General features: G+C 35.7%; 2 protein-coding genes across 4 annotated transcripts; one reads left to right on the plus strand and one right to left on the minus strand.

The window, feature by feature from the left end:
* Positions 1-7,932: 7,932 nt before the first annotated feature.
* On the minus strand, positions 7,933-51,075 carry ENGase (cytosolic endo-beta-N-acetylglucosaminidase). Of its 2 annotated transcripts, XM_081731958.1 has the most exons (11): positions 51,057-51,075; positions 50,481-50,577; positions 43,661-43,921; positions 37,366-37,514; positions 31,055-31,358; positions 25,431-25,596; positions 21,982-22,194; positions 15,406-15,617; positions 13,841-13,963; positions 10,398-10,544; positions 7,933-8,192 (listed from the first exon to the last, which is right to left on the minus strand). In XM_081731958.1, the coding sequence occupies exons 3-11, from the start codon at positions 43,909-43,911 to the stop codon at positions 8,063-8,065; spliced, it is 1,695 nt and encodes a 564-aa protein (XP_081588084.1). In that variant the 5' UTR covers positions 43,912-43,921; positions 50,481-50,577; positions 51,057-51,075; the 3' UTR covers positions 7,933-8,062. The 2 variants fall into 2 exon arrangements, with proteins under 2 accessions (XP_081588084.1, XP_081588083.1); XM_081731957.1 differs by lacking the exon at positions 51,057-51,075 and having other exon boundaries at positions 50,481-51,004.
* On the plus strand, positions 49,883-105,291 carry LOC145664894 (guanine nucleotide-binding protein G(o) subunit alpha-like). Of its 2 annotated transcripts, none has more exons than XM_081731959.1 (8): positions 49,883-50,230; positions 57,344-57,488; positions 58,679-58,863; positions 60,990-61,150; positions 65,866-65,994; positions 69,360-69,474; positions 71,913-72,087; positions 94,958-105,291. In XM_081731959.1, exons 2-8 carry the CDS (start codon positions 57,350-57,352, stop codon positions 95,146-95,148), a joined length of 1,095 nt encoding a protein of 364 aa, XP_081588085.1. In that variant the 5' UTR covers positions 49,883-50,230; positions 57,344-57,349; the 3' UTR covers positions 95,149-105,291. The 2 variants fall into 2 exon arrangements, with proteins under 2 accessions (XP_081588085.1, XP_081588086.1); XM_081731960.1 differs by lacking the exon at positions 49,883-50,230 and adding an exon at positions 52,667-52,832.
* Positions 105,292-112,405: the final 7,114 nt, after the last annotated feature.

Below are 112,405 nucleotides of genomic sequence, written 5' to 3' on the forward strand. Positions count from 1 at the left end.
ATTATTTTTTAAAAAGTCATCCTCTTCTACTCCCACCCCAAGGGGTGAGGATGAACTTGAACATCATTAAAACTGATACCGTTAAACTCAGCGACCTCGAGAACAATGAATTCAACACTAATATCTGTCGTTTTCGATTACCTTTAAACTCTCGCCAGCCTCACTCGGGAGTTGAGTATGACTTTGAAGTTGAATTGGATTAAATATGTCACTATTTATCTCAGCGACCCCAAAAACTATGAATTCAACTCAATTCAGATGTGTTTCCGAAGGGGGAGGCAAATTATTTAGAGCACAGAGGCGCACAATATACAAATACGGGCTTGCATATACAGATGGTGATCAGAAAAATGGAAACATCTGTAGTTGGCAACACGTCAGATGTATGGGTTGGCAGTGGTGTCGTGGCGCCCGCAGCGCCGGACCGCTGGTGGTGGTGTGTTAGGTCGGTCTCCATACTACGTCAGGCGCAGTAGAACAGCAGTGTCCAGTGGCTGTAGCAGACGGAGGTAGTGTAAAATGGGAGACCTCTCAGATTTTCAAAGAGGACAAATTGTTGCTGCGCGGTTATGTGGAGTGAGTATGACGGCAGTGGCTACTGTGTTAGGTGTGTCGCGTGGGACAGTGTCGAAGGTGATGACGGCCTACACAACACACGGGAAAACCACATCGGAGAAGCGGAACAGTGGGCGGAAGAAAATCATGAGTGACAGGTCACGCCGGGTATTAAAGCGCATTGTCACGCAGAACCGTCGTGCCACTGCGGAGCAAGTGACGGAGGAACTCAATCAGCACCTCCCCCACCCTGTTTCGACAATCACAGTCCACCGCGAATTACATGACATGAACTTACGGGGTCGTGTTGCACGGGCCAAACCGCTCATCAGGGACCATAACGCTTTCGCACGCCGCAAATGGTGCCGCGACCATGCAACTTGGACCGTTGAGGACTGGAAATGTGTGATATGGTCGGATGAGTCATCCTTTACCCTATTCCCAACCACGGGCCGTGTTTATGTGTGGAGAACGCCCAAAGAAGCTTATGATCTGCAGTGTCTCCGCCCAACTGTGAAACATGGCGGCGGCTCGGTGATGCTGTGGGCCGCCATATCATGGTTTTCATTGGGTCCTGTGATCACACTTAGCGGACGAATCACTGCCAACAATTATACGCAATTTTAGGAGACCACTTGCATCCTATGGTCCGGATGTTGTTCCCGGACAATGACGCCATCTTCCAGGATGATAATGCACCCATTCACACAGCTGGCGTTGTGGCAGCGTGGTTTGAGGAACATCGGGATGAAGTTCAACACCTCCCCTGGCCGCCCAATCCCCAGATCTCAATATAATTGAACATCTGTGGTCCGTCTTGGAAACACGACTCCGGCGACGATTTCCACCTCCATCCTCTCTCACAGAACTGGCCGATGCCCTGCACGAGGAATGGTGTAAAATTCCACTTGCTACAATTCACGACCTCTATGCCTCCATCCCACTGTTTCGTAACTTAAAAGGTTATAGCGGTACAGGCTGAGGTCCATCCTGATGAGGTTCTAATGGTCGACTCTGTCTGTTCTGACTGACTGCCAATGAATGACCAAAAACTGACCCATTGTTTACAATTTGTTACGTTTATATACTCTGTTTTTGGCTTTTCACCTATATGCAGTTCCTTATTTTGTTTTTATTATTTGGACATTTTTACTTTCATTTTTAGCTTTCATTTTCTTGAAAGTTCGTTTACGGAACCTCATCCTGTTTGTTTCTTTTATATTTTTAATTTTGGAAGTTTTTAATACACATTGAGATGAAATTACATTACATTTCCTCTTCTGGGAAAAAACTAAATGAACCAAGTGCTTTTTAAAGTCATTGGTTACTTGTATGCTCTCTCCTTACTTTAGATATAAATATATTTTTAATACACATTGAGATGAAATTACATACACCACGTCGCATCAAGGCTGTTCTGAAGGCGAAAGGTGGCCCGACACCATATTAATCTGGTAAGTTGCAATTTTGTTCAGGTGTTTCCAGTTTTCTGATCACCATCTGTATGTTTCAGCAATTATTGCTATTATTATTATTTCTTTGCCATACGCGATTGGTTAATTCTTGTGCCTTAAACCGTTAATGCTGCTTTGTTACATTAGCCTTGTTGTTCGTAAACGAATTCATCCTGAAAATAACGGTTATTGTAGTAAAATAACGGTTTGTTCAAAACTGCCCCACGTATGTTCAAATCTACCCCATGCTTGTTTCAATCTACCCCCCCAAGAGGGTACATTTGAACGACACCCCCTGCGCCCTTGCAGAGAATGACAAGATCAAACAAAGTACTCTATTTTATGGCAAATATAATGCATATTATATTTAGCTTTTGCTACAGTTCTATAAGGAAATTTACTGTGTGTTTGGAAGCAAAAACGAATATTCGAAAACAAATGTTCAAATGTACCCCCCTCTCCCCTAGTTGTATTAACTTGTGATCAGGGTTGGAAAAACTACAGTTTCTTTTAAAACAAAACAAAACAGGTGTTTAAAACATGAAAAAGGTGTTCAAAATATTTTAAACATGTTTTAAAACACACACACACACAAAAACATGTTTTAAACATATTTCAAAATATATAATAACATATTTATTAAGACTTTTTTTTTTTTTTTTTTTGCTCTTGCAACCGATCTTTTCAGTTTTCTTTTCTTTAAAAAAATCGTTAAGACTACACTGTGTTCGGTACAGAACATTTCAGTATTGATTAGTAATTCTCAACTTATTTCATATCACGAGCCTCTTTTATTACACCTTCTTGCCAGTGACTCTCGTAAGTACCTTCTTGGTTGTAATAAGCTTTTTAGGTAGATTTTAAAATCTACCTACTACAGAGATTTCACACAATCTATCAATATACATGGCAAAACAAAAGTCCTCACCATCTTTGTGTGTTGAGACCGGGTTGAGAGGGAATGATGAAACTTGGAAGTGGTCTGACACATCAGATGGAGCTATCAAGCATCATGGCGAACATGTTTGATTGGTTGTTCGAAATTTCAAATGCAAAGGGAGTAATGTTACATGTTTTAAGGCTAGATTTTTATCGGGAATACGGTTATTTTAGCCCTAAAGTCATTTCGTAGTTACAGCTTCTGAAAGTTTTCTAGTTATGCCTTCAGGGGCTAAGCTCGCATTTCGTGGAGGTGGGTGAGATTTTTGTTGCAAAATTTGATTACTATTTCAGGACACTGAAGCTAATAAAATTATTTTAAAATAATAAATATTCGAAAAGTAATGTTTGAAGCACACTTCATGAAGTGCTAACTTTAGAATATTTTTTGCAAGCATATATAATTGGTTGTTTTTTTGAGTCAGCAATTTATTGAAGAAAGATAATATTTTGGGGCGTTCAGAGCACAATGGATTCAAATCCATTTTCAATAAAGTTCAGTTTTGCTCAGCAAATGAATTGTATTTCAAGACGTAATATCTTCGCAGTCGAGAGTCCAGAACAAATGTAACTAAAACCATGCGTAAGGGCGTGGGATAGTTTCATATGATAGCCACTAGACAGGAGCATCAGTGGGACAGGAGGGAAACCACCCCCATCCTCACCCTGAATTTCAGATTTTGGGAATAGAAAGGCAGTTTTAGAAATCTTTTGATAAGCAAAGTCCAACAGAACAAGCTTGAGATCCTTACACCGAATAAATACGGAAAACATACAGATGATTAAAACTGGAAAATTGCTTAGGCCCAATTTCCAGAATTTTAAGCAGGCCCGAAACTCGAAAATAGGAATCCTTTGGGAAAAAATATACAAGAGAGCAATATAGACCTATAGTTCCTTACGGCCAATGGAAATGGATTGTAACTGATCGAAATCCTTATTTATTCGGTGTAAGGACTTCAAATTTTTTATGTTGGACTTCGCTCAGCAAAAGTTTTCTAAATCTGTATTACTACCCCCAAAATCTGAAATTCAGGGTAAGAGGCGGTAACCTCTAAACGAACGCCCCTCTCTAGCGCACTCATATAAAATTCTAGTTTGCATCTTGTCATGTACTGTTTTCTTTCTTTCGTCTCGGATTCGTGGTTGTGAAAATATGACGTTTTCCGTCGGTGTATTCTTTTGGACACACCCTGCATTTATTTAATGTAATTATGTATCATTGACCATAGCATTTGGAGCTTTATTTATTAATCATTTCCACGAGGGGGAAATTATCCCTCCTCCCCCATTCCATCAACGCCCTTGTCTAGCGGTTGTCCTATGAAATTCTAGTCCACACCATAAGGAAGTTTTTTTTTTTAAAAAAAAAAGAAAGAAAGAAAAGAAATCTGTAACTGCTACCAAATTTAAGAAAGCTCCAAGTACTATAACAAAGAACACTCAGCAGAACTGAGGAAACAGATTCGTACAAGTCATGGGGGCGAAAAGACAGGGCACGTGTTACATCACATCTTACGAACATAACAATAATTAAATTATGCAAGCAATCTCTCAAAACTTCATAAGCGAAAATACGATCAGATCTTGCACAAGACATTTAAAAAAGACCACAAAATGGCATCAGACGCATGTCTCAAATCGTACACTCTTGCAAAGAAACCTAAGCTATCGCAAGAAAATATTAGGGACTGCTTTGGTTTCTGTCGTCGTTATTTGAACTGGACACCATGTGGTTGGGAGATTGTGATGTTTTCAAAGAGTCCAGTTCTATCCGTATCAACAGGTGGAATATTTCCACGAGTCTTAGTTACCCAGTTCTATCATTATCATAAGCATGTGGTAAGAGAAAGTTGATCACCACTATATCGTTTCAACAGTGAAGAAATAAACAAAAGTGATGGTATGGTGTTCCATTTCTGCCAAAGGACGTGGTTCATTGTGGATTATGCAAAGAAACACAGCTATAAATGGACGAATGTACCTACAGATTCTTAAGGAAAGCTTCCAGCACATATGAACATTCATCAATGTAGTTATTTCCAGCATGATGGAGAACCTTGTCGTAATACCAAGAAAGATACATTCTACCTTCACGCAGCTACCAGCTACTTGGTTCATGGTTAGGTAGTTCACCAGATCTGAACGTCATTGAAAATGTCTGGTACATCACGAAGAGGAAGATCTCCGAAAAATCATCGACATCTTGTAGAATCTTGTGAGGACAATCAAGCAAGTGTGAATGAGCGAAATATCGCACAATTTCTGTCAACGCTTGGCGCACTCAATGTCTAAGCTCACGGTGGCTCGGTGGTAGAGCGTTTATCTCTAGTGTGCGGGATCCCTAGTTCGATCCCCGTCCAAGTAAGTTTGTGGTGGATAACATTGCGTTCATTGATTTTCTCGAGGTACTTCTGCTTCCTCCCACATTCTCATTCCACAGATTATTCCATCACCATTCTCTTGCCTTACGCATCCATCTTCCTTAGCCTAAAGGGCATAATTGTGGAAAGTTTAACTGAAAGATTTAATCTTTTACTTACGTACTTCAAAAGGAAATCAATCAATCAACTAGACTTTAATGCACTTATTTCCCTGTTGTTACAGCTCTGTACTAAACCTTATTAAAACGACCATCCTCTTCTCAAGCTCAACCCTCCAGAAATAAAACAAATACACACGATGTATATGTATTCAAATATTTATTGTATAAATTCGTTGATTACATGAATTGTTCACTATTTGCAATTGATTCACATTTTTTAATCATCCCCAACTACATAATTTGTTGCTCTTACGATAACAGGGCGAAACTGTATTCAGCTTTCAATAAGAATCTATAAGATTAATATATTACTAAGTAGCGTTAGAGAAAGTTACTTCAATATCCTTGGTGCATTTTTTATTAATATCTGACGGTGCCGGTGTGCAGGCTTTGTCCCTATATTAGAGCAAGTTTGAATTGTTCCGTGGAAATTAGTACACAAACAAAAATGTTTTGATATCGTATGTAGTTCGATGTTCGAGTAAGAACATGAATGATCATCTTCCGTGATCTATTTCTATTTTTTTTTTTTTTTTTTTTTTTTTCTACACTGTCAAATACTACGAATAGGACAATATTTTAGTCGTTAGTAAAAGTCAGTATTCACTTGTATAAATTCTTTTTTCACGAAATTCGGAATGAGCTGATTTTTTACTACATTTTACTGAAAGTTACAGAAATGTGGACTTTACAAGTTGTATTCATTTGGAAGTTATTACCAATATAGACTTCACGAGTTGTATTTATTTCGAAGTTATTACCAATATGGACTTTACAAGCTATATTCATTCCGAAGTTATTACCAATACGGACTTTACGAGTTGTATTCATTTCGAAGTTATTACCAATATGGATTTTACGAGCTGTATTCATTCCAAAGTTATTACCAAATATGGACTTTTACAAGCTGTATTCATTCCGAAGTTATTACCAATATGGACTTTACGAGCTGTATTCATTCCAAAGTTATTAGCAAATATGGACTTTTACGAGTTGTATTCATTTCGAAGTTATTACCAATATGGACTTTACGAGCTATATTCATTCCGAAGTTATTACCAAATATGGACTTTACGAGTTGTATTCATTTCGAAGTTATTACTCATATGGACTTTATGAGCTGTATTCATTCCAAAGTTATTACCAGTATGGACTTTACGAGTTGTATTCATTTCGAAGTTATTAACAATAAGTACTTCACGAGTCGCATCCATTTCGAAGATACTAATAAAAGATGCTCACATTCCAGGAGTAAAAATAGATGAATATTGACTTTCGCTGGCGAGTGCACACTAGTAAAATCAATGTAAAGCTGTTACTTTTAATTTGTTATGCATAATTGTACTTTTATGATGCACAGAAGTGTATATTTATTTATTTTTACAACTTTTACTTCTGTATTATAAAATCCCGTACTTTAAGTATGGATTTCCAGAGAATACTGATACAGGATCACCTTATTATTAATTAGCAATAAATAAATACGTACACAGAGGTGGTTCCTGTGGGAAGTCACGGCGGTAAAAATGTAAATTTTATTGCTACAAGGGAAGAAAGTTTACCTAATGCATTAATTTTTTTATACACCTTCTGAAGCTTTCTTCTCTTAGTTTGTATACTAGCAATAAAATTAAAATTTTTACTGATTTGTCTTCCCTGAAAAGCCTCCACTGGAACAGCATTTACAAGTGTAGTTTACTCCAAACATCCTATTGATATCCACTAATCCAATATTTCCAAGTTCCAACCATGAACATCAGTTTTACTACACAATGACACAAAGTACAGGGTGATTCAAGAAAACGGGAAATTTTGAAAGGTGTGTTAGCAACAGTGGGAATTTGGTAACACTGAACAACGTACGCCAGCCTGTGAACGAACCATGCTATTTAGTTATCATGAATGCTTAGAGTCGTGCGTAACGTGCTTTCGCGATCAAAACGTTTTACAAGAACAATGACAGTGTGGAGGAGACACGTGGAGAGTTCCGCCGTCATTTTAATTTAGAACGCCACGGGCACAAGACAATCCTATGGAGCTACATCAGCTTCCATTGCACAGCAACAAAGTTATTGTGTAGTGTGCCATGTCATCATATGGTGTGATGGGCTCTTATTGTTTTGAAGACGAGAATGGCCATGCGATTACAGTCACATCGAATCGTTACGTCGCTATGCTTGAAACCTTGGTTGTGCAACAACTACAGAGATTTCCACACATTATTGACACTGCCTGTTTTCAACAAGATGGATCAACGTCCCATACAGCACGAATATCGATTGCTGCTATATGCCAATTGTTTGGGAACGTGTAATTTTGAAAAATGGTGGCAGTCAATGGCCTCCCAGATCCCCTGATTTGAAAGCTTGTGATTTCTTTTTGTGTATTCTAAAATGGCATTACTTTTACTACTAAATTAGATAAATTTGTTCTTTTAAAAAAAATGTTTTCATGAAATTATTTAATTTTCAAAATTTCCCGTTTTCTTGAATCACCTTGTATTTGTAACATGCCGGTAGCGAATAATGCTACAATGCAAGTATAAAATATATCAGATTACATGGCACGTTTATACAGCCAACGCCATAGCTGGTTTCAATTCACATAAGGAAAGCCATCCAATTAGGGCAGATTTCGTTTCTGCTAGTTCGACGAAAATTTCCAGAATCCTTCCATTCACGTTCTCCAAAAGATAATGTCTGAAAAGAACGAAAATCAATAAAATAAGACAAATTTAATAATTTTATACATTTCTTCACAAGAATCTCTCTTAGTACTTGGATTGCTTGATTATCTTCAAGAAATTAAATTAAATCATCGATTTAACTTTTCATGGTTAAGCTTGTAGGCTTAAAAATAGCTCTAGAACACCTCACGGACATGATATTGTGTACTACAAATTCGCATGATCTGGTATCAAACCAGAGATTGTTTGGTTGGCCGTAGCTACGGGGGGCGAGTGGGGCTGTTGTTCCGGGTGCTGATAGCAAGAGGGCGCCGAACGAGCAAGAAAAATCAAAGTGTTGGAAAATAGTAAACAACGCGGCGCCCCGTAAAAGTATGGCGCCCTATTAAATCATTATTGTTCGATTTGCAAAGAAATAGATTTGGTGAAAATTTTCTTGCTCCCTCCGCTCGCAACCCAAACGTTTCAATAAGAGTCACAACACGTTTTTACTTATTACTTAAAAAGAGGTTATTATATATGATTTGTTAACCCAGTTATGCCCGAAAAAATAAAGATGATCCCCCACTTCCAGTTTCACCGGGAGGGGGGGGGGTGCTTTAAAAAGGGCCAGTAGAAAGCACATTTGATTGATAGAGCATAGACGAGGACGCCTTAAAGTCAGTATTGCAGAGTGTCCTTTTGCAGTTTGGTCCTGTCATATGGACTGTGTTGGAAGTAACAACGTAAGCATGAGTTCTCTTGAGATATTTAGTTTCATTTCACTTAATACTCCACCAATCATTTCAAAGCAAGTTTTTACCTCATTGACTCAGTTTGGTAAAAGGCATGTTTGCAGGTTAAAATTCCGAAGAAGATAGATTTATCAAGCTGGGATGACCAGAGCACTGAATGTTCTGACTAAGAGGATATTTGGATTAATGAAATACGTTGCGCAACGCGCGATTACAACAATTTGTAAAATAACAAAATGCTTAATATGAAATAATATACGTAATAATCAAATCAATTTACTAGCTCTTAAAAAACTCATTTATTTTCCTTTTTAATTCATTATTAGCATCAAGTTAAAAAATCCTATTTAAAGAGGGGTAATTCTTACACATCAAAATAAGTGCACCACCAGAAAATACATAAAAGTGGGTGTCCCACAGGGATCGATGTTCGGACCACTTTCTTTCTGTAAGTTTTTAATTATTCAAGTGAAGAGCAACAATAATGACTGCTAACTATAGAGTAATTTCAAAATTCTAAATACCTTGAAGATTCAAACGTTATAATGCTGCTAATGTCAAAAAGAGCATGCTACTCAGTAACTGCTATATTATCACTGACTTATCTAGATAACTGGGATGTAGTAAGCACACTAGCCGTGAGTTACTGTGAGATGGTAAACAAGCGTGTGGATTATCCTTATACATAAAAATATTTGTGAAAAATGTACGGAACATCCTTTCTCAATATACTATTCAGAGCTCCTTTCACTTTTTTTGTTCTGTTTTCTTCTTTTTTACTATTACTCGTCTACACGGACACGTGAACAGATGAGTACACCTGCAGAGGATTAGATGAGTACAAGGGAAAGGAAACGAGACAGACGAAAGTAAATGTAAATGTAGAAGAATCTTCAAATGGTCATAAGGAGAGGATCATCCCCAAGGGAATGTATTTTGAGGGACTTGCTAAACTGCTAAACTAAACAAGAAAATATCCATAGGCTTACATTTGTAGAACTTACAAGAGACAATTCGTCTAGTGACTGGTTCTCAATCTTCTCACAGTCATCTTTCAATTCTTATTACGCAAATGATAGGAAATATTTATACTTAGTGGGATTAGTTTTATTTTTGAAAACTCTTTTTACTAGCTTTAATCACTAGCTTTTTAAAAGATGGGATTATTCGTGCCTTATACTTTTTGTCTTTTATATTTAACACAGTTTTTTGTTTACCTTTTTCAATTTATACCGCTCTTCCATTACCTCTACTATTCTTCTTCTAAAACCATTACAAATATTTAGCCAAGCTGCTTTTCCATTTCAAACTTACTGACAAAGCAAGGAAGCGAAACGGATTTATCCTTTTCTTCTGACGACTGTAACAAGTTCAGTACATTATATCTATAAATTTGAGTAGAAAATTTAGTATTTAAAAAAACGTGCGTGTATGTAAAACAATATAGATAAGAGCTAGCTTTAAATTAATAGTATTGCACGTACCTTGTTACCCAACCTTCATATGCTTCAGTTACTATGTTATACATATTGTACTTATCTTTTAATTTGACAACGTCATTTTTATCAAGCATACTAACGTAGCTGTTGCTGTCTTCTTCACTTTGATTGTTTGTTCTCAAGAAAAGCTTCCTGGAACAGAATGATCGAAAACGGCAGTGTAAATATTTGGTTATAGCAGTACGAAAATAATTAACAAGGCACTTTACTTGTGAATATTTCTTACCCACCTCTAATTTTATAATTCTATTAACACTAGTTTTTAACAGCAAGAGACCTTAGGGGACGTTAACAAGATATTTTAACAAATTATTTTTAAATTTCTTAGTTTTAGATATTTTATTTATGAGACTGGGAATAATATGGTCGAAATTATTTCTCTTTTTATTGGAATATTATTTTTTTTTAAAAAAAAATCATAAATATCAGTGAAGTACTATCATTGGAAACATTAACCCCTTGCGTTCCAGGTGTCCTTTTGCTATCTGCGTCCTGTAATACCAGGTTTTCATTTACTATTAAAAGTATCTAGAATGTTAAATAGGGCATAGTTATTGTGCAAAGACAATTTTTTTCTTCTTTTCTCCGATCTTAAAATACAATATCGAAGTTGTTAATTGTTTATCGTCAAAACAAACATATGGCTCCCTTAGGCCTGCCATCCACTGAGACAAAACATTTTTTTGTCAGTAAGGTGCTGCCACCTAAGGAGAAATAGTAGAACTAACTCGTGCCTTGCATTCACTAAAAAATTTCAGCATCTCCAGGATTCATACGACCCTTAATAAAGGATACGTTTTCATTACATCCACATGAATATCACTGGAACGCAAGGGGTTAACGGATTCATTCTTCAAACTGACTGATATTTAAAAAAATAAAATAAAATTAATAAGAGTTAAATTGAATGACTATACTTAAAATAGACTAACAATTCAAATTATAGATAAATATGGACATAAAGGCTGATACAATATAAGCTAGGTTCGAGAGAAGGGTTAATAGCAAAAAAAAAAAAAAAAAAAAAATCAATTCGATTTAGATACAAGATGTTAAATCTTGAAACATATGAGTAACTGGTTTGTGCGTCACGCCATCATTCTCATACAGTCACAAATAGTTTTCAGTTAAATTCACAGAAAATTACAAGTGATATTTCTTTCATAATTCAAACTACATCCTTTTGTTACGAAATTTTGGATAACGAACACCAGCACTTTGGATGTCTTTGAATCAGTGGCGGCGATTGGACGTTAAAAGTAGGGGGGCAAGATATGATCTGAATATGTGTATATTAATGTTAGTGTTCCTCGTTGTTTCTAACACTTTGTTTGACGAAAGGTTGTATAACTAATAGGATACTATATTTTTTAGTTAAAATACCGTATATCGTATTTCATATTTAATTAAGTAAATTGACAAGAGTAATTTACTTAATTGCTCATGGTTCCTTGCTCATGAACATCTTAAAATTCTGTCTGGAAAATTATGTGATCAGATCATTTAATAACATTTGTAAAACAAATAAATAGAAAGAATATTATTAATCATACTAATGAATAATAAGGCTTGTTTTGTAGAAGTTATATTGAAACTGGGGATTAATGAACAACTTACATTTTTAACTCCACATTTGCCATTAAATGTATGTTATTACTCTTAGAAAATGAAAGACAGTAAATACTACATGCATATGCTACGACGCAATTGTAATATTAACTCCTTTGAATTGCAATTAAAACGCAATTCCTGTAGCTGTTCTTAACTCCACGGGAAGACAAAAAACCAATACACTCTTACGCAACGACAAATATTATATGGTACCATTTTTTCTATGAACCAGTAATATATGCAAAAACTTTACATTTCCAAATGCAACTATATACATTAACCATTTTAAATTTTGGCTTTTTAAAGGTAAATTATTGAATTTCAGTCAATCAGCTACAGCATCATCCCTATCTATCCTAGGATCATGGTTAGTACCTCATTCTCTTCAGAATAGAACAACCTTTCAAATGGTTTCATTTACGTTTTCCTATCATGTCGCTAAGGCGGGAAAGTTTGAGGAAAATCTGGATTTTTTTTTTTATTTTTTCATACTTTGATTCCCTCTGGACCCCCTTTGTTAACGCACAGATCTCAAAATCAGCTGAAAAATACGAAGGGTGTACTAAACGTATATAAAAAATTCAAGCTTCTATCTTGAAAACTAAGTGCGGGAAAATGTTTACCAATGAGCTAAGAACATTCCCACAATGCTCCAGATGACCCTATGTAATATAAAATTTTCCTGAGACATCCCTATTTATACTATGATCATTGTTCGTACATCATTCTCTTCAGAATAGAACATACTTTCAAACGGTACCACTCACATGTCTCCATTATATACCTGAGGTGGGAAAATCATGAAAAAATGGATTATTTGTTTAAAAAAATTCCTTTTTTGTACTTTTTGCTCCTCTGTACCCCCCTGTTTTAACGCAGAGATCTGAAACAAATCTGAAAAATACTAAGGGGTGTACTAAATGTGTGTGCAAAATTTAAATCTTCAAGGTGCAAAAGTAAGCCCGCCGAAAATAATATTTCTACAATAATCCAGATTCCCGTCTAAAAAAGGATCTCAGGTAAAAATTCCCTAAGACATCCCTATTTATACTAGGATCATGGGTCGTACATCATTCTTTTTAGAAGAGAACAGCCTTCCAAACGGTACCACTCACATGTCTCCATCATGTATCTGAGGAGGAAAAATCGCGAAAAAAGTGATCTTTTAAAAAAAATATGTTTTTTATTTTGTTGCCCTCTGGACCCCCCTGTTTTATCGCAAAAATCTTAAAAGAATCTGGAAAATATTAAGGGGTGCACTGAATGTGTGTGCAAAATTTCAATCTTCTAAGTGCAAAAGTAAACCCTGCAAAAAGTAATAAAAAAGTCATAAAAATATTTTTTAGTTATGACATCATCACACTACATCTCGACGCAGAAAGGCCTGAAAGCATATGTAACATGTTCTACAATGCCTCCAGGCTTCAGAAAAAAACAAGTAAAAAACTTTTTTGGTACTTTTTCAAATCGAATAATGAAAATTCTAGCCTATCACCGAAAAATAGATGATATAATTTAAAAGAGTTAAGTGGTCACTTCAAAAAAGTGGGGGGCAACTGCCCCCTCTTGCCCCCCCCCTAATCGCCGCCTATGCTTAGAATAAACATGTATTTTCCTCATAATATTTTTTCGAGCGAAAGAAACGGCAAAATAGAAATGGATCTAAATTATTTTGAAGGCTACTAATGTGAAAGATGCATGAGAAAGGGAAGCAATAAAAATCAACAGAAAGCCACTGGCTGATTAAATGTTCGAAATTACAAATATAATAAATTTACTTTATGTGTATAAAATGTTTATAAAATCCTTCGACTCACCGATATCGCTTATCATTTCCTTCTACAAGAAGAACACCATTAACCTCTGCATGTTCTTTCGATGTTTTATACACAAGAGTTACAATAAGAGAATACTGGCACTGGAAACTGCACACAAAGAGTCTGGAAAATAAAGGAGGGATTGACATTGATAATTAAAATTCTATCTACTGTATAGCTTGATTACACAGTTTGCAAAAATGTTGCCAGGAATTCAACTTTGAGGTTGAGGAAGCTGGATTCTGGACTTAGAGATGAAGATTTTTCAGATTAGTTGATTGATTGGCGTTTAACCATTATTCTCAGCACCAAAGCCATATGAGACAGAACTACTCCTTACTGTATTTTTTATACCATTTAAGATCGCAGAGCGTGTTTGATGCAGTGAAAAAATAGCAGTGGATGAAATTCAATATATTTTACGTAATATATGCTATAAAGAAAACCTCTACAAAATCTTATATGGAACACAAGAAGCATTAACAGCAACACAAACTATGTCTCTCTTGTAACTCCGCCATTTGTCCTCTGTGTACTAGTGTTGCCAGACCAACCATCAATTTACTCTTTTCACTTCAACAGTATTACTTGGTTTTTATACTAAAGGGAAGCACTTCCACATAGGGTCAAACGAAGATCACACGCGTTAGCCACTTGGCTACCACGGGACAGTGATGACTTTTGTTCGGATCCCACGAGTCTGAGTCTCACTTTTCAGACCTGGTTTGACCCGGACGGACACGGAAAACATATAGCTCCGGACACACTCGATGACCCACAAGCAGCAGAAATATCAGCTCTACAGCATTACGGAAGAATTTTGTAGTAGATTAATGCAGTGATGCCCCCCCCCTTATGTCCATGACGCACCCCCCCCCCAATTGTCTACCCGTAAGTGTTCTTCCATGAAAAAAATTTCTTTTCGATTAATTTTTACACTCCCTGAAACATATTTATACAGATTTTTACCCCCCCCAAATATTTCAATGACGCACTTTGCGTCATAGCCCCCCCCTTGTGGGCACCCCTGGATTAATGATACCGTGTCATGCAGCTAGAATGGAAGGAAGAACGAATGCTTTCAAACTTTTAACTGAAAGTCCAATTGGAAAATGACTAATAGAAAGACCTAGACGTAGATAGCAGGATAATTTTGAGATGTATCTCGCAGAGATAGGAATACAAACTAGAAACTGGATCCAGTTGGCTAAGGATAGAAGTCAGTGGAGAGCTTTTGTGAACGCGGCGTTGAACCTCCGGGTTCCATAGGCCATAGAGTTAGTTAGTTAGTGAGAAGAAAAGGAAAGCATTAAGGCAGGAAAGGAAAGCTATATGTAGTTATATTTGAATGTGAAAGAAGATCGTGAAAACAATGATTTAGTATATTATGTACACTCACAAAAATAAATATTTAATTACTTTTGTACTATCTCTTTGCACCATCAGGATCATAAATTGAGACATTGGTATTTTACTTATAATTTCAATCTAATGTATGTTCTCACATACGCTTCACAAGTAATATTGTTTTCATATATATATGTATACGAAATTTGAAATATTACCTGGATGAAACGTGTTCTGACAAAGGTACATGGTTTGGTTTGGAAAGTTTCAAACATCCACCACCAACAAATCCGTCCTCAATATAATTCTGCAGACATCCTTTTTCAGTACATATTTTATCTTCAGTTTCTGGTTTAGCCTCTAAACAAGAAGATAGAGTGGGCTGATACTGCTGCTTTCGTAAATCAATCCAAGGAACTTTGGAAACTATCTAAACGAATTGATACGAAACATTTTATTATATAAATAAATAGTTAAAAACACACAACAGAGTAAACAAAGAGAATTCTCAAGATTTAACTACATATAATAAAAATATTTTGCAAACATGTTACAGATTATCTTTAGTAGAAACTATTTAGCTTATAGAATAAGTCATTCCACCTTGTATATACAAGTTTACTCGCATAATTTACATGAGTATTAGGCTATTAAGTCAAAAAGACAAATGTCAGAAACTCATTGAACTGAACAATCTCAATTTTGATAGACTACAACGACAATGAGTACAACTTCTTAAAAGAGTAGGAATGGAGGCATCTTTGTAAATTAAATTAGGTAAGATACTTGAATAAATATTACTATTTGCATATTGCATGTGTTGATCCATACAGTTTAGTACAAATTGTCAAAGAAGCACACAAACACAAATACACACACACACACACTATAAGATAAAAATCTGTTTACAATTCATAAATTGAGGCTAAGGGAGACGGCGATGATGAGAAATGAGTGATAATGTAGGAATGGAGAAAGTGAAAGGAAACAGGAGAACCCCGAGAAAACACGCCCATGGTGTTTGTCCATTACAAAGTCAATTTAGTTGTAGGGTGACCATAATTTTAACAGCTGAAACGTAAAAAAAAAAAAAAAAAAGGAAAGAAAACAAAGTAGACCACTGTGTATATATATTCTGGAAACAAACACATTCATATATATCTGCAAACATATTTAGTGGAAATGAAATTTTTCAATAAATTCGGAGTGTAAACGAACACAACAGTAAAACTATATATCATATTCGTGTACAAGATTTCCGGCTAACAAAAACTCGAAACTCGTTACACAACATAGGAATAAAACTATATAATAAGCTACCAAAATCTGTGAAACAAATACCAAATTTGCAGTGTTAAATTCATTTGAAATTATTGTACCACAATCATCTATTTTGTAGCATAGAGAAGTAGTTTCATTATATATATATATATATATATATATATATATATATATATATATATATATATATTTGTATAAGACAAAAATTAAAATTTACTTTCTGTGTCAAGCAAATATATATTACGTACAAACGACAGTTATTGAAACGTTTTGTGAAATGAAATGAAATGAAATTTCTGAGTTTTACGTCCCACAGTTATGCCGGCTAGGCTAAAGGAAACGCTGATGATGAGAAATGAATGAAATGGTGGAATGAAGAAAGTGAGAGGAAACGGGAGAACCCCGAGGAGACCGATGCACACGGTGTTTGTCCACCATAGAGTTCACTTGGCGGGAGCAGGGTTTGAACCCCATGCACCAGAGATGAACGCTCTACCACTGAGCCACCGCGGTCCCGTTTGAAATGTTTTGTATTGCGTGACGAAGATATGAACTCAAGAGTTCCTAAGACGGATAATTAATTAAATACATAAATTACTACAATCGTACTTGCTTGAAGTTCCTATTGCATTCAGGAAGTTAGGTTTCCTAACTTGGGAGGTCCAATGTTGTTATCATATCAAGGTGCTGATTATGAGGGTGGGAGGGGTGAGCCAATTAATTCCTAGTGTACTAAGCATAAATTATTTATCACAGTGTCGGAATAGTCACAGGTAAAAATCATTAATTTTAAAATATCCGCGTGTTGCCCTTCATCCACACGTCTGGAAACAAATACACGATTCCTGTTTTCGCACTTAAATTGCACAACCGACTGCTCGAGATGCACACGATCCTCAGAAGAAAATACCCTTCTGTAGAAAATGAACACCTCCTTGAGTTTTACTGACTTTTCCAGTGTTACCAACACCCAACCAATACCCTTGCCCGGCAGGTACCAAGCTACTAGCATCTCTCGCGATGCCCGTAAGGTCTAGGTTTGTTATTTACTTCTTTCACTTCCATAAAACGGGACAAATACTACTTTTTTCCATCTAATGACGGGACACCCGGGACATGCCCCGAAAACGGGACTGTCTCGGTCAAAACGGGACGTATGGTCGTCCTACTTACTTGGCATCGTACCAGGGATCTCACTCTACCATTGAGCCACTATGGTTCCACGATAATATAGTTGAAACATTACCGCACCGAACGAATCCAGGGAAACTTCGTAAACACTTTCGGTAATACTTCATCAGGCTAAGAGGGGAAGAAATAGGAGTAAGCAAATGGAGGCGTAAATCTTTTCTTATTTATGTCAGAACCCATTTCATTTTGGTGCTAGGTTAATGCTAGCATTGCACATACAGAAATGGAGACAACTCAGTGCATCAACTAAAAGCATAGGATAAGGTGGTCAGTTAAGAGAGGAGTAATTACTAAAGAGGAACATTGTTTATAATACGTGACGATATTTCGTACGTATAAAATGAATATAAAATAAAATAAATAATATGTAAAAGAAAGGAATAATAATGAAGTCAGTTAAAATTATTTACTAAAAATAAAGTTATGGCACTCTGGTTGTGCAAATTATTAGCTTGTACTTGTACAAAAAGGTGTTCCTACAGTCAATTAGTAACTATAGATTCATTACGTCCAGTGACACGTACCTTTTTGTACCGTAATAGCCTAATAAAAACCTTATACCGTTATTAACAGTTTGCCCATCACAGGTATCAAACCCCGTGACTGTTGTATATGTCTTCCCACAAATGGACAAACAGAAAACGAACCCAGGACTGTTATAAAGTGTGATATAAGGATTCGGAGGGATTCAGAAATAATGTTAAAGTAAAACCGTATGAAAGACTGTTAGATAGTTATTGTTGTTAGATAATTGCTGGAAAGTAGTTCTTAGATAAAGAGACTGTAACAGAGTGGCATTATGGGTGACTAAGATGAACGTTCACAGATACGATGGAAATATAGCTGTAGTTTCTATGTGACGAACATGGAAGACTTTGATTTGATGTTTTTAAGAATATATATATATATATATATATATATATATATATATATATATATATATATATATATATATATATATATATATATATATAGGGTGTTTCAAAACAACAAAGTTTGAAAGGTGAATTCCTGACACCAAGATAAGACAAAAAGTATAGACCAACTTGGGTGCACAAATGCTTCCTTTCGGAGTTATAGGCTACCGAAAATATGAAAAAATGAACTTCAAAGGTCCATAGCTCCAAAACTATGGGAGCTACCGTAGTCAGGTCAAGACTTCACTTAGGAACTAACATGTGATCTATCCGAAAATACATGTTTCAAAATTCTAAGATACTCACACAACAATTTTTATGGAGGGAGTTTGGATACGGGCATTTAATTTTAAGTACCCACTAACTACCTCCATAAAAATTGTTCCGGAAGTACCACAGGATTCTGTAACTTGGAGATTTGATTATGGCACATACTTGGCATATATATATATATATATATATATATATTTATGTATAATGGCTTTGGCCTCATCACTTTGGCTTCATCAAACACTATGAATACACAGCTAGTGACAGATTTAATATAAGAGACAGCGAAAACCATTCCTAGAATCCTGATTGATTACTATATGATTAAAAGCGGAAACAGAAGTCGCAATTCTCTTTTCCCCTCTGTTGACACTATATACATTCATTTATAATAACTATAGCTAATCTAATTAACAAAATAAACTTCACAATTAACTTCTTAAAATATGAATACTAATTAAATTATATAAATAATAAATAAATAAATAATATAAATTTACAAAAATAAAGTTGTTCAGTTGACTTGTTTAAGGCTCCTCAATTACATATTCTACTTTTCATCAATTTTAAGTCCAGAGTACCTTTTCATAACTCTATCGGTTTCTATTTCAATAAATCTCGCTTCTTTCCATTTTCTGGCTAACTTCCTCTCCTGTTAGCCCAGCACTTTTACTTCACTCCAATTAACTGAATGTCTCATGTCTCTTATGTACTTGTAGACTACATTTCTGTCTCTCTCCAACCTAATGTTACCCTTATGTTGTTTTATTCGCTCTTTTAATCTCTTTCCCGTTTCCCCAACATAGCACATATCACACTCACTGCACTGGACTCTATTTATTACTCCTTCTTTTTCCATTATTCCCTCCTTCTCCTCTTTCTTCGCTTCTCCATTAGTACCTCCAGTAGCCTCTTGCTTCCTTTTCTATACGTGGAAATTCCTCCAATCTTCTTAAGCACTCTTTTGATGACTTCTGTCTCTTCCCCGATACTCCCTATCCTCCGCCACATTTCCATTTCCTCTTTTCTCCTTCCAGTCTTCCTTTTTCTTCTTCTCTTCCTCCTTTCCGTCTGTGCCTTAATTTCCTTTCATCGTATCCGTTTCCCTCTAACTGTTCATGGAAGGCCTCTATTCCCTCTTCTGCTTTTCCTCTCTCACTGTCCGTCTGCCTAATGTTACTAATGAAGTTTATTTTCGTTGAATAGTCCACATCATTTCTCGCATGGCAGTGGTTTCTCGGCGCACAAATTTTCTGGTACTATTCCATGTGTATCTTGTCTTTCTTCTTCTTCTTTAACTTCATGTGTAAGAACTAAGGTTTAAAAAGGTTTAAGAATTGACAAGAAAGGAATGAAGTATGAATCGACCAGATATAAAAGACTTGTCAAAAAGATGCAAAAAGAACTGATTTGGAATAAAATCTGAGTTAGACAACATTTTTAAGAAGGAATGAAAAAAAAAAGAAAAAAAAAAAAGGACAGAGATGAGAAGTAACATAAGTGATAGTTTGCTGGTGTTCGTTAGATGCACGTTGTGGAAAGATTTAGGGTGTGGGAAGAGGATTTTAGTGTAAAAGTGCAGAAGAGATTGGGAGAGAAAGGAGTGTGGTTAGGATGGGAAAAAGAAGGATAATTTTTTAGTGTAAAAGTGCAGAAGAGATTGGGAGAGAAAGGAGTGTGGTTAGGATGGGAAAAAGAAGGATAATTTTTTAATTCATTTTCAAAATTAACAGAGGCACGAACAACAAAATTTCATAGAAGAAAATATATTTTTCAGTATGCTGAGTGTGGATAGATGGAAAAACGTTTTTTTTTTTTTTTATGTAAATAAGACTGACTATGCGCCGCTGTGAGACTTATTTTCTCGTTATGTGCAAGAATAGTCTGAATTTCAATATATTAGCCATGAGGATAGGAGTGTAATACATCATCAAATTTTGTTGTATAAAATTGTAACCTATAAGATAGATATTTCAGAATTTTTGGAAAATATCTTATTCAATGCTGTTGGAATTAGAAACAGGAATAGAAATAGAAATAGAATATTTAAATATGATATTCCTAGAACTGAAAAATTGAAAAATACTCCTTTAGTACATTTGTGCAAATTATATAATGACTTATCAGCAAAAAGTCCAGTTTTGGATTTAAGAGTTCCTTTGACAACATTTATAAAAATTATAAAATCTATAATTAAAAATTCAAATGGCTAAGTACGAATATTATAAAACTATCCTAGTTAAATTTGAATTTTAGCATTATTTGATATAATGTTATTAACAAAAATATGAGTTCTCCTACATGAATATTAGATTACAAAAATACTGGATGATAGATTTCCGTATGTATATAGCGATTTATTTAGATTATTTCTTTTCATTGCCTGGTTTTATCTTTACACTCTTTGTTCTATTTTTTTATTTTTTACTATGCATTCATGTAATATATATATATATATATATATATATATATATATATATATATATATACATATATATAATTGGTTTATGATAAACGTAATGGTTTATATTTATCATATAATTGGTTTATAATTAAATTTTTAAAAGACGTCCATAAGCGACGATATGTGAGGATCTACAAGCTACACAAAAAACTATGGTTTCCGGCAGATTCTGTGTTCTTATGTTTCAAGAATGTTCTATACATGGATGAATAATTAAGAAATAGCAGCAGGAGAGAAGTTACTTAGGAAAATCTCAGAGGAGATAGAAATTTACACGAAAGAAATAATCTTTCTGGATACAAGGTCAATAAGCATTTTTAATCAGTATTTTAAGTACTTAACTTAGGACTAACATCGACATTCTGTGAGAATTCTCCTAAAAGATACAATCCCAGTATTGCTGATAAAAAAAATAAAAGAAAAACAGGCAAAACCGCACTTAGGATGTACGTCTGTGCAAAACCTGAAACCTACAGGCTCTTTCAATGCTAGAGATATCGGAAGTTTACCTCAATTGAATCAGTTGAACGAATCATACCCCCTCAATTGAATCAGTTGAACGAATCATACCTCAATTGAATCAGTTGAATGAATCAATCAGTTGAACGAACGCAACAAATGAATTGAATCAGTTAGTCGCGAAAAATAATACGCACAACAACTGAACTTACTCTGCCATTACTGTATAAATATTTTCCATAGCCTTGGCAAAATGAGGTAGCAAATGGCAGTTCCGCTGGTCCGTGCACATACATGCGTGGCCACAATTTCCTCCAAAATGTATATTCATTAATGTGAAACTTATCCTGGTTTAAACACTCGTGCACCCAACCAGCGCCGAAAAATGCTGCTGACATATTTTGGGACCGAACTGCTTCCAAAGCCTAAGAAAAAAGGAAAAGTGCTAAAACAATTACAAATTAAAGAAGTAATGACCAGATAAAAGTCAAATTTATCAGATAAAAATGAAATTTATCAAACTTAAAGATTAAATTATACATTATAATTTGTTTTCAACATTTCGCAAGTCAAATACATGGAACTATGCTTCTGATACACACAACAATAGAACATTCTGTTCGCTGTATTATTATTATTATTGAAAAGGAATAAGTCAAATCAATTTACTCGCACTATGCGGCATGTCGCATTATTTATTGAAAACATACACATTTGGCTTTCGAAGTTAATATATACGCGACTATTTCTTTACAATCACAAGGCCTGTATTTACGCATAGTAACGAGCGACAAATTTATTTGCTATAGAAAAAAAGATCCAACTTTAGTGGCTCAGCTGTGGTAACATCTGTTGCTATGGGTGTATGTTAGCTGGCAATCTTTATCATATGATTGAGGCGTAGGAGGTGGTGCCCTCTATGAACCTACGTGGAGGAGTGCCTTGCTTCCATGCGTCATTCATGTAAAAAGATAACGTATACTACATCTTTGTTAGTGAATGTAGTAAATCTTCAAAAGGAGCATGTGGTACACATATTATTTCACCAAATTTAAGAGTTCTAAAAGGAGATATAAGTTCTGTATTTCTTTAATAGTGAAGAAAGTTAACATATGTTTAATAAAAGGTTAAAATTCAACGAAAATGAATGTGACTGCAATTGTTTACATAAGATAAAAGGACTTTGCCTATCTAACACTTTGGACTTTAATATGTATGTTTTCTTTCTATTATTTGCATGGATTTTGAAGTTACATTTAGATTGGGCAACTATTGTTCCTTACATATTACATGCTCCTGTTTTGAAAATTAGCCCATTTGAAAAACATGTACGGAGAGTCAATTCTATTTTTTTTTGGCATTGAGAATTATATTTAGAATGGGCAACTATTGTTCCTTATATATTACATGCTCCTGTTTTGAAAATTAGCTTATTTGAAAAACATTTGCGGATAGTCAATTCTAATTTCTTAACATTGAGAATTATATTTATTTCGTTATTTGTTAAAATTCATTTTTGTTTAATATTGAATAAAAGCTGTTATATTCGTTTAGTTGAAAAATAACTTCTCAATTGGGAATTACACCTATTGGAGATAACACTACAAAATGATCTATCTGAATCGGTTCTTATATTTGTACTAAGATCCGTAACAATAGGTTACAGGAACCAAGGCCTAGGACGGAATATATATATATATATATATATATATAGATAGATAGATAGATAGATAGATAGATAGATAGATAGATATAAATCCATTAACAAACTCTATTCCTAACATCCTGGCTATAATTGACTGTGATCCATCACGTAGTTCTTGACATATTTTGCCTTCCGGATCGACCCGACAGAGCAAATATTGTACATCAAGAAATTTTTGTAGATCAAACTCCTCCTTAAAAATTGTTTTTATATTCTTGATGAATTTTGTAATTATGGCTATAGTAACATGTAATTCTGGTCACATCTTGACAAATCTAATGTGATATAAGGATGCAATAATTTGGAATGATTATATATATATAGACACACACACACAGAGAGAGAGAGAGATAAGTGAAAGTGACTATGTTTATGACTTAATAACTCTTGAACAACCCGACCGATCTCTATCAATTTTTTCAACATAGGTGAGGTTCGGGCTTAGGGGAAGATACATATAAATAGGGATGCGCACGAGACAAGATTTGAGGCTGTCACAACTCGAAAATGTGCTGTAAAACTGATGTCTCGACTCGAAAAATGTATATTTTTCTATTAGAAGAGCTTTGTCTCGACTCGAGTTTTTTTCGGGAAAATTATGTCTCGTCTCGTCTCATGCGCATCCCTACATATAAAAATGATCGAAAATGGCCGATATTAATGTTGAATCCATAGTTTTCGGGATCGCTGAGATGAACAGTGACACTTCCAATGACGTTTAAATCCAAATTCAATTCCGCAATTTGGGGGGGGGGGGGAAGGAAGAGATGTATAAAACTGGTCGAAACTGACCGATGTCAGAGAGCGCTTCAGCAATAGTTAAAAGTGACTGACTAACGAAACATATTACCATTTTTTTTTAATTTTAACCCAGCGAAGCGTGTAATTGACGCTAGTTTAAAGTAAATGGTAGTAACAAGAGCGTTTATTGGATTAATCAGTTATTGGAACATAATAGAGTACAATTACTTTCACTTGTATTTTACACAGAGTTAATCTATTGGTAGAACAAATAAAGGTAGATGGGTAAAGATTTTGGAATCGAATTCAAACGAATTCTGACATCACCAATTAATGGAACACATTTGAGTTAAGGCCGTTCACATTGATTACCAGATGCAAATGAGGATACAGTCTGCTTTTTGATTTTTCAAAGATAAACCGAAGACATGTTTTCTGCAATTTGTTCTTGATTTCAACAATCCCACATAACAAATCACCGCTGTAGATTTCTTTGTTGATTCTAATCTGCATTATCTTATAATGCAAACCATGATACTGATTCATTGACAATAATGGTTTATAAATGTTATGGTGATTTTCCCCTTCAAATTTGAAAATAGTTTACTTTTCTCTCATCGGCTGCCAACACAAGTTCGGAAAGACAATGACTGATAGTAAAAAAATGAGCTCTCAAAAGAAAGCGAGAGAAATGTTTGCCCAGGGTTAGGAAAAACTCATTATTTTGATCACTTCTAAGTCTAAAAAGTTTTCTTTTTTCCTGAAATTATAGATTAATTTACACAATATAAATACTGTTAGTTTTTCACGAATAAATTGTAGACATCCCATTTCCTGCAGTGAATGCTTTGCAAAATATGAAACTACAACAATTAAGTTTGTAATGTAATAGCACGTAAAAGACGAAAATTACGACATTGTGCATTCATATTACATTTTACGCAGAAAAATATGAAATTTTAAACAGTGATTTCGTTTTTAAAAGTAATAAAGATGGTGTTAATTGAAACAAGGAAAAAATATATAAATTAACGTGATAGTAAGTTTAGCTTCATAATAGACTTAACATTGTGTCGGCGGAAAAGGATATTATATTATTATTTTAAAAGCATTATTCACCAGAAATTTAACAAAAAAGTAACAATATTTATTTTAAAACGTAAAGTCAAATGTAGACATGAAGAGGGAGTGAACCTTAATAGACGACTGTCTTACCTCGCATGTATTAAATCCTCCTCCACCAAGGCAGCCTCTTCCAAAAACATCAATCCCAACAAACACATCTAAAAATCTATGACCAGCGTTTCTCAGCGAATTCGTAAGATTTTCCGACTTCCAGTTATAGTTGAGAAAAATTCCGTCACAGTTGTCAAAGAAATTCCTTTCACAGTCAAAGAAAAAGATACATATTAATTAAATTAACAATAGAACAATTTAAAAGAATTGAAATGTAACTAAAATTATTGAAAATGTATTATGCAAAATATATTTTTTGTATCATGCAAATAGAAACGATTTTTTTTTTTTTAATTTCAAAAAGTTTGGTCATTCGAATTCGGGGATGGGTTTTGGGTATGGGTATTTTGTGAATGTGATTATAAATACCAAAAATTTATATGTAAAAATTATCTTAGATAAGAGTTGACTGTAAAACATACATTTATACGCTACTTACATATACACAAGGTGGATAATTTATCTGGAACATCCGTGATAACGGAGAAACCAGTAGAGGGAGAAAAGCGAAACTTTGCATGAAGCAACTATAAGGAGGAGGACATCGTTTTACCTATTAAACAACACCACCCAGTGAACAGTGTTGCCATCCCAGTATAAAGTTATATTTTTCAAATGGTACTACGTCAGATTATTACATATTTTAAATCAACATGCTAAACGAAAACTTAAAATATTACATTTATTATTAAGTGTTGCAAACTAGGGATGTTACAATATCACAAACATCCAAAGTTTGGAAGCCTCTATCACACACACAGCATAACGGAGATGGACAAGATAATGCACATCGGAAGTACCTTAGCGTTGGATACTATGGTCATGGTATGACTTGTTTTGAATAAATAGCAACGAAGTTGCAAGGGCTTAAAAATTTAAATTTTTTCAAAAGGCTTTATTTCGAAAAAAATGTTTGGATAAGTATCATATCTAGTTACTTGTGTGGTTTGGGATTGACAAACAAATCATTTTGCCGTTTACAGCACTTCGATATCTCAAACCGTTCCGGAGATATGATAAACATTGTTGAAGTTCGCAACTCTGCTGACAATGGCGTATTTCTGGACAATATTTAAACTGAGTGTTGTCTTCCTTTTCTTTTAAAGCATTGCAGGAATAACTTTTAGTAGGTATAATTACAACAAGTCCTCGCAATTATATGATTTAAGCAGTAAGTCCAGATAAACTGTCCACCCTGTAACGTGGGTTCCTGTCACCACGGCATAGCGCGTCCTCAGGTTGCTGATCGAGGAGAAGGCCTCTAGATAAAGAGGTTAGCTGCGAATATACTGAATAAGCAGTCGCGGACAGACGACAGGAGTGGTCCTCCAGCTTGGGGGTTTGGGTAAGGCTAACAACCTCACCCTATAATAATAATAATAATAATAATAATAATAATAATAATAATAATAATAATAATAATAATAATAATAATAATAATAATAATAATAATAATAATAATAATAACTGTTCAGAAACATTCATAAAAGCATCGGACAAGGACTGATAACTTGGCACGACCTCAGCAAAAGACAGTTCTCACTAATACGGACAGCATCTTAAATAGATAGAAAGATTTTTTTGATGATTTACTTAACAGCCAAAAACTCATATTTGTGCAGAAAGGGAAATACATACCGCAGAACCTTATATTCCAGAACCCAACCGAATAGAAGTAGAAAATGCTATAAAGAAATTAAAGAAACACAAATCTCCGGGTGTAGTCGAAATTCCGGCTGAGTTAATTTTAACTGGAGGCGAAAAATTGTGGAACAAGATACACAAACTCATTCTTCTTATCTGGAACAAGAAAGAATTGCCACAAGAGCGGAAAGAATTAATCATTGTTTTAATTCACAAGAAAGGCGACAAAACTGACTGTAATAATTCTCGAAGCATTTCTCTTCTGACAACATCCTATAAAACCCTGTCAAACATTCTATTAACAAGATTGACCCTATACGTAGATGAAATTATTGGAGATTATCAGTGCGGATTTAGACGAAATCGATCAACTATCGACCAAATATTTACCATCGCCAAATACTCGAAAAGAAGTGGAAATACAATACCCCGGTACATCAACTATTTATTGATTTTAGAAAGGCATACAACTCGGTTAAGAGAGAAACATTGTACACAGCGTCCTTACAGAATTTGGAATACCGAAAAAGCTAATTAGATTAACTAAGGTATGTTTAAATTAATCCCAAAGTAAAGTCCGGGTAGGAAAATTTTTGTCCACGAGCTTTCACGTCGAAAATGGCCTGAAAAAAGGAGGCGCCTTGTCGCCAGTATTATTCAACTTTGTCGTGGAATACGCCATAAGGAAAATTAAATATAGCAACCGTGGCCTAGAGTTGAACGGTATTCACCAGGTTATGGCATATGCTGATGATGTAAATTTAATAGGGGATGATAGGAGAACAATAGAAACAAATGAAGATATGTTATTAAACGCTTGCAGGGACATCGGTTTAGAAGTAAATGCAGAGAAAACTAAATACATGGAAGTGTGTCGGGACCATAATACGGCAAATTATGGATGTGTAAAATATTAAATAATACTTTTGATAAAATGAGTACTTTCAAATATCTAGGATCAATATTAACAGACGAAAATCATATTCACGAAGAAATTTAATGTCAACTAAAAGCAAGGAATTCGTGTTATTATTCAGTTCAAAATCTCTTGTCGTCGCGAATTCTGTCGAAGAATTTGAAGCTTAAAATATATAAAACGATAATCATGCTTGTTGTTCTGTATGGTTGCGAAACATGGTCGCTTGCTCTGAGGGAAGAATATAGACTGAGAGTATTTGAGAACAAGATCCTGAGACGAATATTCGAACTCAAAAGGAACGGGAATTGGGAATGGCGGAAACTTCACAACGAGGAACTACATAATTTATACGGTTTACCAAACATTGTTAGAGTCATGAAGTGTAGGAGGCTCAGGTGGGCAGGTCATGTAGCTAGGATGGAAGAAAGTAGAAACGCTTTCAAAGTCTTGACTAGAAAACCAATCGGAAAACGACCATTAGGAAGACCTAGGCGCAGATAGGAGGATACTATTAAGATGGATCTCGCAGAAATAAAATACAAGGTAGAAACTAGATCTAGTTGGCTAAGGATAGAAACGAATGGAGAGCTTTTGTGAATGCGGCATTGAATCTCCCTCCGGTTGCCATAGAGTTATATATATAGGATATCTCTAAAGTTTATGTTGTTAGTTGCATATGGTGCATAGGCCCTTACGTTTCTTTCATTTCATTGCAGGTCCCTGTAGCTCTAAAGGTGATCTATGAGGCACTGTTCTTCAAAGCAATATTTAATGGAGTTTGGAGGTGCTGGAAAAGATGTTGTATGTGGTGGAATTAAAAAAAAAAAAAAAAAAAAAAACTGTGATGGATTTTCCTTATGGGACTACACTAAGACCCGTGTTTACGTACATTCTCTATTGTGAGACCTTCATGAACTGCGAATGAAGATTGAAGAAGCTGCAGTTAAGGTAAGGTCATATCAGACAAGTTAACTAGAGTGTGGAAAGAATTAGATTACTGCATCGATATTTGTCACACACGGTGCTCACATTGAGTCCATGTATTATTTATAATATCTTCATTTTACCACAAAACTTTGGGGACCTATGCATCATGAGACACGCACACACAAACTCATGATATGTACAGTAGCTTTTATTTTTTTAAATAATAAAATTGCTGGTCTTTATTTTTTAAATTATCAATGATGTTTTTCTGCTAATATTTAAATTAGTTTCTAGTGCTATGTAAAATATCTAAATTTCTTTCTATCTGAGATTGCGATTTACTACCTCTACTTTTTCGATATTATGTGTATGCTCTAATATATATTTGGACAGACCTATATTGGTTTGTTACGGGAATTAGAATTAGTGTTGTATTATAAGAGCTCTCATCATACAACACTAGGCTGTGAAGTATTCGTTATATTGAAGAAATAACTGCATTTACATATTCGTATCATAACAGAAAAGAAGATGTGCCTTTATTATATGTAATTCTTCATATAAATAAGGAGGTAATAGTACCTCGGTGGTAAAACGCTTACCTCTGATGCATGGGGCTTCTGACCCGATCCCAGTTCGATCAAGAAGGTTTTATGGTGGACAAGCACCGTGTAGGGTTCTCTAGTTTCCTCCCACGTTCTTCATTCATTATGATCATCACCGTTTCCCTTAATTTCGGAGCACAATCGTGCGACGTTAAATTGAAAAAGAAAGAAAAAAAACAAACATACCTAAGACTCCAAATTAAAATGGGTGGTAATTTTTAACATATGATTACATTTTCAGGTTTAATTCATTTGCGAATTAACAACCCATTAATCATTATATCACGTATCATTAATCCTATTTCCTGATCACTTTATGGCTGGTTTGTCATTATTTAAATTTTCGTCTTGCTATGAACATTTAAACTATTTTTCCTTTTTGGATCGTTATATAAGTTTTCCATATATATTTGAATTCAACAATTCACGCTGATACATTTTCTTTATTAAATAATTATTTAGTTTGCAGTGTATATGAATATTCCTTATTTGAAGTTCGCTTTTTTCAGCACCAAACCAGTGTAAAATCCACATTACATGAACTTCAGGAAAATATTTTGGCTCATTCGAATTTGATATATATATTAGACAATCTATAATATCTAAAATTAACTCTATGACCCATGGAACACGGAGCTTCAATACCGTGTTCACAAAAGCTCTCCATTGACTTCTGTTCTTAGCCAACTAGATTCAGTTTCTACTTTGTATTCTATTTCTGCGAGATCTACCTTATTATTGTCCTCCCATCTGCGTCTAGTCTTCCTAATGGACGTTTACCGATTGCTCTCCCAGTTAAGACTTTGAAAGCGTTCCTACTTTCTTCCATTCTGGCTACATGACCTGACCACCTGAGCCTCCTAAACTTCATGACCCTAACAATGTTTGATAAACCGTATAAATTATGCCGTTCCTCGTTATGAAGTTTTTACCATTCGCCATTCCTGTTCCGAATATTCGGCTCAAGATTTAATTCTCAGATACTTTCAGTCTGCATTCTTCCTTTAAAGTAAGCGATCATGTTTCGCAATCATATAGCACAACAGGCATGATTATCATTTATTATATTTTAAGCTTCAAATTCCTCAACAGAATTCGCGACGTCGGAAGATTTTGAACTGAATAATAACACTAATTCCCTTCTTTCAATCGACATTTAATTTCTTCGTGGACATAATTTTGGTCTGTTAATAGTGATCCTAGATATTTGAAAGTACCCACTTTATCGAAAGTATTATTTGATACTTTAACACACCCATAACTTGCAGTATTACGACCCCGACGAACTTCCAATCTATAATATCTAATACACAGATCATTAAACAATAAATGTACTCTGCTTAAATATTAAATTAATATAACTTACAATTCTCCCTACTGTTCTAGTAGGTAGTACGCGCACCTTTGATGCACGCGGTATTGAATTCAATTCCCGGTGGGAAAGCCTTGAAGCTCGAAAGGAACGCTAAACTTCAATAAAGAAACAAACAAACAATAACATAACGTACCTATTTAAATTATTTAATTCGTTCTGCCATTTCAATTCTCCAGTTTTTAGAACACTATCATACCATATGACTTCTGAGTGGGCAATAGCTTTATGCATACGCTTTGTCAGTTCTGCTACAAATAACTCCAGTTTTTCTACGTCTTCTGTTGGGATCTCGTTCTCTATATTAAGCAACCAACCATCGAAACTGTAATGTTTACAAATATCCACTAACTTCTCTATAAATGCAGCAGTAGTCTCTTTATTCTGCAATATCTCGTGACAAATTTTCTTACCTTCATCCCACTCAGTGATTAGTGTACCTACAAAATAAAATAAAATAAATATAGAATAATAGATAACAAAAAAGGAATTTTGTAAAACAAACATTTATAAAAGAAGCTTTACATAGTGTATATACCTGGAATTTCGTTCATATATTATCATAGGCGTAGCTAGAACTTTATATTTGGGTGTACACAAAGAAAACAAATTAGGTCCTGTGCCTTTTAAATACCTTTGTAGCTTTGCATACATCACTTGGCTCTTTAACTGCACTATTGTTTTTAAAGGAATATAAATTCACTAAATGACAGTGTTGAGAATTATATATATTGCTATAACTACGGATATTGGATATAGCTATATAGTTAAAAAAAAAAAAATCATATTGCATAGAAATTGCACACAAAAAATGTTCATAAATGTTACAAACAAATACATCAAAATGTGCATAATGTAGATAACAAAAGACGTCTGTCAAAATGCACAATTTTTTAAATTCATCAACAGCTTCATCTACCCATCAATAGACTAAGCTCTTTCCTGTTCCACAAACAACAAGAGCAGGGCTTCCAATCTATCTTGCTTCTGAGTTGCTCTTAATTTACTTTTAACTTGAGTAAGCTTGGAGAAAGCTCTCTCACACATGCAGCTTGTAACAGGTATTGAAGAGAAGCGCTGTATTATAGAGCAGAACACAGTAAATATCTTCTTTTTCGGTTTTCAACCACTGAAACCACTCCTGTAGCGAACAGAAGAACTTCCCTTAGGTACAGACGATTTTCCTTTCAGAAGCCTTACTTCTGCAGCCAAGTCGTCACCTGATAATTTAAATGTTCTAGCTAAGAGGGTTATTTCTTCATCTTTTACATTCAAGTCAACCATATTTGCCACGGCACTGATGACCCCAATAGTTTTTTGACTAAATCTCTCATCAATATCCCAAACAACTGAGTCTAAAAGAGGATAATAACAAGAAATTCTTATCTCCTTTTCATTAGTTTCGTACAAATATTGTGAGATGACTGATTTGCCAAGACTCTTTGCAATTTTGCGCCTCTTCATTGGAGAAATTGAAATATCCAGGCTATCACAGATTATAATAGCTTCGTTGTCTCATGGATTGGACAGTATTGTGAAACGAGCTGACACGGGACACAGCTGAAAGTAGATTTACATCTGGTATTTGGAATAATTAGCTGACCCTCACGAACATTTGTAGGACTGGATATAGCATTGCTAAACAAAATAAGAACTCTAACAATTTGACTTGTTTTAGTCCATTCTCTTTAGCTCTCACATTACTCTGATGACTGTTTTACGTGATTTCTTCCAAAGTCAAAATAATTACAGAGTAATTCCTTTTCACTGCAGAAACAGCTTCAAACACGTTACAGCCCTCTCGTTGTTGACAAAGACTTCAGTGTTCTCAAATATAGACCAATTTCCTGGCATACACCTTCAAATACTGCATGCTTTGATTAACTACCTTCAATGAAAGAGTAAAAGAAATTGAAGTGTTCCGAAAAAATTTGAAACTAATGTATTTTCGGGTCGCAAACAACATGAGTCCACAAGTACAAGATTCAAATAATGAGGCTCACTGGAAGCAAACTGAAAGAACATTTTCCCAATCAACACCGAACTCTGACATTACTAGTGCTAATGTATTAAAATTGTTTATGTCTCTACAGAAGATAACTTAAGAAGAACCACTAAATGCTCAACAGATGATTGTCAATTCACGTCAAAAAATCAAACAACTATAGACATTTGTTCATGATTACTACAATCATTCGTTTCATCAGCGATAATGCACTGTACCAAGTAATGACATTTTCAATTTCCTTACAAGTACATTTTTTTTTAAACTGCGGATTATATCATTCTGAATTTGGGGGCTTGAGTAATTGCAACTTTTTTGCCCGTTAGTTACGTGTTCCTTCAAAATGGGGCCACATTTGGAAATTAAATCAAGTACCGGTACATCTAGAAGCAAGCCTTGTCGTATGCTTCTTTATTCTCAATATGACTTCTCAATGGGCGGCCTCTTTTGGTAAGACAAAGAACAATGTTTATTAGTCTCTCCATGATATGTCGATTTTGCAGTCTTGCTAGTTCTTGCATGACAATGCCTTCTTACACTTATCTACTCGGACGTCAATTGGTTTATTTTTATTATAGTTTGACCAAGAACTTAAACTTTGCTGGTGTCCTTTAGATTTTTCATGACTTCGTAAGCATTTGTTTCCTTTATGTCAGTTTCTTAAACTTAGTGTAACCAATGCTTGATCAATTTGTCCTCTCACATATCCATTGTTTGAAGCGAAAACAAAATACAGAATCAACAGCTATACTATATTCTAACCATTTGTAATTTTGAAATCAACTAGACTGAAAAACCCTTTCTTTCCTACCTATTCTACTTCTAGCAAAAACGACCAGGTTTGGTTGGTATGGTCCTAATTGATTCTTATATTAAATTCTGTTCTGTAATGTGGTAATACATCCACAGGGTCACAAGCATCTACCGATATTACCTGGTGTTTGTTCAGGGTCAAGGCATCGAAACTGGCACTATCACAGGCGTTTAAACTTTCAAGTGCCTGCTTTCGATCGGGATCAGATTCGTTTCTTTTTAGTTTCACCCATAACGGTCCATTTTCTTTTAAAGCTTGAACTCACCATTTAAGAAAAAAGTAAGGTAAATTAACAAGAAGGAAATATTATTACGTCCAACAAACGGCACTAAATAATTGCTCCTTCGATCATTAACTCGAAAGAAAAGAATCAGTTTCCACATTTCCACAAATATAGGTAAGTTTTAAACCAATATCGAGGAAGGGAAATGGAATTCGGAGGTATATTCAGCGAGTTCAATATTTCGAGTAATCTATACATTTAATAATTTTGACCTGCAAAATAAAGAAAGAAAAAAAATAAAAAAAGACGTCGCTTATTTTTTTCTCTTATTGAAATATCTGTCTTTAATTCTCTAATTAATCAGCCCATTAGGGTGTGCCTGAGCACACCCGGCACACCCCATGGCTACGCCTATGTATATTATCATTTTAAACCATTTCAAATGCATAAGTACCAACAGGCACAGAAATCGAAGAATTCCAATGGTTGTATTTTTAAAACTAGTTTTGTAATCAAAACACTTGATTTTTAAATCTGACATAATAATTGTAACTTATTAAATTATCTAATTACGGCATACGAGGGTGCTCGCAAAAGTTTCAGGCCTTACAGTGAAATATAGCGCCACTGATAATAAGTCGTTCATGGCACATGCCATCTATAGAAGAAATAATGAATCCGTTTTACCTGCCTAACTGTGTCAATTCGTTGTAGACAATCATTTGAAGCTCGCATACTGTATAATAATGCTCCAGTTTATAAGGCTGTCATTGCTAAGGTTGCAGTGAAAAATTGTGTCTTCGAGGATATTCAGCATCCATCTTACAGCCCAAATTCTGCACTGCAGTCTTGACAATAGCAGCCCTGCAGACTGGAGTATTGTCACGGACTATGTGAACTCAAAGCACAGGAACTGATTCATTATTATTCCATAGATGGCGCTATATGCTATGGATGGCTTATTACTAGTGGCACGATATTTTAGTGTAAGCTCGGAAACTTTTGGGAACACCCTCGTATGTAACTGCAAACGATCTTAGTTTATATAAAATATAAAAAAACATACTTGTAGCTGAATACTCAAAGCACGTGGTCCCAGACTCGGTTTCTGGAGAGGACACGGAATTTCTGGTGCTAGCTCATTATCACGAAGCAACAGGAAAGCTACCTGGACTAAGAGATAACGAACTTCAGGCTAGAAAGCCAAAAATAATGATCAAAAGTCGTTTCTCTGACCATGCATAATACAAGTGTAAACCATCTGGCTGATTATAACTTTTCAGAGACTGTAAAACTAGTCTTTTTTTGTAATACACTTTGTTATGTTAACTGCGTATGTTATTGAATCACTTTAGTCATATATCTATATTATTCTTATTGTATACTCTACGTAAAATATTGGCGTAACTATACCATTTGTACCACTGTAGCAGTATCAATAAAATCTTTGGCATGTAGTAAAAACGAAACCATGACTGAGTTCTAATAAAATATGTGTTTCTACTATTTAAGAATTATATTTAGTGATCACATACAAGCTTAAAACAGTTTCATATCCGGGTACATTAGGGATATTATTATTCATCAGACCTTAGATATATATTATGTGTACCATTGTTCATTAGATCACATATATATTATGTATACTATAAATCATTAGAATATAGATATACTACGCATGCTATGATATAGTTCATTAGATTATAAATATACCACATATTCTATTATTTATTAAATTATAGATATATCATGTATTCTGTTATTAAATACATTAAGATATACTATGTACATTATTAACTATTAGATTATAGATATACGATGTATACTATAATTAAATACATTAAGATATACTATGTATATTATTATACATTAGATTGTAGATATACCATGTATGTTATACAATAGTTTATAAATATACCACATATAATGTTATTCATAGATTATACTATTCGATATTATGTATACTATTAGATCATAGATATACCATATATACTATTGTTAATTAGATTGTAGATATATTATGGATATTATTGTTCATTTCATTGTAGATATTCTATGTATACTATTGTTCTTTAGATTATAGATAGCTATGTATACTATAGTTCATTAAGTTATAGACACACTAGATATACTATTATTTACTAGATTGTAGATATACAATATGTATGCTATTATTTATTATATCACATATATACTATGTATACTGTTATTCATTAGATTATAGATATACTATGTATACTATTGTTCATTAAGTTATAGACACACTAGATACACTATTATTCACTAGATTGTAGATATACTATGTATGCTATTATTTATTAGATTGTAGATATGCTGTGTATGCTATTATTGATTATATGTTACAGATATACTATGTATAGTATTGTTCATTAGATTATAGATATACTGTGTATACTATTATTCATTAGATCATAGATATACTAATGAATGTGAACCATTATTCATTAGATTAGATATACTATGTACACAATTATTCATTAAATTGCACATATACTATGCTCTCCTTCTCGATACTCCACAGTGATTGAGCGACAAGGTCTTCTATCGGTGTGAGGGGTGTGCAACGTCTAATGAACAGCGTTGTCATATTCCCGTTTTGTCATCTTAAGTGGTTCTCTCCAGGTGGTTTAGCGGAGGTAGAAAAAAAAGTAGCCTTCGTACATTAACATATTAATACTTCTGAACTCAAGCATTTTGGGGCTTCCAGTACAAGTTTTCATCTAAGGTACCTTTCGTGGCGTTCTAGTCACGAAGAGATATGACTGGGAGAGGGCTTTTAATTATACGATATATGATCCATAGGTGTCCAAACTCGCGAGCCCGGCGCTCATGAGCTCGGCACTCGCGCTCAACCGGGCTCGGGCTCAATAATTGAGCGCGAGCCCAAGTGAGTGCGATCCCAGTTGAGAGAAGTGAGCGCGAGCCCAAGTGAGTGCGAGCCTAGTCAAGAGAGATGAGCGCGAGCCCGAGTGAGTGCGAGCTCAGTTGAGAGAAGTGATCGCGAATGCTAGTGAGCGCGGGCCCAGTTGAGACAGTTGAGCGCGAGCGCGAGTGAGTGCGAGCCCAGTCAAAAGAGATGAGCGCGAGCCCAGTTGAGACAGTTGAGCGCGAGCCCAGTCAAAAGAGATGAGCGCGAGCGAGCCAAGTGGAAAATGGCCATCTATGGTATAATCAGCACATCTTCAAGTATCGTCTCTGATGCTGAGTCAGCACCGAAAATATGAACGCAAGATATTTTGTGCATCATGCAGATAAGAGTGTACACGAATTAATAAAATAAGGACAAAACAATACTTTTTTAAAAAATAATGCAAGTTGTAACTGTAGTGTTAGGTAAACATAAAGATTTACTGATAGTTCGTTACAGAAACATTCTCACCTTACCTAAGACTTTTACTCCATGCAAATGCGCTGAATCAATCCAACATGGCGGTGGGATCGTGACTAGTTTATGACTAAAATAAACAAAAATGTCTATTCCAGCCCAGTGAAAGAATCGATATGCGTCATGTGTCTCGCATCCATTCACAAACCTAAAAGTATACAAACATATATATTTATTGTATTCCTGTTTATTTACCCGCGTTTTGATATAAGACAGTGGCGGCTAATGTTAGTGTTGCAGCGTTGCGCAACGACCAAAGTATTTCAAGAAAAAAATATTATTATCAATAGTAGTAAAGAACAGAAAAAAACCTTTTTAATACTTGCATATATACAGTTTAAATAACATATGTTTTTTTTACTTCTGTAACTGTCCGTTCCATAAATCCGTTTTAAAAAGCGAAAAATAATCCGTCACAGAGTCTCTAATTTACATTGTGTTGCAGCGAGCATGCAACGACCAGATTCCTTCAGCGCGGCAATTGGAGCAAATGTTAAGTCTCCTTTTCCCTATCTCAGAAGTTAAAGGGACTGGTCGTTGCAGTGCTTCTGCAACACAGCACGGTTTCCAGTGAACGAGAAGGTTTTTCACGCTGAATAAGATTTCTGAATTTTCTTTCACTAGCAATTAACAAATGGAATTTATTTTTATGCATTCATATTTTTAAATTACGGCACCATACTGAAGCAAATCAATATAATGACAATTAAAAGAGTGATTGCAAAATTACAAAATAAGAAAGAAAATATCTAGTAGAGGAGAAAACAAATGAAAGTAGACCCGCATTTACAAGTTAATTCTTAGCTTATATTGATAATGAAGGCTTCTTCTACAGTAATTTGTGAATCAAATATTAATAAGTCTGTATGTAGAATCGCTCCCCTCCCCCCTTTGTTGATAGTATTTTAGTATAAACATATTTCTTTTATAAAATAAGTATATTTTATACTCTTGATAATTTCCACATAAAACTGTATGATGGGGAACGCCACATTGAATTTGGGACTAGTTAGCAATGCTCAGGGGCGTAGCCACGAGGGGATCCATCGGGTCCGGACCTCCCAAAAATTTCGAAACTTGACTAACATTTGTAGACTTTCTTAATAAACTATACTTTTTTAACACAGAAACGATTGATGTATGCTAAATATTTTATTTTACGTCTCATCATGTACTCTTATAAAAATAATCGTTCTATCATTTTTTCTAAAAAAATATAGGTGACAGTAACTAAGAATTACTTATCGTCTTTTCGGGTGCAGTATAAGACAGGTTCCATATTATGTAGACGTATTGGAGCTCCCTCAAATACTTTGGATCCCTCCCAGTTAACATTTCTGGGTGTAGAACTGGCAGTGCTGTTTGTTTTGATGTTCTTTGATTTTTTTGGCTTCTGTTACATGCTGATCCTTCATCTGGCGGGTTTCGAGGTTTCCTTTCCAGAACATATCACTTTGGTAAGCATTGTTTCGCCTCATGTGGAAGTATATTGTGTTCATCGTGCATTGCGTAGTAAGCAAGACGGATGATTTGGAATATAGTTTTTTTTTCTTTTACTCACATGTGTGTGTGTGTGTTGATGTATGAATATGTGATATTCGGAATTCATATACCAGTACCTATTTTGTATCAGCTGGTTTGGTTTTTAATTATTAGATTAATTTTATTGTGTGTGCTCTAATTCTGTAAATAATTACAAATTCTGAATGAATTGTATACCATGACTTCTGTAAATAACTTACAAAAAACATTGACCAGCTTTTAACTGAGGAAAAATTTGCAATTAAGGCTTAGACAAAACAAGCAAAGGGCAATTCAGGAGAGTGTTCGAAAAAAAAAAAAATCCAGTTTAAATTTACAGGATATCTTATGCAGTAGTGTTGTTTGCAACAGATACATTTCCTCAATTTATTTTAAATTTTCCTGGATAAACTGTGAATAAAGTGTGTTCAATGTACTTTTTTATAACACTAATCTCTGCTACGAACTCTCTTCAGTCAACGCTGAAGAGGAATTCGGATCACTGTCAAGGACTGAATTTGCTAGAATGAATCGTTCGCAATAATCTAGAAAAAAATATTTAGTAAATCTACTAAGCTTTGAAATTAATATTAACAGTATCTATGGCGTCAACAAAAGACGAAAAGTTTTTTCCACATGAGAAAGAATTGACACTTTCAAGGAATTGAATGTCCCAAGAAAGGTTATCACCATTGGTTATGCTTTCCATCGAAAAAGACCTGACAATAAGAATACCAGAGTTCAACCAGCATGTATTAAACAGATTTGCTTCAATCAAAGAGAGGAGAATGAACTTACTAATTAATTAAGGTGATTAATCGGATAAAATATTCTGCATTTTTTATTTTTTAAAAACAGAATTTTATTTAATTTAACATGTCACATAGCATTTACATCTAAAGTTATGTTGATTAGTCAATGAGTCAACTTAATATCTTCTGTCTCTTATCGTTCGTACTGCAACACCCGAAACCACAATCCACCGGCCGCCACTGATATAAGATAATACATAGTGGTTGCAAGCACCTGAGGAAGAAGTAGGCAACAAAGGAAATGGTTAGAGTATGTGAGTACGGACTTCAAGGAGAAGATATTATGGTCCCGACGCACTTCCATGTATTTAGTTTTCTCTGTATTTACTTCTAAACCCAAGTCCCTGCAAGCATTTAATAACATATCTGCATTTTTTTCTATTGTTCTCATATCATCCCCTATTAAATTTACATCATCAGCATATGCCTTAACCTGGTGAACACCATTCAACTCTAGACCCTGGTTGCTATCTTTGATTTTCCTTATAGCGTATTCCAGGAGAAAGTTGAATAATAATGGCGACAACGCATCTCCTTGTTTCAGGCCATTCTCGACGTAAAAGCTCGTGGGCAAAAATTTTCCTACCCGGACTTTACTTTGGGATTAATTTAAACATACCTTAGTTAATCTAATTAGCCTTTTCGGTATTCCAAATTCTTTAAGGACACTGTACAATGTTTCTCTCCTAACCGAGTCCTATGCCTTTCTAAAATCAATAAATAATTGATGTACCGGGGAATTGTATTCCCACTTCTTTTCTAGTATTTGTCGAATGGTAAATATTTGGTCGATAGTTGATCGATTTCGTCTAAATCCGCACTAATAATCTCCAATAATTTCATCTGCGTATAGGGTCAATGTTGCTAATAGAGTGTTTGACAGGATTTTATAGGATAAGAGAAATGCTTCGATAATGATTACAGTCAGTTTTGTCGCCTTTCTTGTGAATTGGAACAATGATTAATTATTTCCACTCTTGTGGCAATTCTTCCTTGTTCCAGATAAGGAGAATGAGTTTGTGTATCTTGTTCCACAATTTTTCGCCTCCAGTTAAAATTAACTTAGCCGGAATTTCGCCTACACCCGGAGATTTGTGTGTGTGTGTTTTTTTTTTTTTTTTTTTTTTATTTCTTTATAGTATTTTCTACTTCTATTCGGTTGGGTTCTGGAATATACGGTTCTGCGGTGTGTATCTCCCTTTCTGCACGGATATTATCTATTAGTTTTTGGTTGTGTGTTAAGCAAATCGTCAAAGAAATCTTTCCGTCTATTTAAGATGCTATCTGTATCCGTGAGAACTGTTCCGTCAGCTTTCTTTAATACATATGCACGAGGTTGATAGCCTTTCCTAAATTCATTGATCCCCTTACACATGTCCCGAATGTTTTTATTTTTACTATTATCTTCAAGTTCCTTAATTTTAGCTTTCAAAAAATCGCATTTCTTTGTTTTAAAAGTTTTGGAAGTTTCCCGTCTGATGTCTAGGAAATTGTGTGTAGTTATTTCATTCGGATTTTGTAGCCAACGTAATTTTGCCTGTTTCCTCTTCTCTGCTAGTTTAATGCATTCCTGTTCGAGCCATGGTTTGTTCCTACGTATTTCCGCGTGTCCCAATTTTTCTTTTCCTGAAATTTTAATGGTTCTCTAATTTCAATCCAAGTATCCTCAACACTAGTGCACTCCGAATCTTCTAAAGTCGAGAATCTATTTGAAAGTTCAATCTGGTATTCCTTTCTTACCTGACTCTCTTCTAATTTCTTTACATTAAATCTCTCCGTTTTCAGACATTGAATATTTCCTTTGTTCAACGATAATCTCTCTCTCATTATAGCTGCTACCAGGTAGTGATCAGTGTTACAATCAGCCCCTCTAAATGACCGGACATCAATTATGCTAGATTGTCTTCTTCTATATACTAAAACGTGATCAATTTGGTTATGTGTTTTTCTGTCTTGTGAGGTCCAAGTGTATTTATGAACGTCGCGATTTGGGAATATTAAGGTATTAGCTATGCATATAGATGGTGCAAAAATATAGATAAGCAAGATAAGAGACTTTTATTTTCCTATCTTGTTTTAATATTCTACCTCGACTTCTTGGCATTAAATTTACCTTATTCTTGTATTATGCATGTTAATTCATATCCAATACTATATTTTGAAGAATTTCCTCCCACGTAAAGAATTTATGTTCCAAAAATAAATAGTAAAAATAACAACAAATAATCATGGACGTGCCATTTGTACAAAATTATTTTTCAAATAAGAAATTTGCCAATTTCCAGTATCTTAAGATATGAAATATAATTTACTGTAATACATTTTTTTAACATGAAGCTAAGAGAATTCCACAGTTATATAACGGAAAACAAGGGAAACTTAACTGTAACATTACACATAACGTCACTACATGCACGGTTATTTGTAAATACGGTTACAAAATTTTAAAATAAGCCGAGTGTGTATTAAACAGATTACCTTGCATTGAATGTTTAAAAATAAAGAACGTAATCTTTTTAATAAAAGCCTTTTATATCATACACTTTTCAACTAATTTAAGCTAATTACTTTAATATAGACACTTCAGTGAAAATTATCTACTATTCTTTGTAACAAGTATTTTTCTAACTTATTCTAAGATATTATTTGTATATCTAATGTTGCACCCCACAATTTTTCCCTATTTGAGTTTTTATACAACTAATACTTGGTTATATTTTATATTTTCCACTTTGGAAAGTTTTATACCATTTTACAGAGACAAAAGAAATAATTCTTTTGCTCAAGTCACACAAGAGAAGGAAAATGCACCCAACCTTGTTCACGTGATTTAATTCAAGCAAAAGACAGTTCAGTTCAGTTTCAGTTACCTTCCTTACGGGAGATTTATAAAGGAAGTCCCGGCTTTAGAGCCCTGTGGATTACGTCACTATATTTGTTTTAATTATAAATTGTTTGAAATAAGAATACGTATTGAAATGGCACGAGCCAAGATGGCTGATTTTGCCTGTTTGAAATATAATTGTTTATCACACTATTAATATTATAACGAAGGATAAGCGGCGCATGAACATATTGAAAATGAAAAACAGTATATCAAGATTGTAACAAATAATAAAATTGTCCAAAGTAATGAATTATAAATAGTAAAAATTGAATAAAAATGAGAGCAAAGCTCCCCAATACTTAGTGTTTACAGCGCCATTTCTTATCCTCAACAAAAGACCTGGATGTGTGAATTGAACATGTTTAACCTGTTTTCTTTCCTTGCGTATGACTTTGCCAAAAGAATATTTTCTTCTGTACAAGATGCGCTTGGATATATGATTATAAATGACGCAAATAAATTATTTATCTACGGAAAAATTCACATTGCAATAATCACTCTCACTTGCGCTGGAAAGTCACATAGCAGAAATTAAACTTTTATCGCACCAAACTAAGGAAAAACCTACCTAATGTACAAATTTGTGTATACAAAAATTCTTGTTTTAAATTAAGCTATAAAATTTTATTTTTTACCGATGTGACTTCTCTCAAGAGCTGCCACTGACACTCTGTATTTTCATCTATAGATAGAACTATAGACAAAAAATATTTCTTCAGTATTTTCACATTGGAAAATTGGTACCAAATTTTCTTCGTATAGCCTACGTAAGCGTAGAGATCTTTCTTCTAAGAATTTTCAAAATAGTTTTCAATCATCAAAATATTTGAAGAATTATACAGATAATCAAAAAAAATTATTGATTTCATAAATGAGAAACAAAGGAAGAATCTGGTTGAATATAAATAGTAAAAAATCAAAATATATCTCAAGAAAGAAAAAAAAATTCTTTTAGACGTTAGATCTAGAAATATTAAGTATCTATTTTAGAAACAGACTATATCTGTCTATTACGAACCTTGACAATAATGCTAATTCAGCATTAGTTTTTTCTAACAGGAATTTTAGTGTTACCTGTCTTCTAAATATCCGCCTTTCATGTCATGACAAAACAAAGTCCTTGGAACACTATTTCGTTCATAACGTGGCTGTAGCACTGTATCAGAGGCAGAAGCAATACCACAACAAACAGTTCCTGAAACACAATAAGACGAGGATGTGTGTAAGCGTCTTACATTCCATTGGCCAGCGGTTTTAACATTCCAGTCCCATACTTCTTTTAAAGATGATAATGGTAAACAAATATCAACAGGATCTGCTGCCATAAGTTGATACCTGCAAGCAAAAGAGAACAAATTACAATTTTATTATTTTAAATAATATTACAATCACTGTCTTCAATGTACTTAACTTTTTCTCAGTTCTCCGTGATACTAAGTTCTGTGCTGTTATATAATTTGGATCAAACAAGTCACTTGAGACCAGTAAACAAATCACGTGAAACCAATAACCAAGTCACGTGAGACCAGTAACCAAAATCATTAGTTTTCATTTCATACTAAACTATCAATATCCATATAGCAAACAGTAATGTTGTTTTTATAGTTTGGTTTCGTAATATTATAATGGAAATCACACATTAAGAATTTTGATACTTCTAAAACACTCATACCCATATAGATCAGGTTATTAAATGCTAATTATTCTTTTTCATACGTATTGCACATAAATCTTCAGTAAATATTGTTCTGTAATCAAAATTTGGTGTTGCCATCAATTTCATGCTTTCTTCGAATCACATTCTAAGGGAATACATTATCTCTTTCTAATATTCTCCATTGTCTTCCCAAATACACTATACTTCATTAATTTGTAAAAACCTTTCTCGAAACCATTCCTAGCATTTGTTCTCAAAACCGTATTTAAATCAATATATAAACTTTAATATTCTGTAAATCTTGTTAAGTCTCATTTTCAAATGACATTATAACCGCTTTCCAGATCTGTTCCTGTTGTCCCACCAACGAGTATTTTCAAGAGATCTAAACTTACCTGGTTAAGATATTAAAGAACATTTCCAAAAAGGGACTAGAGAACTTTTCCTGAATCGCTCCCAGGTCTCAATAATGAAATTAGCATAAAGTACCGAGAGGTTCGGATGTCTCGTCTCGAAATTCTCACCGACATCCAGATGACCGCTCAGACCACGACACATAAAAACACAATTCACACATGCAACGAAAACACATTAAATAAAATAATACTATGCTTATTTATTAAATGCACTATATGTAAAAAAATATATAGAAGAAAAACAATCACAACACTAAACGCTGATATGGATGTAGACACTTAAATATTTTCACAAACATCATAAAATTACACTTCACATTTTACGATGTTATAGCCCTTCAAAATTGTATCATATATATATAATTATTAATAATTATTAACACCGGCTAATAACATTAAAAGGTGTAGTCGGTGTGAACAATGTTAATGAGATATTACCATTAGTGATTAATAAATGAAACATAGTGTATCATAGTGATAGTCTTTCTTTTAGGCATACATGTATTTATGTTGTGACACAATTCATTTTTGACAGGGGAGGCGCGTTCAGATTTTGTTGGCTGAAGGAAGCCTCAACTGCAAAAAGTTTGAAAAGCTCTGGGCTATACTATTAATATTTAAAAATGTTGCAGTGTATGAATATGTAGCTTAGAGTGTATATAGTTAATTATTTTTTATATTGTGAGGTGGTAAACAACACCCACTTAGAAAATTTGAGAACATTAATTTTGACTTTAAGACATGTAAATTTTAGTGTATTATAACTTAAGTAAGAAATTTGTACTTACTACCAATCTTAGAGATGTTGAATTTGATAAACGTGATGTTTTCACTACAAATTTATGCTATTGCTCTCCCTCAAGTCCGTCTACAAGTCTTTTCCTCCTGTATTGTTGACCTGCATCTCTTCTTATTCCATTTTTGTAAATATTTAAGTTGTACGCGGCATTAACCAAGTATAAGTCTTCGATTCGGTAGTTTCATACCATTATTTGTTTTTATTTTTTAGTTAAAAATGTTTTGTATATAAAAATGATTGTATTTCTGTGTTCGCAATGGTTTGTGCTGCAACACTAGTAAACAACAACGATTTATTGTAAAACTTGAGAAGAATTTACACTTTACTTTAAACAGTGAAATCAATAAATATTAGCCCATGACTGATTTTTTAAATGTTATAATTTTGTGTTTCTATAAGATGTAGGAGTAAACTGAGAACATGATAGTTAACGTTTACGAATAATGTACTTCCGCTCAAAATTGCACGAGTAAAACAGATTTTAGGTAGTTATTTAGTAGCAACTGAATAAAGGAAATATACAATTTTAAGCAAATTTCATGTAATAGATTTTCACTGAACTGTTACATGACAGTGTCGTGTTGGGAGAACTAAATAACTTGAAGAGATGATAATGAGTGTGGGGTGAGGGGGACTCAGAAGGATATATATATATATATATAAAGAAACATTATAACAAGCTGTTCTAAAAGATCCTTCCAATCTTCAGACCTAAGGGGCCATAGCCCCTTAGGAGGAAAACATCCTAGTTACGCCAATGTTGATTCCTACTTTTAACTTCAAATTTTGGGTTTGAAACCTCATAGCTAATTATTCTAACCTACTGAAATACATCAAGAATTTCACACTTTGAATTTTAGGATTGTAGTTACGATTCATAGCCTAAGGCAATTGGTGGGAAAGTTATTCTTGGTGCAATCTGATTGATTGATCACTTTCAAATCTTTATTTAGTTTTTTGTAGTCTTGTTTAACATTTTTGGATCACTCTTTCTTTCTTTCTTTCTTTCTTTTTCTTTTTTTTCTTTTTTCTTTTTTTTCTTTTTTGAATGGAAATAAGATCTTTGATGGAAATTTTAGACATGAACCCTGAAAGAATATTATTAAAAGTTATTGATATATAGCAATAATTTTACACTTTGAACCTTAGGATTTTTAGTCATAATAGATCATAATGATCTAAGATCATAAAACTTTTCATCTGTTAATCGAAGAGTTGAAAACCGGATAAAGTTTGACGGTTAACCGTTGTATGTTCCTTTAACCCTTTCCGGATCCTGGCATTTTGGGCTATTTTTTAGACTTTCAGTCAAGCAGCTACTGCATCGTCACTATTTATCCTAGGATCATGGTTCGTACCTCATTCTCTTCAGAATAGAGCAGGCTTTCAAATGGTATCACTTCTATGCGAATACCATATACCAGGAGAGGGAAAATTGATGTCAAAGGGAAAATTTTGATGGGAAATTTTTTTGTCCAGCTTTGGGCCCCCCTGCCCCCCCTGTGTGAACGTAGAGACCTCCAAAAATTCTGATGAATAGTACTTGGTAAACTAAATGTGTGTACCAAATTTCAAGTTTCTATCTTGAATAGTAAGGGCGGGAGAAATTTTATTAGGAATTCCCACCATGCCCAAAACGACCGCAAAACACCATGATCTCAGGGAAAAAATTTCCTGAGACATTCCTAATTACCCTAGGGTCATGTTTCGCCCATCATTCTCTTCAGAACAGAACTGCCTTTCAGACGGTATGACTCACTAAGGCAATTGGGAAACGTCTCTATCATGTATGTAAAGGGGGAAAATTCTCAAAAAAGGGATTTTTTGGGTCTAAAAATCCCTTTTTTAAACTTTTGCCCCTCTGGACCCCCCTGTTTTTACGCAGAAATCGGAAAAAAACTTCTGGTAAATACTACTCGGTGGACTGAATGTTTGTGCAAAATTTCAATCTTCTACATGAAAAAATAGGCCCGCCAGAAAAAATTTCCCTACTTTGCCCCACTTTTACCCTATACAGAAGTATATTTGGATAAAAATTCACTGAGACGGCCCTAATTACCCTAGAATAATAATTCGACCGTCGTTCTCTTCAGAATGGAACGGCCTTTCAGAGGGTATGACTCACGTGGTCCTATCATGTATGTGAGGCGGGAAAATGACGAAAAACGGGATTTTTGGGGTAAAAATATCCCCTTTTCAACCCTTTGCCCCTCTGGTTCCCCCCCCCTGTTTTAACACTGACATCGGAACAAAAAATCTGGTAAATACTACTCGGTGGACTGAATGTTTGTGCAAAATTTCAATTTTCTACGTAGAAAAATAAGCCCACCAAAAAATATTGAACATAGGCTTAGAAAATGAGAAAAGAAATTTTTGACTTATGACGTCATCACCTCCTACGTCTGGACGCAGGACGGTCTGAAACCATATGTAATGTCTTCTACAATGTCTCTGGACTTGAAAAACAAAACAAAACAAAAAAAAAAACGGACGAAAAAGCTCAAATAGCAGAGAAATAACGCAATGTACCATGAAAAGTGCATATGGTACAAATTGTACCATAGGATCCCGAAGGGGTTAATCACAATATTTTTGCTTGTCAATATTTGTTTTGCTAAAGAATGTACCTGAGCTTCTTAAACTGTAAGTTTCTGTAGTATCTGATAAGTAATTATTAGAACCAATCGATATGCAACAGATGCAACCTGACTGGTTGATCAATTTCAATCTTTGTTTAAACTTTGTCTGAAGTTTTTGTTTGTAACAAAGTACTTCTAATGTTCTTTTCTGTTCATGGAAACGTGTTATGATTCATTTGAACAGAAATCACATTTTATGAAAATGATTTTAAGATTTATTCAACATTGGTCAAGTAATTGTAAGAAAACTGATGTATTAAATTAATGTGGGGGTACACATGGGAATTTGCATATTAGCAGAAGCCGCTTCTGTATATGCGAGATCGTCCGTGACCTGAAAGGGAATGAGATTGTGTGCTTGGATCCCCTTAATAAATTTATGAGTATGCTACTGTTAGTGCCCCCCATATAGCATAGCTATTTTACTGCTTTAACTCTTTACATAATTTTGTTTAAAATTTTATTTGGGCGTATCAAACGTCTATTATAATTATTAAAGAAGGAACGTTCATCCTTGTTTTATTCAGTTATGCTAAACATGACTTACCAGTATTTTCGCAGTAGTACTTTCATTCCTGTATATTGGAAGTCTCTAATTCCCCATGTGAAACCTAAAATTATCATTACAGGCACCTATTTTTCGGTGGCATTCATGGAGGACTTTTGAACGAATCTTTCTGATCAAAATTTTCTTTATAAATTTGAGGAAGGTTGTGAAGAAGACTTATGCTTTGCACAAAAAATTAAAAAGAAAAAGAAACTTAAGCTAAATACACCTTAAACACATAGGATGTTCATAAATGCAATATGAATGGATACCTGCCATAAAGATTTTTGTTGTTATTGTTTGTTCGATGTCATCAGCTTGACTTCATTTATGAAATGGACATGCTAAACCGCGTTTTGTTAGTAATCGCACAGATGTTCATAGAAAACATTTGATAGGATACATGTGCTTTTTAGCATGGGCGTCAGAAGAAAATTTTCTAGGGGATCATCTCCCTGTTGCTATATTATGTTTGGTATTTTTTTTTATCTTCATTAAGAAAATCTCAAGAAATTCAAGACATTTTCGTCAGCCAAGGGGGGGGGGGGTGGCCCCTTCAGGCGCTCATGCTTTCAGTTTCAACGGAACGAGTGTAGAGAATTCAGACAGAACAAATTTTGCGATAAAGGTGCTGGTCCTATTCCCATGACTGAACCGATGGCTTTATTCCGTATTGGTTTGCGCTAACGCAAAACAAAATTTGCTTTTTCCTTCGTTATAGTTGATAGCACTTCTTCATTTAGTTATAAGACTTTGGTGATTCAAATTTTGGGGTTTGGAATAATCTATCCGCCGCCTTTCTCTCTCTCTCAACTAAAGATTCTTAACGCATATTTTGCACTGTGATGCGGTTTGAAAATTTTACGAAGACTAACAAACATGGGTCCCGACAATTGACATATTTTAGGCCTATAAATTGATTATCTCTTGAAAACTGCATACATTGATTCCTCACATAATCCATAGACATCAAAGAAATATATTATCTGCCACCACAATCCCAGAAGATACTCAAACATGAGATCATTTGGAGGACAATTGCCACATCTGAGTCTGGGATATACATGCTGTGCCTCGTTACAAAATATATGAAGTAGATATAGAAAAAAATGCTTTGACGAGTTTAATTTAAAATAACTATCTCAATAGTGAGGTATTTGATGCAGGGGGTTACCAACGTTGTATGCACTGACAAGAATGCGTATTTATTTTGTCTGTAGTCATTATTGTGTCCAAAGGAAGCAACACGCGATACAGCGAAAATTTTATATATTGTAGTCTGCCACGGCTTACTTAAAATGATATTACAATGAATTTATATTTTGCTGGTTCTATTATTTGTATATGTAATAAGTTAGTCTGCAATACAGTAATTCGCCCAAAATTTAACACGTTTACCAGTCCATTACACACTTTTCGGTATATAACAATTTCTTGAACATCGATGACTGTGTTTATTAAGACTGTGTATTTGACCTCCAAAGCAACAATGTGATAAACAATAATGGCTGAAGTTGGTCGACATCGACGAGGTACACTTGCCTGAAAAGTAAACAATTGGAGATATCTTCTGTATTTAGTATTTGGTAAGTTCTCTCTTGAAAAGCGTGATACTATGGTACTAATTGGTTCATGATGTAAGTGTTAGTAATCCTACTCGTTGATAATACGAAAGTAATTACTTCGTTGCGCCTGGTTACGGATATTTGCATGTGACAAACAAATATATAAAATAGTACTTTTTCCCCATTGTTTTCAAGGAACTGCAAAAGAAATTTCTAAATTTAAGTCAGTGTACATATCTAACCTATCAACACACAGTAAATTCCTACTTACTTGGTTAATTTTAAGTCCTGAATAACGCTATTTTGACAACCTGTTGTTACAAATTGGAAGCTGTGGAATGTTTATGTCCTGGCCATTTGTGATTATCCTAGAAGAAATCTATGATTAGTTCCAGTGTTGCCAACCAAATTAATATTACCACCTATATTTACAAACATTTAGAGGAGTAATATATTCAATTATCGTACAGTTTGAAAGTACTAATAAAATTGTAGCGTCCTGTTTCGTTGGTTTAAACAATCGTACAAATGATACGCTTTCACTATCTTATTAAACAATGTACTACCATAAATGGAACAGATAAAATGATTTCACACAGACTAATTCTTAGAAACATAATAGTGTACGCAGCATAGCTGTAATTAATTGACAAAGGATAAAGAACATAAATGTTTGAAGCCACGTAACGTAATCACGATAGAACACTTCAACACGTTATATGGAAACTCCAAACTTGTGACTACATGGTTGCCAGAATCACTTTCGGAGCGGAATATTTGGTTTCGATTCCCGATGGAATCTCACGTTCATGTTCTACGTTATGCTGCAGATTCATGTATCACATACCTGGGTGCTGAAATGGATGTTCATTCACAACCAACCAATTTACGTTAAATGCACTTCCCTATGGTATTTTATGGCAAGGTTCTAGAACACAGGTCCCCTCCCATACTATTTAGCTGTGATCAAGGCAGATAATAACGTGCCCTGCGGGGCTCTAACCCGCCTTCCCTCGCTATCGCTCGCTCGCCAATACTATGTGAATTAAATATTAAGGTTTGATACAGAGAGGAACTAACCTAGCTACTAATCTATATATGGGGACCTGTGTTCTAGAACCTTCCTGTATTTTATACTTCTGTGAATTAAGATGATACAGTCATCACCAAACTATATCACTTGTCTGCCTTCGCTTCCTCAGGACCCTACGCTTGGCAGTTGGCTACTAAACAAATTCCTTCGTATAGAACACTAGTAAAGATAAACTAGAATAAGACTTCTTATGGGCATCAGTGGTAGTGCCCCTCTTCGATCCCAGCTCTCGCATATGGTGCTTTGATTGGACAAAAACCTTATGCGTGGATTTGCTCTTTTTTCTCTCGATTTCTTCCAGGGCTAATCTTCCACAAATGGTGGCCCCGAATTAGACGCACATGAACCTGTTTCAGCGTTGTATTACTATTTCTTTGGTGTTATTTTAATATATCTTATGTAGAATTACTCTTCTTTCATTTCCGTTGTTCACTAAAAACCACGAATACTACCAACTGGGTCAGGGCAGAGCGAAGCTGGTAAACCTACGCGGTAAAACGGGAGAGCGTCGACAATGGCGGATATACGCTTACGCGAGAGTAGTGAAACACATGGTACCGGTACGGGTTCGTATAACACATGTAATTTTCCACACTAGTAACGATCGTTTTGTAAGTATAAAATATAGCTTTTCTACCTAGCAAATATACTCCACTGGCGGAAAATAGGACATAATATAGTCATCTTTCATATGCAATCACTTATTTTAACCATTGTATGGCAATTGTAATGATTTTACACTAGTAATTCTACACTTGTACACAAAAATACAGCTGTATACAGTAGTATGTAATTATGTCGCCTCTAGAAATTTGGAGTTGTGTTTAGATGAAAGGGTCAAAAGTAGGTAGGTGAATGAAATTTTAAAAAAAAGGGGGGGGGGATTTACACGAGATTGAATTAAAGTACAGGAAACGTAATTCATTTGTATCTCATTTAAGAATGGAATAAAAGCACTTGTAGAAATGAGAAATATGAAGTGTTGTAGAGACTATATGTAGTTACCAGAAGCGTATATAAGAGAATATGAATACAATGATGCAAGTAGTTAGCTCTAACCTAAACTAATATTAACAAAAAAACAGCGAAATTTATAACTTCATTTTTTCGAAGAGATAAGACTCTCTCCCTTCAACTAAACATACGCCGAAATTTATTACTTACAAATATGTCTTTCCACTCAGAGTGTTGAATTCTACCTGTAAATTTTGTAAAATGTGGTGTGCCTAAATTTGACCAGTACCTTTTTAGGTACTTTCATTGAGAAGCGTTATGGTATAAAAAAAAAAATGTTTTTTCTTAGTTATAAATCTCGAAGAGAAGAACTTAGTTGTGTATATATATAAGTCAATCCGATTTTCGAAACTTAAAATGATCGCAATTTTATTTCAGTGCCACTTGAGAAGGGATTATCTGAAGTTCACACTGAGTTCAAAAGCTTAAGATCTGAGTGAATCGCTTGGTGGATCCTTTTGAAAAAAGACCGATGCGTTTTATTCATAATGATTTTATCGCAGTGATGTAACATTGGTACGCATAGTATATATTTTACCTGCTTCTATAAAAGTGTGAACGTTATGCTGTATAGAAACAGTATTACACGGTTAGATATTGCCTAATACGCAGGGGGTGGGTTCTGGGGGTCCGGACCCCACCCCCTCGAAATCCCGACTTTTTTTTGTAAATGTAGTCTACTTTTAGGGGCAATTTTAGAAATTTTCATATAATTTAGCCTCAAATTGTATTTGAACCCTCCCGAAACGCTTTAGACCCCTCCCGAAATAAGGTCCTGCGTACGTCCCTGCTAACACGTATACTTAAAATCGAGGTGTTAAAGAGATATTCTAAGTAAAATTTGTTTCGTTTTAAATTCCTTTCTTCTTTGAGTGACTGTAAAGCAAAAGATTCAACTAGCATGCAGAAACCAGCCTCCTAGAACTTAGGAAGGACAGGGCTAAAGATTTTCTTAGATGCTGTGTGCTTCTGCCAAAAATAATAATGGTATCATCAGGGTTGGCTGGTTTAAACCAGCTGTTTAAAAAAAAAAAAAAAAATCTGTTTTAAACCAAAAGAAAAAAAAAGAAAAATGCTTTAAATCGTATGAACTTAATGAAGTTTCTACATATCAAACCACCTGCATTAGTTTTATCTCCTATTCACCTTTTAATCAATTCGTCCTATGTTCAATTCTCGATCGAACCACAACCCTTCTTTCACGTGTAAACCAATTAACGGTTCGGATGTCACTTTAAAAAGTCTTCTTCTTACCTCGGCGTTACATAAGCATGTTAAGCCTAAACACACGAAACAAAACCAAATTGTATGCCTGAATGCCTGTTGTGTTATAAAGAAGCCAAGGTTGCTTAAATATATTGATAACATTTATCGACTAACTATGTAGCTTCCAACATTAGCTTCGATTGGTCTTTCAGCATTAGCTTCGATTGAATTTTTTTCCCGTTATTGCTTTACATTTAAAGTAATAACAGTATTTTCCCAATGGCTAAGGCGGGAGTTTCCTTGATGAGTTGATTTTGAGTTTAACGTCCCGTTCAGCAGCGAGGCTATATGAGACGTGGACCTACTGATTAACGTGGAATCCGAACCACATGAGCTCCCGCCGGGAATCGAACCCGGGACTCCCACGCCAAAGGCGCGTACGCTAACCGCTTAGCCACGGAGGGGGAGTTTCCTTATTTATATATAATTCTGTATAGTGGTTTCAATTGTGGAACTGTTTATTTTTTGTTCTTGTGAAATGACACTTGACAATTATATTAACAAATATGTAAACATCAGTACACCGTGTTTTCATCAAGAGTTCTTCGTGAGTGGGTCGGCAGACTCATCGCATTTGTGACCAGTTAGTCCTCGTTTCGAGTCCAAATGAAGAACAATTTCTCTCGGATGTAAGCCGAGAAGCGGTTTGGATTCCACTTTAACCCGGTAACCTTTTCCAGCATAACTCCGTTTTTGCATAATATACCACAGTGAAACAAACTTATTTCTGTTCATATGTAATATAAATATATAGAGTAAATTATTTAAACCAAAAAAGCCTCGTTTAAACCAAAAATCCGTTTTTTTCTTTTTTTATAAAAATAAAAACCATGATTTTTGCCAACCCTGGTTATCACATCACAATAGAATCATGATATACTGCACAGCTATAAGTAACGTTTTTTTTTTTTTTTTTTTTTTTTTCATAATATTTCTTAGATCTATAGCAGCTATTCTCCAAATTTTAATTTTGTGTTACAGTTCGAAAATAAGTATTAAAAAAAAAGAAAGAAAGAAAGAGAGAGAGAGAGAGAGAATCGAGCGGCTCTCAATTTATAACAGTGCAGAAATACACAACCGCAGAACCGTATATTCCAGAACCTAACCGAACAGAAGTAGAAAATGCTATAAAGAAATTAAAGAAACACAAATCTTCGGGTGCAGACGAAATTTCTGCTGAGTTAATTTTAGCTGGAGGCTAAAAATTGTGGAACAAGATACACACTTATTCTCCTTATTTGGAACAATGAAGAATTGTCACAAGAGAGGAAAGAATCAATCATTGTTCCAATTCACAAGAAAGGTGACAAATCTGACTGTAACAATTATAGAGGCATTTCTCTTCTATCAACATCCTATGAAATCCTTTCAAAATTCTATTAGCAAGAATGACCCTGTACGCAGATGAAATTATTAGGGACTATCAGTGCGGATTTAGACGAAATCAATCAACTATCGACCAAATATTTACCATTCGCCAAATTCTTGAAAAGAAGTGGGAATACAATACCCCGGTACATCAACTATTTATTGATATTAGAAAGGCATATGACTCGGCTAAGAGAGAAACATTGTACAGCGTCCTTACAGAATTCGGAATACCGAAAAAGCTAATTAGATTAATTAGGATATGTTTAAATGAATCCCAAAGTAAAGTCCGGGAAGGGAAATTTTTGTCCACGAGCTTTCACGTCGAGAATGGCCTTAAAAAAGGGAGATGCCTGTCGCCAGTATTATTCAACTTTGTCGTGGAATACACTATTAAGGAAAATCAAAGTTAGCAACCACAGCCTAGAGTTGAATGGTGTTCACCAGTTATAGCGCATGCTGATGTAAATTTAATAGGGGATGATAGGAGAACAATAGAAAGAAATGCAGAGGTCTTATTAAACACTTGCAGAGACATGGTTTAGAAGTAAATGCAGAGAAAACTAAATACAGTGGAGTCTCGTTAATTCGAACTTGGATAATTCGAAATATTGGATAATTCGAACAGAAGTCCATTCCCCTTGAAAACTGTATTGAAAACAATAGTAAAAAATCGTGGATAAATCGAAATTTGAACCTATGTTTTGGATAATTCGAACTAAATACAATTGAAATTTTTTAATGTTGGACAGATGTAAACAGAGAAATACATTTTTAACTTGTTTTCAGTTATCCAGATGCAGCCATAGGGAAGAGTAATACAAAAGATAAATAGAAAATCTATGTAATGATAAAGATGAAGGTGAGTGGGGAAGAAGTAAAGATAGAGAACGTGTGCCAATCTCATCTTGTTTCAGAATTGGTTGAAAATTTAAGATGAATTATTGATAAAGTCAACCAAATGTTATATCGTATTCCACGCAATACATGAAATTCAAGATTTATTGACCGTACAAAAACAATCAAATTTAAGCAAATGAGGTTTACGACTTCTTAAAAGTGAGGACAGAATATTCAAATTGTTACTGGTGTTTAATGGTTTGGGCTATTCAATGTATGTTGTAGTGTTGTACTAGATATATTTTCCATTGTACACGTAGTTCCAATTATGTGGAGTCAATGCCGTTTGTTAGTTTGGGGTATTCGATCACGCAAATAAGCTGCTTTAAAGGTAAAGTCTACACCATATGAATATGTTTTTGATGCACAGTACTTTGGTTTGTTTGTTGTTATATATGTGAAAAAATGTTGTTGGATAATTCGAAGTTTTTTTGTGTCCCCTTGGACTTCGAATTAAAAAGAGTCCACTGTACATGGTAGTGCGTCGGGACCGTAATACGGCGAATTGTAAATGCGTTAAAATATTAAATAATACTTGTGATAAAGTGGATACTTTCAAATATCTAGGATCAGTATTAACATATGAAAATCATATTCACGAAGAAATTAAATGTCAACTAAAAGCAGGGAATTCGTGTTATTATTCAGTTCAAAATCTCTTGTCGTCGCTAATTCTGTCGAGGAATTTGAAGCTTAAAATATATAAAACGATAATCATGCCTGTTGTTCTGTATGGTTGCGAAACATGGTCGCTTACTCTGAGGGAAGAACATAGACTGAAAGTATTTTTATAGAACACGATCTTTAGCAGAATATTCGGACCCAAGAGGAACGAGAATTGGGAATGGCGGAAACTTCACAACGAGGAACTACATAATTTATACGGTTAACCAAACATTGTTAGGGTCATCAAGTCTAGGAGGCTTAGGAGGGCAGGCCATGTAGTTAGGATGGAAGAAAATAGAAACGCTTTAAATCTTGACTGGAAGACCAATCGGAAAACGACCATTAGAGAGACCTAGACGCAGATGGGAGGACAATATTAAGATGGATATCGCGGAGATAGGAATACAAAGTAGAAACTGGATCCAGTTGGCTAAGGATAGAAGTCAGTGGAGAGCTTTTGTGAACGCGGCATTGAACCTCTGGGTTCCATAGGCCATAGAGTGAGTTAGTAGTTATTAACTGTGCCGTGCCGTAGAAAATCAGCGCCCGGGGCGAGAGTATACGACGCCGCCCTTGTACATGTGAGTGACGTCGACAGATCAGCCACGAAGCGTCATCATGATTGGTGCGAAGCGTAAGAAAATTTTCAAAAGTAAACCATGGTTTTCCTTGATTTTGAGCACTTTTTAGTATTTTTCCTTCCATTTTATATATGTTTTTTCTTTTTTCCTCCCAAATATTGCGCCCCCTTACTTCGGCGCCCGGGGCCATTGCCCCCTCCACGGCCCGGCCCTGTATATTAATACAACCATGTGATTTTATTTCAGTGTGTTATGTTGCAAGATGGGATGGGTGGATGCTTAAGCCTGGACAGAGAAGAAGCAAAGGCGAGGCGCAGAAGTGAAGAAATTGACAGGCAGCTAGGGGAACTGGCCAAACAGGAACAAAATGTTATTAAAATCTTGTTGTTGGGTAAGTATCTCCTTTATCATTTGGTAATAGGACCAACTAGAATACTTAAGTGAAAAGTTTAATTTTTCTAACATACATGGACGTAGTCCAAAAATGTTGCAATACTGGGGTAAGACGGGCCACTGTTAGTGATATAACATTATGCACAGTAGCCTCTTCCATAACCTACATCACCAAAGAAATCGCGTGCAAAAAGGTCGTCAGTGAAATTGACAAGACCAGTGGTAAAGAAGATCCGAGATATGGGGCCCTGTGAGAGTTCATTACCACAGCTTGTGAAACGGTCTTGAAATCAACAATTCATTTAATAGTTTTTCGTAAGAGTTGCATATATTGTCAACTATCTTTCAAAATTATTACATTTGTTGGTACTGAGTTATTTTACGAACAATAAGAAAAGCGTAGTTCCAAAGAAGACAGGGTCCTTGTTTATTAAAAACATTCTTAGCGTTCAATAATGACAAAATTAATATGCAAATATGATCGTACTTGCAAGAAAATAATACAACAGAATAAAAAAAGTATGACTCCTTAAAAAAAGAGAAAAAGAATAGAAAGGAAAAGAAACATTATTAAAATATTAATGATAGAAAAAAAGAAAGAAATCCTGGTAGGAGAGGAAAGAAAGAATTAACATACATTAGTAGCGGAAAAGATGCCACGAAACAGTGTTTCGCATCTACATAAAAGCTTTTCTTTTCGTTATACGAAGAGAAGAACTGAATCGAATCCAAATTTCCTGAAAACTTTTATTCTAGCGCAGACCTGTTTGTGTTCACATTAAAAAAAAAAAAAAATCCGGCGAGGCAATTTATTTATTTATATCGCTTTCTTTCTTTCTTTCTTTTCTTTTCTTTTTTTTTTTCCTTATAAAATCTTTGTAGTGTAAATATATAATTAAATTTTTGTGTAATTCTTCCTTGCTTAGTGCAGATACATTTTTGATTGAATAATGACTCTGTCCTTGGATACAGTAATTTATTTCCGACTTTTGTAGTTAATTTACATTGAAAAATGATGTGGTTCACGTCACCAGTTGCCTCAATACACCAACAAAGCAGGGCATATCTTAAAGGAATTTTGTAAAGCATTACCAGGGACTATTAATTAAAATTAAAAGCTGTTATTTTTAATCAGTCATGTATGATTTGTATATCTTAAGAACAGTACAAGCGATTTGCTATTCGCAGGCGCTGGAGAAAGTGGTAAGAGCACACTAGTTAAACAGATGAAAATAATTCACAGCGATGGATTCACACGAGAGGAGCTTCAGAGCTTTCGGCCAACTGTTATGGACAACCTTCTCTCATCTATGAAGTATGTGCTCAACGGAATGGGTCTCCTGCGGATAAATTTGCAATCAGCGAAAAATAAGGTAGGAAAAGTTACTTAATTAATATTTGTAGTGCTAACTCTGATGTAAGTCTGAAATTCTATATGTATTCACTTACTTTTATTTTTCTTTCACCCGTATTTCTTTCTTTCTTAGTCTGATGAAGCATTATCAAAAATGCATAAAATTCTCATTCTTCATATTTCCATACACGTGTTGATTTTGCTAATTTACAACTATTTTCAGAATTGCATTACCAGCATTTTTTAATACTTAATCCATGATACGTGAAATTACGTTAAAATTCAAAGAGTGAAAATGTTCCATTGCTGTCCTCTGGCTTACGCTACGTTTACAACAACGTTCCGTAGGCCTCCTCAAACCAGCTACTCATTTTCGCGTTTGCTCGCGCCAAGTGAACTTTGTGGTGGACAAACACCGTGTGCGTGGGTTTTCTCGGAGGTCTTCCGTTTCCTTTCACTTTCTTCATTCCACCATTTCCTTCATTTCTCATCTTCAGCGTCTCCTTTAGCCTAGCCGGCATAACTGTGGGACGTAAAACTTAAAGATTTCATTTCATTTTCGCGCTTAAGATCCGGGAAGTAAATTACTTACCAAAAAAATAGTAAAAGTATATAACAATTCTAAAAAAGAAAGAATAAGAGGCACAGTGGTTTGTTATAAGGCCATTCGCTGAAACACTTCATCAGACATATAAGTGAAGTAGTAGGAAGAAATCAAATAATAATATAAAAGCACATCGGTCAAAAAACTAGCCATCGTTTGTATAAGTTGCATAATATCGGGTAGCACCACCTCTAGCATGGATAACTGTCAGGATTCTGTTTGGAAGCGCTGCCACGAGGTGTTGCAAATATGCCATACGGAAGTGAATTCACTCACTATCAGTAGAAAAAAAAAAAGTACGGGGATGGCAATTTCCGTGTAGTTTCATATTTTCACTTGGATTTAAATCTGAGGATTTATCAGGCCAAATCAAGTGCGACAAGATGCCTGAACTCAATCTCTGTAAACCATGCTTTAAGCCCTTTCTAACACGGCAGTTATCAGCTTGGAATATGGTAGTGGTCACTGAAAATGTCCAAGCAAACATATTATTTCATGTTTACATTTACCTGTATGAGGGCTCCAAAGACATAGACGAAAGTATCTCCAGAGCGGGACAGGACATTTAGGCGTCACCATTTGGGCGCGGACGTTTCGGCGCTGCCGTTTGGGCGCGAGGTACATAGTAAAAATCACAATTTACGACATATAAAGTAAGCTAGGCACTGAAAACTAAGCGCGAATCAAAATATATACATTTCCTACACTTCCGCCAACAACGAATAGTACAAAAAAACTCCTATATTGTTATGTGTACCTCTTGAACTTGAGCAGTTTCTGTATTTTTCGGTGATATCTTTTACTTTCCCATTCTGTATGCACCTCCAAGGCGCACACAATGAAACAAAAACTGACTCGAGTAAAGCATCTCTCTTTATAATGCATTTTATAGAAGTTTCATTAAATATGAAAGAAACTGGATGCGTAAAGTATTAATAAATAGATCAAGATATTTAGAATATTTAATGTATAGTAAATATTTTACATTATACACGATTAATATAAAACAATGACTGAAATTAACAATAAAGCATAATTTGGAAAAAAATAAAGGATAATTACACAAAAAATAAAGCATAATGTGGGTTGCTCTAATAATGACTTTTTAATTTAACTCGCGCCCAAACAGCGGCGCCCAAACCTCACGTACCGTCTCCAGAGCATCATAGAATCACCTCGAGCTTGAACCGTACCTTCAACACATACTGCGGGTGAAATGCTTCTATAGGTATTCAGTTTGTTCGATGCCTTGCATCATTGAAACACAGACAAAAGTGTCATTCATCGGACTACACTACAATGTTGTGTCTTTGTTCAGACCATTCAAGACGTTTAGTTTTAGACATCGCAGTGCTCGTTTCTGTAAATAAAGAAAAACTTTTAGCATAGTCGTTATTTAAGACAAAATGTCTCGCATTTTAGGGTAGGAAAGAGGCAGAAAAGTTATGATTTTTTAAAATTTGCTTTATTTTTGCTATTTGTGGCAGTATGATAATATTAGTAGCAAGACTTTGTTTTAAATTTTTATTTTCATTTTGCAGGCTCACGCACAAACAATACTGGCAAGCTGTAGCTGTTTTGATAAAGATTTTAATATGCTGCCGTATATATCAGTTGCTCTTCGTGCTCTGTGGAATGATCGAGGAGTGCGTTTAGCTGTTGCAAGAGGCTATGAATATGAATTGAATGATTCAGCTATTTAGTAAGTATTTCTTCTTTATATTGCAAACTAGCTTAAATGCCCGTTCTTCGCATGGGGACAATAAATTTTCAAGTATTTGAATCACTTTCTTCTTAGAATACCTATTTCAATGAAAATGCAATGACAAAACTACAGAAGATACTCAACTTTTGTCGTAAATTTTGAAACGCCTCTTCAGTCAAAAGTCAGTATTAACAATATTCTAAAAGTAATTTTTGTCAGATGTTTTCCCAACCCCGACAATTATGAATTCGACACTACTCTCAGTTATTTTTGACATTTTACTTTTTAACCCCCTCCTCTCGCGACTTTAACGGGATTGGGAACAGCACTATTCATTTCAGCGACCTCCAAAACTATGGACTTCACACGAATATTGATCGTTTTGGATTATTTATACATGTCACCCCTTCAATCCCACCTCTTTGGGTGTCCTACTCCGACAGTATTTTTCCAGATTGAAAGACATATGTGTACCAGGTTTGGTTGAAATTCCTGCAGGCGTTCCCGAGTTATGCTGGAATATACATTCATACATATCCATCTATATATAGTATGTACGAGCAACGCTTTTGACGTTGCGTGTAACTTCCCAGTTCAACTGACATGCCCGTTTTCTCCTAAACTTTGCCTTAAATCTCATCTTGTTTGTTACCCCGCCTCCTAGGGGTGATAATAGAGGCTAAACATGGATTTAAACGGCCTCTGGAGTGTCACTATTCATCTCAAAGACCCAGAAAACTATTGATTCGACACTAATATCGGTCTTTTTTATTGTCTTTTCTTTTCTATTACTAATATAGATCATTATTGATTATTTTTACATTTCCCACACCCCTAGGGGCGGTAGGGGTTCTTACCCTCATTGGGGACTGAAGTTGTACTAAAGGATATCGGAAGTGTCACTAATCACTTAGAGACCACAAAAACTACTGATTCGATACTAATATCGGTCTTTTCTGTTATTGTTACATACCCTACCCCTCCCCTGGGGTGCTAATGGGGGCTGAATTTGAACTTAAACGGCATTAGAAATGTCATTATTCATCTCAGTGACCTCCAAAACTATGGATTCAACACTATTATAGGTCATTTTAGATCATTTTTAGTTGTCACCCCCTCCCCTCTAGGCAATGAGACACACAATGTGTATAGAAAGCTTTAGGATACCGTTTCTTGATTAAACTTTTAACTGTTCTGTACTCCCTACTCATGGCTCCAATGCCTTTGTAGCCTTGTCCTCGTAAAGTGTTCATGTCAGTCCAAAACTATTGATACTTTCTTTTGTCACTTTTGATAAGCCCTTTCCGATTACATCATACACCGGTCCGAAACACTAGAAGTCTTCTTTAAGCACGTACTCATCGAAATTTACATACCGTACACAAAAAGAAAACTGGTCTGTTTGAGAAATGTCCGTTGTTCCATCAGCGAGAATACTGAAATATTCGCTTGGCTTTACTTTGTCCACAATTTTAGATTCTATTAAATGTCTAAACGAATTTATTCAAGCATTCTGCACTTTAGCACTAGTGTACATGCTGTTGTTTGGACTATTTTATGTGTTCTTCAAGTACTGTGTCTGCAGACTTGAAACGGTATCGCAGGCGATTCCTGAAGTTACCGTCGTTCTGTTTTCGAGTTGACAACTCAGTTCGACCCGAGTCTTTAGTTCTTCTCAAGGATAGATTTTGTTGACTACAGGAAAGAATAGTTTCCACGATAGGTACGACTTTCTTCGATTTTCTTGCACTTGTCTTTTCTTCTGGTTGTCAGTTTGTTGATGATGATGACTATTTTCCCTTCAATTAAATTGTACACTGACACCTTATTCGCCGCTGCATATTTATGGTACTTGTGATTTTCGTGTTGTTTGAAGGATTCTGGTGCTTTAAAAAAAATGAAAAAAGATTTTGTCACAAATGCACTTATAGACTTTGGTGGCGTGCATTCTTCTTTTCCGTAAAAATAATGCAAATCGCACAGAACAGACGTCTTTCCTTATGGAAGTAGGCAAACCAACGAAAGTCTTCGAGCCGCCTTCTCTTTAAAAAAATAAAAAATTATATAAAAAAAAAAAAACGCTTACGGCCTTGTGCTTCATTACAGGAAAAAATATGTGATCTATTTGGCTTCCATAGATCTTTTAACAAGTTAACCTTTTCTAAATTACTTGATTTTACATCAACAAAATTTCCAATATCCTTAGGGTCACATAAAAGCGGATAGGAAAAGCTGGTCGATTCATTGGTTTCTCCGGAAGTGGTTGGTATTCACGCCATTAACAGAGGACTCTACTGTTTTATGTTGAGGGGCCATTGTTTCTTCGGAGGCTTTCTTACTACTTTTGGCGAAAAAGTTGTGTATATCTTCTTTCCTTTTCATGTTGCTAACTAAAAATGCATAACCAGTAACGAGTACAAAACGCACTACGCTAATTAAATTAAAATCACTGTTTACCGCAATGCAAAATAACAACTGCCCCAAACGAAATACTTAAAAAAACTGAACTGAAGAACGTCATCGCACCAAACTATGTAATAATAGATGGAATAGTATTGTTTCATAAATTTATTGCTACCTCCCAAAATCGCTTTGTCGCATGGATTAAGCCACCGATAAATGTTGCCGCTTTATTGTGTGATTCACGTACCACCACAGATAGCTAAGTATGAGGGTAAAACAATACCAAACTCGAACCTCTGCCAGTCTGCGTTTCTCACAAACAATAAGAACTTATCAAATGCTTTCAGCGCGAGATCTGGCATTTAGAAGAGGTCAGAATCACAGACCAGGCTTATCGTCAAACGCTGCCGCACACAGCAAGTGTTTGTTCATTGTTGATATTTAATTTCAAAAATCAACAAATGAACGATATTTTTGCCTCTTTCTAATTGATAATTGATAATTAGAATAAATTAATAATTGATAGATATACAATCAGAATTGGTTTCTTTAAAAAAAAAAAAAAAAAAAAAAGAATATTACAAAATATTGAAAATTATCCTAACAAATAGTCGGGACGCCATAAAGAAAAGGATGGAGTCTGCTAATTTTTAGTTTATCGGTATAGCTCTGCGGTGAAAATACTACAAGAAAAAAAAACAACAGAGAAACAGTTTATATAAGAGTCAGCAAAACGTTCAGAAACATAAGAAAGAGAAAAAAGAAACTTGTCTCTATCGATTTCCGTTTATTACATACTTCTGCTGAACGTAGTAACACTGAAGTAGGACTAATTTATTTTTCGTTTATGTATTCTTTTATTCGTTAAAAATATTTCATTAGTTGATGAGGTACAGCCATAGTTAATAAGGTTTCTAACAACTAAAGATTACAACATTGCTTCAATGTGACCAAGTTCCAGAATAGACAGGTGGCCAACTTATAGAGTAATAAATAATGTATGTCTTATGGGAAAATGCAAGTTCCATGGAAAGAGACCAACATAGGTAGGTGGCCAAGTTAATACAGGGTACCCGAGTTGCCCCTAACCATTTCTGGGAAGGATCACTTAAATTCAAGTGAAATTTTTATATCAAAGACATCGTAAGTCAACGAAATCACAGCAGTTCCACATGACCGCCCTCTGTATCCAAGCAGAGGTATCATCTCTCCGCGGTGCAGCTGAACACACGCTGCGATATTGCTGGGGTAATTGTACGCACCGATGCTGAAATGCGTTCACGTATGTGCACCAGAGACCTTGTGCACCTAACCCTTGATATGACCCCATATAAAGAAGTCCAAAGTCGTTAAGTCAGGCGAGCGTGCATCCAAGAACCGTGGTAAGCTTCGTCCAATCCAGCGTCCTGGGATGTCTCGTTGAGATAGTCACACACAATGTGTGCTAAGCGTGGTGGAGCGCCGTCTTGTTGAAACAGCACCCGAACCAGAGTGTTGTTGGCAGACAATTGGGGCTGCAGGTATTGCTGAAGCATGTCCAGGTATGGTGTTGCCGTGATTGTTGCTTCAGCTCATTCCCTGGTGTTGTGCCGATTGAGGCCACAGGTGTAAAAGGTAGCGTCATCACTGAACAGAACGTGTTCCAACAAATTTTCATTGTTGACTGCCTCAATTAATTTGTGGCACATGGCAGGGTGCCCGCATAGTCCTCAGGTTCAAGATGATGGAGCAGTTGGATGTGATAACCCTTTTTCTTCAGTATGAAGAGCAAGATTTTGCCACACGTGGACTTCGGGATGCCGTGTTCCCGACTGAGACGACATGTCAATGTTTTTTGGGCTCTGCTCGATCGCCTGTTAATCTCCACAATTTCCTGCGACGCTAATGACGCCCAGAACATTTCTCGTCACAAGCACTCCCTGTTCGTGGAAATTGTTGAACAGACCTCTAATGGTTGTTCGCGTAGGGATTTCTCTGTGGTAACGTCGGCGAAACCCTTTTTTGGACCTCAGCAAAGGGCAGTCCATTGAGTCTCCACCTTACGACGTCTCTTCTTTGTTATTGGGTCAACATATTTCAGCGTACATGCAATAAAAAGACAGAAAGACCAAAAAAAAAAAAAAAAAAAACCGTTTCCCCAGAAATGGTTAGGGACTTCTCGGGCACCCTGTACAGTAGATTTTATTGTAAATGAAAAGTGTTAGTGTTCATGCGCTTTTTAAGTCTCCGATTCATGATGTATACTGAATTAATCGTTTGGTTTTATGTTGATTTATGTGTATTGTATATTTTTGTCTGTCATTTTTCAGTTTATTTGAAAATATGGAAAGGATATGTAATGAGAAGTACATACCAACGCCAACGGATGTCTTAAGAGCAAGAGTCAGAACAAATGGAGTTATAGAAACACATTTTAAAATCAATGACGTCATTGTCAGGTACGTATTACAATATCTATTCTCATATGTATGTTCTAATGTTATAATTGTTTATAACTGTATTTTTAACTGAGAACGAAGATAATGACCGTTTAGCTCATTGCGAAGGTTACTCTTAACATTAAAATGGCTTTTTTCTTCTTCCGAAGATGATCCCAATGATTAGATTTCACTGCATAGTAGCGTTAAATTTCAAGCGCATAAATTCGTGCTAATATCGAGCAGAAGGCACTAAAGAGAAAATAACCTACACTACTGACATACATAAATTTATATGTATATAATGCTTTCAAATACGTACTGCAGAACGATTTTTTAAAAGGGGGCATGGTGGCTCAGTGGTAGAGTTCTTACCTCTGGTGCGTGGAGTCTCTGGTTCGATTCCTGGCCAAATAAGTTTGTGGTGGACAACATCGTGTTCGTGGGATATTCTCGGGGAATTCCCGTTTCCTTTCGTATTCTCATCTCACCACTTCTTCCATCATTATTCACTTGTCTTCATTATCATCTCCCCAATCGTGGGGCATTAAGGCCCGTTACACAGTCAAGCGGAGCTCGCTCCGTCTTCCGCCCTCCGCGCTACGCGTGTGTGCTTACACAGTCATCCGTAGCTACGCGCTCCGCGTCACGTGATTACATACACAATTTTCCTCAGTCAGTGTTGCGAGTCAACATGAATAAGATCGAAACGATAATAGTGGCTTATTATTATCACTGTAAGGAAAGAAAACGAAGAACACAGAAAAATAGACGGTTCCAAAGTCACCCCTTAGTTACTCAAATAAGTTTGAAGGGAGCTTTTGTGACTCTTTATGTAGGTTTTGCGAGAAGATTAGAAAAAGTTCTTCAATTATTTTCGCATGTCAGTCCGGTCGTTCGAGGAATTAATTGGAACAATTGCGAATATCACGATTTTTATATTCTACGCAAGCGGGATCCCATAAACATAGTCTTAATTCAGCTTCTGTAATAAGTCTTTCTGGATCAATCTTCATTTTGGTTTGCTACTATGCACCTTGCTCTTTACATTTTAAAGGGAAGTTGCTGCTCCGCGCGCGGAGTTCCGCTTGACTATGTAAGCACCCATTTGCTCAATGGCCCTATCCACCTCGCGGAGGACGGAGCGCGGATAGGGCCACGCGGAGGCTTCCGCGTGACTATGTATGCATCCATAAGAAACAATAGAACAATCTTGCCATGCGGGACTCCGCGCGCGGAGCTCCGCGTGACTGTGTAACGAACCTAAACTGAAAGATTTTTATAACATTCTGCAGAATAATTTATCAATTCCCTGTGGGGACCCTCGGTCGTAAAAGTGTAAAAAGCTTTTTCAGGCCAGCCATCCTGAATGAGGTCTTCCTGAGTTTTCCTCATTTACACCAGGCAGGTGCCGGGATGGCACCTAACATATAGGTCCTAGGCCGCTTTTTTCCCTTTCCTCGGATATTGTGATCGTCGAGGGGCATCATCTCTCATATGTGACAGGCTAACATAGCCCACAAATCTAATGCCTAATCCCAATCTGTAATAATTTATTATATAATAACCTTCGTATAAAAAAATACTCGATTAGTGTTTTAAATTTACCGTGTTTTCTGGCGTATAAGACGCACTTTTATTTTTTGAAATTATCCCTCTCTGTTATACACCAATAGAGATATGTTGATATTTGTAGTTTTAATAAGAGCTTCTCATTCTATATTGTTTCATGTCCTTCTTGTTTCCTTATGACAGTGATTCCCATCAGTCGCGATATACTGATGTCTCGCACAGTTCCATATGGAATGTCCATTTAAAAATCATGAAGCATTCAATAATGAGACAAAATCAATTTTGAGACAAACTGTACCAGTCAACACTTCCAGCGGGAACAAAAATGCTTAGTAGTACATAGAATTACTACTTCATTAGGGATGCGCACGAGACGAGTCGAAACAGGATTTTCGTGACAAAATTCGAGTCGAGACACGGCTCTTCCAATAGAGAAATATACATTTTTCGAGTCGAGACATCATTTTACAGCACATTTTCGAGACGAGACAGCCACAAATCTTGTCTCGTGCGCATCCCTATACTTCATAAAAACTTCTTTTTGTCTTACACTATTATAACGTATATTATTATTAATTAAAAAAAAAAAAAAAAAAAAACAAGTAAGTGTGCCGCGATGTCGTCGGTGTTTAGTAAAATATGCCATCAGTCAAAAAAGTTGGAAACTACTGCCTTAGATTGTGCAACAGTATTCTAGCTACGTACAGTTCAGTGACTGAGGAATTGTAGTTAAGTGTTCTCGGGCTACCATCCAAATGAAGATATAGACATCCGATCATAACTTATCAGCCATTACTTAATGAGATAAGTGGAAGATTCTACAAAGTGAGCAAATCCAAGATTATGTTTTAATTTTTATTTTTTTAGGAAATGAACAATCTTATTGTGAAGAGGAAGCCCATGTTCTTTATGTACCTCCAAATAAAAAAATGAAATGAAATCTTTTGTTTTACGTCCCACAGTTATGCCGATTAGGCTAAAGGAGACGGTGATGATGAATAATGAATGAAATGGTGGAATGAAGAAAGTGGGAGGAAACGGAAGAACCCCGAGGATACCCACGCACACGGTGTTTGTCCACTACAAAGTTCACTTGGCGGGGGATGGGATCAAACCCGGTGGACCCCAAGCACCCCAAGTACCAGAGGTGAACGTTCTACCACTGAGCCACCGCGGCCCTACCCAAATGAAAAAGTAGCAAGTATTGACTACCTCTGGGTAAACATAACAATTAACAAACTTTATGCAAATTACGGAAACTCCTCACATTTTTTACAAAAGAATTCAGATATGTAAACATATGTAGCAAAGACGTATACTAGTAATCCTATTACTTCTACTTTTTGATTTACAAAAATCCTACTTTTCTGTTGTTAAAAGTCACTTGAATCGTTGTAACACATGTTCATAAGAAAACTACTCATAACTTCAGAAATATAGTTAGGTTAGTACTAACGCCATCTGCACGAAATTCTGTTAAATACTTCAAAACTTCACATTTCTGTTCACAATAAGATTGTTCATCTCGGTTGTCTGTGCTACATAACATTTGTGTATATTAATATTATTTCTTTGTTGCATGGGTGTCATAGTTTCGAAGTTACTCTTTGCGAATTACACATTTCGATTATATATATATATATATATATATATATATATATATATATATATATATATATGTGTGTGTGTGTGTGTGTGTGTGTGTGTGTGTGTTTTAAAAAAAAGGATATTTCACTTCCCCATAATAAAATCCCATATAAACGCTACAATAACATACAAGTAATGACTTGAAGTTTTCGTGTTGTATATTTCAGCATGTTTGATGTTGGTGGTCAAAGGTCACAAAGAAGAAAATGGATTTATTGCTTCGATGACGTGAAAGCAGTATTGTTTGTTGTATCGTTGAGTGGATACGACATGACATTAGTAGTAAGTGTTTTATTTATTTATTTATTTATTTTTCATAAGTTAGTTGTTTTGCAGTAATTTCCAACTGTACGAAGTATGTCGTCAGAGCAAGCCTTTACATTTGGAGCCGCTAACGAGAGAAACAGATAAGGCAGAGGAAGGGAGTGCGCTAGGTAGGAAAGTGAAGTGAAAAGATGTTGTTAGTGTTGTAGTAGTCATGGTTCCAAGAGTAGTGTATCATTTGCAAAACCATCGATTCTGCTGTCGATATTTTTGGTTTGCCTGCCATCGTCGCCAAGTTTCTCGGCTCCTCCTTATTCTCATGGTGTAATTTACTGAGAATAGGTGCAGTAAACTATGACGTCACAGAATTAAGATGAATAGGTGCAGTAAATTATGACGTCACAGAGAATTAAGTTGAATAGGTGCAGTAAATTATGACGTCACAGAGAATTAAGTTGAATAGGAACAGTAAACTATGACGTCACAGAGAATTAAGTTGAAAATGACTGCTTTACCAATTACGTTATTGTAACGAGATTTGTTATGTTATATTACTGTGATATGAATTATACAAGTACAGATTTTGTTATTACTTTGGGTTGAAAACTCTAAAGCTTGATAGAATACGATGCAATATTACGTAAAGAATAGACGTACAATCTAACAGGGGTTTCCCGTGATTGTCATATGATACTTATGTAAAAATAGTTCTTAATAAAACGGTAAATGTTGCTTCCTGATAAAATGATAAGTGTGGGCAGAGAAATTTCTTTTCCCAGATAGAAGCATGATCACGTGACTTTCCATTCCAATTTGGCGCCCAACTAGATGCTTCATAAATGTAAATGTAGATACTTCATAGTTGACTCTTGCTGTTTAATTTTTCTTTCTTGTTTTTCTACTTTCGCTCCCTTTATCTGATGAAGCGTTGTCAAAGCTTGTATTCTATAGTGTATACCGCTGTTTTCTCCATTTTCTGGTAAGAAAAAAGGTGTACTTAATACTAGTACATCATAGTGAACATAATGATATAATTAAAAAAAAAAAAAAAAAAAAAAAAAAACATAAATAGAAGTCTGTCTGCAGTTTAATGTTCCTTTTCAGCATTAAAGTTTATGAAACGTGGATCCGAATCACAGAGTGTACACCATTTTGAAATAAAATGAAATGAAATCTCAGTTTTACGTCTCACGGTTATGCTGGCTAGGCTAAAGGAGACTGTGCTGATGAGATATGGAAGCAATAGGGGAATGAATAAAGTGAGAGGAAACGAGAGAACCCCGAGAAGACCCACGCATGCGGTGTGTGTCCATCACAAAGTTCACTTAGCGCGAACTGGGATCGAACCAGGGACCCCATGCACCAAAGGTGGAACGCTCTACCACTTAGCCATCATGCTCCCTGTATGCCCATTTATCTACTTCTCTATCAGCAGGTTTTATTGTATAGCATAGTAATAACAATAAATTCTCTCAATATTGAAAAACGAAATAAAAGAAAGGATGACCGTTTCACAGTACAGTTGAGCCAAAAGTTGATATCTGACAGATAATATGTAAGAAAAAAAGAACTATACACAGAGTTACTAGACTAGCAACGTATTCCTGTAACTGAAGCAATACGCAATATTCCTATAGTGCAAACGCACTGATTGTGAGTGTTGTTCTGGCTTCAGCTTATAAATGCTTTGGCCGATGCGCGTGGTACAATTTAGTTTCCTTTTCCTCTCTCATTCTGTCTATCAGAGCTGAACTTACGTCTCGTCGACCCTAATTCAAGAAGTGATACTGTCTACGCGATATATATATATATATTTTTTTTTTAAGTCAAATGATCTGAAGTTTTAACCATGGTGTAAGTTTCATGTTTTTTTCGGTGTTGAACAAGTGCCATGGGATCACAAGTGGGGAAATATTTGAATAAAAAAGTAGCGTTTGAAAAAGAAATGCGGTAACTCAGCTTTGTGACAAGTGGTAATAGCTAAGTGCCAGACTTTCATAGGGCAATGTAGAACTTGAAACATTTCCAAGTTTTGGCCTGCCTAGTCATATGAGCAATCTTCTAGTATTCCACTGAGTGAAGACCATAAAAGAGTATAAAGGTTTCATTTGCACTTCTGTAGTGCATGTTTATATGCATACCGAACGGACTCCAATCAATGGTTAGCATTCTCATGGGGAAATCACTGATTCTAATCCTGCGGCTAGCCATCCTGACTGAGTGTTTCCAATTTTTCCCCTACCCTACGAGGCTAATGCTGTCATGGTACTTTTAAACGTACATTGTGACTGAATTCCGTTCAAAGTTCTTTTTCGTTCTTCATGATTATTTTTAATAATTTCTTTAATACTTGTATCTGCCGCATTGTTAATGAATACATATTTTATTTTATTGTCTATTTTTTTCCGAAAACATTTTTTCCATAATTATTTCAACACCCTTTTTCTTTCTTGTAGGAAGATCCAGCAGTGAACAGATTAGAGGAGAGCTTGAGGTTATTTTCGCAGATTGTGAATAACAGGTTCTTTCGAGAATCATCGTTTATTCTGTTCCTAAATAAGTACGATCTGTTTCGAGAAAAAATACTTTATTCAGGAAGACATTTGAAATTGTATTTTCCTGATTACAAAGGTAATTGATGCTTTTGTTAATTACTTACGAGTGTAATAGTTTAAATTTCTCTCAGTCTTGCTTGAAGAAAAGGCAATTTATGTTTAGAGCCTATTTATGTTCATATCATAATTCCAGTATAAGTAATGCTTTTGAATTTTACTGTCTGTTTATATATGTAAATGGGGTGCTTCTTCATATGTAGACTAGGTTGGCTTAAACTGAACTGCCAATACAAAGGAAGCTTCGTATTAGCAAGAAATAAAAGCAAAAGACTAGTATTCACAACAAAAGAAAAAAAAATCTAGGAAGCGCTTTTAGAAAGCTCTATTTCATCTTCAGCTTAGACATAGTTCGAGGAGAGTTTTAAAACATGGGGGAGAAATGCAGATAGGTAAGAAATGGTTAAAAGAATTTTAAAATGCGAAGCACAAGTCTTCTTGTCGAAAATGAACTAATATTAATGGCCACTCACTTGTCACTGTTCATTGTTCATTTCCGACAAGAAAATTTTTGCTTTGCATTTTTTAATTCTTTTAACCATTTTTTACTAATCTACATTTCTCCCCCATGTTTTAAAATCCTCCTCGAAATATGCCTAAACTGAAGATGGAATAGAGCTATCCAAAAGCGCTTCCTAGTTTTGTTGTTGTTGTTGTTGTTTTTGTTGTTGTTGTTGTTGGTGGTGGTGGTGTTGTTGTTAGTACTAGCCTTTTGATTATATTTCTTGCTAAATATTATCACCGCTCACAATACCGTGATAGAGCTTCATATTCTTTCTAAAGGTAGAGCTCCCTTATGGCTAAGCGGTTAGCGTACGCGCCTTTGGCGTGGGAGACCCGGGTTCGATTCCCGGCGGGAGCTCATGTGGTTCGGATTCCACGTTAATCAGTAGGACCAGTCTCATATAGCCTCGCTGCTGAAAGGGACGCTAAACTAAAATCAACTCAACTCAACTCTTTCTAAAGGTATTTCACAGGTAAAGACATAGGATGGAGAAATGAGATTTGCGAGGTTTATTGCGAACGCTAGAACATGGCATGAGAACAAGATTAAAGAACACCTTAGGATATTCTACAACTAACGAAAACATTACTTCAGTATCATCGAAATATTGATTTGAAAATAAACACAGTACAGTAAAAAATTAAGCACAATAAATATTTCACATAAATCTGAAATTCAAATTGAGAGAAACATATATATAAACCTTAACAAAGAAATTAACTCTTTAATTTGGATATATGTGATTTCAGTAAGTGGCAAAATAAGTCAAACTATAAAAAGAAATTACTTGTATTAATCTATACATTATATAGTTTCTCATTTTACCTGACAGAAAAAAAAAATGTGAAAAGGAAATTTTCATTGGATACTATTTATGCTAAGGAAGTTTTTCATTGCATTTCTTTCCTGGAAACTAATGTAAATGGAGCCTTCAGCTTTCCGTAAAAACTCATCCAGTTGAAAGGATACATGTAGGAAAATTCAGTTGTGGAGTAGTAATCAAAAACTTACATTCAGTGGTATGTTTTGTTCCTTGCAATCAGTTTCTAATATAGAACTTCTTCGTGGCTAAGCGGTTAGCGTACGCACCGTTAGCATGGATCCGGGTTCGATTCCCGGCGGGAGCTCATGTGGCTCGGATTCCACGTTAATCAGTAGGTCCACGTCTCATATAGCCTCGCTGCTGAACGGGATGTTAAAGTCAACTCAATTTCTAATATTATCAAGAGAAAATTCAAAGGAACAAAGACTTATTTGTCATAAACTCATTTATTCATTATTTCGGCTGTATGCAGTTCAAGCAGTTTAATTCTCTTTTTAATTTAAAAGAACTAGCATATACTAGCAGACGACGTTCTCTGTGTATGTATGTGTGTCCTCTCACTCCGAAGATGCGTGTGGGCGTAGTGACCTTGATCAACACTTCTTCAGCCAATCACAGATCAGTCCGCTCTTACGTCATTTAACGCGTGAAATGCACGCGAACAGCGAGAGCTGAAGAGATTTAGCGGGAGAAAAACCATTCGGCGCGCGAAAGCAACTAAAAGGACAGCTTCTAGCATAACGCTGCACAGAAATAAAGTATAAAAATGTAACTTCCAAGTATCTTCGCCTATTTAGTTATTTACATATAATCCATATAAATTCAGTATTGTAACCGATATCCCACATTGGATTTGTAAGTATTATTAACGTATTATTAAATTATCAAATCAATTGACGAGTATTTTCTGCGATTGTGCATGTCATCTCCCACGCCTCGTGGCTGTCTATTGAGTACATGGTGCAAAATTTACTTTTTATTTATTTGTGTAATTTGTTAATTTTCCGAAATTACGATGCTGAATATTTTGTGTTTCTAAAAGTTGTAAGTAGAATTTTTGCTTATGTGTAGTTGTCGTTGAAAGGAGCTTTCTTCGGATAACTTGTTTCATCGTCAACGCTCGAGCAAACGTCCTATTTACGACTATCAAATATAATGCTTGCTCTATCTGGATTACCATCCTATGGAGTAAACATTATAAAATGGTGCCGGGATAAATGTGTCGAAGCAGAAACCTTTCTTTTTGTATAAATGTTCAGTTTTTGTGTTTATGAGCATAGGCCTAGGTATTTCTGATGTTCAAAACTTGCTGCGTAATTTTGCCGCCATTTCAGAGAGTTAATAGTACATGAAATTCGTGTCATTGTATCCTTGTCCAGTGCATTCATCCTTGCATATTGAAGCCTAAATCCTGTCTAAATTAGAATATTTTTATTATTTGCATTCTTAGATTTTTGCAGAAATTAGTCAATTATTTGTGTTAGCGAGTTTGTTATATTTGCAACATCATGGCTGAGGGAGATCTTAGAACAGTTATCCTTGCTATGCAAAGGGAACTGAGTGCGTCAATTAATGAAATTAAAGAGAATCAGAATAAGTTGAATGAAAGTCAAAATGAATTGAGTGATAATCAAAAGCGTGTGAGTGAAAGCGTTGAGGCGATAAATGTAAACCAACAGAAAATGCAAGACGATATCAATGAATTACGTAGCGAGTGTCGTGAAAACATATCCCAATGTAAAGATGATTTGTCAGGTGAAATTAACAATGTGAATAAGTGTATTAGTGCAGTGCGGCATGAATTGATAGAACGAATTGAGGCAGTGGAATTAAAGTGTTTTAATACGAGTGAAGATATACGTAGAAGTGTACGTGAATTAGCAGATGCAGTGCACGATGTGCGGGGCACAGTTGAAGAAAACACGCGCCAAGTAAACGACCAACAACGTCAATTAAGTGAGTGTTGCAATAAAGTTAATGATTACGAGAAAAGGTTGCGTTTGGTCGAAAGTCTCGACAAGTACCGTGAAGGTAGAATTCAGAAGTGCGAGACCAAACAAAGTGAATACGGTATAGCAGTGCAAGAGTGTATTCAAGTGTGCCACGAGCAGAGTAAATTTAACCAGCAGTGTTTTGAAACATGTCTTCGCGCCAGTGAATTAAGTGAACAAACTAAGCAAGATGTGGAACGATTATCAGAGCGTGTGCAGCGTATAGAATTAGCAAATGAGCACCATGATACTGGAAGTAATATGTCACAAAGAAACACAGGTTCCGTGCACAGTGTGAAGCGTGAGAGAAAATCGAGCAGTGAGTCTCAAACGGCGTCCGATACAGAGGTGGAAGGAGATGTAATAAAGAGAATCGTGTCAAGAATCAAAACCGAAAGAGAAAGTCCGCGCATTAAGCGTGCAAGAAATAGTGAAGTGAATGTAAGGCGTTGTTCATTGCGATTAGCAGACATTAAACAACTCTCCACATTTTCAGGTGATATGATGAAGGAAAGTGCAAGTGCATTTTTGGAAAATTTCGGTAGAGAAATGTCGTTCGCCGGAGTGCCTCAAAGTGAATATTTGATGATCATGCCATTGATTCTTAAAGACAGTGCACTTAAATGGTACGATTTACACGGTAAGAAGTGTCAAACTTTTCAAGAATTTGTGATAGAGTTTCAGAATGCATTTGAGAGTCCCTTAGTGAAAGCGACGCGTCTGCGCAACTTGCGATCTATTCCGTTTGACCCAAAACGGTATAGTAGTGTTGTTGATTTTGTGACAGAGCGTTTTAGTCAAATTCAAGCTCTGGAAGAATACGAAAATCCAACCATTACGTTGTCACACATCATCACTCTCCTGCCCAAGCGGTACCAATTAGCTATGATGGGTTCTATGCCTGATAACATAAATCAGTTCCTTGCGAGTGTGCAGTCCATTGAAGGATTGTCAGGAATTACCAATATGTACGACAATCAGCGTAATAAGCAGAAACAGCAAGGTGGTGCCGGTGTTAGCGTGAATAATGTAAAAGTAGAACACGGTAGTGAAGTGAGCAGTGATAATAGTGCGCGTCCAAATTTCAAACAGGGATGGAAAAAGAAATTTCATAGACGTGGACGGCGAGGTAATTTTAACAGAAATAATAATAACTCGAACGGTGGTAATCAGTCGCAAGGTAATGGCCGACAAAACACAAGTGCAAATGAAAATCGAAACGAAACGCAAGGTGCAAGGGCAAACGAAAATCAAAGGAGTGCGTCGACTTCCCAGGGTAGTCCGAATCAAAATAATAATTGGTTTCCAACATTTAATAGAGGTCCTGGTGTAAATAACGGTAACAATCAGCAACGTCAATTTCCATACCAACAAAGTGGATTTTATCCGCAGAGTTCTGTGCCTTTAAACTAGTAGCGCCCTCCCACTTGGTAGTTGCAAAGGGGAGGGATTTCAGTAGTGTAAACCGGATTACTTTTCCACGTATGTGCAACGAAGAAGATTTACAAGCAGAGGATGATATAAGTAATGATAATGAAGAAGAAGTAATCAAATGTGAATTAGGTCATAATACAATGAGAGTAAAAATTTTGTTAACCGATCAACCCAAAATCTGTCTTTTAGATAGTGGATCAGAACTATGCCTATTACGGTACAATATTTTTCGAGAAGTAACAAAGTGTGTAGCAAACGTGCATTTGCAAAAAGGAGAGCATATCGTTTTGTGCGATTTTCTAGGAAGAAAGAAAAAGAACGTGAAAGGAAGGGTTATTTTACCGGTACGAATTGAAAACGTGGAAGTGCCAGTTGAGTTTCTTGTGTTACCAGAACTGCACGAAGACGTAATACTCGGTGCAAACTTTCTCGAGAAATTAAACAGTGTCATCGATTTTAAGCGAAGTAACTTGCGTGTTGAATTTCAAGGAATTAGTGGTGAAGTGCCTTTAATACAGAGAAATAGTGAAAATGTCATTGTAGCTAATGTAAGTGAAATTAAGAGCAAGGTAGCCCCTATTGTTGTGTTGTCCGAGATAAGGGACCTTAATGATTTTTATGCGAGAACGATGAATGTGTTCCGCAGTGGGTGCGCCGAGCCTTTAGAGAAAATTGAAGCTAGTGACTTAATGGAGGACTTCCCACCGGATCTATATTTCACAGTAGATGAAATAAGGGATGCAGTTACACGCGCTACGCTGTTTAGTGAAAACGAGAAAGAAGAATTATTTCAGTTGTTAATGAAACATAGGAAAGTGTTCGCCCGTTTTCCTGGCCTGTGTAATAAATTTCAGTACCGACTAGAAGTGGATACAAATGAACCCATTGTTGCTCGTCCTTATGATATTCCGCACAAATATAAGGAAGGAGTGCGTGAAGAGATCCGAAAATTGTTAAAGTGGGGTGTAATCAGACCTAGTTCTTCATGTCATCTATTACCGTTGCACGTAGTATTGAAAAAGAGTGGAGCGTTGAGAATAGTAACAGATTGTAGAGCATTAAATGTGCACATTAAGAATCCAGCTCTGCGTGTAGAAAAGTTGTCCGACCTCTTTGCTAAATTTAGTGGAAAACGTGTGCTAGGTACTCTTGATTTTACTAGTTCGTATCAACAATGTGGAATTACAGAAGATTCTATGTCATACTTAGCCTTCTTGTTTGAAGGAACGTTATATGAGTACACACGCATGGTGTTTGGTGTGAAAAATGGATCGTCTGTACTGCAATTGTGCTTGAATAAAGTGTTCCCATTACCGCTACAAGAGAAGTTAATCAGGTATATGGACGATGTAGCTCTTGGTTGTACAAGCGTACCGGAATTCTTACAGCAGTTAGATGAAGTGCTTAGTTTATTAAGTGATGCGAACATGACGCTAAATTTATCGAAATGCATTTTTGGTGTAAGTGAAATTAACTATTTAGGCTATTACGTATCTTCAGAAGGCATACGAAAGGATCCGAAATCAGCTGAAGCAATCGAGAAGTTACCAGTGCCTAAAAATTTAAAAATGTTACGCTCATTTCTTGGTGCTGTGCAGTGGCATTCGCGAACAATCAAAGGTCATGCTGTTATCGCTAAACCCCTCTACGAACTTTTAGGGAAGAAAAGGAAATGGAAGTGGGAAGAAGAACACCAAAAGGCATTTGAATCATTAAAGGCTGAATTAGTGAAAGATGTGAAGTTACGCCATCCACAGTTCGATAAGCCGTTTTATCTCGAAAGTGATGCAAGCAAACTCGGGTTGGCTTGTGTGTGTTATCAAATTATTGATGGTGAGAAGTGTGTATTAGAATATGCAAGCCGTACTCTTAACAAACACGAACAGAACTATGCCATAATAGAACTTGAGTGTCTTGCATTTGTGTGGTGTATTCGTAAGTGGCATGTTTGGCTCAAAGGAGCAAAAATATACATACGAACAGATCATAAAAGCTTAGTGCAGTTAAAACGTATGCGTAATTGGAATGCAAGACTAATGAGGTGGTCTCTTGAACTTCAATCTTACGATTATGAAATAGAATTCATCAAAGGCAAGACTAACACGCTAAGTGATTGTTTATCTCGTATGTTACCAACACAGGAAGATCTAATGGTGAATGTGAATCCTATACAGGCTGTTCAATCAGAAGTGTTCGATTTAGATCCGTCTACAATTGCGAAATTACAATGGGAATGTGACGAGTACCGTCCTATTATTAGTTACTTACAAGGTAATATAAGTGAAAGTGAAAGCAGTGCAAATAAGAATTCTTTTCGTAGTAGTGCTCGAAATTGGAAACAAAATTACACTTTGGAAAATGGTATTTTGATGGTGAGAGATTTTCACTTCCCAGACAGATTAAAATTGTGTGTGCCTCCATGTTTGGTGAAAAATATTTTGATTGGCTACCATGATCATTACGGTCACTTTGGATTTATGAAAGTGTTTAGTATCATCTCCCGTATGTTTTATTGGAAAACCATGCGTAGTGACATTAAATCGTACATTCTTGATTGTGAAGTCTGCATGAGGACGAAGGTAGACCATCACCCAGTGAAGTGTTTAATGCAATCAGTGCTAGCGAAAAACATACGTTATTTGGTCTCAGCAGATTTAGTTGGTCCTCTACCTCGAGGTAAACATGGTGAAACTTACCTGTTAACAGTGTGTGATGTATACTCACGTTATTTAGTAGCATACCCACTTCGACGTGCTACAAGTGCAAGTGTCGCAAAATGTCTTACTGAGTCATACATGCTTCATCTTGGTATTTTTATGAACATCTTAGTAGATAATGGACCACAGTTTATTGGTAAGGAATTCGTACAAGCTATGGAAGCATATAACATCAAAATACATTATACTACACCTTATCACGCACAAGGAAATGTCATCGAAAGATTCCATGCCGATTTAGAGAGAATTTTGCGTGTGTTGTGCCGCGATTCTCATTCTTCATGGCCAGAATATATTGTGCAAGCTTGTTTGTTGTTGAACTATACTATTAGTGCCAGTTTGGGAATAGCGCCTGCAGAATTACATCTTAACATCAAGCCAGAAGAATTTACATTGTCACATTTTGGAATTGTGAAAAACAACGAAACAGTAGATGAGCAAGAAGGTATAGATTGGAATGGAAAATTAATAATGGCTGATTTACGGCGAAAGAAAATCATTCAGCAACGAAACGAAAAGTTGAACGTTCATCAGAGAGCTCGAAGAACTTTGTGTGAAGGTGACTTAGTTTTCTTACGTCAGTATAATATTAGTAGCTTGGTAGACAAACGTATAGCCAAACTGTGTGAAGTGTACCGTGGACCTTACTTACTGTGGAAACAAGTTGGTGAAAATGTGTTTGAAGTATTGGATCCGCAAAGTGGTAAATATATCGGATTTCAGAATGTTTCTAGAATGAAGCTGTGGAGACCAACACCAGCTACTAGGAAAAAGTGGCTAGAAATTCTGAAGAAGCATGTGGATGAAGAACAGTTCAGTGATATTTTAGAGAGAGCCGAAAAAGAAGCCAACGGAGATTACATGAACGAAGAAGAAGAGGAAAGTAAAGAAGATCAATTGTGTAGTATCAATAATAAAGATCAAGAAGTGAGAGTACATTCTAGTTTTGTCGACGAAAATGTCTTGTGGTATATACGACATGGTTATTTAGATGAGCGAAAGTTGTTGAGTTTATTAGAGAAATATTACCATTAGCACTTCGAAAAAGTCAATTTGAATTTAGAGATATGTCAGGAGATATTAGAGTAATATACACGTTTATTAGAGTATTCCTTTTGTTGTTATTGGAACAACATTGAAGTTTTACCTTAAGACCTACGACCACATTTCGCCATGAATTTCATGTGCATCGTTTTCTTTTTGTCTTCTATTAAACTCTATGGGGTTTCCTTAGTATAACTTGTTTTTGTAACCACATCTCTGTGTGTCTTCGTGGTCGTATTTATAGTGGGTAGGTTTATATGGTTTTTGTGGGTTGGCTCTTCTTCATTTAGTCGTCAGACCATCCCTAAGATGGATACAGGTTGGCATCTGTAGACATCTGACGTTGCCTCAATATAATTCTCCATCATTTGAGCTTATATTGGTTTATTTCACTCTTCATTATAGTATTCATATAACAGTCATCATTAAGGTTATATCTATAGGCTTATTATATTATCTATATATATATTTTATTCAGCATCATGTCCTATATAGGTATATTTCAGTATTAATTTATCATGTACCATGTACTTATTTGATGAAGTTGCACGAAGGCGTTGAGGATTGAGGCGTGCTTGTCGTAGTTTGTACTCGTGAAGTGATTTGAAAAAAAAAGAAAAAGAAAAAAAAGAATGAAAGAAGAAATACTTACATTTCTTTTGTTAACCCATCCCAAGTCAACTTCCTTTTAACCATAATTATGTTATTTTAACCTTATTATAGTAATTACATGTAACACGTAAAAACATACACTTGATATCCATACACGAAGAATACAGCACAAGGAAGAACACATGTAGGTCCAAACAATAAGAAGAACACACATTCTATTCACTTCCACTTAATACGAATGCAGCAGTAGCAAATGCAGCACATTTTAAGTCACAAAAAAAAAAAAAAAAAAAAAAAAAAAGAAAGAAAGGAAGATGCAAATTATACGTCAATAAGTTTATACGCAATAAGTTATAGTATTCCATGCATCTTCATATTGGCGCCGAATTTTGAAAATAGTTCAGCACTATTAAAGGACTATAGCATGCAGAGACCTTCTAGAACTTCCACCGATGGACCTAGCCCTATCCAATGGGAAGAGGATAGGAGCAGAAGATTTAATCGCCGAGTGTTCATTCAGTGGGAAGAGAATGAACGAAGAGGATGGCCTATGGACTGGACATTGTTCTGGAACATGGTGTAGATTGTGAATAGTGGACAACATAGACAGTGTGACGTGTGCAGATAGTAAAAGTATAAACAGTGTGTTATAAATGAACAGTGAAGTGTTATTCGAACTGGAAAATATATCTATATTTATTTTAATATTCATTTTCTTTTTATGTTCAATTAATTGCAAAAGTGAAAGTGTTTCTAAAGGTTGAAATTAATTCATTGCTTGAAGTGTTTTCTCATTTTATTCACATTATTTGCAATATTTTAGTGTATGTGTAAATATCCAATTTCTTTAAGTATTGAGTGAATTTACATTTGAACTAATAGGACTACAATGAATACATATCCATACATTTATTCATATTTATGGACTGAATAAACATTTTATTTTAGTGAGTGCAGTGTTAACCAAGCGTTAATGTGAACTATGGCCCAAGTGAAGAGTGCTTCAACAACTTACAGTGTGTCCTCGTTATACGCAGACACAAACTATAAGTGTTGCCAGGGTTCTTAGGATAAACGTATCTCACCAGAACTTTACCTATCAGCTGTTCGGGTGCCATTTGTCATAAACTCATTTATTCATTATTTCGGCTGTATGCAGTTCAAGCAGTTTAATTCTCTTTTTAATTTAAAAGAACTAACATATACTAGCAGACGACGTTCTCTGTGTATGTATGTGTGTCCTCTCACTCCGAAGATGCGTGTGGGCGTAGTGACCTTGATCAACACTTCTTCAGCCAATCACAGATCAGTCCGCTCTTACGTCATTTAACGCGTGAAATGCACGCGAACAGCGAGAGCTGAAGAGATTTAGCGGGAGAAAAACCATTCGGCGCGCGAAAGCAACTAAAAGGACAGCTTCTAGCATAACGCTGCACAGAAATAAAGTATAAAAATGTAACTTCCAAGTATCTTCGCCTATTTAGTTATTTACATATAATCCATATAAATTCAGTATTGTAACCGATATCCCACATTGGATTTTGTGAGCGGAGGACTGTGAGTTTGCATAATATGAATAAATTACTAAAATCATTAATATGCAAAAATGCAAATGTGGGAGGAATCTTAATATTTAAACTGATATTTACTTTAAATTACTGTAACCTCCTGCCACAAAGTTAATTTAGTGAATTTAGTCAGTCGGTAGAGTCTTAGAATGAATAAAAGTTAAAATTTTGAAAAGAAAAAAAAAATAAGATTCCTGTTAAGCATGACACTCTAATTTACAGGTTAATATGGTTTTAACACCCATCCTGTATGCGAAAAATACCCAAAATATTCTCATCGCAATTACGATCCATTGATAGACCCAGCTTCTGGCCTGAAAAGCAAACAAGAAAGACAAAAGGGTAACACATTACCTTGCGGCCAACTGCAACAATAAAAGAAGTCAACATTCCAGTGGTAATCCTGCTTTAATGCACCACTTCCGTAATTCCAGAGGCACACAGAAATTATATTTACAAAAGCACTCGCGCGCGCGGTCTCGCTAAGAGACCTGAGCAAAAGAAAAAAAAATATTTCTTTTAATATTTCTTTCTCACACTTTGAGCTCGCAATTATTACTGTTTGTGCACTTTTGTATTTATCACGCCGCGCTCTTCTTTCTTGAAGTGTCTCTAGTTTCACGATTGAATGCACTTCCGAGTCGAGTTTCTTCCAAAGTTGTGGACCATCCTCTTCCTAGGTTCTGCTAACCGTCAGGTTTCCTCTCCCATGGAATTTCAGTAAACACCAGAGGCGGTTCAACTGGGTAGTCCTTGGTGTGATACAACTATAAAATACATTTGTTATTTGACGAAAGTTCTCATGACGTTCTCTTGCACACAACCCGCCTACTTAATACAAGCAAAACTAGCTCAGTTCTTGTATTTAATGGGTTTTAATTAAACTATACTATACGATAGCATTGGAGATTTCTTACAGAACACGGCAATGCTTTTTCTTCACTAAGAATGTTACTCGCTTTCGATTTCACTGTTAGTAGCGTGAACAAGTGATATAGCGTGTGACGTAAACATGGCACAAAATTGATACTGGTGCGAAGCACTTTACGAAATATGATGTAAAGCTTTGTCTCTTCTCACTAGTAAATGGTGATATATGTCGCACTTTGTCTCATATCACTTTTGTGAAAACACACTTATATATATATATATAATCGGTATCTCCTACTCTCCCATTCCACCACGAGAATGTTAGTCCGGAGAAAACGAGGAAATACTGAAAGTAAACTAGCTATGATTGCCCATTCTACAGCACACACGCACAGAATATCAGTGTGTAACTAACGCACTATTCTTGTACACACATCTCTGAATGGTGAGAGTTCCAAATAGCTGACGGTCAACACGATTACGACTTGCAGTGCTTGATATGCACTGTCTCGCGATTTAGGAATAACTAACTCTTTGGTTGTCCCGAGTACTGTTATATTCCTTTGCAGTTTCATTGTTTCTTTCAACTGCTCGGTTGGGCCGAACCAAAGTAGCCCGCTCCACTGGAATAGGGGTGAAGGTGCATCCCTCACCTGCGAGTTTCCAGTGACCTAAATAACTTAAAAAAAACACACTTGTTCATGTTCTTTTCCACTTTGTCGATCACTTCAATGGCATCGTTGTCTGTCACTATGTTTGTTAACTTGCTTAATAATCAAGCTTCAATTTAGTATCTGTTACGCACACACACTGTGCCGTAATTACGAGAAATATTAACACAAACACCAACATTATTTAAACTCTGTCACTTGACATGTTTACTTAAACACCTTTTTCAGGTGACACCACCTATCGGCGACACCAGGAACTGCTTGAACAAGTGACATTGAATATGATGAATTACAGAAACGGATGCATTGAAGGATTTGGTTTCTGAACAAATTAATGATGTTAATTAAACAAATTAAATGAACTATGCAAAATGCAAACAAATTAAAATGACTCTAGATAAGGCTGAAGTAGCCTGACACATGATAAACAACATAATATTACTGATTGGAAGGTCGCTTTTCTTTTGCAACAGTATTGCCTTCTCGGTTATATTTAAAAAAAAAAAAAAAAAACAAAGGTATGTGTTAGTCTCCCTGCATACCTTCCACAACCACAAACTCGGCCTAAACTGGTATTAGTACAAGCCAATTTGACAAAACAAAATATATATATCGAACTACATATGTCTAATACTACGGGAACACCCAGAAAGTTTATTTACATAACATAACACATATTATCATTCAAATCATATCAGCGGTGCAGACGATAACTATATTTTTACAGAGACATCTAGCGGATGTCATGGAACCATTACAAACAACGTTCTAGACAGCTTCCCCTCTAGTTCAAGTGGACTCGTCAATAATTTTAAAATAGTCAACTTCTCTTTCTCTGAGAATGTTCCGTTGGCAAAACGACGCTTCAAAAGTCGAACACGCTAAAAATGGGCGTGTTTTTAAAAAATAACACCTCTTTGTATTCGGATTTCTCTCATAGACATGCTAAAAATTTTATGATTTTTTCAAGTATTGCCTCCGTAGGATCTGTGTCTCGGTAGTGATAGTGTATGCTACTTCCTATAACAACACTAAGAAATTCAACTAGCAATACATCTAAGCAAAATCTGAATCTCATAGGTTTTCTATCCTTATTCAGATGGTTATATTGATTTCAAAAATCTTCTCAACTTGGGTGTCCAACGCTCCGTTAAGTACACATGCTTTCTTTGAGTTTTTTTTTTTTCTCTGGGAAGCTTTCTCTGCCTCTATCCATGCAAACTAGCATATCAAAATACAAAATTCGCTATCTTCTTAGACGTTAATATTAATTAATATCAAATTCTCATTGCTTCTCGCTTAAGTCCTGCCCTGTTGTTCATTACTATTCATTTACATAACACAATAAACCATAAATATACATAGAAATATTAATAAAAGTTATATGCTCCCGCTGGTAATTATTTAAATCTCAAAATTCTTTATATGCAAATTCCTAATTAAATTGAAATATTATTCATAATTTCACGAAAAATTTAAATATGCAAATCATCTTATAACACAGATAATGTGACGTTCACATTTATTCCCCTCCTAAGGAAATGCAACCGTTAATCGCTTAATCGTTGCATTTTCTCAGAAGTTGTACTAATCTACTTTACGTAAATCACATACATATTCCGTATATACTAACTTTATACAAGATTTCCCTAAACACATCAATATGTCCTAACAATCATAAGATAATAAACTAAACACTAATAACACATAAAAATAATCCCTAACCTATCATAATCACTTTATCATCATAATTCTATACAAAATTCATCTCTCTATGTTATATCATTATTGACTGTAGTATTACACTCCGCGCAACTACTCTCTTGGAAGCCAAACGTAAAGAGGTGCGTCTGGGAGTGTATACTTTTCTGCTCTCCATCCTGTATGACGTGCTGTGTTTATTTCCTGTCTTTCCTACGTCATCAGGTCAGCTGTGTCCTGAGGAGGCGTGGCTTCACGCTGAACGTATTTCTTCAGGTGGAACACGTTTCTCTTCATTAATACTTCCTTAGTCTCAGGATCGTTTATCTTACGGCAATGCTATCTCGAATACTGCGTACTGAACTTTGCGCATATCCGACGAAAATGCGTTAATGATATTCATTTGTGAGGAGCTACTAAGACTTAATTTTCCGATATATTTTGTTGACACTTTACTCATCAACCAGGATGGTTGAGAGGCACACACACGAGCGAAGCTCACCACGGCTTCAAGCTCTTAACGATTTCTTCAGTTTTCTACGCTATGCTATCGTGCAAGGAAACTTAATTTTTACTGGCTACTTTCTTCTATTACAGTGGTGCAATAATTCATTCTACTTTCGCACTCTACCAGCGGACTCTAAAATGAAGTGGTATTCTTCGGTACTAATCCCCACGTCATCTATCAACTAAACGTATTATTAGCGGCGGATCTAGGTCACAGAGGGTAAAGATACATCCTCGTCTTCATGGTTCGATCATCGGTCACCTCAATGGAATGCTGGTAATCCCTAATGGTACCGGGCTTCTCGTCAAATATGCTTCGATGTTTGTAGAGCACGTCGTACAACTTTTGCTTTTCCTCCCCACTCAAATCAGTATACTTTTCGACATGATCTCTGATTTCTTCTGGGGTAGCCTGGGTTCGAACCTTCGCCCATTCCTGTGGCGAGTAAACGACGTTTGCAAGTTCGGCTGCAGTTGGGAACTTCCCATCGTTCAACTGGCTGCGCAGGGTAGCCAACTCTCCCTGGTGGCCTCCGCCTGCTGACGCTCGCTCGAACTGCTCTGTAGTCAGCGGTCCTCTCCTCGACACGCACATACTACTAAGTGTGGGATTCTCACAATCGACCACATTTTCTTCGAACTCCCAGGATAATTTTCTTATGAAAAGGTCTTCTTCCTCTATTTCGATGTCTCGAAAAGAAACTTCTATATGGTGGGGATGGTTAAGCGAAAGGACGTTTCTCTCATAATCTAGGATCGCTCTACTTTCTACAAAGAACTGTGAACCCAAAATGAGTTCACGGTTCAGCCCTTTCACTACTATTGCCGAAGTATAGTACTCCTTTTCTGCAATCACAAGTTCTAACAATACTTGGCCGATGATCGTAGCGACGGCGCGACCGAACGCTGAACTGACTCTAATGTTCGCTGACTTAATGAACGCTGGTGGGGGGTCTCGCTTACGTATTTCTTCCCAACATTGCAGTGAGATAGCCGAGATGCTCGCGCCACTGTCCAATAATGCCAGAATTTTGCTATTAAATAGACCTACTTCTACCTCCGGAAGTGTTACTAAATTGTTATTGGGTAGCTTTTCGGTCGAACTATCTAAAAGGTTCCTAAAGATCGCATTCGTCTCTTCAAACAACTTTTTGTTTATTCTAATTTTGTCCCCATTTTTCTGTAACAGCATGATCTCGGGCTGACGAATGTCGTTATTTCCTTCACGATCGAAATGTGTCGTGCTAATTATACGTCTACAGGTTTCACAATCCCCATTCTCAAGTGTCTCTAAAGTCTTTACAAATGTCTCACTACTTTCTTCTTTTTCTTCTTCTAAAACATTGTTACATGCAATAACACAATTACGCATATCCTCAGAAATACATTTCGCCGGTTTATCCTGAATATTCAGTACTCCAGTATTCAAGTCACCGCTCTGAGAACATGCGGACAGTTCTCAGTGGCGTTGACTAGTTCCAGGGCTATTCGCACGTGAATTCCCACGAGACGAGACTTGTCTCGAGGACTGTTCAGTCCTATCGTTATGAACTCGGAGCTCATTAACCTCCGCAGCATAGTCACTATTTCTATTATTATTATTGCGAGTTTGTGCACGACCCCTATTCCTTCCACGTCGTTGTCCTCGACTGTTTTGATTTCTCGTTCGAGAATCTCCAGTGTCACGCTCCTGACCACTGGAATTTCTCGAACGCCAATTGCCATTATTATTTCCATTTCTGTTTACATTGCCTCTTCGTGAACCCCTATTATAATAAGGCCCATTGTCCCTGTGGAACCTCCTGTCTCTGGTGGGATTACTCGGCCTACTGTTTCGTGGGGGGGGGGAAGATCGTCCTACATCTTCTTCTTCTTCTACAGTAAGTGTATTTATTCCCCTCCTACTGTTGTTGTTACTTGGTGGCTGATAGGTGGACTGCAGCTCACCAACAATGTTCAACAATTCATCTATAGATCGAGGTTTAGATGACACAATACATCTATAGATTGAGAATGGCAATTGCCGTGGAAGAACTCGCAACAGTACCTGGGGCGGTAACGGGGGGTCGAGAATACTGTTGGTATGCAGTAATTCCAACAAGTATTCTGTCGGTTTCTTGCTTCCCCGTGTCTCGAAGCGTGACGTCAAAATAGAGGCACGGAGATTAGCAAGTTTCTCCTCGCTAAGATAGGCGTTCTTGAAATGTCTAACGAGATCTTGGTAATTAGCGCATTTCTTCAAAGTCACCTGCATCCACTGGCGTGAGATGCCACGGAAGCAGTGGGAGGAAAAGGCCAACCGTCTCTCTTCTGGTACACCCGTTAAATCGAAATAATTATCTAGCTCTACTAGAAAATTATGGGCCTGTATTTCTGATTCAACTCCTGTAAAAACAGGAAGTGACAGATCTCGATGTAATAGCCCTAAGGCTGACGCTACCTGGCAATTCGCAACACTACTATTGCTACTGCTGACGTTGTTTATGTTTTGAGGGGGAGGGGCAGCCTGCTCGTCTGAGTTCTCACGCCTGGGAAGCTCAGGGAACTGTCCCGCATGGCTCGGTCCAGCGACCGGCGTTTCGATTCTCTCATGCGAGACAGAGGCTGTGTTTTGACAGCTGGAACCATTTTCTCGCACCGACTCCTTTAACAGTTCCAGCTGTTCCTCCCATCTCAGTTCTGCTCTACGCAACTTAGATTGTAAGTGGCCCACCGAACTATCTACTGTTGCTTTTACTCTATCTATTTCAGTAGAAACGGCGGCTACATTCTCCCCCACTCTCTCCATGTCACCACGTAAATGGTTGACATCTCGAGAGACCTGAGCGAGGTCTGAACCAAGGACCTCAGATATCTCGCCAATCCTGCTTTCAGTGTGAGCCTCTAATTCACTAATTTTATTCTCTGTTGCCTCAACTGATGATTTTAGTTCCTGGCAGGATGCTGTTATCTTGGATTCCAGAGCTTCCGCTGAGGAATCGATCCTTGCTTCTAGCTCTGTCACGTTTTGCATCATTTCACGCCGGAAACTGTCAGTGATCTGTTTTTCAACAGCCTCCAACTTATCTAGCATGGTTCTGCTAGCGTTCTCCTGCCTACTTGCTAATTCCGAAAAGGTTCTCTGATGCGTCTTTTCTTGGGTTTCTAATTTACTTGAAATTTCTAAAAGTGACTTTTCGTGATTCTTTTCTTGGTTCTCTAACTTCTGTGAAATCTCCGAAAGCGATTTCTCCTGTTTCCCTGAAATTTCTAATAACGTTCTTTCTTGCTTCTTTTCCTGAGTTTGTAGTTTCTTTTCCTGTTTCTCTAGCTTATTCGAAATGTCATTTAGTGATTTCTCTTGTTTGTCTGCCATTTCTTTAATCATGTAAAACAGAGACGCGAGACACGGGTCAGATACAGATGTGACTTGCGCTGAGGTGCTGGGAACCGGTTCCCTAACCTGCTCCGATTCATTAGCCCTCTCATTACTAACTGTACCTTCTCCAGGCGGAACTACTTCCTGGAGAGAGGTGTTTACATTTCCTATTGAATCGCTTCCGGTGTCCTGAGACTCCGATGGAAATTCTATTACTTGCGCATATTGATCGTCAATAATGTTGTCGCCTACAAAGCCTTCCATCGCTCTAGCTTGACTTCGCGTTACTACCATCAAGTGATTATGAACTCTAAATAAGTAACTAGGTTCTCTAATATGCCTAAACTTGATTCGCTAAATGTTATTCCCCTCCAAAAGGTTTAAAATTTTGTAACACACTTCAACAAAATAAATGAATATGACACAACAATAATATACACAGAAATAATAAACTTTCTGGATGGCAGCGCGACAACCTGAAAGAAAAACACATCTACTGCTACCCGCGTCTGGCTTGCACTAAATATCGTAAAAACGTTGGGTATCTTTCATTTCTTGTGGCAACATTCTTTACTGACCAGAAAATGAAAAAGAAAACAAGACTTTACTTTATTTCTCTTGCCACAAGATTTACTATCAAAAGCAAATTTTAGCAAAGGACATTTCTAAAACAAAACATACATCCAGGATGGTGTGTGTGTCGTGCCCCACGCGCAAGGCAGCCAAGTTCTTTGTGAGCGGAGGACTGTGAGTTTGCATAATATGAATAAATTACTAAAATCATTAATATGCAAAAATGCAAATGTGGGAGGAATCTTAATATTTAAACTGATATTTACTTTAAATTACTGTAACCTCCTGCCACAAAGTTAATTTAGTGAATTTAGTCAGTCGGTAGAGTCTTAGAATGAATAAAAGTTAAAATTTTGAAAAGAAAAAAAAATAAGATTCCTGTTAAGCATGACACTCTAATTTACAGGTTAATATGGTTTTAACACCCATCCTGTATGCGAAAAATACCCAAAATATTCTCATCGCAATTACGATCCATTGATAGACCCAGCTTCTGGCCTGAAAAGCAAACAAGAAAGACAAAAGGGTAACACATTACCTTGCGGCCAACTGCAACAATAAAAGAAGTCAACATTCCAGTGGTAATCCTGCTTTAATGCACCACTTCCGTAATTCCAGAGGCACACAGAAATTATATTTACAAAAGCACTCGCGCGCGCGGTCTCGCTAAGAGACCTGAGCAAAAGAAAAAAAAATATTTCTTTTAATATTTCTTTCTCACACTTTGAGCTCGCAATTATTACTGTTTGTGCACTTTTGTATTTATCACGCCGCGCTCTTCTTTCTTGAAGTGTCTCTAGTTTCACGATTGAATGCACTTCCGAGTCGAGTTTCTTCCAAAGTTGTGGACCATCCTCTTCCTAGGTTCTGCTAACCGTCAGGTTTCCTCTCCCATGGAATTTCAGTAAACACCAGAGGCGGTTCAACTGGGTAGTCCTTGGTGTGATACAACTATAAAATACATTTGTTATTTGACGAAAGTTCTCATGACGTTCTCTTGCACACAACCCGCCTACTTAATACAAGCAAAACTAGCTCAGTTCTTGTATTTAATGGGTTTTAATTAAACTATACTATACGATAGCATTGGAGATTTCTTACAGAACACGGCAATGCTTTTTCTTCACTAAGAATGTTACTCGCTTTCGATTTCACTGTTAGTAGCGTGAACAAGTGATATAGCGTGTGACGTAAACATGGCACAAAATTGATACTGGTGCGAAGCACTTTACGAAATATGATGTAAAGCTTTGTCTCTTCTCACTAGTAAATGGTGATATATGTCGCACTTTGTCTCATATCACTTTTGTGAAAACACACTTTTATATATATATATAATCGGTATCTCCTACTCTCCCATTCCACCACGAGAATGTTAGTCCGGAGAAAACGAGGAAATACTGAAAGTAAACTAGCTATGATTGCCCATTCTACAGCACACACGCACAGAATATCAGTGTGTAACTAACGCACTATTCTTGTACACACATCTCTGAATGGTGAGAGTTCCAAATAGCTGACGGTCAACACGATTACGACTTGCAGTGCTTGATATGCACTGTCTCGCGATTTAGGAATAACTAACTCTTTGGTTGTCCCGAGTACTGTTATATTCCTTTGCAGTTTCATTGTTTCTTTCAACTGCTCGGTTGGGCCGAACCAAAGTAGCCCGCTCCACTGGAATAGGGGTGAAGGTGCATCCCTCACCTGCGAGTTTCCAGTGACCTAAATAACTTAAAAAAAACACACTTGTTCATGTTCTTTTCCACTTTGTCGATCACTTCAATGGCATCGTTGTCTGTCACTATGTTTGTTAACTTGCTTAATAATCAGGCTTCAATTTAGTATCTGTTACGCACACACACTGTGCCGTAATTACGAGAAATATTAACACAAACACCAACATTATTTAAACTCTGCCACTTGACATGTTTACTTAAACACCTTTTTCAGGTGACACCACCTATCGGCGACACCAGGAACTGCTTGAACAAGTGACATTGAATATGATGAATTACAGAAACGGATGCATTGAAGGATTTGGTTTCTGAACAAATTAATGATGTTAATTAAACAAATTAAATGAACTATGCAAAATGCAAACAAATTAAAATGACTCTAGATAAGGCTGAAGTAGCCTGACACATGATAAACAACATAATATTACTGATTGGAAGGTCGCTTTTCTTTTGCAACAGTATTGCCTTCTCGGTTATATTTAAAAAAAAAAAAAAAACAAAGGTATGTGTTAGTCTCCCTGCATACCTTCCACAACCACAAACTCGGCCTAAACTGGTATTAGTACAAGCCAATTTGACAAAACAAAATATATATATCGAACTACATATGTCTAATACTACGGGAACACCCAGAAAGTTTATTTACATAACATAACACATATTATCATTCAAATCATATCAGCGGTGCAGACGATAACTATATTTTTACAGAGACATCTAGCGGATGTCATGGAACCATTACAAACAACGTTCTAGACAGCTTCCCCTCTAGTTCAAGTGGACTCGTCAATAATTTTAAAATAGTCAACTTCTCTTTCTCTGAGAATGTTCCGTTGGCAAAACGACGCTTCAAAAGTCGAACACGCTAAAAATGGGCGTGTTTTTAAAAAATAACACCTCTTTGTATTCGGATTTCTCTCATAGACATGCTAAAAATTTTATGATTTTTTCAAGTATTGCCTCCGTAGGATCTGTGTCTCGGTAGTGATAGTGTATGCTACTTCCTATAACAACACTAAGAAATTCAACTAGCAATACATCTAAGCAAAATCTGAATCTCATAGGTTTTCTATCCTTATTCAGATGGTTATATTGATTTCAAAAATCTTCTCAACTTGGGTGTCCAACGCTCCGTTAAGTACACATGCTTTCTTTGAGTTTTTTTTTTCTGTGGGAAGCTTTCTCTGCCTCTATCCATGCAAACTAGCATATCAAAATACAAAATTCGCTATCTTCTTAGACGTTAATATTAATTAATATCAAATTCTCATTGCTTCTCGCTTAAGTCCTGCCCTGTTGTTCATTACTATTCATTTACATAACACAATAAACCATAAATATACATAGAAATATTAATAAAAGTTATATGCTCCCGCTGGTAATTATTTAAATCTCAAAATTCTTTATATGCAAATTCCTAATTAAATTGAAATATTATTCATAATTTCACGAAAAATTTAAATATGCAAATCATCTTATAACACAGATAATGTGACGTTCACAATTTGTAAGTATTATTAACGTATTATTAAATTATCAAATCAATTGACGAGTATTTTCTGCGATTGTGCATGTCATCTCCCACGCCTCGTGGCTGTCTATTGAGTACATGGTGCAAAATTTACTTTTTATTTATTTGTGTAATTTGTTAATTTTCCGAAATTACGATGCTGAATATTTTGTGTTTCTAAAAGTTGTAAGTAGAATTTTTGCTTATGTGTAGTTGTCGTTGAAAGGAGCTTTCTTCGGATAACTTGTTTCATCGTCAACGCTCGAGCAAACGTCCTATTTACGACTATCAAATATAATGCTTGCTCTATCTGGATTACCATCCTATGGAGTAAACATTATAATTAAGACTGCACAGTTAACTACTGCAGTCTTTCTACGAATAGAAGTGACGAGCTTTCGAAATAGAGATGGCTGTCAATTTATTTTTAACAGGACAGTTTTTCTTTCTCCAAAATTTGATATAACCAAGAAAGTTAGTTCACTTAGTAACTGCACCAGTAGCTTTATATATTTCAATTACTACACATGACGCCGTCGTAATAACTTAAATCAGATTCTATTTTTCACATATGCAAAATGATCATAGGTTAAATATCAACCTAGATGAGGTTATGATGGAATTCGTGTGTATATTTATGAGATTTTCTCTTTTCGTTTCTTCTCATTATTTTCTTTATACGAAAAATGTCATCGATTGTGTGCTTTTAGCTCTCTTTAATCTATAAAAATAAGCACGGGATCTAAATTTCTGTATTTTATTATGTTTGGTTTTACATTCGGATCCAACCTTATAGGGCTATTTAAAATATTGAATAATAGAAAAATCTCTGATGGATTTTTAGTTACCAAAATTGGTATGATGCTGTAAAAATAATTCATTCAGGTTTCCCGTGAAACCTTCAAAATGCTTCAGAGTAGGGATAAAAGATGAGTTAAAAATAAGATGACAAAATCAAGTATAACAAACTACGTAGTTCTTACCCAATTTCATTACTTCCTGTCAAAGGTGACAGAAAGTGGTGATGATGTGGTCTTTCTAATCTGAAATAGAAGAGACTGTCGGGCGGTCATTCACGGAAAAATGACAGACTAATGAAAGACCAGATTACTTGTACAGAGGTTGAACTATTGTAACTTGTTCGTTCGTGTCCCTGATATTTCTATCTTTCAAGTGTTGTTGACTTAAGTGTTATTTTGTAACATTATGTACAGTCAATATTACATAGAATATGGAATGAACAGTGTCGTTGTGAACTTATTTCAGGTCCTGATCATAATGTAGACCGCGGTGCGCTGTTCATCCAGTACAAATTCATAGTTCAGAACAAAGACGCATCGAAAGTGATTTATCCTCACTTCACTACAGCAACTGATACGTCCAACATCCAGGTGGTGTTTCAGGCTGTTATGGATATGGTTATTTGCAGAAATCTCCAGCAGATGACGTTGTTATAGTTACATAATTGCTATGAGTGCGTTCCTATAATGTTAATTCTAACTTCGTGTTAGAAATTTTATTGTTAGAGGTCAATTTAGGTGATTAATTTATTCAGTTTGTTTTATAAAATTATAAGCTTTGTTTCACTGCCTAAAAGACTGTGAAATTATCAATAATTCTTCATATAATACAAAAGCACTAGATTTGAAAGGAACTCTTATACGCTTCTATCGTGCGAAGTTTTCAGCTCAAGGCCGAAAGTGCGGCTCATGAGCATCGACAAATGATATAGCAGTTGGCCGGAAGCTCAATTTTAGTCAATAAGTAAGTGTATAGTATTCCTCTGTCCTTGGAACTGAAATTCATAAATAATTTTAGTAATAATAATCTAATTAAAAATCATTATATTTTAAATTCTTTGAAAATCAATCTCCTTATTTTCTGCTTACTGTTAGCCAAGAAAGCCTCTCGCGTATTGTTGACAAGTATTGCACAAATGTGTGGGAATGCGGTGAAGCCCACATCGCCAGGCCCTGATTGAAGTGCGTAGTGTGAGATCTTAATGATTCAAGTGTTGCTGCTCTTTCAAGTGCATTTGCGATGTTTGTATTACCGAATTTAATTTCAATGCAGTCATTGTACAATTTGTAGATTAACCGTCAATAGAATGAGAAAAATGTTAAAAAGAAATGTTCATGTTTATTAATTCATTAACTTTAACTTTTAATTACGAAAACACATTTTATGTATTCCAAATCTAATGTTATCTTTTGCTAACCCTAACGGGGTTGCTTCCTCGACCAGTTCCTACAGCATCTGCCGATAATGCGCCGCGCTCTCGACCTCGAGGGAGGGAGAGAAAAAAACCTGCACGGTATTTATGCCAATAAAGTATCTTCTCTAATTATTACCAATCATCTCGTAGTCAGTTTCACTTCTGCTATCGATACCCAGATGACCTAACTCTTTATCATAAATTAGGCTTGTCGTAGAATTGAATATCTATATGCTGAAGACTTAACGTCGTTCCCAATCTGTCCCATCATTCTAGCTCTCTAATTTCTAGTTTTGCGAGTACCCTTTTGAACTACAGGGAAAAAGGAACTGATCTGTCGTACTGGCTTAGTGACTCTGCCTAGCTATGAATAAGTTGGCTAGAATCTGTCTGGGAAGAACACACAGCGTGGTAAGCTAATTAGTCTTGCTTTGTTGAACAGATAAGTCGTCCGTAAAGTTCCCTTCTGATGTGTTCGTATCCCATAGACCGTATGCAATAAAGATGCATACATTAGAAGTAGTATGCAAAAGAGCGCACTGCTTTATATGACTAGTCATCTAAATACTTGGAGTCCATAATCCGTTAGATAAAATGAAACATTTCTGTTGTTTCACAAGTGTCAATTAACGTACATTTCATTGATCACTATATTTTCGTACATGACTATTATTCCCTGTGGTACACCAGTATTATATCGAGTGCAATTATCATACAAAGTAACATATAGAGGTATAAAAATATAATCCCTAAATTGACCTTCGTGTGCAATACCGAATAATTGCATTGGTCCATTTTATATATATACAAGTTTATATGAGGATCTCAGCAAGTTTGTTTGTAAAAAAAGCTTTGTTTTTTTTAATATCTTTATATTCGTTCATATGTTTATTGTGCTTGTCTGTGATAGCTGCATTGTGAATTTAAATATATATGTGTATATGAATCTATTTTGTACCCAGTAATTGATGAAAACATCTATTTTTTACGAACAGTTCATTGAAAAAGAAAACATATTTTTGTAATCAAGAAATAATGAACTTTTTGTCATTGATAATATTTTTTAAAGACTGGTGCTTTGAAAGGAAAAAGCACGATCTCATAAGCTGCCAACCATTAGAATGTTCTGTTGAGAAAGTAGCCAAGATACTAAGAAAAAAAACAGCATTTAAAATATAATGATGTTAAATTCAAGCTTTTGTGCGTGCATGTGTGTTTGTGTGTGTATGTATTTATATATATACATATTATATCTTTATATATTATGCTTTGTTGTGTTCAGTGGCAATGTGGATAGTTAGTGCATTCTATTGTTATCTATTTTTTTTATCCATGTTTTAAGTTACCATCTTGTACTAATATTTTACAATATTTTTTATTAATTTTCTGGTTACTGAATATGGGGGTCGCTAAGAGATCTAGTAGTTTTTTATGAAGCTGTTGGATATAACAAATAATTCGAGTTTAATTTATATTAGTTGCTTCCACGAAGTGTGTTAAATTTGTATGTACTTGGAAAATTACTTTGTTTTCGCTATTCTCAGAATATTTATGATAAAAATTTGTACGATGGTAATTCAGAAAGTAATGCCACCAAGCCCACTACTTGGCCAATAGTACTGCAAACATTCTTAACTGTTTACCATTAATCCACTGATGTTTAAGATATAGAATGTCACTTGTTTCACCTTCCTATTTCTTCTCCTTTTGGAGTAATGGAGCAATCCATGGGATTCAGTGGTGAGTACGGATTGAAACAGCGGCCTATTATTAAATTTCTGTCTGCGGAAGGTTGTGCGCCCAGGAACATTCATCGCTGGCGACCACCAATACGACGACCCGGAAACGAAGCGTCAGTCGGTGGAGTACTACCACACGTCCTCTCCTCCACCAAAAAATTCAGAGTTGTCCATCTGCTGGCAAAATGTCGTTGACATTCTGTCTTATCCACCTATAGTCCGGATTTTGCGCCCTGTGACTTGGCTGTTCCCCAAACTTGAGGATCACCTTAGGGGCCAATACTATGTCGCCACCAGCCACCACAATTCTTCGCTGACGGTATGAAAAACCTTATTCCGCGTTGGCGCAAGTGTGTTGCCCGTAATGGTGGCTATGTTGAAAAATGATGCCACCATTTGTAGCTGATATTGCACACTTTCTACTGATATCTGTGTTTGCCAAACACAATTAAAGGTATCAACTTGGAGGTATTACTTTCTGAATCATCTTTGTAATGTCTATATGGCAGCAATTAGTATATTTTTGATAACTTATAAATAAGTGGATTATTTTAGCTTATTAGATTGGTGAAATTATGGGAAAAGTTGGTAGAAAATTTGTTAACAAATCTTTCTTGATGTAAGAAGTTTGTGTGGAATCGCTGTAATATTGAAGATAACCGAAAACCGAAGCACGGTATGAAAATTTGCATTTTATAGCTGTTTAATACTTTATATAATACTCGACAATAATGTTTGAAATAATATTATTGCGTAATTTGACCGGATATGCTATTATAATAATTGACGGTGATCATTAAATTATCCAGATATTACATTGTTGTAGAAGAATAGTTCTTACAAAAAGCAGCTTAAATCTATTTAATACAGAGAAACGTACTTTGTATTGTGTATTTCTCATTGATTGGGAGAAAGTGCCTTCTAATCGTGAGATAAAATTATTGGAAGGTATATTTATGGAAGATATTATGATAATAGAAGTATTATTTTTGTAGTATCTTAATATTAGTCAATTAAGTTGCTTTTACATTGTGTTGTGGGTTGTATCTAGATGTTCATGAAGGTTACAGATTTGAAAGCAAAACTAGGAAAATTCTACAAAATAAGTTTTCATTGAAAACGCTTTACTGAAGTTTATGATACTACACAGTTGAATAGCTAAGGTTTTTTTCTCTGTTTTTCGATACGATATACTAATCGATACGATACGTAAGCTATATATCATACTAACAAACAAAACTGATATAGTTAATCTGTTAGCTGCGATTACATCTCAACAAAGGATCCTAAAACTTACATTGTGGGATTAGTCGAACTTTAAGTTAAGAGATATAGTTATGTTTCGGTTATTTTGTATATTTTATGAATGAGAGATAGTCATTTTGAACTTTATTTATACATTTCTGTGAGTCTTCCTCTATGTAAAAATATACATAGCACATACAACATATCTATGTAATATGAACAAGTGTAAATCTCATTAAATTTCGATGGTAGAAGAGAGTAAACATTATCATGAATTCAGAATCGTTCCGTTCGTCGCAAAGAACTGTTAAGACTTATAGATGCTGTATAAATTCGCATGAAAAGCTTTTAAGCAGTTACCCATCATGCTTTGAGTCATTTATCGAGGTACTAGGTGAGTTCGCCACGAACGTGAGTCGAACTAATTCGTGCAGTCGATAGAGCTAATTAACATATTGTATCTCGGTTGAGTTTTTAAGAAAATCACTATCACACGTTTTCAGCAAATCAACAGATGCTATATAAGTGTTGAAAAGGTGGACACTACGTAAATGAGTGTGGTATTTTGGAGAAAATGTTCAATATCAGACACATGGTGCATATTTCGAGTAATATGCGCCGAAAACTATTAGATGGTGCTGCAATGCTGACTGCGACTGATATCGAGTAAGTTGAACCAGTTTTGCTCCCCATGATACATTGAGCTTTGACAGTATGCATTCGTTAAAGCCGGTTACAGAACACACGACTATATTACGTTCGAATCACCTGTTAAAATTCAGATTTAATTTTGGTTATGGAACTTGTATTAAGCGCAATACCATTGCATTCATCCAATGTTCTTGCTGGAAAGACATTTTATTTTATTATTATTTATTTATTTTCAAACCAGACTAGAATGGTTTTCATTACTGGGAAAATTATGTTGAATAAGATAATTCGAGAACCCGATAATAAATCAGTCCAAACAATCTACATAATATTAATGAAACAAAACTCACCAAAGCGCCAAATATAATAATACTTGTGTAACATTTCGGCAATGTACTGTGTGTAATGTAATGTGTCAAAACTGTTACACAATTAGTATTACTTGTGTAACATATATTATACGAGGAATGATCGAGAAAAAGGTTACAAAGCCTATTCAGGGTGTCTATCGGTCACGAAATCAGAAAACGGTCATGAAAGTCACGAAATTTAGCTTTTGGGTCACGATTTTTTTAAACTGTACAAATGTAAGTACAGATTGGAAAATTTTGTTCTATAAAACGTCAAAATTCACCACCAAAAATGTCTATAGTCGGCTTTAGACGCTACCAAATCGCAAGCAAAGTACGTTTCTATCGCATGGATGAAAATTCGGCCTAATTCGTACCCAAATTCGCTCTTGAAAATGTTAGGAAAGTTTATGATTTGGTAAAGAAAAGGTCACGAAATTTCATTTTGGAATTTTAGTAGACACCCTGCTATTACGACTTATTTGTGACATATAGCTGAAGATCACCACACCTGACGATACAGAGCACTCAACAATAGTCCTCGATGTAATCACAACTTTTATTCATCCGCTTATCGCAACGGCAGATAAAGTTTTCTATGCCATTAACATAGAAATCCACGTCAAGTTCTCGTAGCCACCGTGGGGCAGTGGTTTTGACATAATCATATGCCAGATAATGATGGCCAGCCATTTTTTGCTTTAGAACAGAGAAAAGGTAAAAGTCACTGGGGCTAGGTCAGGGCTGTAGAAGGGGTGCTGTAGTCGTTCCAAGCGTAATGTCAGTGGATGAAGTACTGGGTCTACCGCTGTGTCCAGGATTGTCGTTAACAATGTTGGTCCACCTTTCTTTGAAGGCACGACACCACTTCCCTACATGTTGCTTTGAAATTTAGCCCTCCCCATACCCTGTTTAATCTGCCTATGGATGTCAGCAGGTGTAGTGTTTCTGGCCCACAGGAACCGCACTACTAACCCTACTTCTAATCTTGACCAATTTTCCAGACGAGTCATCTTCTTTAATGTCCGTTTCTCGGGTGTACTTGACCAGAATCCGAAGTCTTCAAACGTACACCAAGACAGAGATGTTATTAATGTTCAAATAAATTTTCGTTAAGTTGCAGTGAATAACATAAACATTTTACGCTTTGTAATCTTTTTTCCAATCATCTCTCGTATTTGGTTATTTAATTTTGTTTTATTAACGCTGTGGAAAATTTCCGAAGCTATAGTGAAGCTATGATATGTCAGACGGGTAGCAATGAAATTTACTTGATTCGGAACAGTTAGAGGTGTTTCATTATACAGTGGAAATTGCTCTACAAAGTCTAGTTTCTGAGATTTGCGGAAATGTTTATGAGCGATTTTATCAAAAACATTATGCATGTGGATTTTCTTTTACAATATCTTACATAGTTCAATTAGTTCGCCTCACTTTCGTGGTAAAGTCACCAACTGGCCTTATTAGAACAACTGTTAGCGTCCTCTTTTTGCAGTTGGGAAATGTCAAATTACACATCCTCTTTCGACCATGCTGACAGAAGTTTTGCGGGGCTTACAACCGAAAGTTCATGTCAATGGTTTCACTTTTACTAGTTTCCAATTAAAATACCAGCGCTGTTTCTGGAACTTCCCAAATAAATAAATAAATATTCAGTTGTTGAGATGTCCTCCAGACTGTTTTGAAACACAATACAATGAAAATCAGTAGAAGTATGTGAGATAGTTAATGTAAGCTATTCGGAATCTATAATTTGATTTTCCGAAGTCAATCGAAGAAGTCTCCATATTTAAATCATAGACCTTGGAATTCTCGTGTTTTCTTTTAGTAGCTTCTAAATTATTCATTTATTTGCCCAGAATTTGTTATTTAAGAGGTACGGTTGATGAAGATTTATGGCTTATTAAAAACTTAGCATGTGGAACCATTGTCACAAAAATTCTGGAACTTTACTTGACGAGATCATGCCAACTCCCTGTTAATTTCATGAAATATATACCGCAAGATGTCTGTCATGTTAGAATGACTTCGTCTTTTGTGTATTATTGCAGCCTTAAAAACAAGTCCTCCGATTAGAACGATGGCAGGAATTTATATAGAAGTAAACGCTAGAAGGTGCCGCGTCTGTTTTAATGCACAAAAGAACCTTTCATATGAATTCGTATTGTATTCCTGTATGTCTTATGTATTTTGACATAAACACATTAACTTCATAGTGGTGCATGGCGTCCCTGGTTCGATCCCAGCTCCGCCAAGTGAGCTTTGTGGTGGACAAACATCGTTTGCATGGATTTTCTCCGGGTTCTCTCGTTTTCTTCCACTTTCTTCATTCTACTATTTTCATTCATTTCTCTTCATCTTCGTCTCCTTTAGCCTAGCCGGCATAACATGGGACGTAAAACTCGAAGATTTAATTTCATTTCATTAACTCATGGAGAACAACTCCAATCAAATCATTGGACCTATACACGGAGAATAAATTCATCCTCATAAGTACTCGAAGAAATTTAGACATAACTTCTATTTTAATAACAATATTCCTGGTGGGAGCTCATGTGGTTCGGATTCCACGTTAAGGTAGGGTCCATGTCTCATGCAAGCTCACTGCTGGAATACTAAACTTAAATCCAGTCCAATAATATTTGTGCCTAGCGATAGTAAATGAAAGATAAAAACACTTGTAGATTTTTTGAGGGATAATAAAAAGCACACATATATGGAAATAGTCCATTAATTTTTAGCTTCATCGAACTGGAGTGACTTGACAAGTATTTTACCGGCTTCAAAAGTTCGTGACCAAATTTGAAGCTGGCAGATTTGTAGCATTCACTAAAGTAAATTCTAAACTATCTGTCAATGTGTAATGATAAAAGTAGAAACTCGTTTAAGAAACAATAAAATAAATCAATTATTGTGATATTTATTGCCTTTCAATGACAATTAATCCTGTAGAACGCAGGATCTTAAATTTTAACTAAAGAAATATTCTGTGAAGAACAAATTGATATTGTCAATTATTAATATTTGATTGTTCGGCTGGAGAAACAAGTGTTAAGTGTGGTTTGTGAATTATTTTTGACCACAATAAAATAAGTAATAAAATATTTCTTACATATGATGTGGGTGCTAAGTTTCAACTCAAAATATTGTAAATGTGTTTCTTACTATTTTCAAAGAATTACGTGTAGATTTCAGTCAAAGATGTCCTATTACACAGTACATGTCATGTGTATCTAGGATATTTCCAAGCAGTGAATTGCAATAATGAATTACAAATAACGTTCATTTTCAGCTCTCAGAAAACAAGCGACAATTTTATTGTGAGCATATGTATTTTGTCAGGAAAAACAATTAGAAATAATTATATAGTTACCATTAAAAATTTATTATTAACACAGTGTATTTAATATGCTATTTTTCAACGTTTTTACAACTATTTTGCAAAATACGGGGTTGAATTCCGCACCAAGTTAATAGGAAACACAAACACGGTTTAAGTTTTTTTTTTAAAAAAAGTTTTTGAATTTTGTTTAATTTAATTATTATTATTATTATTTATAAGCTAATGTACTAACACTATTCGGTAAGGTTTTGCTTGTCACATGCGTTAGTTTAGCTTGTGTGGTGCTTTTTTTTTTAAATAACTTTATAGTTGATTTTTTTTTAAGATGTCACGTTACTTTTATTATTGTACCTGATTGTAAAGAAAATGTTTCAAGTCGGAATTATGTACAAATTTAGAAATTTTGTTTCTACTTTATAAAAAGCTGCAGTTCCTTAAATAAATAGCACACAGCTAATATTTTTCGGACTTTTATTTTTAACCTATTAACAATTATTTTATAAAGGGTATTATTGCTAGGTTTGACAATAAAGTTCCAGGACTGATGGTGGTACTCTATAACTGCTAATGACAGAAAATTGTTTATCATATAAAGTCAATGCTGTAGTATTCGTATTTTGCAGGACATGCGAAGATTTGGCAAAGAAAGTATCTGTGCCGCTTTAAACATGGGCCATCGAGGACATTATCTTCCCATTGTCATGGATTTTTACCCTGGAACAAAGGGCAAACTTCTAAACCACTGCTGTAAACCACTCATTTTAGCTTCGGAACATCTTGTATATAATAAAAGACAAATTCTGACTAAAGCATATATTATCTAATAAATAATAAATAGCATTACAGTTTCGGCAAAGTATATTTGCCTTCATCAGATAATGTGTCTGATAAAGACAAAGATACTTTGTCGAAACTGTAAAGCTATTATTTATTAAATAATTTGTGATTTCGTCAGAATTTAAGTTAAGGAAATCAGCAGCATTAGCGTTCGAGATGATCAGAACTGTTTACCACGAGAATGATCTATCTCTTGGTTATGTACTTGAATGATACACCTGATTTCGTGATTGACGTTAAGACGTTTCTGATAAGACTAGAAGTGGGCATAGTTCAGAGGATAATGTGGAATGTGTTTGCTATCTGCTGTACATCAAGCATAAAACGATCCGGCAGAATCTCAGGGAAGAGCTGAGAAAAAGGAAGATTTGTGCGAGTTTTCTTCTTCTTCTTTCATTAAAGAGCGAAAAACTGAGAGTGTCGTGTTGCACAGAGTTGATTAAGCCTGTGAAGTGGAATTCATACACTGCTGGTTCATATGGTCACAGATGATATAGGAATTCACGACAATGGGAACCAGTATATCTTCAATAATCGATATTTAAAAGGACACATGCTATCTTTACCAAATCTTCGTTTCCTGTTACAGAATATGATAAACAATTTTTTGTCATTACCAGTTCACAGAATACCAGCATCAGTCCTGGAACTTCCATTGCCAAACCAATATATTACTGAACTTCAGTACCTGTATGCGAATAGCAGTTACTGACAATTTGAATTTGATATATATATATATATATATATATATATATTCTAGAAGTTAGCATCACGCGTTAGTCAAACCTGCCACGATGCTTCCGTAGTGAAATTAGCAATGGTTTATATCGAAAAAAGTTGGCCACGTTTCCGCAGAGTTGTCCAAGCACATAAGGAGAAATCAAGGAAAGAAAGAATCTCCTCTTACCTTGATTTCTCCTACTAAAATTAATACGAGACTGAAAACAAGTCTATCTTGTTCAAAAGACTGGATATATGTAATTATTTTTTATTGGTACACCTATTTTTAATTTGAGCCGTAGAAGTACCGGAATCTAGTTGTAGATAAATGTATACCGTTTCGTGAATTGAAATAATCACCTAGAATATGATTAATTAATAGCTTAAAAGAGCGTTGTGTTGAATAAACAACTGTCTGTAGTTATATATATTGTGTTCGTGTTACTTAGTTAATAAAATATATTCTGCTTGGCGTGAAATAAATAGTTGTGGATTTTATATAAGTAGTTAGAACTTTACTTCCATTTAATATTGGGTGTTAATGCTAGTACGCTTCATGTGGGTTGGCGGTAAAGCTTGTTAAATACTGCACTACAGAGTATTTCAAAATGAATGTCGAGGTTTTAACGCTTTGTAGTATTTATTACAATTAACATACAATTATAAATAATCAAAAGAAAGTGCACAGTTTTGTACGCACGCATTCGCATACACTGTTTCCTCAGTCTACCGTTCGAAAGAGCTAGTTGCAAATGTGGCGACTAGTTGTGCATGATGATGAATATTTTCTGGATCGTATCGTCTTCAGTGATAAATCGACATTTCACGTAAGTGACGATGCAAACACATAATGTTCGCATCTGGGGGGTCAAGAAATCCCCACGAGATAATACGGTTGCAATGAGACCTCTAAATTGAATGGGCTATATGCAGAGTCGTTTTGACATAATATTAGCGTCATACTAAAGGCCTGACTACTGCAGCAAGCATATGTTAGTCGAACTCTTTAGTATGGCACTAATCATGTGTCAGAACGACTATGCATAAGGACCAATGTGTTTTATGCCACATCGCAGCGGAAAGTTTTATGGGCTTTTACGTTCACCAGATCTGACGCCATGATTTTTACTTTTGGGGATTCATAAAAGACGGATGGTGTAAGTGCCTCCACTACCAGCTGACTTATCGGACTTAAGAAAGAGAATTGAAGCAGTTGCAACAATGACTCCAAACACACTGATTAAGGTTTGGGAAGAACTCAAGTGTGCCGTGTGACGAATGGTGTTCACATTGAACACCTATAGCAGCGACTGTTTCAGTTGCTCTTTTGTTTGATGTATTACTTATAATTGTACGTTAAGTATAATAAATACTGCAACGTCTTAAAACCCCGGTAGTCATTTTGAAACACCCTGTATTTTAGCCAACATAGTGGAGTGACGATTCTCAACTTCTAGGAATAAGCTTTACTAACAAAATATGACTATTATAATAACATAAGCTGAAATATCCGTTCTTCGCATGGAAAGAATAGTTTTATGGGAAATATTTGAAAGTCTTTGCTCCATAGGGTACGCATTTCAATAAAATTATCAATATTTGAAATAACTTTTGGAACAGCCTACTCCCCTAGGATCCGCCCTTTAATCAAAGAGACATGACAAGCAGCCAGCTTGAACGAGTAATAGCTATGTTCCAAAAGTCGTTTCAACCGATTTCCCAACCCAGAAAACTATGGTCTTGTCGCGTAGAATGACTAATTCTGTATCTGTAACAAGTTGTCACATGTTTCTAAACCACGTTAATGGGCAGTTATGTTGATTTACGTGGAACGTATTTCGTTTATCTCTCCAGGGTTTTGTATGTAAGATTGCTTTTCGCGATGAGTATTTAAAATGAACAGCAACATGCCATAAAATTTTGTTGGTGTTTGGGGAAAAGTGCTGCGGAAACATATACTGTACAATGTTTCAACAGGCACATGCCAATCAAGACAGACTGAGTCGAGCCACAGTGTACCGATGGCACAAGCTGTTTGAAAATGGGCGCGAATCTGGCGCGTTGCTTCTGCATCCTAGACAAAGACCATCCGTCATTAACGAGCAGGAGCTCTACTCGATATGGCTGATTTTGAATAAAAATGTTTTAGTTTGTAAGTTTTTTGTTTTATTTTAATAATTCCTGGAAGATCCATGTACACTCATGTCCAAAATGATTGTCGCATATCTATAACTGTCTTCTTGTAAGAATATAATTTGATAATGATTTTGCAGGGTACTTTTAATACTCATACTATGTGTATAATCGGGAAATGTGTATTTGTGGTAAATTTTATAAGAAAAGAATTATAGATACGAAAATTAGAGTGAGTAAAACAAAATATTGCTAAATGGACAAGAAGTTTTATTTTCGTTTTATTGTTCTTATTTACTGCTCTTTTGACATGAAATTCGCCACATACATGTCCTTGCCGATTATACACGTACTAACATTATACGAAATACCGGACAAAGTCGTTATCAAACTATATTCCTACAACACATTTATAGACATGCGACAATAATTTTAGACATGAGTGTACATGTTTGTCTTTGAAGTGCAACGTAGTCACAACTGTTTGACCTATTATTACGCTCAATTTAGTTTCAATCGGAAGCTAATGAACCAAATATTCACCCTAGTACTTTTGCTAGCCAATGAAGGTCGGTGATTTCCTATACAGGAATTACTCTCACATTCTCTGACGGCTTTTGATTATTTATCTTATTTTCTTCGAATCTCTGTGGAAGGCCGCGCTGGCTACGACAGAGCATTCATCTCTGGTGCGTGGGGCCCTAGAATCAATCCCAGATTGCGCCAAGTGAGCTTTGTGGTGGACAAACCCGTGTACGTGGCATTCGTTTTATCCTATTTTGTTCATTCTATTATTTCATTATCACTGACTGTCTCTTTAAGCTTGTACGACACAACCGTGGGACGTAAATATTACGCAAATCTGGCCAAATTGCCTGACAAAATTAAACGCTGTTCAAATGTGTGCTCATCCTATATGACAAAGTGCCTGTCCAAACATCCAATTTTGCTCTTGTTAAAAGCACGTCAGTATGGCTAATTTTGAAGCCGCCTCCTTATTTCCCGGATCTTGCGCCTTCGGACTTCCTCTTCCTTAATGCGAATAGGTTTTTGTGGCGCAAGCATTTTCAAGATGACAATGACGTCATTTCCGAAACAGTGGTTCAATCCCCAATCTACACAATTTAACAAAAATGGCATGCGTAAGTGCAACAGTGAAGAAAATGTGTATGTTTCGGTGATAACTATACAGAAAAGACATATTTTTACCAAATTTGAACTTTTTCCGATTCTCAGAATTAGGTGAGTATGGGAACTTTTTATTCCTCACCCTGCAGCTATATATATATACATTTAGACCGGCATTTAAATTATCACATTGTTCTTGCTTGCTGCAAGATTTTTCATACATGATATTGACACTTAAATGACGTCACAGCACAGCAGCCTACTTCTCATGCATGAAATAAATTGTTTTCATATTCACTATGATTCGTTTAATAGCATATGTTCAATTGGCCGTCTGTTTTATTATTATTATTATTATTATTATTATTATCATTATTATTATTATTGAATAACTGCCCAAACACTTTTTTCCTCACTATTTTGCCTTCTATTCGCGTTTCTCAAATTGCGGTCCTCGAAGATCTGCCCTTGAGGTACTCGAACAAAATAATGTGTGTGTGTCAGTCTGCCGTGAGCCTTTCTCATAGTAAGGAGGACCTAGAGCCACCAAAATTTGATATATGGATAATCTTCACCTGATCTGATTATGTACGAAACCCCCTTTTTTTTCGATTTTCGGCTTGGGCTGTTGAAAATGTATGTAAAAAAAAATATGAGCCTCTCGGGAGTTTGACACCTGAAGTATATGCAACCCTCATTACGCTGTGGTTGTGCTGGCTTATATAACAGAAAAGGGATAAATACCGAGGAATGGAATAAGGGCTTTTTTTAGTCGATGTTCTGAATTAAGATTTGACAACGATGGGCTTACAGCTAATAAAATAAATAAATAAGTGACTACTGTTTCAGTGTGAAATTAAGACTTCCAAAATATGCGAATTTAATACTTGAAGTAATACATCAATAAGTACTTGTTGCAACAGAGTCAGTAATAGTATCAAATATAGAACCTGTTCCTCAGACGCTGAATCCGTATCAAAATCCAATACTTGCTCTCTCTCTGTTTTTTGTTCTATGGTGATAACAGTTGAAACCAAAAATGGTTAATATGAACCATTTCCAGACAACAGAGGGTCATGAGATAAAACCTACTCTTGAGCCGCCGATTTCAACCACTTCCGGTTTTCGTAGTGTGTTGTGGTCTGTGATGATATGTTCCGTTGAGACGCTAAATCGATTGCAGAAAATCGTTTGTCACTATTACCATTTATGTTCTATGGTGATAAATATCGAAACTGGAAAAACCACAATTGCTAAATTGTTGTTGTAAGTCATTTTTGTTTTCTTCAGACGCTGAAATCTTTGTAGGAACCTACTTCTCGCTATCTGTTACTATTTTAGTTTTACTGCGATAAACGTTGAAACAGGAAATAGCTAATTGTAACCAATTTCGGTTTGAATAAGCTTCAACGGATGAAATGGAAGCTATTCTTAGAACGCTGAATCGAGTGCAAACAGCAGCTTTTTGGTGTATTTTACCGTTTTCGCTGTACGGAAATCAATATTGAAACTAGAATAGTAAATTTGATCCACTTCCGATTTTGGCAGAGTTGTAGTGAGTCATATCTTACTTTTAGGCACTAAATCGTTCGCAACAAAACAGTTTATTCCTATTACTGTTTCAGTTCTATGCCGATAACCGTTGAAAGTGGAAATGGTTAATTTGAACCACTTTCGGTTTGATTAGAGGGTTACAAGACGAGATGGAACTTATTCTTGGCATACTGAATAGATTGGAAAAACCTGCATCTTCATAGCACTTACGGTTTTTGCTCTACGGAAATCAGTATTTAAACCGGAAGTAAAAGTTAATTTGAACCATTTTCGTTCTCGCAGTGTTCTAGTCATATATGTTTTCTTTACACACTGAATCATTTGGAAATATTCGCTTCTCGTTATGTTACCGTTTTCGCTCTATGACTAAATGTTGAAATCGGAAATGGCTAATTTGAGCCACTTCCGGTTTTGGTAGTATGTTGTGAGTAGTCATGAGAAGTTGACTCGTTTGCAAAAAGCTGCTTCCCGTTGTGTTACCGTTTTTCTTCTATGACGATAAACGTTAAAACCAGAATAGCAAGTTTAAACTACTTTTTGTCTTGGCAGTGTTGTGGATAGTCATAGTTGTCCTCAGATGCTGACTCGTTTGCAAAAAAGCGCTTTTCGCTCGTAACTTCCGTTCTATAGCCATAAACGTTGAAACCAGAAATGACCAATTTGAACCACTTCCGGTTTGAATAGAGGGTTAATGGAGGAGACGGAACCTTTTCTTGGAACGCTGAATCGATTGTATATATATATATATATATATATATATATATATATATATATATATATATATATATATATATATATATATATATAATCTTCTCGATATTTCTTACCGTTTTTGCTGATACCTGTCAACAGATGAACGGATACAGCGGTTCTACATTTTCGACACTTAATACGGTACTAACGTAGTTTGGAAGTCTAAAATAAAGTGAATTCCGTATCTCACAACAGCTGAGGATCTGAAATAAGAGTTTGACCACAAATGTCTTTCACTTCTCTTTCAGTAGTGACATTTTATGGAATTTATTTCCCTATCTACTCTACAAAATATTTTTCGTAGTTTTAATTAAAAGAAATGTGTATTTTCTTCTGCTAAAATCAATAGTCCTATAAAATTAAGGAAATACCATTTAAAAAATATAAGTATGATACCGGTTAAAAGATGATAAAAGAAACGATAAATTTGCTTTCGAGGGTGTCAAGAACATTGTAACATTCTGAATAATAATGGAAGTATTCATGAAGGGGGCGGGGGAAAGTTAAGAAACGCTGCTCTAATAACGAAACTATTATGTATTTATTGAGAGTTGTAATAGGTTTTCTTTATAAGTGTTATGGAAGAACAGTAGCCTGATATGTAGGTTATACTCTGTGGTTTTTGGAGAGAGAGATTCGGTGAAGTTTATGGTTAGGAATTCGCAAGCTGTGCATAGGACAAAGGAGTGAAGTTGCGCTTCAATGGAAGAGAAACTAATAGTGTGGAGATTGAACGAGGAGTCAGACAAGGATGTAGTATGTAGCCCCAATTATTTAACACTAGTTGAATATACCCATGCTTCGCACGGGTGCTGTATTTGGAAGTCAACGCCTGTGGGATTATCTCCATTGATCTCAGCGACCGCGAAAACTAGGATTTGATAATAATATCGGTCATTTTGGGATATTTTTTACATGTCTCGGTAACCCCCCGCTGACTCCCGGCCCGCATACAATTGTAACTAAATTTGCAAGTCATCGCTAATGGAAGTGTATCACCATTTATTTCAGCGACCGCGAAAACTATGATTTGACACTAATATCGGTCATTTTCTACTACTTTTACATGTCCCGGTAAACGCCCCCCTGGTTGAAATTTTGACAAAAATGTTTAACTCTGGTCTGGAGCCTGGACCAAAGTATTCGTGACTAAAATTAGGTAACTCTCGATCAATTTGTCTGGCTCCCAAGCCGGTTCCGGTAAACGCACCCCGAGAACCCCCTGGTTCGAAATTTGAAAAAAGGGCTTCGTCTTGATCTGGGGCCTGGGCCAAGGTATTCCTGGCCAAAATTTGGTAACTCTCGGTCCACTCGTCTGGTCCCAAGGCCGCACACAGACAGACAGACAAACACACAAACTATTTTATTTATATTAGATTTACAGTGAATGTTTAATGAAGGAAGCATTAATGGGAATTGGAGATTTCAAGATTGGGGGGGTAGATCATTAATAAGATCATGCGAATGATATTGTTATTCTAACTACAACCGAAAAAGGACAACAGAAAATGATTGACAAAATAGTTGACACTAGAATACTATATGGGATGGAAATCAACATCGAAAAATCGAAAGTCTCCAGAATATCCCGGGAAACGCGCCGTTACGGGTCAAAGAGAACTTGAAGAGGTCGATCACTTCAAGTATCTGTGAAGTATTTTTACGAGAGACGCTTACTGTACCAAAGTGATCAGGTCAAGAATTGTCACAGCATTCAACAAGAAAAGATCACTCTTAAATAACAGGCTTAATATTGGACTAAGAAAGAAGTTGGTCAAATGCTACATATGGAGCATTTGATTGTACGGTTCAGAGACTAAGACATTACGGAAGTTAGAAATATTCAGAGCACTTCGAAATGTGTGTTGGAGGAAGATGGAAAAGATATAATGGACAAAACGGATACGACAGAAGAGGATACTTCTAGCCAGCATCCTTTGTAGGAAGGCCAATTGGATTGGACACATCTTAAGCAGAAATTGTCTTCTTCAAGAACACAAGTGATCGATGATTTGAAAAACCGAAGAAAATATTAAGAGTTAAAAG

The sequence above is a fragment of the Thermobia domestica genome, chromosome 11 (genome assembly GCF_964235325.1).
Source record: "Thermobia domestica chromosome 11, izTheDome1.hap1.1, whole genome shotgun sequence".
NCBI lineage: Eukaryota > Metazoa > Arthropoda > Insecta > Zygentoma > Lepismatidae > Thermobia > Thermobia domestica.

Excerpts from the sequence above, each read along its gene's own strand:
- ENGase (XM_081731958.1), bottom strand. The coding sequence starts at position 43,911 with ATGGCAGCAGATCCTGTTGATATTTGTTTACCATTATCATCTTTAAAA. Across the intron at positions 37,515-43,660 it reads GGCGGATATTTAGAAGACAG|GTTTGTGAATGGATGCGAGA; the intron begins GTAACACTAAAA and ends GTATACTTTTAG. Across the intron at positions 15,618-21,981 it reads ATTTATACAGTAATGGCAGA|ATAGTTTCCAAAGTTCCTTG; the intron begins GTAAGTTCAGTT and ends CAATTCGTTTAG.
- LOC145664894 (XM_081731959.1), top strand. The coding sequence starts at position 57,350 with ATGTTGCAAGATGGGATGGGTGGATGCTTAAGCCTGGACAGAGAAGAA. Across the intron at positions 65,995-69,359 it reads ATCAATGACGTCATTGTCAG|CATGTTTGATGTTGGTGGTC; the intron begins GTACGTATTACA and ends TGTATATTTCAG. Across the intron at positions 69,475-71,912 it reads GATACGACATGACATTAGTA|GAAGATCCAGCAGTGAACAG; the intron begins GTAAGTGTTTTA and ends TCTTTCTTGTAG.